Source organism: Pongo abelii, chromosome 5, assembly GCF_028885655.2.
Source record: "Pongo abelii isolate AG06213 chromosome 5, NHGRI_mPonAbe1-v2.0_pri, whole genome shotgun sequence".
Taxonomy (NCBI): Eukaryota; Metazoa; Chordata; class Mammalia; order Primates; family Hominidae; genus Pongo; species Pongo abelii.
The window spans coordinates 91,222,417-91,366,595 of record NC_071990.2 but is presented as its reverse complement, the minus strand read 5'-3'; the positions used below and the strand labels follow the sequence as shown (position 1 = coordinate 91,366,595).

At 36.5% G+C, this 144,179-nt stretch overlaps 1 protein-coding gene across 3 annotated transcripts; it reads left to right on the top strand.

Annotated features, from left to right (window-relative positions):
- Window positions 1-52,615: 52,615 nt before the first annotated feature.
- On the top strand, window positions 52,616-127,966 carry MAP3K7 (mitogen-activated protein kinase kinase kinase 7). 3 transcript variants are annotated; one of them, NM_001131145.1, is given in 17 exon segments: window positions 55,067-55,392; window positions 69,986-70,096; window positions 73,175-73,240; window positions 80,203-80,248; window positions 81,654-81,792; window positions 85,234-85,358; window positions 88,253-88,381; window positions 89,652-89,782; window positions 91,281-91,362; window positions 93,654-93,784; window positions 94,445-94,574; window positions 97,225-97,305; window positions 105,446-105,510; window positions 117,786-117,891; window positions 122,239-122,300; window positions 123,000-123,115; window positions 124,872-125,769. In NM_001131145.1, coding segments are annotated over 17 exon segments (1,821 nt in total). In that variant the 5' UTR covers window positions 55,067-55,272; the 3' UTR covers window positions 125,053-125,769.
- The last annotated feature ends 16,213 nt before the right edge of the window (window positions 127,967-144,179 follow it).

Below are 144,179 nucleotides of genomic sequence, written 5' to 3'. Positions count from 1 at the left end.
TGGCACCTCCGATTTAGATTGGCCAAAACTAAATTCATTATCTTTATTTTCTATCTTGGTTAGAATCATGATCCATGCCATTCATCTTCACTGAACAAATATTTGTTATCACTGAAGTCAGAAACCTGGAACTCATCTTTACCTCTTTTTTTACTTCATTGACTGCAGCCAATCAGTGACCAAATCCTAGTTGATTTTTCCTCCTTAATATTTATGACAATAGTCTCTTATCTGGCTCCACTGTCTCTGGCCTGGATCCCATTTTAGCTTTCTTTCATATAACTGTTATAATGATCTTCTGAAATGCAAATCACATTATCATGTTATACCTGTACTTGTAATTCTTTAATTACTATTTTCATAGTCTATATAGAGCTTAAGCCCCTCTCCCCCATAATCGTACCCTTATTTCCTTCTCAAGAGTTCCAACCAAGAAGAATATATGGAATTCTCTGAATAGTTTATCTTGTTTGCATCTCAGTATCTTTGACTGGGTAACTCTCTCTACTTGAAATCCCCTCTCTCCACCTCTCCCCTATTATACACTACATTCCTTCTAGCTAGTGAACAACTGTCTATATTTCAATACTGAAACCAAATATGACCATCTCATATTTGACTTAACCTTTCCTGATCATCCCTCACTCAGTAGAATTAACCAACCTCTTCTTTGTGTCTTCCTTGTACAAAACCCATATCATTGTATTGCAAGAGTACTTGAATGTCTATAATGTCTTGAATGCCTCTTCTAGACTGGATAGTCTGTGAGGACAGAAACCATACTCAATTCACCACTGTATCTCCTGAAAGAGATCCTGATCCACAGTATGTATTTCATAAGGGCCTGCATTTATGCATTGTGAGAATTATCTGAATAAAAGCAACACTTGAATGAGACCAGAAATGTAACATTTCCAAGTGGGTTGATTCAGAGACCTGGATGACAGTTAAGGTCCAAGGACAGCTAAAGAAACCATAAAAAAGGACAATAAATGATAAATTTTGGCTGGGTGTGGTGGTTCCTGCCTATAATCCTAGCACTTTGGGAGGCCAAGGCAAGAAGATAGCTTGAGGCCAGATATGAAGAACAGCCTGAGCAACATATCGAGACCCCCATCTCTACAAAAATAAAAATAAAAGAATTAGCCTAGCATAATGGCACATGCCTGTAGTCCCAGCTACTTAGAAGGCTGAGGCAGAAGGATCCCTTGAGCCCAAGTATTCAAGGTTACAGTGGCTATGATTGCAGAAGAAAAAAGTTTTTAAGAAGGAATGGGAGAAAATCAAGGAAACTTCTTTTAATTATCAAAAGACATTTGTATTACTGTTACTACACCATTGAAAAACTGAAGACAATATAAGCCTCCAAAATAAGGCACAGTAACACATTGTTTTGAGAGAATATTATGATGCCAATAAGTAGTTTAAATGAAATATAGGCAGATAAATGCTTATATAAAACAATGCTAAATGAAAAAGTGGAAAGCAATGTTATACAACTCATTGATCACAACTATATAAAGATATATGAGCCCAAATTAAAAAGCAGAAGATGGAATAAGCACAGTTGCTGTATTAAAACAAAAGAATGCAACAGATTTTTCTGAAATACTTATATGTTTCATTTAAATGCTTAATATTTAAAATAATGAGTGTTAGTATTGAATTCAATTAAAAAATTCCAACAGTTATTTGTAAGTAAAATTATACCTTAGATGGGCTTGGTAATTACTACTCAAAAGTTCATAGCACTAGTTCCTTTTATAAAAAGAACCGAAACATGTGTAACAAAAATTATCAAACTATAACATCTTTGCTTCATATGTTCAAATTTTTATGTTTTGTGCTTTGTTGTTTTTAATATGATGTACCTGCACTGACTAACATAGTGTTATTTTATGCTTGTAATGGTCCTGTCTTTAAAACACAGATCACTGGGACTTGACTTTCTAGTTCCTTTTCTGGACTAAAATTTCCTAATGTCCTTTATAAGTCACATGCATGCTAAGTCAGCCAATCAACATATATGGAAGCTCTAACTATTAGGAGTAAATGTGTTCAGTACACCAAGTCCATTTATTTCTAATCAGACACCTACCCAGAGTCATCATTACTTCCTTAGGATATCAAGGATAATAGAGTGAGGTTTGGGTATAGATAACAGGTTTAAATGAGGGCCCAAATTATAACGCTTCAGGCAGGAAATGTAAATTGATGAATCAAATTAAGCTTGAGAGCACATGCCTATCAATAAGAGAGCAGTAGTTACTTAATTTTGTGACAAGCTGCTTTGAAGAAATACCAACCTAATATTGCTGGAGCTTCATATTAAGCAAGAGAGTTTAAAATCTAGATTTGTTTGTGAAATCTCCTCATTTTAAATGACTGCTGAGTGAACTATGAGACTAGAGAGTGATTGAGGCCCATAGCCCTAGCTAAGCCTAATTACAGTAGTGGTCAAACATTGAAGGTCACAGTTTGAAGACAGATTTTATTTCACGTATGCAGTGTTTTTAATAATGTTGAGCTTCTGCTCCCTTTCAGGCACTGAGTGAGGCAAAAGATTAGTGTCGGTTATTAAGAATGCAGTGATCATATAGAATGTCCCTCTGGTCACTCCCCTAAAGAAAGTTCACAGAGAAAAACCAGGAAGGCCCAGTCAGAAAACTGTAAGGACTGGTTTGTGCAATGTCATAGAAGCCAGAGACCACAGAATTCTAGTGATAGAATTGAACACTGTTGTTAGAATTGGATCTTGGAAGTTATGGGTGACATTAAAGGGAGGCATTTTGATGAGTCCTAGGACACAGGTAGAAGAACGTAGAGGAGAGAAATAAATGGGAGAAGAGGAATTAAATGCAGCAAATATGGACTACTCTTGTGAGAATTTTAAATAAGAAGGGGAACAGATAGATTAGATGATAGCTATAGGGTAACATACGGGAAGAATTTATTTTAAAGATTTTTAAGGATGATAAAAATTTAAGCAGGTTTGTAGGGCAAGAAGAAACCATTAAAGGGCAAGTGGTTGATATAGAATGAATGTTGAAGATTCAGGAGACAGAATGGAAGAAACTGGCAGATGCAGGAGCAGCTATCTCAGGGCCCAGATGGAAACAATTGGTCTTGAACAGGATGAAACAATCATTATCTTATGAGAACAGAGAAAATTGTATAAAAGTTGAATAGATATGGGAGGCAAGTGTCTACATGGGGTGGGGGCAAGAAAATGGTGTCAATTTTTTCTCAATACTTTTCTCTATAGAGTTGTGATGGACCATATATGAACCTCAAAAACTTATCTTTCCGTCCAACTAAAGTCCATGCATTCAGGTTCACACTAGCTTTCTCTTAAGCCCACACTCTGAGATTGACACCATAGATCTTACCATTTCTATGGAAAGAGAAGAAAGCAAAATGCATAAATTTTCATTTTCTCTGACACTAAAGTAGAATTGACATAAAACACCTAGCCTGGGTTTTCTTTTCTAATTGGCCATCCAAGAGTACCAGTGTTGGTACAAGTCACCCCCAAACCTCATCTGCTGAGCATGATAAAGAAAAGAGAGCACTTTCAGAAGAAAGTTTTCAAAGAGATCCAAGAGAAGAAGAAATATTGTCCAGTTCCAGAACTTTCAACATCCTCTATACTGCTTCTACTAAATAAAGCTCAAGCTTTTAGTGGGAGAATCTTCGTGGGATTTTAGTTTTCCCATAATTAATAAGAAAACCTTTTCCCTGGAAAGGAACAAGGAGCATAACATATTGAACTACTTGACATATTCACTCTTTGAAATAGTTAATTTAAAAGTATCTTTTCAGATGAAGATTTCCAGGTCTGGAAATAATGACATTCACCTGAATCCAAATCTCTCCACAAATGCTCTTTTAAACAAAATAAGTAAAATTAACAAGGAATATAAACAAAACTGCACATGGCCCATCTACATTGCTCAGAGAAAGAGAATGCCATGAACTTAAAATTGCCATAAATAAAGAAATAAACACCACATTTCAACAAAGCATTGCAAGCTTATGAATTTGAAGAGTGAACAAGGGGAAGCATAAGAGACTCAGTGAAAAAGAGGAGGGGAGAAGAGAGGACTGAAACTAAGCACAGACAAAATTAGAAAGAGAAAGTCCAAAACCAAGTCATAAAATACTGAAAAACAAGACTTGGTAATTCATAGCACCAGCTGCAGGGAAGGGGCTTAGAGGTAAGTAGGATAGAGCATGAAAATATCCAAGAAGCATGCTTCTATGGGAGAATCACATAAATAGAGAAAAGATGGTGCCTCTGAGAGGCATGGCCCCTTATTTCTTGAAGAAAAATAAAGAAGGAAGAAGAAAATATTAAAAATTCTGCAGAAAAGAAGAGAAAAAGTAAACACCAGTACTTCCACTGCCAACATCATTGATTAAAGAGATGGCACATTACTATACCTCAGGAAAGGGCACTTTTGAATTTGGAACCCTATCCAAAATATGCCTCAGAATAGAAAAGTTAAGGCTAACTCCATACAAAGCTACTGTACAAGGAAAAGAGAAAATGCATTTCAGCTGATGAAAATTCCTCCCCTCCTCTCAAAAAGAAAAGCCATGAGATAGAAGAGTATAATACAATACTCCTAGCTGAATTAAATAGCATTAAATGAGTATTTTGAAATTTTTTTAGAAACTAAATGTAAAAATTCAGAAACTAGAAACCTTTTTTAATAAAATGAAACTTGCAGGGAAAATACGCATAGGAGGTGAATAACAGTGATTAAACACAGAAAGAAGTTGAAGTAAAAGGCAAACCATCTCAGAAAAGAAGAATAAATTACATGATGCCCAAAGAGAATGCATTTACATAAATATTTAATTAGAGATGTCAAAAGGGAAGAATGACAACCAAGAGAATGAAAATAAGATTTTTTAAAAAAGGAGTAAAAGAGAAAAATGCTTAAAAGAGAAAATAGAGAGGAAGGGGGTCCAACATACATGTAATAGGAGTGCCTGAAGAAGAAACACAAAACAATAAAACAGAACCAAAATTTGTAAATATAATCAAGAAAAACTTTCTAGAAATAAGAGATAACTTAAATGTCACAGTTAGGAATAGTGACCCCTACTTGTAAACCCAACACTTCAGGAGGCCAAGGACAAAGGGTCACTTGAGGCTAGCGGTTTGAGACCTGGGCAACATAGCAAGGCGACTCTATCGCTAAAAAATTTTTTAAATATTAGCTGGGTGTGGTTGTGCATGCCTGTAGTCCCAGCTACTTGGGAGGCTGAACCACGAGGATCACTTGAACCCAGGAGTTTGAGGCTGCAGTGATTTATGGTCATGCCACAGCACTCTACCCTAGGCAACAGAGCAAGACCCTATTTCAAGCCCCTCCAATGCCCCCGAAAAAGAATATCCCACTGTATACATGGAAAAACTGAATAAAATAGTCCTTCTAAAACGACTGGGCTTTATAAATAAAGAAAAAGTAAACATGCAAGAACACTTGGAAAGTATTGAAAGAAAAAAGCTATGAGAGGGTACGAGCCCTACTAGATGTTATAAATATACTATGGAACAGTGTAGTACTGGTGACTGAATAGATAGGCAGACCAATGGACTAGAATAAAAAGTCAAGGAACAAACTCAATTATATATAAATATTTTTCTTTGTTAAAGAAATGTGATAAAGTATTTGATAAAATATTTTATAAAGGTGGTTTCTCAAATTACTGGGGTAAAGATAAATTGAATGTTTTAATAAATTGCTTTGGAAAAATTAATAGCCATTGAAAAAAGATAAAATTTAATTCATTCTTCACACATACAACAAAACAAAATGAAACAACATAAATACTAGAAGAAAACACATTAACTTCTATAACCTGGCTGTAGGGAAAGACTTAATAGCCATGACTCAAAATCTGGACGCAATTCAAAAAAATTGACATATTTAACTACATAAAAATAAAGATATTTTCTTGACATAAAACACCACAAGCAAAATCAAAAGACAAATGACAAATTGGGAGAAAATTCTGTGAGATATAGTGCAGAGAAAGAATTAGTATTTCTGATATAAAAAGAAATAATGAACAAAAATCCTATAGAAAGGTGAACAAAAGTCATGAACAGTCAACTCACCAAAAAAGAAAGACTTAACAATGACTCTAACCATATGAAAAAAATGTTCAACTTTACTCATAGTAGATGATAAAAAACAAAATTATACTGAGATACCATGTTTCACCCTTCCAATTGGCAAAAATTTAGAAGCTTGACAATATACTCTGTTGATGAGGTTTGGGAAGAAAATCACTCTCATACAACACCAACAGGAATGCAAAATGATATAACCCTTATAGAGAGGACTTTGACAATATCTAACAAAACTGCATACATATTTGCCTTTTAATCCAACAATCTCATTTCTAGGATTTTACCCAGAAGTTACACCTCTAACAATATGAGGTTATTTATTGCCACATTATTTGCAACTAAAAAATATTGGAAAGTACCTAAAAGCCCCAATGTAAGAGATTGAATGAATTAACTATGGCATAAACACACAGTGAAATATGACATAACAGTGAAAAGAATGAAAAGAATACGTATGAACTGATACGGAGTAATTTTTATGTCCGTACAAAAATGTATATATAATATGCTACCTTTGTATAAAAAGGAGGGAAAGCAGGAAACATATAAGAATATGCTTGGCGAGGCTTGGTGGCCCACGCCTGTACTCCCAGCACTTAGGGAGGCCAAGGCGGGTGGATCACCTGAGATCAGGAGTTCAAGACCACCCTAGCCAACATGATGAAACCCCATCTCTACTAAAAATACAAAAATTAGCCCAGAGTGGTGACGCATGCCTGTAATCCCAGCTGCTCGGGAGGCTGAGGCAGGAGAATCGCTTGAACCCAGGAGACGGAGGTTGCAGTGAGCCAAGATCATGCCATTGCACTCCAGCCTGGGCAATAGAGTGAGACTCCATCTCAAAAAAAGAAAAAAAAAAAAAAAAAAGAACTACGTATTGCACATACTCCTTCAAACATATTCCTTAACTTTTCCTCACAAAAAATAAAATATTGTCCCCCAATCCCCTAGAAGGCCAAAATGGAAGAGAAAGTAGACGGAACAGAGGGAGCCAAACTATGAGGGTTAACGAGAGAGGAGTCAAATTCCCTCTGTTGTGGCATAAACCATTCGGTTGCAATAGTGAAGGGCACCAGAAGAGAAAATCATGATCCTCTTCCGCAGAGAAATTAATTACTTTCTTAGATTTGAAACCTTTCCAGTGAAAATTTTCCTGTTGCCCAGAAAAACCTTTCTAATTAATGATCTTTAGTTTCTCAGGTAAGCTCATGCTACACAAATCCCCTCTCAGCTCTTTAAGAGGAAGAGGCATTTAAGGCACGAACTGCAAGCTAATAGGAGAGCTCCATGGAGGAAATGAACTGGCAGTTGGAGTTCATGCATGCTACTCTCATGCATGGAGCCTTAGGATGAGGAGCCACAAGAATCTTTGCCCCCTGGCTTGGTGGACAGGAGTATGTGCTGACTCAAGGCTCCAGTGCATTCTTGAAAAATCACTGCACAGTTAACTTCTACATTAGTGAAAACAATTGTAAAGATCAATAGAAAACACCAAGCTCTAAAGACATTTCCTACAGCATGATTTGAAGAAGTAGAATACATGAAGCAGTGAGCCACAGAAAATCAGGTCTTAGCACTAATTAGAAAATTTTCTAAGCTTTTTCTCTCAAGAAAATCAGTTCATTGGTTAAGGGGCCAATCTGAAACATGGTTGGTTTACAGATTTTCATCGGACTGAAAAAAATTACAGCCAGATATTTAAACCAACATTCTAAATAAAATTGTGAAACTGATTAATTACTTACTGTTAATAAAATTGTAATGAAAAATTGATTATTCACTAGTAGTTAAAAGCTATTTTCCACATGTCAGAATGAAGATAACCTATAAAGCAGAAAAAAATAAAACACCCACTAGAGTTTCCTGTTTAATCAGAAAAGGGAGAAAGAAGCTTAATACTGTGTCCCCAGAAACATAACTTCCTCCCTTAAGCCCTCATTTTATAACATTTACTTTCAACAATGTACTAAACGTTTACCTCACGCTTAACTATGAATACTAACTAGCAAGGCAATCTTCTTCTCTTATAGCTTAATCCCATCTGACCAAGAATAGAGATGCCCCGAAGAGCTATTCGATGTTTATCTATATGTGTGTATGGCTTTTTTCAAGTAAGTAGTTTAGGAGTCATTTTTGCTCCCCCTATCAATGGAAAATCCTGCTGAACTTCATCCAAATTCACCCAACTCATTTGATTTTTGTATGTTTGGTTCAACTGTTCACACTGATGTGATGTCTCAGGCATCACATCAGTGTGAACAGTTGAACCAAACATACAAAATGCCTTGAGAATCCATTTGCCAAAAACTATTCTTTTAAATAGAAATAAGAAAATAATCTCTCCTTGAGCAGATCAGTTGGGCCAATATTTCTCCTCACTAAAAGGAATACACCTTGTAGAAATAGACCACTGGGGTGTTAGCTGACTCACCATCTTTCTCAAAGGATTGTCACTGACTATTGTGACAGTCACTCCCAATAGTTCTATCTTCCTCCTGCCCATGTACAGATTCAAAAGGTGGTCTAATGTGGACTTCTTTCATCTCAGCCTTCTTCTATGCCCAGGTCACATCCTATACATATTATCTTAAATTTTCACTTCTATATTTGCAAAGCTAAAATTCAACTTTATTTTTCAATTGTCTTTTTTTTTTTTTTTACTGTTTCCAAATTCATTGCATCCTCTCATTTGTTTAAGACAAAGTAGGTATTATCTGCGTTTTATTTTGCCGAATTTTTAATAAATGTTACAAGAAAATATATAAATATAAAAACAGAGAACACATAAATAAATAGGAGTTTAAATATATGTTAGGACTAACTAAATATCAGCAATATCACTAAATATTCTAAAGTCATATGAAAAATTTCCTGCTACATGTTGGGCAGACTGGATACTAATACATTCTTTCTATTATATAATTGAGTGTATTTGTTACAGAAAAATTAGAAAGATACATATAAGCCTAAAGAAAATGAACACCTCCCTAATCCCACTGCTTAAGATGACCACTGTTAACATTTGGGATATGTCCTTTCTGATTTTTCACATTCTTATACATGTCATATTTTTCTTACAACAGTGGGATTCACTGTATCATCTTTTTTGCAATGTGCTTTCTATGTCAACAAACATACATTTGAAACATTATTCTTTATGGCTGCATTTTATGAATTTTATGAATGCCATAATTTTGTTATCCAAATCTTCAAAGATTTTTAGATACTAAACCTGGATCCATTTGTTGCATGGAATTTTGACTTCATGATTGTTTTACAATAAATGCACACTGACCAGGTTCCACCTAAAGCCCAAGGATGTATCAGAATATCAGCAATGATGTTGAGTTCTTAGAAAAACCACACATAGTAATGTGAAATCCAGCTAAATGCATTTTGTATCGAACTACAGCATTTAGTTCCACGGGCTCATCTATCAATTAGGGTGATAAGCAGGCACTCAAAAGCTAGCTTTTCAATTATGTTTTCTACCTTCAACTGAAATGTTCCTGTCATTGCATATCGTGTAGTAATTTTGAAAAGGCTTCATCTTAGCAACCAAGTGATAACTTTAAAATCAAGAATCTGAACCAATTAATTCCTAACATTAATTACTTCTTTTAAAACAAAAGGCTCTTTAAAGTAAGTGACTGCAAATATACTTTTTATCCCACTAACGGTCCTTATCTCTTTTTCCCTCAGCTCACAATTCTGTTGACAACTCATGCTCAGTCTCAAATCATCATTCAAATCATAATTAAAGCATAATTCTGAGCTCTCTTTGTACATGCTAATTCCAAAACCACCAGATGTAAAAGCCACACAGAAATTCCTATAGAGTATTATTAGCTTGCAAGGAACAGAATTAAGATGCATAAAAGTATCTTCTATAGCAAGTAAATATTTTGGTTTTAATTACATTATTACCTTGTTTTATGCTACTAATTACTAAAATTTATTGCATAATTGACTCTCAGAGAAAAATACTAACAGAGCAGTTCTGCAGTCTTAAACTGAAGATAGTATATACTAATGATTTTGCCTAACTACTCACCTCCCTTAAAAAAAATGCAAAGTATTTTTTGTAATAAGTTTGATAAATCTCTTTCCTAATTTTGCACTAACATATGAAGTTAGGTACTACAGTTATTTGCTGATTTATTTCTCTATAAATAACAGGGCAATAAAAAATTATGTTATTGAGCTGGGGACAATATATTATCTGTCTTTATTCCCTAGCACCCAGCTCAGAACTTGAAACTTAATAGGTGCTCAATAAATTTTACTAAATAAAGTAACGAGTTAATTATTTCAAGTGATCTTTTAACTTGACATCATAAAAGTAGTATTACTTAATACTAGCTAGTGTCTATTTTAGCCTTTACAGATTAAAAACCTGCAGCCTTTAGAGCAAAAGACTGATTAGAAATAATAACAGTTTGCTGTAGATTGAAAACAAATGAGCTCATTCTGAGACTGGACAGTCATTCATAAGCCACTTGAGCTGCCTGTCCTCTTGCAGTTTATGACCTCAGTCAAGCCTTTCCAGTGAAATAAAGCCTTGTGTTCACTCCAGGGCCATCTATTGTTCTCTCTGTAATTTGTACCAAATTTTAAAGGTTATAAATATCTGCAGTGAAGCCTAGTTGCTGAGCTGCGTTCATTCACACTTAGGTGCCTTTTATTATTATTATTAATTACAAGACCAGGGACTGGCATTTGCTTACTTCATACTTATTTCATAATAACTTGATCATACGTACCTTTGAACTCAGGATGTTCTTCAAATGCCATGATTTATTAGGTCCTCCTTGGTCATATAGCAGTCAACCTCGTCAAATGCAACTAGGCCAACCTCATTCTCCAAGGAGTAGTAGCTAGCAGTAAAAAGTGAAGAGTTATTTCTTATATGAAACTATATATATTTGAATTCTTTTTCAGATTGAAAAAAATTTCTGGATAAATTATACTGCAAATCACAATGAAATGAATGAAAATAAGCATAGTTAAATATATAAATTTTTCTGCACCCCACTTCAAAGCCTATTTTCATCTTATTGCTGTGCTTTTTCATTAATTTCCCTTGAACTAATGTGCCCTCTAATGGTTAAAATAAAAATATAATCAGAACCATAAAATAAGTGCCAACTTATTAATTGCAGGAAATATTCCTACTTAAAAGATACTTCTTTAACTCAAAACTATGCCTTCAAGATCAAAATGTATGTCTTTTAATAAATAACAAGAAGAATAAGCATTTTATTTGTTCTATGCAATAGACCATGCAAACGAGATATAGCAAACTAACTTTCATCAATAAATTCAAATGCTAGTTCCTATAAACAAGGATCAAGTATTAAGGCTTGCGTATACTGATAATGAAATATAGATTGGAGCTATGCCTATTTTACTATCCTAATTTAAGCATTTAAGAAATGTTACTCCAAAAATATATTTTTTTGGTTCTTTCTTCATTTTTATTTCTCTAACCTGAAATGAACGTTTGTCCTCACAACCTTCAAAAAAGTAAACGTGTACACACAAAAATGTTAAATAGCTGTGCATTTTTGTTCACAATTTACCCTCAGTGTTCATGCTCTCTTATTTTTTGTCGCATTGTAATATCACAAAATAATGCATATTAAGTAATTACTTAATATGAGCAACATCAATTGTCAATCCAGATAAGACAGGGATTTAGGAAGAAATTACTTAAATGGTTTACCTTGGCTGATTAAGTTCAGGAAAGGTATTGTAGTTTTATAACAGAATTTATTTCCAACAATAATTTGGTCAAGACAGAAAAATATAAGTAGAGAAAACATTTAATTCTGTCTGGAAGGGTAGAGTTGAAATCAAAGACAGAAACAAAATATCATGCTAATAGACCTTCTGCCTTGTTTAACCATTATTGTTAGTAGTTGAGATAATTTGCTTCTTATCAAAACGTTACAATATGTACTTAACATGGAATTTTCAAGTCCCTTCCAACTGGTAATAGTTAAAAAAAATAACCCTGCCTTTTTTTTCTGTCTCAAAGTAAAGACATTATTTTTTTCTGTTGTATATATGGGGTACATGTCATTGAGGTAAACTGAACTATCAAAGACTGCGCTGAGTTAGTGATGGAAGTCATATTCAAATTTAGAATTATTGATGTGATTTGCTGATTTTGCTGGTGCTTTGTGTGCATCACAAGAATGTTTTATTTTGTTAGAGAAAAAAAGTTACATTTACCTGAATTAAATTTCTGCCTTTATCTTCCGGCACTCATTGGTGGAAGATAAAGATGTACAGATGTACAAACTATATTGCATGCATGATATTAATATTTTAAGTTAATACAAAAACAAAGAAAGAGCTGCAGGCTGAGGAACAGGAAACCTGGATTTTAGTTCTGTTTGTGCTACCAAATGACCCTGAGCAAGTTATGAAAGATTCTAATCCTTGGTTGTTCACTGTCTGAAGAGGAAAATTGAATTAGATAAAGTGGGAACTCCCTTCTAATTTAAAACCTCCAGTTTTTAAAATAATACATATTGAAAATATATATACACATTTTGTATATATAATCTAAAATTACAAGATGTTGTTTAGGTTTTTGTATTTTTTTATTATACTTTAAGTTCTGGGATACATGTGCAAAAAGTGTAGGTTTGTTACATAGTTATACAAGTACCATGGTGGTTTGCTGTGCCCATCAACTCGTCATCTACATTACGTATTTCTCCCAATGCTATCCCTCCCCTAGCCTGCATCCCCTAAGAAACCCTGGTGGGTGATGTTCCCCTCCCTGTGTCCATGTGTTCTCATTGTTCAAGATGCAGTGTTTGGTTTTCTGTTCCTGTGTTAGTTTGCTGAGAATTATGGTTTCCAGTTTTATCCATGTCCCTGCAAAGAACATGAACTCATTCTTTTTTATGACTGCATAGTATTCCATGGTGTATATGTGCCATATTTTCTTTATCCAGTCTATCATTGATGGGCATTTGGGTTGGTTCCAAGTCTTTGATATTGTGAATAATATTGTGAATACTGCAATAAACATATGTGTGCATGTGTCTTTATAGTAGAATGATTTATAATCCTTTGGGTATACACTCAGTAATAGGATTGCTGGGTCAAATGGTACTTCTGCTTCAAGATCTTTGAGGAATCACCACACTGTCTTCCACGATGGTTGAACTAATTTACACTCCCACCAACAGTGTAAAAGTGTTCCTATTTCTCCACACTACCTACTTCCAGCATAGGTTGTTTCTGACTTTTTAATGATCGCCATTCTAACTGGCGTGAGATGGTATCTTATTGTGGTTTTGATTTGCATTTCTCTAATGACGAGTGATGATGAGCTTTTTTTCATATGTATGTTGGCCGCATAAATGCCTTCTTTTGAGAAGTGTCTGTTCATATCCTTTGCCCACTTTTTGATGGGGTTGTTTGTTTTTTCCTTGTAAATTTATTTAAGTTCCTTGTAGATTCTGGATATTAACCCTTTGTCAGATGGATAGGGTAAAAAAATTTTCTCCCATTCTGTAGGTTGCCTGTTCACTCTGAAGATAGTTTCTTTTGCTGTGGAGAAGTTCTTTAGTTTAATTAGATCCCATTTGTCAATTTTGGCTTTTGTTGCCATTGCTTTTGGTGTTTTCGTCTTGAAGTCTTTGCCCATGCCTATGTCCTAAACAGTATTGCCTAGGTTTTCTTCTAGGGTTTTTATGGTTTTAGGTCTTACATTTAAGTCTTTAATCCATCTTGAGTTAATTTTTCTATAAAGTGTAAGGAAGGGGTCCAGTTTCAGTTTTCTGCACGTGGCAGGCTAGTTTTCCCAAAACCATTTATTAAATAGGGAATCCTTTCCCTATTGCTTCTTTTTGTCAGGTTTGTCAAGGATCTGATGGTTGTAGATGTGTGGCGTTATTTCTGAGACCTCTGTTCTGTTCCATTGGTCTATATATCTGTTTTGGTACCAGTACCATGTTGTTTTGGTTACTGTAGACTTCTAGTATAGTTCAAAGTCAGGTAGTGTGATGCCTCCAGCTTTGTTCTTTTTGTCTAGGATTGTCTTGGCTATATGGTCTCTTTTTTGGTTCCATATGAAATTTAAAGTAGTTTTTTCTAGTTCTGTGAAGAAATCCAATGGTAGCTTGACAGGTATAGCATTTAATCTATAAATTACTTTGGGCAATATGGCTATTTTCACAATATTGATTCTTTCTATCCATGAGCATGGAATGTTTTTCCATTTGTTTATTTCCTCTCTTATTTCCTTGAGCAGTGGTTTGTAGTTGTCCTTGAAGAGGTCCTTGACATTCTCTGTAAGTTGTATTCCTAGGTATTTTATACTCTTTGTAGCAATTGTGAATGGGAGTTCACTCATGATTTGGCTCTCTGTTTGTCTATTATTGGTGTATAGTAATGCTTGTGATTTTGCACATTGATTTCGTATCCTGAGATGTGCTGAAGTTGCATATCAGCTTAAGGAAATTGTGGGCTGAGATGATGGAGATTTCTAAATATACAATTATGTCATCTACAAATAGAGACAATTTGACTTCCTCTCTTCCTATTTGAATACCGTTTATTTCTTTCTCTTTCCTGATTGCCCTGGCCAGAACTTCCAACACTATGTTGAATAGGAGTGGTTAGAGAGGGCATCCTTGTCTTGTTCCTGTTTTCAAAGGGAATGCTTCCAGTTTTTGCCCATTCAGTATGATATTGGCTGTGGGTTTGTCATAAATAGCTCTTATTATTTTGAGATACATTCCATCAATATCTAGTTTATTGAGAGTTTTTAAAATGAAGGGAAGTTGAATTTTATTGAAGGCCTTTTCTGCATCTATTGAGATAATCATGTGGTTTTTGTCATTGGTTCTGTTTATGTGATGGATTACATTTATTGATTTACATATGTTGAAACAGCCTTGCATGCCAGGGATGAAGCTGACTTGATCGTGGTGGATAAGCTTTTTGATGTGCTGCTGGATTCGGCTTGCCAGTATTTTATTGAGGAGTTTTGTATCGATATTCATCAGGGATATTGGCCTGAAATTTTCTTTTTTTGTTGTGTCTCTGCCAGGTTTTAGTGTCAGGATGATGCTGGCCTCATAAAATGAGTTAGGGAGGAGTCCCTCTTTTTCTTTTGTTTGGAATAGTTTCAGAAGGAATGGTACCATCTCCTCTTTGTACCTCTGGTAGAATTCAGCTGTGAATCTGTCTGGTCCTGGGCTTTTTTTGGTTGATAGGCTATTAATTACTGCCTCAATTTCAGAACTTCTTATTGGTCTATTCAGGGATTCGGCTTCTTCCTGGTTTAGTCTTGGGGAGTGTATGTGTCCAGGAATTTATCCATTACTTCTGGATTTTCTAGTTTATTTTCATAGAGGTATTTATAGTATTCTCTGATGGTAGCGTGCATTTCTGTGGGATCAGTGGTGATATCCCCTTTATCATTTTTTATTGTGTCTATTTGATTCTTTTCTCTTTTCTTCTTTATTAGTCTGGCTAGCAGTCTATCTATTTTGTTAATCTTTTCAAAAAAACAGCTCCTGGATTCATTGATTTTTTAAGGATTTTTTGTGTCTCTCTCTCCTTCAGTTCTGCTCTGATCTTAGTTATTTCTTGTCTTGTACTAGCTTTTGAATTTGTCTGCTCTCATTTCTCTAGTTCTTATCATTGTGATGTTAGGGGATCAATTTTAGATCTTTCCTGGTTTCTCCTGAGGGCACTTCGTGCTATAAATTTCCCTTTAAACACTGCTTTAGCTGTTTCCCAAAGATTCTGGTACACTGTGTCTTTGTTCTCACTGGTTTCAAATAACTTATTTATTTCTGCCATAAATTCATTGTTTACCCAGTAGTCATTCAGGAGCAGGTTGTTCAGTTTCCGTGTAGTTTTGCAGTTTTGAGTGAGCTTCTTAATCCTGAGTTCTAATTTGATTGCACTGTGATCTGAGAGACTGTTATTATTTACATTATTTTGCATTTGCTAATAAGTGTTTTACTTCTAATTATGTGGTCAACTTTAGAATAAGTGCAATGTGGTACTGAGAAGAATATATATTCTGTTGATTTCGGGTGGAGAGTTCTGTAGATGTCTATTAGGTATGCTTGGTCCAGAGCTGAGTTCAAGTCTTGAATATCATTGTTAATCTTCTGTCTCATTGATCTGTCTAATATTGATGGTGGGGTGTTAAAGTCTCCCACTATTATTGTGTGGGAGTCTAAGTCTCTTTGTAGGTCTCTAAGAACCTGCTTTATGAATCTAGGTGCTCCTGTATTGGATGCATACATATTTAGGATAGTTAGCTCTTCTTGTTGCATTGATCCCTTTACCATTATGTAATGGCCTTCTTTGTCTCTTTTGATTTTTGTTGGTTTAAAGTCTGTTTTATCAGAGACTAGGATTGCAACTCCTGCTTTTTTTGCTTTCCCTTTGCTTGGTAAATATTCCTCCATCCCTTTATTTTGAGCCTATTAGTGTCTTTGCAGGTGAGATGAGTCTCCTCAATGCAGCACACCAATGGGTCTTAACTCTGTCCAATTTGCCAGTCTGTATGTTTTAATTGGGGCATTTAGCCCATTTACATTTAAGATGAATAATGTTATGTGTGAATTTGAGCCTGTCATTATGATGCTAGCTGGTTATTTTGCCTGTTAGTTGAGTTTCTTCATAATGTCGATGGTCTTTACAATTTGGTATGTTTTTGCAGTAGCTGGTACTGGTTTTTTCCTTTCCATACTTATTGCTTCCTTCAGGAGCTCTTGTAGGGCTGGCCTGGTGGTGACAAAAATCTCTCAGCATTTGCTTGTGTGTAAAGGATTTTATTTCTCCTTCGCTTCTGAAGCTTAGTTTTGCGCGATATGAAATTCTGGGTTGAAAATTCTTTTCTTTAAGAATGTTGAATATTGGCCCCCACTCTCTTCTAGCTTGTAGGGTTTCTGCAGAGAGATCCGCTGTTAGTCTGATGGGCTTCCTTTGTGGGTAACCAGACCTTTCTCTCTGGCTGCCCTTAACATTATTTCCTTCATTTCAACTTTGGTGAATCTGACAATTATGTATCTTGGGGTTGCTCTTCTTGAGGAGTACCTTTGTGGTATTCTCTGTATTTCCTGAACTTGAATGTTGTCCTTTCTTGCTAGGTTGGGTAAGTTCTATTGGATAATATCCTGAAGAGTGTTTTCCAACTTAGTTCCCTTCTCCCCGTCACTTTCAGGTACATCAATCAAACGTAGGTTTGGTCTTTTCATATAGCTCCATATTTCTTGGAGGCTTTATTCATTCTTTTTCATTCTTTTTTCTCTAATCTTGTCTTCATGCTTTATTTCATTAAGTTGATCTTCAATCTCTGATATCCTTCATTCCATTTGATCAGTTTGGTTATTGATACTTGCATATGCTTCACAAAGTTCTCATGCTGTGTTTTTCAGCTCCATTAGGTCATTTGTGTTCTCTAAACTGGTTATTCTAGTTAGCAATTCATCTAACCTTTTTTCAAGGTTCTTATCTTCCTTGAATTGGGTTAGAACATACTCTTTTAGCTCGGAGGAGTTTGTTATTACCCACCTTCTGAAGCCTACTTCTGTCCTTTTGTCAAATTCATTCTCCATCTAGTTTTAGTTTTGTTCCCTTGCTGGCAAGGAGTTGTGATCCTTTGGAGGAGAAGAGGCATTCTGGTTTTTGGAATTTTCAGCCTTTTTGCACTGGTTTTTCCTCATCTTCATGGATTTATCTACCTTTGGTCTTTGATGTTGGTGACCTTCACATGGAGTTTTGTGTGGAGGTCCTTGTTGTTGATATTGATGCTATTCCTTTCTGTTTGTTAGTTTTCCTTTTAACAGTCAGACCCCTTTGCTGCAGGTCTGCTGGAGTTTGTTGGAGGTCCATTCCAGACCCTGTTTGCCTGGGTATCACCAGCGAAGGCTGCAGAACAGCAAAGATTGCTGCCTGTTCCGTCCTCTGGAAGCTTCGTCCCAGAGGGGCACCCACCAGATGCAGCTGGAGCTCTCCTGTATGAGGTGTCTGTTGACCCCTGCTGGGAGGTGTCTCCTAGTCAGGAGGCCAGGCAGTCAGGGACCCACTTCAGAAGGCAGTCTGTCCTTTAGCAGAGCTCGAGTGCTGTGCTGGGAGATCCACTGCTCTCTTCAGAGCTGGCAAGCAGAAATGTTTAAGTCGCTGAAGCTGCACCCACAGCCATCCCTTCACCGAGATGCTCTTTCCCAGGGAGATGGGAGTTTTATCTATAAGCCCCTCACTGGGACTGTTGCCTTTCTTTCAGAAATGCCCTACCCAGAGAGGAGGAATCTAGAGAGGCAGTCTGGCTACAGTGGCTTTGCCAAGCTGTGGTGGGCTCCACCCAGTCTGAATGCCTGGCAGCTTTGTTTATACTGTGAGGAGAAAACCGCCTACTCAAGCCTCAGTAATGGCGGATGTGCCTCCCACAACCAAGCTCAAGCATCCCAGGTCGACTTCAGACTGCTGTGCTGGCAGCAAGAATTTCAAGCCAGTGGATCTTAGCTTGCTGGGCTCCATGGGGGTGGGATCCAATGAGCTACACCACTTGGCTCCCTGGCTTCAGCTCCCTTTCCAGGGAAGTGAACAGTTCTGTATCACTGGCATGCCAGGTGCCACTGGGGTATGAAAAAAACTCCTGCAGCTAGCTCAGTGTCTGCCCAAACAGCTGCCCAGTTTTGTGCTTGAAACCCAGGGCCCTGGTGGTGTAGGCACCTGAGGGAATCTCCTGGTCTGCAGGTTGCAAAGACAATGGGAAAAGTGTAGTATCTGGGCCGGAATGCACTGTTCCTCACTGCACAGTCCCTCATGGCTTCCCTCAGCTAGGGGAGGGAGTTCCCATCCCCTTGTGCTTCCCAGATGAGGTGACATCCCACCCTGCTATGGCTCGCCCTCCATGGGCTGTACCCACTGTCTAACCAGTCCCAATGAGATGAGCTGGGTACGTCAGTTGCAAATGCAGAAATCACCCGCCTTTTGCATTGATTTCACTGGGAGCTGCAGACTGGAGCTGTTCCTATTCAGCCATCTTGTCAGATCTTAGCTTTTTTAAATACTATAATTTTTATTTTTAATTTCATCATTGTATTTAATCATTTTGCAAACAATTCATAATATTCAAATTGTGATAAGATAAAATATCTTGTGAAAGTACTTTTCAACTATAATCACTGAGAATTAATGTAAGTAATCCCACTATCATTTGCCCTTGTTTACATTGATTTTGATTAAGTTGTTTAGCTTTTGTTTTGTTTTGTTTTCTGGTATATGTTCCTACCTCTATACTTTGGAGACAGGAATTATTTTCTTTATATCAGCTCCCCATGGTACCACTATTCAATAAATGGGTCCTCAATAACATTGACCAACATAATCATGATTGACTATGCCAGTTTAATGAATAGAATACAACTGGGATCAGGTGAGTGAGTTATCAGTAAAAGAGGTGAATGGGTATGTTCTCATATTCTTTACGGAGAACTTAGGCACAATATATCAATGAGTTTAAAAGTATATGTAGTAAATGTATGTTTGCACCAAAATCTATATCATGGTAAATGATTGGAGATAGAGATGTTTTGGTGATAAAGGTGAAAATACCTAAAAAATCAACACAACTCACATTATGCAGACTTAGAACTGGCAACATATTGAATCTAGTTCCTGAATCTCATAATGTCTCACTATGAAGAGATTTGGGAATAAAGGAATAATCAGTCCAGTGGTTCCTCTGTGATTTCTCAGCACAGTATCAGCCAGGTGCAACCTCTGTTAAGATCACCAGCTGTTTGGAGGCAGCCAGGATTGGCAGGTAGGCCAAGAAACCTTGGTGCCTTCACTAGAAAACCTTCCCTTGTCCTTGTTCTCCCCAGCTGTCTTTCATACTTTTATTCCCTGGAAGCAAGAGGAAGTCTTTCCCTTCTATCAAGAAAAACTGAAGCCTAGGTTGTGTGTATAGTCCAGGTGTAGATCAAATTGATGGTCAGGAGCCTGCATTCCCTACCTTTACTGCTCACTCCAATCAGATGCTCCTTTTCTTTGCCTCTGCCTGCTCACCTGGCTCACTGCATGGTTATTACTTCTGCTTGCTTAACACCATATGTCACACCCACATGTGAGAAAGCACACTGAAGGTCATCCATAACTGTAGCCTAATTCTCTAATTTCTGATCTCAGATACCAGATGTTTTAGCCTGGTCTCTAATTATTTACTTCATGACCTCCTACCCTGGCCCCTAGAATTGCAAACCCCTGATGTCTGCTCTGCCCTTCAAACATTACTGCGACTGGAGACCTCCCTCTAGAATCATCAGTGCTAGAGGCATGACAGGCAGAATAAGGTGGCTGTTAAGACATGGACTCTGTGGCCAAAATACCTGGGTTTTAATCCCAGATCTTTTACTTACTAGCTTTGTGACCATAGGCGGTTCACTTAGCCTCCCTAGGTATCAGTTTCCTCTTCTATAAAATAGGGACAACTATAGCAACTTCACAGAGTCATCATGAGGATTAATCTTGTTTCTAAAATAAAATGTACAGAATAATGTCTGGCATGTAATAAGTGGTCAAAAATGTTTGCTGTTATTAGAGTGGCCAATTTCACTTTTTATCTCAGTCATAATGGCAGAACACTAAAAAGGCAATTAAATTAATTTTAATGACTCAATCATCTGGCAATCTTAGTTTCTATTTTTTTATAATCAAGGTGCTCATAAATTCTAGTTTTCCAATTTATACCTGTTGTCCTGGGCTAATTATTAATAGCAACTTCTTTTATTCTCAGAAGTGTCCAGATTTGGACAATAACATGTGTAATCACCCTAATTATAATATAGAGTACTCAGTCGTTCTCCTGTACAATTAGAAGAATGAATTAGATGGCCTCTGAGATCATGTAAAACATGAGGGTTTTGTGAAAATATGTGTTATATATATGGTAAGAAATATTTGGGTGTTTTATAAATAAATTTTAAAATCCAATAAAGGGCCATTAGCTTCAGTGAAGATGACATAATTTGATGGCTTTTTAAATTTTTAAAATAAATAAAGAGTATGTGGAGTGTGGCTCCACATACATGTATGTGGAGTGCTGATTTTATTTTGCATGTTCAAAATGCATAAGAACGTCTCTGGAACTGTTCCCTCACTCTCCTTTAGTTCTTCCTCTCCTCTTCCCTACTTGCTTTTACTCTCTCTTCTCTTCATTAGATTTGAGGTGGAGTAGGGAGTAGGCAAGAAGAGAGAGAGCTTTTTCCCTCTCCTAAAACTCAACCTATACTCTGTTAAATCAGAGTTCCCAAAAAAGCTTCATTTAGTTCATTACTTAACATTTCAAAGCACTTAAAGCCAGAAATAGCTTCTGGAGGATGACACAATTTTTTAAGGTTAAATTAAATACACTACATGAGAATTGTTTTTGTTTCTTATCTCTTTTCCATCATACAGATTAAGTTTTCCCATTCAAATATTGTACTATTTATGTCCATCTTAAAATTACTTTTAATCACTCTGCTTTATGTCATTGATTAAGCTTGTAAAATTTAAGCTAAATAAATAACACTTATAAAGCATATATTGCAATTAATACTACTTACTTTAAAAGTTGATTGATATATAAATATAGTTCACAGTTATGAAAATAGAGATTTTATATACTTCAGTAGACATGCAAAATTTAATCTTAAATATGAATCACACTATAATTGTGTGATTGTAATGAGCTGAAAGAAAAAAAAAAAAAAAAACAAGGATCCTGCAGAGAACAAGAAATTGTGAAAGCAATCATTGTGGGAAATAATTGTTACATTTATGATTCTTTCAATTATGGATTATGGAGACAATTGCAAGGCAACCTCTTCAGTTTCAAGACAGCATGGTGTTTTATATAATAAGCCTCTGAATAAAGCAACTGTTATCAATAGTGTTTGCAACTTAATTGGCTACCTTTGAAGCTAAGGAGCTCTTTTTGCCCTCCAGCTTTGATTCCCAGCTATATCTTAAAACATTGGTATTCTGTCCAGCTGTTTAACCTCCATCCATGTTCACAAATTCTCTGGAGGATAGTGCACATACATTTTACTAGAGCTGAGCAACATTTTCACAAGGGAGAAATAAACCTTACAATAAGCCCAGAATCTGTTAAGCATTCATAAGTGTATGTGTTTATACAACAACATGCCCACACTGCACCTCTGCCCTATTATAATTACATTTAACATAAAAGGAACATCACCTCAAACCACAAGTAGAATTGATTAAGTTCTTAAACAAAGCTAGCCTCTAACGCTTAGCCCATTTACCAGAAATAGTATTAACAAGGAATGCATTCCTGTTTCAAGGTTTGTCTAGAAGAAGCTTTGCCTCAAACAGGCTTTGGTCCCTCAAAGGCCAATGTTCTCAAAGGCATCTGCCCCAGCAGGAATGTCAGCCAGTGAGGATAGCAGCTTGAGAAGTGACAGTTTCATGGCCCTGGTTTGGTGTAACCAGGAAGAGAAGAGGGAGGCTTAGTAATACCAGAAAGTGGGGGGGAAAGAAAGTACAAATGTACAGCTTGTGATTAAAAAGGGGAGATCAAGAATTCTAATGACCAAAATATCTTGGAAGGTAAAATCTGGGGGAGGCAAACATTCATCTCAAGTTCATTTCAATGATCCATCCCATTTGCTTTTCCTATAGTGAGGTCTCAGCTATAATATAACAATATCCCCTTTAATTTATGTCATAGAAAAAAAAACGTTCATTTGATGTCTCTTGGCATTCAATCAGTAATACCAAAATAGAAAGTATGTAAGAGTGGATTATTAGAGACACCAATATTTTAAAAGCAATACACTGATTCGGAGTGAAGTTTCCCACAGTGATATTATCTCAAATAACTCAGCATTTGATTGGTTTTACCAAGACTATTTCTGGTTTTCCTGGATAATCAGTGCTTCTCTAAAACTATTTGGAATGAAGTAAATGCAGTTCTGGGCAGTGAGGTCCCAGTCATGGTTTTCACTCAATCAGCTCCTGCAGAGGAGTCCTTCTGTCCCTCGGACAGTTCCTTCTGTTGCTGCCCCTACACCCTGCTGTCCTTAAACAAAGATACGTAATCATTTCAGAGATGTTGAAAGACTCCCAAAATGCCTCCCCACGAAATTCAATACTGACAAATCCCTACTTTTATGGCTTTTCCTGTACCTCAAAGGATTTGTTCCAGACAGCCCTTATTAAAATACAGGTATGTTACTGGAAGTCCTAACACTTTGTCATCCACTATGATAGTAAAACCAAACTTGCGATTTCATAAGCTCTTTGTTAGGACATTAAAAAAATAGGATTCATTTTCATTCATCCAAACATATATTGTCAACCAACCACAGCTGGACTAATTGCTGAGAATCTCAAGATAAATTTTATAAAATGTCTCTACCCTCAAATGGTCTACTGTCTGTTAAGGAAGATAGAGTACTACATACAAATCATTTAATTGCATGTAATAGATGAGTCTTAAAAAGGAATTATCTGATTAAAAAAAATTCACTTTGGTCAGTTAAATAAAGGAGATCGTAGCATAAAGAGTTAAGGGTATCTAATAAGAAATTGCAGTCTCAAGAGGAACTCAAACAGGAATTGATAAGCCAACAGGAACCAAAATGGTATTCCACTCATTCTCTCCTTCTTAGACTCCCAAATATCTCTCATATATGCTTTTTCTTGCAATCTGCTTCATTTTCCTACTCTTTTCCACAGATCAGCTCTCTTGGCTTGCATGTGTGACTATGACACCTTTAAGACCATGAGACCTTATTCATCCAATACCCATAGCCAACGAATTTACTTGCTCTATATCTCCATATCAATTCCTTAGAAAGAGAATCTGACTTAATGTACACCAGGCCTAAGGACACATTCTCTTAAAAGAAAGTGTGGTGATGAGAAGTAGACACTTGTCCTCTCCAGGACAGTAAGATAATTTCAAGGTGAGCCTTGAAGGAAAAGTAGGCGTCTTTCAGAGAAACAAAGGGGAAAAAGCAGTCTAAGACAGATGGAATGACATGTTAAAAGGTATGGATAGAGCAAAGCAGCCCATAAATAGCCCATAAAGACCCATGTATAAAGATGCATGGCCAAGAGGCAATTTATGAAGCTGGGAAGATAGCCAGGGACCAGATGAGGAAGCACTTTTTATGCTGTGCTAAGGAGTATGATTTTTACCCTACAGCTGATGAAGGCAGGGTGTCAAAATATTTACGTAGAGGAGAGACAAAAGCAGACCTGTGTTTTAGAAAGAAAACTCTAACAGCAGGGTGAAGGATGGACTGGACACACCACTCAAGAAGCTATTTCAGTAATTCAAACAAAAGGTGGTGCAGACTGAAAATAAGACCATGGCAAAGAGGAATAGAGAAGAGGAAGGTTTCAAAAATATTAAGAAAGTAGAACCTAAATGGAATGGGGTCAGTTCAGAAAAGCAAAGATTCATAAGCTTTGATATGGAGAAGAGAAGAAAGTTTAAACCTAACCCAAGGCAGGTGGTAAGGGGTGTACCAGACATGAGAAAAAAGAACACACTGAAAGAAATGATGGGCATATGAGAAACGTTGTACCTTCTTTCTAATCTTTTTGTGGGCTAGTCTATTCCATGGTCTCTGAGTATGTTAACCCAAATAAATAAAGGAAGACCCCAACTTTCCAGGGTGTGAGCATAACAGGCTGAAAAATAATTGGTAATTAAGCCTTAAAATCAAAGGCATACTGCATTTATCCTGTTATTTTATTAAAATGTCTTTCAATTCAACCCACCACACAAAAGGACAAGAATTCACTTCTAGTGAAGTCTTAACTTGTGAACGCTGGGCCTTGTTTTATTATGTATTTAATTAGAAGTTTTCGTGGTGTTGTTTTCCTTTCAATTCCATGAAGAAAAAGTAAAAAATGAGGAATATGAACTTCTCAGATGATCCTATGACTTTGAAGCCACGTATCTAAATATATGATCTCTTGCTTTTGCATTTAGAAGCCCTGGGGAGCTACATTATCTGACTGATTATGAATGCATATATTTTCATAAGAATATGCAATCTTAACCAGCTCAGCACAGGACACTGAAGTGACTAAGTATCAAATTAAAGATTATTCTTTTTTGTGTAGAATTCGCTCCCGCAAGAAATTGAACAAGGGGATTTGAAATCCAAAAACAGTGGGACCACCTCCCGAGACATTATTCATTATTAGTTGGTCCCAGTCTTCCAGTTTCTTATCTCCCTGTACACCCAATGCTCCCATTGCTTTAAATTATTATCATTATTTGCTAAATGCCTTTGGTATGCTCGGTACCCTGTCAAGCACAGAAAAAAGGTACCATACCTGCCCAGGGGCTTTCTACCTAAATTACACAGATATAATTTAAGTTTGAAAATGAGTTGTAGTTGTCAGTTACAGTCTTTTCAATGAGCTTAGAAGCAATATGACAAAACTAAAAGAATATAGATTCATATATTGAATCTTTCCCCCCTCCTTGGATCTTTCTATCCCACAGCCCAGTTCACTAACCCAGACAACAGCATCACAGAAATATGCCACAGATCAATAGTGAGAGGTCATTGATAGCTCAGAGAAAATAATTAGCACTTTGAAACAATCCTGTGTATGTGCCCCACTTCTTACCTGCCCGCCAGAGAGAGGGGAGCCTGTATTCGAAAGCAGCAGCAAGTGAGGAAAGCTGAGTGAAAGCTGAACAAGAGCCTCCCTCTTCCCTGAGCCTACGCCACCCAGTCCAAGGCTCTATATTGCTGCCAACACTCACATCCCTGTCCAGATCTTCCCCATCTTCAGAGGCCTTGTTCATCCCAGACCTCTCCTCCAACTCCTGTGACAAATGTCTAGAGAAGTAAGGACTGAAACTTCAGTACCTCTGATTTCAGTCCTTTACATACCCTGAGAAACACATCTCATCAATATATATTGTATTTATGTTTACATGCAAGTCCAAGCGTATAAAAGAAAGAGAAAATGGGGGTACTCTTTCACCTATATTTCTTCCCTTCACTCCCATTATTTCTAACAAAAACAATCCTTTTTAAAAATAAAAAAAATGCTGTGTTTTCCTCAAGGTCAGATCGGTGATAAGGCAAAGGCAGTGAATCTGGGCTCTATTCCACAAGATGGAGAAAACCCCAGACAAAAACCATAGGAGGCAGATGTGGAAAAGGAAAGCAGGATGATCATCCCTTGAGCCAGTGAAGCAAAGAACAGTAGGGGGCTTGGTGCAAGGGATGGGATATAAGGAAATGGCCTGAGACTTCAGAGAATAGCTGCAGGTTTACTTATACTAGAAAGTTCTTCCACACCCCCAACCCTACTGTTATCGCAGCCACCACTAAACCGACCTCATCCCAAACCCTAGACCCTGCCAGTGGTTTGCCTGCCAGTGGTGTCTCCACCACCTATGGTTTGTCCTTAGGGCATTCCTTGTTTCCTCTGCCTAACAGGAAGGAGAAGAGGAATAATCAGTCCTTCCAGGATGCATAAAGGGGAACCATGCAGTACACTCAGGAGTTCAATCACTGAAAGTCATTTCCTGGCACAACATCATTCCACAGTGACACAAGTTGCACTGCCTTTGAGGGCTAAGCCAAGAACCTCTATGGGAGGATGTTTGAGTTACCTAAATTTGAACACGTTTCTCCTTTGAAATATAAGTTCCTTGAAGGCAAAGCTCATGTCTGACCATGAATATAGTGAACAGTGCATATGAATACTTTTCTAAAAAATAAGTACTTACATACCCACTGCATTACTGCCTGCTGGCTTTACCCTCTACCTTATTCACAGAGCCAGCTCCTCAGTCATTTCAATCCAGCCAAGTACCACCAGCTACACCCACTTCTACAATGCACAAGGCCAACTCTGCCACCTGCTCTGGCCATCTCTTTTGCTTCCTATCTGGATCATTCCACCATGCATTTCCTCCCTGATGCAAGCTTAACACACACATTCATTATTGATTTAAGGGTTATTTACTGAATGCCTATTATGTACAATACATTGTGCCAAGTACAGGGAATTGTTAAGTTCAGAGTTTTTTGAGTTTTAACATTCCATTCATGTCTGCTCTAACCTAATAATTTCTAAAATGTCAAACAGGTTTTAGTCCACTGACGCAATATGAATCTAACTTCTTATTCCTCATACTCCTGGCATTTGTCTGGAGGGTCTTGAATGTATGCATACTTCATTTCTCACTGATCCTTTATAGTCTTGTTGTTTGGACCACCAAAACCTTAGTCTATTTTCATTCAGGTAAATAAAATAGCGTTCAATAGATAGCACAATGAAACTGTGTTTTGCAGACTGTATAAAAGTAATTTCAAAAGTAGTTATGTTCTTATGGGGCTTAAGATATGCTACCCCAAAATATGGAACCTTGGCATATGTTGAGCTGAAGGAATAATTTAAGCTAAAATAATTTGAGAAAATGGCAAAAGCAGAAAAGTCTCCCTGACCTGTTCCCATCCTTCTCCCCTGGAGCAGATCATAAACCTAGGAAGGATTTTCTGACCTGCCCTCAAAGGAGGTCATAAGAGCCTCAAGTGAGAAGCATCCTCCTTATACTCGGAGAAAAGAACATCTTTATCTCTGTAGAAAGAGAGAAATCGGAATCAAAAGACCTTGCTAAATTTCCCTGAGTTTATCATATTTAGCTCATACCCTATTTGTCCTATCATATTTCTCCACAAATGTCCACTCTTCACCAAACCTACCAGAAAAAAACAGTCAGGTTTCACTGTTCTTCAGGTCTTCATTTCCTTATGAAAGGACATTTTCCCATGTCACATAAAACTTATATTTAATAAATTTGCATGTTTATCTCTTGTTAATCTGTCTTTTGTTATATGGGCTTCAGCCATGAACCTAGGATGGGTAGAAGAAAATATATTTTTCCCCAAAATATGTACACCTATTCTGTATCAGCTAAAAAAAAAAGATAAAAAGAAAATCTTCCACCCCTACAGAGCAGAGATGATGCTCAGGAGACAAAGAAAGCAAAAGGAAAAATATATATATATAACAAATGTAAAACAAAATTGTAATCAAAATTGAAATAGCAAAAATCCTGCGAGTAAAAACTACTGCTACACCATGTTTGCTTGAAAATACAGATTTTCAGGGCAAAACAATGAGGCAAAGGTGAGTTTTTGCTTGGCAAAAAGACTTACAGTATCACTTTGCAATATGAATAAAGCATGGTTCAATCAGTAAAAACAGAATATACATATACATACCTCTTTTCTGGTATGCATGAATATCGCAAATCTGTTGTATTTGTACAATAATTACTCAATACAAGCTTGTTCAATAATGGATCATCATTTATCAATTTTTAGCTCCCATTCTGTCTTCTAAACCTTGCCAAATATCTATAAAAATAAGAATAATCAGGTGGGAAGTATATTTTAAGAACAGGTCAAATGATTTAAGATTGGATCAGTCCTCTCCTTTCTCTTCACTGCCCAGACAAAGGCTAATATATGATTGTCAGATCTGGAATCCATAAATGTCATAAGCACAAAGCTAGATAATCCACATCATTGGGGGGAGGGGTGCAGAGGTAAAAAAGAGGAGAGAAACAGACCACATTTAAAGAAAACATTTTATTATCATACTTTGTAAATGTTGGTTAAAGAAATGTTTTAATCTTATTGTAATATATTTTTCCTAGTTTCCTTGCTGCCTAAATTTTTCCTATCTAAATTACTACGTGGATTTGCCAGTAAATTTCTTTTTTCTTTACATTTTCTATAGATCTTTTAATCTTATCTGTCTCCAGGTTCTCTCATCCCTGCCTCTCCCCGAACCCTTCTTTCATTAGTCTATATAATATAATCTATTTTCCTCTCAATAATTTTATTTTTTTCTTTTTTAATCTTAAATCTGGTTTGTACACAATCAGGTATATAGATAACAGTAGTGACTAATACAGGATGCTAAAAAATAGGTATAAAAATGGCAACATCATTTTATTTTTAATTTTTTAATCAGGTTTTTTCTTTCCTCGGGGAGGAGTCTACCTTACTTTTTATTGTCATAAGTACCTTTATTCCGTTAAAGGCATAAATGTGAATCAACATTTCCAACAAGAGCTCAAATCCTAAACTAGAAGTCCAGAGAATTCACGGTATGTAAAAACTTGTGGGTGCCTTGACTTTTTAATGGGAGTAGATTTGGGTCTGGATGAAGTCACCGATGTTTCTCAGAAGAAACAAATGTCAGCGCGACCTATTAAAGTCAACCCTGAGCTAGGTAGCAACAATGAGCTAGGGATTAGCATTGACAGCTCCCTTAATGTGATTCTTTTGGACAGGGATTAATTTAATGTGTTGCTGTCAAATGAAACAAAAAACGAGATGGATTTACTAATGACTCTATTCTATACCACACACTTTTCCACTCCTGATCTATGTCAGAATGAATCTGACAGCAAGAGAAAATAATTTTTTAAATGAAAAGGAAGAAGACATTGCCTTCTTGACAAACTCAAGAAAGGAGTTTTCACTGGGCTCCCAAGAGGAAGGATGAGCGTGGGGTGCACGCCCACGTGGAGGGAAGCACTGGGAACCGCTGCTCCAACGAACGCGCACAGCACCAGGCTCGGACCCAGTGTCAGGTCCCAGCTTTGGCACAAACTGGCAAGACAGCCTTAACTTCTGCAGGCCTCAGTTGCCTCCGATGTGAATGTTAACGGCTCTATTACGCGGCTTCTAAATTTCCCCTTAGCTCTAAATTGCTCACCTCTAGAAGAGGGAGCCCCCAAACCCACCAGGAGCTCTAGCCTTGTTTCAAAGACAACTCGGCTGTGAGGCTGTGACAGAGAGGGGGCGAACCACAGAGCGAAGGGTTGATCTTTAGCAAAACGGTTTGCCAAGTCAAATGCTAAAGCCTCCTTAAAATAATTTGGATTCTTCTTTGTTCTCCCTAACAAAGAAACTTTAATTCGCAGTTCTCTGCGAAGAAAGACAATGCAGACAAGCCATTTTCAGGTGAAAGGTGTCTCGTCAATTGATACTCATTGAATAATCACTGAGGACTGGCAGGAGCTATTCTTCGAATGGGGTGCTCATAATCTGCAACTGCATCGATTTACAATATAGACTGGGCATGATTCGTCCTTGTGATTGTTTTGATTTGCCCCCTGAGGTACAAACGTTGCTAGTCTTGTGTATTTGTGTATATTCCTGTAAGTTACCGTGAGGTTTGTAATAGCCCAGGCCCCCTCGTGTCTGTGAGTCTGGTCTCACCGACAGGGATGCCCCCTAGCAGCGTCTGAGCCCAGGCGGAGGACACGTTGTCCCCGCCCGGCGCCTGAGCCCGGGGACGTGTGGTTGACTGGGCTTCAACCTGCAGCCCCCGCCTGCAACCCTCGGGGCGCGCCCGTGCGGCTGGAGAGGAAAGAGGTCTGGGCCGGGACGGGGACGCCCCGCGATGGCGAGGCTGGGAGACCTGCCCGTGGCGCAGGAAGAGCTTGAGCGAGACGGAGAGTGGAGGGATGGGGGATGCTTCTCCCCTCGCCACAGCCTAGACGCCTCCCGGCCCTCGCTCCCCTGCCCAGACTGCGGCTGGGGAAGGGACGCCAAGAGAGGCTTCCCGGTCGCGCCCCTGAAAAGCGCAGTTGCTTAGGGAGGAAATGGCTCCCCGCTCGGCCGCCTCCTCCGCCCGCGCCTGGCGCCGGCTCCTTCCCGGCACCCGGCCGCGCTCTGCCCGCCCCGCGCGTCCTCTCCCCCGGCGGCCAGCGCGGTCTGGCCGGAGCCCCGATCTGGGGTGAGGAGCGGTGAGAATCCTGGCTCTGGCACTTAGCTCGGTGGCCTTGAGCAGTCACCTAACCTCTCAAGGTCGCTCCTTTCCCACCCGTAAAGCGAGACTGAAGCCGCCGTCTCTGCGGGCTCCCGAGAGGATGAAAGGAAGGATGGAGACCCAGCCTCAAGCTCCCAGTGCCCGGCCCCGTCTCCGTCCGGCTCGTTTCTTCCTCTTCTCTATTTTCTGCCTACTCTTCTCTAGTGTTTGCTGTCGTTTTTGATCTTGTGTTTTTCCTCTTGGTTTTGTCTCCCCAGTCTCTCGCAGAATCCGTTTCCTTTCAATTCTCCTTTTTCTCCCGTGTTCGTTATTGTGACCAAATTCATCAAAGATTGGTTTCCACTCCCTAGACCCAGGCCTCCCCAAGAAACTGCTCCCCCCCTCCCATAATCTCCAGCGCCCCCTCGCCGGGCTATCCCAGATAAACAGACAGTCAAGAAAGAACTCGGCTTATTACACAAATACGGTCTTAAGACACACGTCCCCTTCGCACCATTTCCAACCATTAAATTTCTGCTACGTGGGACCTCTGAGACCACGGCTTCCCTGAGGGCAGGAGCCACCGTGGCTTCTTTGTCACCATGTCCCCAAAACCAGGCCCAGAAATCCATGCGAGGGCTGGAGGAACTCAGCCCACGACCGACGAGCCGAGTGGGGAGCTGAGACTGGAGCCTAGACTTCCAAATACTCCTCTTGGTCCTTGGTACAGAGAAAAACGAATTCCTATATGATGTTCCATAGTCAAATATGAACATATTATTTAAAAGCACAATGTTGACTTGTGTTTTTTTAAAAACCATGTTCCGTAACTTTTACCTGTAGAAATGAGGTTTGGATCAAGTTCTTAATTACGAAATATGGTTAAGAGAGAAAATTAAAACACCACCAAGTTGAATTGCCTAAAGATGAGCTGCATTTATACTCATTTATTGAAACATTTTAAAGATGCTTAAAAATACACGTTATTTCTTTACAACCAAAAACCACACTGTATACACTATCATAGTATATATAATACAAAGATTATAAAATGTCATAAACTATAACCAAAGTATGTACAAGAACTTTTTTAAAAGAAGAAAAAAGCTAAGGAAAAAAAAAACTCTTGTAAAGAAGGCTAAGAAGATAATTTTTAGTTGCTTGCAAGTTACTTCAAACCTAAAAGTAACAGGTTTCCTTTGAAATTATTTCTCATTTTTATTGGAATCTAATTGAAGATCACCTGTAAAAGGTGGGGGAAGGAAGACAAGTGGGGAAAGAGCAGTTCTATGTAAAGATTTTTGAAAAGGTAAAAGAACCACAGTACCACCTTGTGGGGAAAAGAGATTTTTTTCTCCTTCAATATTATGGTTGTTTTATTTCCCTATACTACAGTCACACACACACACACGCACACAAATTAAAAATAAAAACAAAGTCATTTGGGGCTCAAAGCAAAAATTTAGTTGTGATAATATGCTTTCTCTAATATTTTTAACACACTGGCATATTTATATTAAAACTTTTAAGATTATACTAGAAAGTTAAACATAACAATATGTGATATTAAGAAATTTTACTCTTAATGCTGCAAATAATCCCATAAATCAAATGTCAAATGTTAGGCATGAAATAGTAAATATAAAACTGTGAGCACATTCTAACAGAATAATAATTCTTTTAAAATTGGCTTCGATTTCAGTATTAAATACAATTTATGCATTTTAAAAATATATTTCTTTTTTCAATTGCTTGGACTTGGAAAAAACATATTTTTAGATAAATACAAAGCAATTTTTATATATTAAAGTTGTTTGTCTCATTATATCTAAGAAGGGTGGAGCAGCCAGGCATTTATAGAACTCACAATTGTTACCTTACCAAAACTGTTCTAGCCACTTTCAGGATATAAAGAGGGCACAGATCATAAAGCTTGACTTTTAAAAAGTAAAATTGTAAGACTCCAGAGCCAAGAAATGCAAAACAAAAACTGTTCCTCATCTATTGTACATCTGGAAATATCTTAAATGACATGAATGTTTCCTGCTCTAAACGTGTTTTCTGTGAGGCAAGAGGGAATTCAGGGGTTACCTGTGGGCATTCTTTATTCTTTGTGCTTCAGAATCACAGGACTGGTATATCCCTCTGACCTTTAGGAAGGACTAAATCAAAAGCATCCCAGGAAGAGACCAGTGTATTTCCAACTGTGTTCAGCAGAGCCCTAGGGGCTGTCAAAAGATTATGAGGGGAGGGAAACACTGAGAGAGGCCCCTCACTCGCAGCTTCCACCAAGCAAGTCTGCTTTCATCGTTTTCACATATAGGAATTCTGCCTACAATTCAATGTAAACAACAGGCTCTGTGGCTTTAAAAATCCAACTAATTTTGTATAAGTCTAATAAATAAATGTCGTAAGAAATGTCCTGATGCTTCCTGCAAGTTTATTAACAAATGCACTTCAAGAGCAGCCCACCATGCTTCCACATACTACATTCTTTTCTTCTTTAAAAAGATTCATTCATTACAAAATGTACATAGGTTGGAAAAACTTTTCCAATTAAAATGGAAGTACATTAAACTAAAAATCTCCTTCTCATAACCCCAACCCATTCACTCCCCAGGAGTAACACAGTTAACGTTCTGATTTGTATCTTCCTAGACAGTTTCTCTGTGTGCATAGGCACACGCCTGTATGGGTGCATACACATGCCCATCCCCAACAGTGTTTGATTGTTTGTTTGTTGGTTTGTTTCAAGAAAACAGGATTATATACCTGTGTTTTTTCTTCTCAATAACATAATAACATCTTTCTGTGTCAGTAGCTACAGAACCACCTCATTCCTTGCAATGACTCCATGGTATTCAAGGTATGGATGTGTATAATTTATTTAATCTCATCCTTATTGTTGAATATTTGGATTTTTCCTCTATTTAAAAAAATATTTCCTACACTTTCACCCGGCCAACATCTATACATACAATTTTCGGGTTTTTTTAAATGTTTCTTCCTCAGAGTAAACCACACCATCAACGTATAAGAAGTAACAACTGCAAATTTTTAAAACATAATTTCTCAATACAATATACTTTTCCTGAAAGAGCATTTTAAATACAACAGAATAGGATTTTTGTAAGCGTAGTTTCATATTAATTTCTTTACTGGGAAACAAATAAACCTTTATCTTTTTAAGATTTTTTTTCCAATACCACACAAATGAGATTTATGCTTTTTTGGAGAGCTATTTGGCTGCATCTATCAATATTTAAAATATTCATGTCTTTCAACCTAACATCAAGGTAGCTTTTCTATAGGAATATTCACACAAGTTCATTAATTCATTGAACACATTTATTGAATCGATCCAAGTGCTAGTCATTTTGCTAACTTCTCATGGAAGAGTGTTTAAAAGAAAAAAAATACTCAGGGGGATTATGGTATAGTGAGAGAAATCTATACTGGATAATCACGTGGTACATATGCCATTATAAATTATGAAAAATAGTAATAGGAAAAGTAAATTATAATAAGTGATTTTAACAGTGGGTTTTCTTCCCAAAGAGCTACAAAATGTTACACCATCTTCTCTCTCATTATACTTCACCTTTTAAGCCCAATCTTTTACGATATATTTCTAAAGCATCCCACATATATTTTTCTTTTTTTTAAATATACCTCAACACACGGACAAACCACTTAAGTCTAATGAACCTTCAAGATTGACAAGTCACTGCTTTCAGCTCATTTTAGTCTTTGTCCCAAATTTATTATTAAGATATTATTAAGATACTTAGGCATTCGTATTTTACCAGCCCTTTCACTTGTCTATTGTGAATTCATTTTTCAAATAATGAGAAATAAGGAGAAAATATAATAGAATATTCAAATATATAAATAAATATAGTTGTTTGGATAAAGCCAAGAACATAAGCGCAGCTAACTTTTTGACTGGCAAGCAACACCAACCTACTACACTTTCAAAATCATTGCCGATAAGATGGTTTAGAAGAGTCCAAATTAACACACAGAAGGTAGTTCAGGCATGCCAATCTCAAAGTCTGTACAGACTTTAATACGTGAAAAGATATGTATGAAAGCTAAAAGCTAACATAAAGTGTTTTTTATTGTAGTGGAGGAATAAGAGCTAGAAAAAAGGTGTGGCAATGGTTTAGTTTTCAAGGATGTCAGTTGTGATAGTAGTAGGAGACACCAAGACTAAAATGAGCTGTGAACCCACAGAAAATTTCGACAAGTCTGAGCATATTTAGAGGACATGTTAGATTTGGCTACCAGGCAGGGCGCGGTGGCTCACGCCTGTAATCCCGGCACTTTGGGAAGGCGAGGTGGGCGGATCACGAGGTCAGGAGATGGAGACCATCCTGGCTAACACGGTGAAACCCCGTCTCTATTAAAAATACAAAAAAAATTAGCTGGGCATGGTGGTGGGCGCCTGTAGTCCCAGCTACTCGGGAGGCTGAGGCGGGAGAATGGCCTGAACCCGGGAGGCGGAGCTTGCAGTGAGCCGAGATTGCGCTGCTGCACTCCAGCCTGGACAACGAGCGAGACTGAGTCTCAAAAAATAAAAAAATAAAAAAGATTTGGCTACCAAAGGTCTATTTGTAAAAGGTGCTTCTGGAAAATAACTCATCTTTAGGTTAACAGAGATTTTAGACTACAGGTTTGACCCAACAAAGGATAATGAGCCAGTCTCATTAGAGGAATGATTTTGGCTGTGTTAGCAAGCTATGGAGACTTCCTGAAAGCACTGGTAAAAATTTAAGAGGCCAGAATAACTTCAGGGTAGATGGAGGATGGGGAGGTGATAATCAGAGAAGTACTGTTTTGTTTTTGTTAGTGTGAAACTGTGACCCTATGACCTGATTTTTATCCTGTATCTGGTGCAACCTAAGGAAATGTGAGTTAGATAACCTAACAGTAGGCCCAACTGGAGAAAGTCACTATGAAGCTGACACTGGCTTTGTTGTGCTAAGTTCTTTCTTTCAAGCTTTGGCTGAGTTTGAATTTTGGAAGCAGAGTTCTTTCTATCTGAATCATGAGAAGAACAGATCACTATCAAAGAAAGATTATTTGAGAACTCATTAATGACTCCAACTGGTATAAAACAATGTCTTGAAACTATAATAGAATAAACTCCCACTCTCCTCCCCCCTCCCCACTACCAAAAAAAAAAAAAAGACAGAACAGCCCTGGTCCCTAGCATTTAGGGTAGGGATTGACTGGGAAGGGGTGTGAGGGAACTTTCTGGGATGATGGATAATGTTTTATAATATAATAGGCTTTCATTTATACAGGTATATTCATTTGTTGAGACTCAGTGAATGTATACTAAAGATATGTGCCTTTATTATATGTAAAATTTTCCGCAGAAGAAAAATATGTTTAAAATACTGAATTCTTGTTAATGTTATCAGTGCTGAACTATTTAGGGGAAAAGGTACCAATGACTGCAATCTACTTTCATTAGTAAATACATCAAAAATTAAGATGTAGTAATGGGTGGATAAAGGCCAAAAAGATGGACGGAGATGCATAAAACAAGCAGAGTAAAATTTTAATGATAGACTCTAGGTGGCAGACATTTGGGTATTCACTGTAAACTTACTTCAAGTTTGATGTATGTTTAAAATGTTTAATAATAAAATATCGGGGGGAAAATTAATTCCTTGAATCCAAAAAGGTTTGAAGTCTAAAAGGGACAAAAGTAGACTAAGAACCTGTTTACACGCCATCTAAAACAACAAAGAACCAGAATAATGGGAATAGGCAAGATCAGAATGTCAGCTCTTCTAATTTTCCCTGCCTCTGACTCCCCTAGATCCCCACAATTGGTTATACTTGTTTCCCACCTTGAGGTCAGTTTTTTCCTGGTTATCCAGCCATTCTGAGTGTTAGGTAGTCAGTATGTAAGCAGATACAGCTGTTCACTACACAGCTACCCCTCACTTACACACAAACATCACACTCGAAACAAACAAGCTTAGAAGCAGACACTTGCCCATTTCTTAGTCTCATCACTGGCTTCCATGTTGATGCCTGAGCCTCTTCTACCCACAGTCAGGCCTGGGGTTCAGTGCCCCAGGGATGATAAGTAGAATTCTGGAATTATCCTGTCCCTTTCAATCCCAGCTCTGGGAAGCTCTAGTTGTAAGGGTGGAGTTTCTGTTTTGGTTCCTGTTATCTCATCATGTCTCTGTGGTCACTCTCCCACTTTGGAGCCTGAGACCCAGCCTATCACGTAAATAGATGATGACTGCTATACCAGAATGACCCCTAGGATAAAGAAGAGAGCTGGAAAGAGTCCTAGACTTGGAAGCATGAGAATCAAATAAGGGTTGAGAGAGTTGAGGCTACCACTAAAGAGCTTGAGGTCAAGCCACATAATTATTTAACAAATATATTTAAGTTTCTGCATTGTACTAGGCACTATGCCAGGCACTGACCAATTGGTGGCAAACAAAACAGATATAGCCTCTGACCTCACAGAGCTGACAATGGTGGCAGAGTTAGTAAACACCAAAATATATATACATATAAATAGATATATATGAATATATAACAATTTATTATAAATACTATGAAAAAAACAGAGTTCTCTGAGATTATATTAAGGCAACTCACTTTAGATGGATTAGGTAAAGAAGAGCTCTCCAAAGAAATGCCATTTAAGCTGGGACCATGTGAAGTGAAGTACAGGGTAGAGAGGGGAAGATAGTCAAGACTGGCTGAAGAAAATATGAAAGTGAAAAAAAAAAAAGAAAATATGGAAGTGTCTGAGACAGATTAATGTTAGAGGAAAGGGAAGAAATCTGGTGTGACTGGTGTAAACTGGTGTAAACCAGGGAAGGTATAAGTCCTTGGATAAGGTTTCGGACAAGTGAGCATGAACCAGATTTTATCACGCAGGCCTGAAAAGTATGTTAAGGCCTTTGGGTTTTTATTTAAGCACAATGGAAAATAATTTAAGAGTTTTGGACAGAGAAATGAAGTCTTCCTGAGTGCCACTTGACCCAGAAATAGCTCCAGTTCTAGGTACCAAGGCTTCTGAAATAATACAACAAGAATGTCAGCTTCAAGAAGTCAAGGGATTTTTATTTGTGTCACTCACTACTCTTTCCCTAATGTCTGAAATAGCAGGAGCTCAGTAAACAGTACATTTTGTTTACAATTATAGATTTAGGTCATACTCAGTTTAATGGCTCTGCATTTAACTATGAATTCAACACCATAGGGCACTTCTTTTGGCTCCACAGCAAAGAAAACCCTAACTCTGCCACACATAGGACAAGGGCCAATTTGATATTTTGATCACAAAACTCCTGTGGAGGGAAGGAGAACAATGGATACATATAGATTTACATAGTAAGTATTGGGAAAAAAGTGAGAGAAAAACACAATCTGCGAAAGGATGGTGGGAGAGCGTTGGTGGAGCAGTTGTAAATCAATGGTTCAAGTAAGAGTGGAGAGGTGGATCTCCAGGCACTACTGGATCCAGATGCTCAGGCTTTGTCAGTAGGTTTCCATTTCTCTGCTTATATCCTCCAATTCCTTTTACAGGCTTTGTTTTCAAAGCAAGCTCTTCCCAAATGGTCACAAAGATAGCGGCTATTAGCACCAGGCTTACAGACTATCAGCCTAGCAACCCTGGAAGAAAGAGAATGCCTCTTTCCTATAGTTGTAGCCAAAGTTTACTGGTTCTGATTGGTCTGACTTTGTTTACATACCTACCCCTGAACCAATCACCAAAGACATGTTGCAAGGGAGGTACTACTCTCATCATTCACAGATGGTGTTCCCACCACCGAAGAGAGGAGCAGTCAACCTCACCTAAAACCCAAGTACTAGGAGAGGTCATTCTCCAAGGGAAAACCGAGATGTTAACGCCAAAACAAACATCAACGACAGACTTAGAAAGCATCATTTCTATGTGCAAAGAATCTTAATGGCAAAGAATGACTAATAAACCATTGTTTTCTTCAAATAAAATGCATATATTAATCCAAAGCTTTAAATAATATACTGTATTGTACATAAGCTTTCTGCTATGTTTTCTTAAGGTCTGGCTAGTTGCAAATTTCAGGTGAACACTATAGTCAATGAATGCACAGGAATACAGTGACCATGAGAAAACCATAGTTCTTAGTTTATAAATGTTTACACTGACATATGACTGTAAAAAATAACCATTTTTAAGATTTTTATGTATTTCTAAGGAAGTATTAACTTAATATTTTTTAATAAGCTGAAAAAATTGCTGCAATGTATAAAGCTAAATATGGCACTTATTTCAAACTTCTGCATAGTATTAAGAATTATTTGTGCTTCAGACCACTTAATAAAAAAATGTATTCAGTTTTGAGCATTTTTATACTTAATCAAAAGCTTAAACATTTTTTAGCAAATATACCCTAAATAAACACAAAAACTTTGAGAAATGCTAATCTCAGTGAGACATTAGTGGAGTAATAAAATAAACCCTGAAACAAATAAAATTCGACAATAATGAAAACTCATTCTCAAAAGAATGACCAATATAAAGAGCAAAAAAAGAGAACTAGTTAGGTTGATGTACAAGATACACAAAATCAGTAGGCTGCAATCAATATAGAAGAGCATAGCATAGAAAAATGTATTTCCACTCTGAGTATTGCAATGCAAGTACTAGGGAAAGTAATCAGACACATTGAGTAAAACCAATAAACTCTTATTAACAGCCATTAAGATTTGCAAGAGCAGCATATAAATATAGCTGTAAACAACAAAATAAGCTCAACTTTAATCTTCCATGAAAGCAGACAGTTAAGACTAAGCAATCATTAGTCTTAGTCATTGTTATGTATCTACTTAGTGTAGTACCTAGCACATAATAGATGCTCAGTGAGGTTTGTTCAATTAAAAAATTACATGCATAATCACTCCACCCAGTGATTTCTATTATTTAAAGCTATAATTTGGTAGGTCATTTGATGATCTCAAAGTGAAACCAGTTAATGCAAAATTTTTGTGTACATAAATTATGTGAACATGAATTTATATATACCAGCATTTATGTGACTGTTAATCTGCAGTCAAATATACCTAGTAAGATTCTGCCAGTCATATGTTAATGTATATGTTTTCAGGCCTGAAAAAGAAATAAAAAGTCTAACCACTATCTGTATTTAGTAGACCTGCACTGCTACAACCAAGGTTCCACCTGAATTGTTTGGACAATACCAAGTTTTTAGTTCAGTTTCCTCTAGAAGCAAAATCTGAGAAAGCAATTATTGAGTGCACATGGGACAGTGTACTCAATGGACTTACAGAAAAGTCCATGGAACAGTGATCCTTACAGAAAAAGGGGAAGATGATGGAGAAAAGGAAAAGCGGGCAGTAAAGGGTGTATTATTAAGCCAACTGCCCAAGTAGACACCACAAGGAAGCTCTGGAATTAGTCCATAAAAACAGGTGAAGAACCTGGGTATTTATACCTCTACACCACAGATCACTGGGTTAAGGGCCATCACCTGAAAGAAATTAATTTCCATCCCCTTCCAGCTGGCCCATGTATGTGGGCAAAGTGGGTTTTGGCAACTCAAAGGTAGCCACCCAAGAAAGACGTAGTTGCTGCCCGTGGGAAGTCAAGCTCACATGTATGGAAACAGTAAGAGAATTTGAGGGGATATGGGTGGGACACTCAGAATATCTGCTATACCTGGCAATTATTGGCAATTCTTACATAAGCAAAAGAGACCCTAGAGTAAAGAAGAGGATATGAAAACAAAACATAACTGTAACTTCTTTTTAACTCCAGGATAAACAGGCTTTACAGTATAGTGGCTACTACCGTCTACACTCAGTAAACCACTGTGCTTGATAAAGGAATCAGTGAATGATTTAGAAATAAACTATCCACATATAGATACACCACAATACAGCCATTCACACCCCACGTGTAATGAGCTCTGAGTTTTAATTTACTTTTAAAACTTCACTTTTATGTAAGAAGGGACAGCTTTGATGCAGGACTTTTTCTTCCCTAAGAGATGGTCGCATACTCCATTTTTGGCCATAAAGAACCAAGAATAAAAATAATAGATTTAACTCTAACAATTTCTCCTAATATAAACACAGTTATGTAGCCAATTAAAAACCTAAAGTAAAAGAGCATCTTGAATGTAAGAAGCAAATTCATCTTACTTTTTGTTCTCTACATATTCTGAATCTCTCACATTCTTTCTCAGGATCCAATGGCAACTCAAGGCTAAATTTGTAATGCAGATTTTACATCTTATCATAGTCCTTCAGCTAATTTTGTTGCTTTCAGAAATCATTTTTATGCTAGTTCAATATGCTTCAATCATATGTAAATTATCAATTCTGACAATACGTATTTTTCTAATAAATTAAGCTAGAGACAGGGTATAATGTATTCTTTGTTTTCCAATGGAGATCCATCCCAGGCTTATTAAAATTAATAATGAGTGAGGGGCTGGAGACTGGTTAGGCTGAAGAAAAAAGTAGAAATCAATTCTGAGCAGGGGAGTTAAGGTAAGCAATACATGAAATTAAAACCAAAGACAATTCCATTTTTGTTAGTTTAATAAATACCATATGTCAATTAGAATATGCTATTGTTTTTCTTTTAATGAAGATGGCTTATATTGATTAATAAACTTTTGAATTGTCTGAATGTGTGAGCAGGTATAGAACTTACTCTCATTTAGATTGATCAAGAATTGCTTAATTTGATCTCACAATGAAATTTCCCTTTCATCAAGTTTGGATCAAGATAATGACATAGTAACCTTAAACAATTGTCATTTATCAAGGAAACCAGAAGTATTTATTAGAAAAGTTTAAGAAATTTAGAGGTTTAAAACCCGAACATAAACTGAATGATAATATTTGCTATTTTTCATCCTCTCAAAGTTATCTATTTATATACTTAATGTCATGCAGTATAACACTACATTTGATGCACTCATTATAGTACAGACTGCATTCCTAAACATCCCGGAGGATTCATTTCTAGGGATTAATTGACCTTGCATTCTTTAAAACGTTTTACTCTGCATAAATTTCAACTTTAATTTCTTCTCCCTAAAATCAAAGAATCTTTCTACCCTACTCAAGTTTTAAGAATAGTTGGCATCAGATAAGAAAAGAGAATACTATTAAGAAAACCATAGTGATGCAACACTAAAGTATAATTATCTCATCAAATAAGCTAACAGGAAAACCTCTTATTTTCCCAGGAAGGTCTATATTCAAAAAACATTCTGTAGACAAGGAAGATTATAATTAATCATTTGTCTTAAGGAACTCCGATATGCCCCCCAAAGGAATGTGATCGTCTGATAGCTTCCGTAGAGGCCTAGAATTGGAAATCCAGCTCTAAGCTTTCAGACAAGTAGGCTTTGGTGACTTTACATACAAGGAACCTTTAGAGATAATTAAAATGAAATGTCTTCCTGTGGTTACAAAGCTAGCTGTTTTCTTTTCAATGATAACCTGACCAAGTTGGTAACACAATTTTCTAGGACATTAAGAAGCTCACCGACAACTACACCAATATCTTTTGTCAGTAGACTGCCCTTATCCAAGGGGAAAACGTTCCAAGACCTCTAGTGGATGCCTGAAACCATGCATAGTACCAAACTCTATATACTGTTTTTTCAACCTGATAACCAATATGGCTGCTAAGTGACTAATGGGTGGGTAGTTTCTACAGCATGGATACCCCAGACAAAGGGACAGGACAGAATGTGACAGCACAAGATTTCATCATGCTATTTAGAACAGTGCACAACTTTAAATGTATGAATTGTTTATTTCTGGCATTTTCATTGAATATTTGCAGACTGAATATGGTCACTGAAACTGCAGAAAGTGAAACCATGGATAAAGGAGAACTACTGTATATACCACTCTTTTCAAGTCTCCTTTTATTCATAAGCCTATTATAATTCTCTTCAGCTTAACCAGTCTCCAGCCCCTCACTCAGGACTAGTATACTATATTGGCTCTTTAGTTCATATGGTCACTAGTGGTTCTGGCAAGCAGGAATCAAAAGCCTAATCATCCTTTGAATGAACTGATAAAATGGAGTTATTAAACTTACAAAACCAAAGATTACAGCCACGATCAAGGTATCCCCACCAATGTGTAACTGCCCCATGAATCCTACTGGAAATAGTCTTCAACTTCAGTGAAAAGAAATGTATTATAAATCAAAACAGCTAACACCAACTTGATTGATTGATTGAAGCAAGCTGTCACTCTGTTACACAGGCAAGAGTGCAGTGGCATGATAACATTTCATTGCAGCCTCAACCTCCTGGGTTCAAGCGATCCTCCTGCCTCAATTTTTTTACTTTTTTGTAGAGACAAGGTCTCACTGTGTTGCCCAGGCGGCAACTTTCTTCATTTAAACAATAGGAAAATGTGCTGAAGATTAAAATACAATCACTAATTTTTAGTTCTTCAAAATGAATAATTCAAATTATTTATTAAAATAAATGCTGCTGTCTATATGTGACCTCAAGGGCTCTCAACTCTGATTGGCCTGTGACATAGAAACTAATACTGCCATATCAGAGACTTACTGATCAGAATCTATAGAATGGTGACTAACTATTGTTGTTGCATCATGTTGTTTATTTCTGTTCCTCTATATAGTATTTCATTCATGTTAACATTTTTGAAAACCACATATTTTCTAGGCTCTGTACTACATACTTTCACATACTGTTTCATACACACTAAAATATTTAGAAATGGATTGACATTTTAATATTTAACAAAACTGATATGATTCAAATTCCTATTAACAACTAAAACAAAATATTTTAATATTGATAGGAGTATAGCATAGCTCACTTAGCTCAATACTTAGAGTTAGCATGGTTAGTCAGGCTTCAAATATTAAAAGTTTATCAGATTATTTATTCATTTAACAATTCAAGCTAAAGCATGAGTTTAATAATCTGTGCTTAGATTGTCTTCTGCACTTCAGATAGAAAATTCCATTAAGAAATAGTTGTCATAATTCCACTTCCTGAATTTCTTCTAATACTTCTAATATTTCTTCGGATATCTAAGCACTAAATATTGATTTCCCAAACTTGTCAAGTGTAATAGAACAAGTGACTATTTTAGATTCAACTAAAACACCATTTGGGGACACTTTTCCCATTAGACGATTTCCCTTAACTTTCTGAATGCCTCTGGGCATAATTAAAAGACCCTGTTACTTTTCCTGTATCATGTGTTAAAGTTTAAGTGTGTTACATAATTGAATTGATTAACAATTTTTAGAAGATTAATTAGCATCCCAACAGAAATTTAACAGAACTTTTCATTAATACCTTAATCTTGATAGTACCGACTTCCCTCTCAGAGCACTTTGAATTCCCAGAGATGGCTTCTAAATATGGAGCCTCTATTTACGTAATGGAGCTTTGCGCCACTGAGAGTAGCTCTGTGGGGTGCTGGGGAACTCGGAGGAAGATGTGAAATGGGTTGCTAACGAACAAGAATGCAAAGCAGACCCTCTCAGCCTCACAGGTTTAAAGCACTACAATATCCCTTACCCTGATTATAGCTTCAGCAGAGTGGAGTGGTTTGTTTGTTGAAATAATGAATAGTAGATGGCATCCATTTTAGTGGAAAGTTTTAATTTGTGATTCCCTGAGGCTGTGTGAAATGAAATACCCTTATTTACTCCCATAAATGAAACCAAATTGCTTCTGCAGTTTCTTCTGAGAAAGATCATCTAAGAACATTGATGTGACATATTAGTCTATGATATAAAACATTCAGTGAATGCACTTTTGTAGTGAAGAGCACTATTTCCATGAAGATTATTTTTTTCTGACTCATGTTCTTATCTGATTAAGTTTCTGCCATGAAAAACCGATGCTGAAGTATATCATGATGATAAAGCTTAGCTCAGAAGCTCAGAAAATAAAAATCTGTCTGTTCTATTTTTACATATTTTTTGGTTAAAATATTAGTTATTTCTGAAAGTAATCATTAGTGCCATAATAACACCTTATTAACTTTCAACAAGCAAACTATTCAAATGAATTAAATAGGTATTTGGAAAGAACTAAAGTTTACCCTTGGAAAATCCAGGGGAAAAAAGTATCCTAAAACTTAGTAACATCAAGATTGGAGAGATATTTAAACTGACAGGAGAATGAAGAATTTTCAAAACCCTCAAATACTCGAGAAATCTTCATTACAAATAGTTGGTATGCCAATTGTATATCAATTTATTTATTAAATCTTCCCCCAGTTATAGAAAATATTTGGTTAACCCAATCCTTACACCTGAAATAAAGTAAACAGCATTTATTTAGAAATGTAGACACTCATTTACTTTCTAAAAAGTTATTAAGTGTCTGCTAAACACTTAAAATTCTCACCCCAGTTCAGCTAACATCCAATGGGCAGGGTCTGGTAAGGGGTAGGAGGACAGAAAATAAACAAGAGAGAAAATAATTAAATAAGATGATGTTGATAGGTAAAGGGCTAGAAATAAAACTTAGTAATAGATAGAAGAAGTGAAAGGACAGGGAGCCAAAGGGAGGACAATATCACTATCTCTGAGGTGCTGTTTGAGCTGAGACCTACGTGATAAGGTAGAGACATCTGTGGAAAATTTAGGAAATAGCAAATCCAAGCTGGGAACATCTTACCTATAAATCACGAGTAGTACAAAGGAACAGAAATCTAGCACTTACAAAAGCAGACATTCTCCTAACATCTGTGGGGCTCAGGGTAAGAGTACAAATGGAGGATCACATATTATATGCCTAAATATTTAAAAGCAGTAAATCAAAGTAAACTGGTAAATAAAATATATTCCATCCTCCTACCTTGACAATATTCCCTTTCACCAGAATGTAGTGGTATAAGCAAAGCTAGCCTCCAACTCCTGATTTATACCCCTGTCCTCCTACTCTGGGCTCAATCTACACTGCAAGGGGCCTTTACACACCCACATGTGAGCTCCCAAACCTGCCCATCTGAGCCCATTCACACACACATACGCATACACAGATACTCTTTGGCTAGCCCTCCGGAGGACAGACCCAGAGAAGCAACTTGTACACGTAGCTTTGGAGCTGTTTGGGGGCTATTTCAGGGTCCTGAGTACCTAGAGCTCTCATCTCATGAGAAACATGCTATAAAAGGACATTTTAAAGTGTGTGGCTCAGAGCAGAGACCCCTCTTACTGGGGCTAGTGGAAAGAGTATACATAAAAAAATCACCAGCACACTTTTTTCCCCTCAACAAATCTCCCCAATCCAGCCTCTCTTTTCTTTCCAATTTTATACCAGTTAGCAACTAAGCTATGATGGGACAATAGTCTCCTAGTATCTGTGATGGAGAACTGTTTTGCCCATTATCACCACACCAAGAAGGAAAAAAGGAAAACTAACAATTACTTCATATTTAATTTCTATGAACCAGTCACTTTTAATCTGCACCAAAACCTTTGATGTAGGTATTAGATAAACTAAAGTTGAAATTTTAAGTAATTTATTCAAGATATGTGGCAGAATCAAGATAAGAACTCTATCAGAACTCTAAAACCTGTGCTTTGAAGATAAAGCACAGAAATCCTAACTACAATTAGTTTACCACCCCTCTCTAAAGCAAAAGCAAACTTGAAGCATTTTAAGATTACCAAAGAAATAGAATAGCTTTTGCATGAAGATACTCTAAAAACACTAAATTTAAATACAAGGATGTTCATCTCAGTGATATTTAAAGGAGGGAGGGGGGAGTGTTAAAAACAACCTCAATGTCCAACAGCAGACAGTTAGATGAATGACTCACAGACATCCTGACGTCTCAGTTCCTGCCCTTCTCAGTTTCCTCCTTTTCTCCCAATCATATCTCAGATCGAATGTTGCCTTTACCTGAAACTGCACCACCTTTGAAATCACAAACTCCAAGTCTCACTGTCTAAACACAACCCCAGATCCACCCAGTTTGCCCAGGAAACCTTCACCACACCTGTTCTTCAATCACATGGCAAACCTCCACCCTATTGACCCTTCTACCTTCTCCCAAACTATCATACCCTCCCATTATCTCTTTATCCTCTCTTCAGGTTAGCTCCCATGGCCCATCATTCAGCTATACTCTTGCCAAAGCCCTAAACTCCCTCGCCGCAATGTGGGTTTAATTTATACTGTTCTATATTTTGCCTTCCCTTAATAATCAAATTTCTCAAAAAGTTGTCCACATTACTGTCCTCATTTCTCTCACCTCTCACTCAGTCCAACTCATCTAGTTTCTGTTCCCATCTTGGAAACTGCCCTAGTCAAGGTTATGGGTGACCTCTGAGTTCCTAGACCCAATAGACCCTTTTCAAGATTTTCTCATGTTTAACTTCTTTTTTTTTTTTTTTTTTTTTTTTTTTTTTGAGACGGAGTCTCGCTCTGCTGCCCAGGCTGGAGTGCAGCGGCGCAATCTCGGCTCACTGCAAGCTCCGCCTCCTGGGTTCCCGCCATTCTCCTGCATCAGCCTCCGGAGTAGCTGGGACTACAGACGCCCGCCACCACGCCCAGCTAATTTTCTGTGTTTTTAGTAGAGACGGGGTTTCACCGTGTTAGCCAGGATGGTCTCGCTCTCCTGACCTCGTGATCTGCCCGCCTCGGCCTCTCAAAGAGCTAGGATTACAGGCGTGAGCCACCACGCCCGGCCATGTTTAACTTCTTATAAGTATTCAACACAAACATCCTTTTCATCTTGGTTTCTACAATATCATAGGTTTTTTAAATTATTTTCCACAAATTTCTTTGATAGTTACTCCAGCTCCACCCACTCCTTAACCATTTTATTCCTTACAGCTCTTTCTTAAGTCCTAGTCTCACTTTACACATCTTTCAGTTTCCATGAATTTAATTATTAATATCATCAGTAGGTCAGCATCTGTTTCTCTAGCTTTGTCTTTTCCTGAAAGATCAACTGCCTACTTGATCATAATACTCTCTGCTACCTCTAGCTCAACATGCTTAAAACTTATTTCTTCATTCTCCTCTTCCCTAACCTTGTTCCTGCTCTTCTTGCCTCCTGTAAAAGGCACCCTTTCTACAATGAGTTGCACAAATGAAAAATCTGGAAATCCTCCTCTATATTGCCCTTTCCTTTACCTCCTTCCCCACTTCCAGTGTCAGTCACTAACTCCCACCAATCACTAATTCTACCAATTCTATTTCCTCAATGCCTCCCATTTATCCATTTATCTATAACCCCTATGGCCACTATCCATGTTGTTTAAACCACTATTATGTCTTGCCTTGAATACTGCAACAGCCTCCTAACTCGGTGCTTCCCAAACTTTTTCATGTCATGGCACACATAGAAAATGATATATTGGCCAGACGTGGTGGGTCACGCTTCTAATCCCAGCACTTTGGGAGGCCGAGGCGGGCAGATGACCTGAGGTCAGGAGTTCGAGACCAGCCTGGCCAGCATGGTGAAACCCTGTCTCTACTAAAAATACAAAAATTAGCCAAGTGTGGTGGCAGACGCCTGTAATCTCAGCTAATCAGGAGGCTGAGGCAGGAGAATCGCTTAAACCCAGGAGGCAGAGGTGGCAGTGAGCCGAGATCACACCACTGCACTCCAGCTTGGGTGACAGAACAAGACTCCGTCTCAAAAAAAAGAAAAAGAAAGAAAGAAAAAAAGTTAATATTGTAAGATACTCTGGGATAAACGAGAAGGGATTGAAGTCATCTATTCATGGCTTAGTTTTAAAAACCATCGCTTTTTACATTATATAATTTTGAAAAATAAAATACAATATATTAGAGACAATGTTAAACACTAAATTTGTATAAAACATCAAATAGACTCTGAAATTTTAGTAAGAATTTTTAATAAGCTTTCCTTCGTGAATATAATTTTTAACATAAAATATTATATTTGAAATGACTACCATCAATTCCTGATCCAGACTTTTTAAGGATGATCTCTTCAAATTCTTGATAGTCATCATCAAAGAAAAACTTTCTTCATAAAAGTAAATGAAAAAAGCATTTTTATAACCATTCTAAAATTTACAACAGTTGAAATTAAACAGCTCTCCTTTAGTTGTCAAATATAATGTTCAAATGTCTTGTGGTAATCTAAGCAAATTTTGAGATAAGTTGTACTTTCTTATATCAAGTGTTTAGAAAATAATGGACATTTTTATCGGCAGAACACACAGACATCATCAAAACAGTCACCTATTACTAGCTTGGATGGGGATGGGGTTAAAGGAGAGAATGTTACCTGCAAACAGAAATGTCAGCTAACTGTGATGTCAGAGAATGTCTTGGAGCTGCGCCTGCCAGAAGCCTCTACTCCACCTTTGCAATGCTCACCCTTAAAAGCTACATTGTGGGTAACTGGAACACCAACCCTTCCTGCAGCTCCATGAGTTGGCTAAGTTCCAGCTTAGTTTCTCCTGGGATGCCAAAGACCTAGGATGAAGATACGGAGGGTAGAAAATATAGAACAAATGCATATATTAAAGAAATGCTGCTCTCTAGCAGTGTCACTAAAATGCTAAGGGACTGGCTATCCTCTGCATACTCCAGTTCTGAATACAGTGCAGCAGAAACTATTTCTGAACTTCCTGGAAATAATAATATTTAATTGGGTTGGGTGGGTTTGGGTCTCAGGCAGTAAAAATAGCACTTTCTAGGTATAGAGCTTGTGTTAGGGCTTTCCGGAGAATCAAAACCAATAAGATATATATGAGGAGATCTATTATGCAAATTGGCTCATGTAATTACGGAGGCCATGAAGTTACACCATCTGCTTTCTGCAAGCTAGAGAACCAGGAAAGCCAGTGGTGTAATCCAGTCCAAGGCCTGAGAACCAGGGGAGCCAAGAGTGCAACTCTCAGACCGGCTCTAAAGGCCTCAGGGGAGGACTGGTGTAAGTCCTGAAGTCCAGAGGCCAAGACACAGGATCTCTGATGTCTGAGTACAGAGGAAATAGATGTCCCAGCTCAAGAAGAGAGAGTGAATCATCCTTCCTTTACCTTTTTGTCCTGTTGGGCTCTCAACAATAGGATGATGACTCCCTACATTGGTGAGGTCAGATCTTCTTTACTCAGCCTACTTAATCAAATGCTAATCTCTTCCAAATACACCCTCACCGACACACCCAGATATGTTTTGCCAGCTAGCTGGGTATACCTTAGCCAAATCAAGTTGACAAAAAATTAACCATCACAGAGCTCAATCTGAATAAATGTATGAATAATGAGCATTTGCTGGTTGCATACTCACCACTCACCAACCATTCCCTGCTTTGCTGTTCCTAAGAGTATTAAGATTTTCCTTCGGGTTAGCATCTCCTCCTTCTCCTTAGAGCCCATGTTTCCAGGAGCCCTCAATCTAAGTTAAACAACGTACAGTCATGCATTGCTTAACTACAAGGATAAGTTTTGAAAAGTATGTTGATCGGCAATTCCATCATTATGTGAACATCATAGAGTGTACTTATACAAACATTACATACTTATATCATTACAAGATGATATAGCCTACTATACACCTAGGCTATATGGTATACCTAGGTATAAAACAGGTATACCTGTTCCTAGGCTACAAGCCTGTATAAACTATGCTACTATACTGAATACTGCAGGCAAATGTAACACAATGGTATTTGTGTATCTAAACATAGAAAAGGTACAGTAATGATACAATATAAAAGATAAAAAAAAAAAGGTACACCTATATAGGGCACTCACCATAAATGGAGTTTGCAAGACTGGAAGTTACTCTGGGTGAGCCAGTGAGTGACTGGTGAGTGAATGTGAAGGCCTAGAACATTACTGTACACTACTGTAGACTTTATAAACACTGTACTCTTGGGTTACACTAAATTTATTTTTTAAAAGTTTTCTTCAACAATAAATTAACCTTAGCTTATTATAACTCTTTTACTTCATAAACTTTTAAATTTTTTAAAACTTTTTGACTCTTTTGTAATAACACTTAGCTTTAAAACACAAACACTGAACAGCTGTACAAAAGTATTTTATTTGGATCCTTATTCTATACATTTTTTTCTGTTTAATTTTTTTATTTTAATTTTTTAAACGTTTTGGCTAAAAACTAAGACAAACACATGTTGGCCTAGGTCTACCTACACAGGGTCAGGATCATCAACATCATTATCTTCCACCTCCACATCTTGTCCCACCAGAAAGTCTTCAGGGGCAATAACACACACACAGCAGTCATCTCTTATGATAACAATGCCTTCTTCTGGAATACCTCCTGAAGGACCTGCCTGAGGCTCTTTTATAGTTTTTTTATGGAAGAAGGAGTACACTGTAAAATAACAATTTAAATAGTATAGTAATTATATAAATCAGTAACATAGTTGTTTATCATTATCAATATTATGCACTGCACATAATTGTATTATACTTTTGTATGACTAGCAGCATGTTTGTTTACACCAGTATGACCACAAACACGGGTAATGCACTGTAAGTAATGTGTCATGCTATGACATTACTATGGCTACAATGTCACTAGCCAATAGGATTTTTTCAGCTTCATTATAATCATATAGGACCATTGTCACATATGAGGTCCATTGACCAAAAAATCGTTATGCAGCGCATGACTGTGTGTATCCTCAAGCATCCTGTTCCCCATCCCTCAAGGGGACACTTACCCTTGAAAAAGAATGTTTAACTTAATGCACACTTAATCTTGAAAAAGAATGTTTAACTGCTCTTCTGAGATGGCTACCAAGAGATGCTCTCTGTTGTACTTTGCGATGTGTCATGTGAAAAATGAAACTGCTAGTACATGCATTCTCAATGGAGGCAATAACACCTCCAAAGGGGGCAAAAACTTGAGAGAGAAAAAATCTTACTATTTTTACATATAAAGCACAAATATACATACAATACATAAATAGATATACAGTGTATCTGAGGTATTAAAACTTTGAGGAGGGGCATTAAGATGTCTAAAAAGGCTCCTTAAAAGAACAATAATGAAAAAAAAAGATTGAAAAACACTATTGTAGAATATAGCAAATACCCCAAAAGGCAGAAGAGAATAATGGAAACTCAATTATTGATGTTATCATCAAGCCTATGATGGAAATATGGAACACTTGTCTGACATATATATGACCCAGAACATTAAAGTGGTGCTACTTTAGTCCCAGTTTCTGCTAAGCCTCCATGAAAATAGGTCCCAGATATCCCTACACCCAAAATGAGCCAAATAAGATCAGAATCTCATTTAGAACAAGCAAAGAGGTGGTGGGAAATGGATTTTGAAACCCTTGTCTTCTCATCCCCTGGAGAGTATAAAAGGGCCAAAATTGAAGACAGAGTTGGAAGTTAGAGAGTAGTTATTAGGGTGCTGACATGAGGGAGAATGATGGAGGGTGCTCAAACTCAAGAGGGACTTCAAGGAATTTACCTAAATAGTTTTGATATGTATCTGGAAACTTGTGGAGACACACAGACTGGTGACTGAAGTTGACATGAAATTGTGAGGTCAAGTTTCTATCCTTAATTCATGAAAGTTAAAGGAAATGCAAAGTCAAAATTGAAGTGAACTGAGAGAGGTTCAGCTCCCCTCCATCATTCCTCTGCATTTAAACTTTATTATTTAGGATTATTTGGTTACAAGTGACAAAAATACAACTTGGACCAGCTTAAATGAAATGGTAATTTACTAGCTCACATAACCAAATCACAGAATGTAAGAGATGGATTGGACCTTGGGAATGACTGAACCCAGAGACATAAACACTGATGAAACTTTCCATCTATTACTAGAAGCTAGGGAAAAGGCGCAGGCAGACAAAAAAGAAAAAAAGTAATCTGCAAGCAAGTTGGACAAAAATTGATTTTAGACTGGCATCAATATCAGAAGTCCAAATCAGTGGATAAAACATAGAAATGTTGGGGTAGAAGATATTCAAAATCATGTAATCAATTCACTTTGAAATGCATCTAGCAAAATGGTAGATGGATGTAAATATGGATGGAGAGATGCACATATGTATATTATGATAAAGCAAGTATAGTAAAATGTTAAAGGTAGAATCTTGGTGGTGGGCATATAGGTGTTCACCATAACATTCTTTCAACCTTTCTCTATATTTGACAATTTTGTAACGAAATTTTGGGGGAAAAAATCAAGCAGGAGAACTGCATCATGGCTGTAGTAATTAGCCCTTTGTCAAGATTCCAGTCCTAAACTGAAGGTACAGGAAACATATCTTACACTCCAGGGAAAGGGAGGACTGACAAAAGCTATTCATTTGTACAAAATATGTAAGTATTTATTGAGTTCCCACCTGGCAGCAAGATCAAGGTGTTAAAGGGAAATCAGATATAGACCTGCAGAGTTATAGCACAAGGTAAGAAGTGACCATATTTGTTTGGAAATCCAAGGGGAATGACAGGTGAAAATGACTGTCCCACTGATTAAATCAGCTTCTCTTGGGTATCAGTGCACCACGCATCATTTCACATGCCCTGATTTCTCACTTGGACAACCAACTGGATGATGGCATCCTTAAGTGACACAGGAAAATAACATAGGAATATATTTGTGGTGGGTGACAACTTTTGAATTTGCTGTGGTATCTTGAAGTTTAGGTGTTTGTCTAAGTAGAGATGACCAATAGGTCCAGAATTCAGGAAAAATCTTGAGTATTTGGAGATTAGGAGTCATCATTATAAAAATAGTATGAGAAACAGAGACCTTGGGTAAGAGCATGCAAAGTGAGAGTGTACAGTGAAAAGAAATTATCGCTTCTTTCATTTTTTTATCCACTCATCAAACTGTCACTGCGTGTCACTAGAACTATGATAAAAAGTGACAGAATGTTTCCCAGGAGTTTGTAACTTCTTGATGGTCAAATCCAATGATTTATTTGCAATCCCAAATGTGTTTAACATAATTCTATACAGCATATACTTGGTTGGCTACTTCTTCATTGGAAAGCTCTCCTCTGGTGACATTCCAATTACTATTTTCCTCACTTCCCCCTTTCAGTCTCTTACTGAAACTTAGAATTTGACATTCGCAGGAATCCATTCTTGGTCTTTGAATCTTCATCTCTAACTCCAATTTTCCGCAGTTAGGCTTTATGTCAAACGGACTATATAAAGTTCAACAGTTAGTTTAAAACTAAAACTTGTGCTGGTAGTACAAAATGAGCAATACTGACCATCTTGGGGACAGATTGATCTAGTTTGTGAGGACCATAACTGCTTTAAACTCTCAGCGTATTTTCTCATGTCCTGAAAATGGGGACGAAAATATTTGATTTTCAAAGCGACTGTTGATGATTCATTTACTAAAGCACTAGTGCCCCGCACTCGTAATCCATAACTTGAGATGAACACACCAAATTATAAATATCTTATTCACCTAATCTGTGGAAAGTTTGTAACACCAAAACATTAACTTCTGTTCTTGATCACTCAGCCTCCATAGTTATTCATGTTGCATGATCTGATTCGCTCTTTTAGAATTTCTCATAGCGTCAGGTACTAGCTCAAAGTAACAGGAGCAACTGCTTCTTTCCATATCCCACATTGAGGAAAACACATTTTGCAAGCCGTCTTAAAGAAACAGGTCAACTTAGTTTAGGGATGAAACTTAAAAGAAAGCTTCGTCACAAAAAACACAGTTCAACACCACCTCGCCCGTCTGCAGGTAGCTCAGAGGAGAGGAAGTGAGGCCAAGACATATTTCACGCAGCACAGACGAAACCCCAGCTTTTATCTTTCCCGCTGGTCCTTAAGGGACCAACCGTACTGATTTTCCGTCATGTTCCGCGCCACTTCCGTTCGCGCACTTTAATTACGTCAGGCGTCCTCTCTCGCGGTATCATCCGGTTGCTGAGGCCCTGTAATAAAGGTCTCGCGAAATTTGTTCTAGAGGTCCAAGCTTGCTTCTTAGCTTACTCCACCCCATCCCCAACCTGTCCCTCCTTTTCTTTCCAAGTCACAAAATTCTCCCCTCCCCTACCCCGGAGTTTACGGCCCTCCTCCTGTTTCCGATTTCAGCCCGGAACCGGAAGTGTAGTGGGCGGGGCCCGTCGGCGGAAAACGCAGCAGAGCCAGAGCCGGACACGGCTGTGGCCGCTGCGTCTGCCCCCGCCACGGATCGCCGGGTAGTAGGACTGCGCGGCTCCAGGCTGAGGGTCGGTCCGGAGGCGGGTGGGCGCGGGTCTCACCCGGATTGTCCGGGCGGCACCGTTCCCGGCCCCACCGGGCGCCGCGAGGGATCATGTCTACAGCCTCTGCCGCCTCCTCCTCCTCCTCGTCTTCGGCCGGTGAGATGATCGAAGCCCCTTCTCAGGTCCTCAACTTTGAAGAGATCGACTACAAGGAGATCGAGGTGGAAGAGGTGAGCGAGGCCCGGCATGGAGACGCCGGTCCCGGCCCGCCCCGTCCCCGCCTCTGCCTGGTCCCGGCTCTGAAGGTGGCTCCCGGGGCCCCTCTAATTCGCGGGACCCTGCGGGGTCCACCCGGGAGACCCCACAGCCCTCAGTAACGTGGGAGTGGGGGTTACTGTCTGAGCTCAACTGCTCGGGAGTAGCTGCCTTTTTTCCTCTCTTGGGTACTCTTGATTTTGGATTTGATATTCCGGTGATAAACAGGAGAATGAACTGGTGAGACAGTGTAGTCCACCAGTTCTCGTATCTGTAAGTAGTAGTTTCAGCGAAGATCGTAGCCGTTCTGGAGTTTCAGTCCGCTGGACGTGATGTTCTTAATGGCCAAAGATTGTATTATGTTCGACTTCTACTTCAGTACCTGGCATGTAGGGGATGCTCAATAAATGCTTGTTAAATTAGTAGATCATCAAGTCTAATAAAGTGTTCCCCTTAGCACCGAATGGTTCTCAATTTCTCCGATACCGCACAGCAATACTCGTAATGTTTAAACGCTCGGCTTTCAGTTGGGCTAATGTAGGTGAATTTCACCATAAGTAACATAGACTGGTCTACGATCAAAAGATGTTTCAAGTAGCATATTCTGAAGAGATAACGAATGATTTCGGTGACAATCAGAATATAACATTAGACTAGAAATCGCTATCAGAAAACCCATATCCTTTCTTTATTCTGCAGTAATTTATTTTAGAACAAGATATTTCAAAGTGACTTTAAAGCGTCGTTTTTCAAATTAACAGGTAAATTGGGTTCTAATGACTATAAAATTTAGAAAAGTAAAAACTGCATATATTTTTTTTAAAGACACTTCAGAACTTGTTAAAAACTTTGGTTGAAAATACTATCTCTTACCATGTATTTGCCATTTTTTAAATTTATTAAGCACTTTGCCTTATATATCCCATGAAAACCCTAATGAAATATTATAGATTATCAACGAGTTATGTCTACTTTAAAATTCTAAAATTATTTTTAAGTGTCAGCAAGTTCAAAGTAGTGAGATAACGTTCAACAAATGAATTTTTTTTCCTGTGCATGTTTTGGAAGAGTAATGGATTACTGAATTATATATTTTTTATCACATAAAGTAACTTTAGAGATCATTGAGAATATCCTCATTTTACAAGATAATATGGTGGGAAGAGCAAGGTCTTTGGAGTTAGAGGAAAGTTCAGTGTATCAGATATGCCATTTATTAGCTGTGTGATTTGGGGCAAGTTTCTTAACCCCTTTGAATTTTAGTTTACTCTAAGAAAGGGCTAATAAATTGTTTCATTTTATCTGCATAACAGATCTTAGTAGACATTATATGCAAAACACCTACCACAGGGCCGGACACATATTAGGAAACATAGTTCCAGAGAGGAAATGTGACCTGCTTTAAGGTCACATGGCTAAAAGAAGACCAGTATTTTGAAAAGAGGGGGAAATGTTTTGCGTTTATTTTTTTTACATTGAGGCTATGATAAATTCCTTTTCCAGAAGTGGATAGTTGATCCAGCTTTCATGGCTAATATTCTTTTTTAAGAATAAAAATTCAGTGAGTCAGTATACAAGAATTGCAGTTTTTAAATAAGCGTTTACGTCTGCTCTGTGGTGAATTGCTATGCTTGTAGACTACAAATTGTTATATAATAATAACTTGTGCTTTATGGTCTACTAAATGCTTTCACAAACTTACTTCATTTGGTTCTAACAACCTTAGTTTTTGAATGCTGCTTTCTAAAGCTTTTTACGTTCTTGATTCAGGGAAAAACGAATTACTAAGGAGGTAGTTATCATTTTGATGTTCTTCCCCTAAAGCTATTTCGCTTCTGGTTAGGTTTCTGTGTTTCCAAGACCCTTCTCTCAGTTTAGATAGTGTTTCAATCTTTGTGTGTATGTGGGTGTGTGTGTGTTTAGGACATTTCTGGGAATAGGTTTTTGTTTTTTAGATGAAAATTTGTTTCTAATATTAGGCAGTCATTTGGGTTGTTTGTTTTATTCCCTTTCATGTTTAATACTTAGTTCATTTTTGCATTAAAGATTGAATTTGGACCTTTCTGATATTGAAAGCATTACATAATTTCCATCATCTTCTTCATTTGCGTACATTAAACCAGTGTTACATAATCCAGGGTGAACCATGAACACTTATTAGCTATTTGTCAACTTAGATTACACTTCCAGTTCAATTGTAAGGTAACAGAGGAAGATGACCAGAAACAAAAACTATTTTATGTTGCTTCCAATATTTTATATTGTATGAGAATATTACCTTCTAAATTAAGAAAGTCATGTATTTCTCAATATAATTGAATTGTATTATATCAATATAATTAGAAACTGTAAAAAAAATAATAATTCAACCACAGGCCAAATATGCAGCCATTTAGTAGATACATATTTCTAAGACATTAGCTGATCTTGCATTTCTACTATTGTAACTCAGTAGTATTAGTTTGGCACATCTTAAATTCATTTCAATTCAATCAAATTAGGTAAGGTCTCAGCCTCAGAAATCTGCCTAGGTACTTTTTAAAAGTCATTTAGTGTTTACCATCTAGATCTGGCTGTAGAGAATGTTGGAATAAAAGAGGGGATGGGTTGCAAGGAGTGTTACACAGGGTGGTATAGTGGAAAGTGTTCTGGACTGAAAAAGAAAATTTAGATGCTGTACTGATTCTGCCATAATATATTTTTGTAACTTTGAGGAAGTCACCACATTTTTCTGGGCCTGTGGTTACTCATGTAAACTGATTGAACAAGATCATGTAAGGTCTTTTCCAGTTCTAAAATGAAAACACATTCATTTTTTCCAGTATTTAACTGTTTTCTACAGTAAGCTTAGGAATTCTTTAAAGACAGTGATCATGGTCTCCTATGGAATTTAGTTGGTGACCAACTAATCCTGGGTTGACAGGGCAAATGATATCCCATTTTACAGTTATTGACAAGCAGTCATAGAGTTTGACTTGCCAGAAGCCGCATGCCTAAGTAAATGGTAAAGCTGGGAATTGAATATGAGATTTCTCACTTGTGAGTCAGTTGCCCTTTCCACTGGATTTACAGTGTCACTCAGTACTTTCTGAAGTACTCTATAACCAAACCTAATATGGGAAAGGGGAAATAAAATACTGATTTCCTTTTTAGTGTAGTTGGTCCTGAGCATTTAATGAACATTCTCATCTGTGCGTAATACTCTGAGGTACGCTAAAAGATGAATAGGGCTTGGTGTGGTGGCTCACACCTGTAATCCCAGCACTTTGGAGGGCCAATGTGGGCAGATCACTTGAAGCCAGGAGTTCAAGACCACCCTGGCCAACACGGAGAAACCCCGTCACTACTAAAAGTATAAAAATTAGCTGGGTGTGGTGGCACAGGCCTGTAATCCTAGCTACTTGAGTGGCTGAGGCATGAGAATCGTTTGAACCCAGGAGGCAGAGTTTGCAGTGAGCTGACATCATGCCACCGCACCCTAGCCTGGACAGCAGAGAGAACTCTGCCTCAAAAGAAAAAAAAGAGGATAGAAGAATCCTAGGATTACCTCCTTAAAATGCCTGACTTAGTATGATGTGAGACTGGAGTAAACACGGAACAGTTAACTATAGACCACAAATTTAAAACTGTGAATATAGTGTAAATTAGACACTTAAGCCATAATTTGAAAACAGTTAATCACAGAAGGTTCCATGGAGTAGGGACAAGTTTAAAACTAGGTTTTGAATAAAGTGACCATCATAGGTTGGGAAAGTCACTAAGATGAATTTTCTTTGCAGTTGTTCCTCTGCCTAAAGTGCTGTTCCCCCAGAACTTAAGATGACTGACTCCTCACCAGTCAAGTCCCACCTCGAATGTTATTAATACTTCCTTAGAGAAGCATTCCCTGAGCAACCTAGATCTTTGTCATTTCTATTACCTTTCATGGTACTTACCAGTAACTGAAATTGTGTCTCCTTCAGCAAAATGTAAGGTGCCTTATTCACTTTTGTAACCCCAATGCCTAGAACCTAGAAGGTTCCCTATACATATTTGTTCAATGAGTACATGAAAGTATCACAGCATAATAATAAGAATTAAATGCCCATCTTGTTCTCTTATATTACATGTGATAAAATAGAAGCTAATTTATGCGATTTGGCTAAGGCAACACTTACATTAGAAATGAGATCCGAGTCTTGTTTTAATGTCAACTCTATTATAGTTAGCAGATACTTTTGTTTAGCAGAGATAAAAAATGCTGTAAAGGGCCAGATGCTATGAGTAGGCCACGTATGGTAGGTCTTTACTACAGAGTGCTAAAAAGACACTATTTACAATGGTTGCTTTTGAAAAGGGAGACCCATAATGCTGACCTCAACTATAGTGTAGGAACAAAGCTACAGTATTGGACACATAAAATTACTGCACCATTTGTATATATTCTTCAGCTTTGTTAAGGAGACACACAAAGGTTTTGCTTTAAAAGCTAAAATATGCTACAAAGAGGAGATATAGATAGAACTTAAACAGTTACATATACTTTGTAAGTTTAAGTTATAAATATATGGGGAATTGGTATTAGAGAAAAACCTAATTTATAGTGGTCTAAACAAACTGAGTACATAGATTTGTTAGTCACTATTTAATTATGGATACCTAAAATAATCAATACATTCTTTCATGTGAAAGTGACCACTGATTTCAGTAGAAATCTGGAATTACTGTAGTTAAGAGGTAGCTACAGAGATAATTTTTGCATTGTACATCTGTAGCTTAAAAGATAGCATGAGCATATTATTTGAAATAAAAGCCTAGAAAACGGGTGAGACGTATTGTGGCAGGTATTAAAAGACTGTGTGAAAAATTCAGAAGAAAGTTTGAATAATCAAAGCTTACTTTCATGTTATCAAATCCATCTTGTTAGCAGATGGCAGTTCCACTCTGCCACAGTTTATTAATAGATATTGAAGTTCTAACATAGTTGGAGGCTCCAAGTCCTAACTAATAAATGTATGATCTATGCTTGTTCTGTCATGTTCCTCATTTCTAGCCAGAACAATGTCAGCATCACCAGGGGTCCATTCAGATAGTTCATAGAACAGGGCCAAATGAAACTGACAGCTATAGTCACTGAACTAAAAATAACATGAATTCGGAACAATTAAAAGAATTATTTAATAATAAATTAAGAGCACAAAGGCATAGATCCTTTTCCATTTAGGTTAGGTGTGTGTTTGGTTGTTTAACATGACTTGTCTGAAGGAATGGAGTCATCTTACATCATAAATTAATTTTTAAAGGAATTTCTTTAAAAATAACACATACACACAAAACCTGATTTTTGTTTTTGTGCCTTTCAATAGTAGTTGCATGGAAATATTCTATATACCATCTCATATTCTTCTATATTTTTTATTAAGAAATTAAATTTAAATCTACTTAATTGTATGAGACTAAAGTTGTAGACCCAAAACAAAGAGGATTCAACCATATGGGGAGAAATGCTTATCATAAAGTAATTAATCAAAAACATTTTGATTTAGAAAACAAAATTTAGATTCATAAATTTAGAAGGAAATATTTCCAAATTGACCTCCCTTTTAAAACCAAAGTCCTTTTTGCATTCCTGTTTTTTACAAATGAAGGATTATGAATAATATCTGAAATATTTATTTGTAGGTCACCATTTTAGTTGGATGTGTGTGATAGGGGAAATACTTGTAACTTGATATGTTCTCTTTTTTACTCTTTTGATGGAAATTCATCTTTGGGGAAAAAATGGTCATTTAAAATAATGTTGGGCTAGGTACGGTGGCCCACACCTGTAATCCCAACACTTGGGGAGGCCAAGGTGGGAGATTTTATGAGGCCAGGAGTTTGAGACGAGTCTGGGCAACATAGTGAGACCCTGTCTCTATAAAAAATTTTAAAAAACAAAAAACCTAATTGTTAATTACAGTGTGTCAAACAAACTATATTATTCAGAAAAGAATTCGGTTCAGAAAGCAGGTTTGATTTGTGAACTTGAATTAGAAATTTGGTAGTAAATAAAAAGTGGCCTTCTTTCAGTGGTTTACAACTTGAATATTAAGTTTTTTCATTGTTTACCTCAGTTGCCAGTATGTCTCAAGAGTGGCCATCTATGCCACTTTTTTCTATTGATCTACCATATGTCAAGAAAAACATCAAATTTGCTTTCTGTAGTTTGTAACATTGGCTCATTCCTTATCTAATAATGTACATAATCTCCTTATGTGTTTTTAGGCTTGGCCTTTGTAGTCCAGACATATTATTATTCTACATCTGATCTTCTCCACGATTTTATGTTCTTGATTAATACAATAAGGAAATTTGTTACCAAGATATTTGCATTTGAAACATTGTCTTAGAAATATATATTTTTTAAAAATCTATACACATGTAAGATTTTCCCCAGTCAGTGGAGTGCTGTTTTACCTAGCCTGAGAGAGGTGGAGTGCAGACAGTAATGAACTTTCTTAACCAGCATTTCCTGTTGGAGCAGTGATATCCACAATTTTTTGTTTGTCTGTCTCCCACCGGTAAAACAAAACACTTTCTATTTTGTATACTCAGTTTTCAGTGTGTATGTGTGAAATACATATTTTTAAACAATGGGAGATGAAAGGTTTCCTACTATCATTTGACCGTGGCTCAAGTTGCAATAAATACTTTCTAAATAAAACCTTTCTAAAATGTGAGAATTGACTTAATTGAGATAATATCTGTAAATCTACTTAACTAAGGTCAAGTAAACCACAATATACACAAGTGAGGGACTGATAATGGAGTTAGTATTTGACATATTGAACTTAATAAGCCTCTAGGACCCCTGAGTCTCAAAGGCAGTTTTAAATATATCTTGAGCTTGAGCAAAAGACCTGGATGGGAGAGATCTGAGAGTATGAAGCCATGAGATTAGAGAACACATTTAGAAGCAAAAGGGCCAAGGACAGAACCCTGGAAAGTAGCAACATCTGAGGTTTGGACAGAGGAAGGAAGAATCAGTGAAGGAGGCTAAAATAGAACTCTTAAGCAGAGACAGGCAGAGAAGGGATTGTTGACAGCCATCTTTGGAGACTGCCATAAGCCCTTTATACACAAGCCTTCTATTAACCCAACTTCACTCTTTTTTCTTAAAGGAGATTAGGGCTTTTTAAAACCCCCCTCTAAACAGCTAAAATGTGATTCGAATATAATCTTTTGAAAAGTTAATTGTTGTTAGTTATCATACTTGTTGCCTTTGAGTAGCATTTTTCTCTGTACCAGGCACTGGGCTAAATCCTGGCAGGCCTCTGTTTTGTTGGCACCATGAAACATACCTGAAAGCTGACTCTGATTTACTAATTCCATGATCCTTGAATAGGTAACTTCAGTTCTTGGAGCCTTGGTTTTCTTCTCTCTAAGGTAGGAATAAAAAATCCTATATATTCATGGGTTTATGGTGACACTCAAACTCCATCATATTTGTAATAAAGAGCTTTACAAGTTATAATATATTGTTAAATATAAGGTTGCATTATCGTTACACAGATAATAAAATTGCATTTCTTTAAAATGTTATTTCTTGAAGAAAGGAATGAGAAGTATATTGGAATGCCCTGGGAAGCTTCTTTTATGCTACATAGCACCTTCTGCCACCTCTAATTCCCATTCAGACTTCTCCCTTAGAGAGCTAATATCAGAATGGGGGGAAGGAGAGTAAAATATACCAGGAAACAACTTTATCTGTTGTATATATCATCTGATTATTCTATCTTCTACTCTTATGGATATATGCTTATACTGTTTTTTGTTTAAAGCACAAAACTCCTGTCTCTGGCCAGGTGCAGTGGTTCACACCTGTAATCCCAGCACTTTGGAAGGCCAACCCAGGCAGATCGCTTGAGCTCAGGAGTTCAAGACCAGCCTGGACAACATGGCAAAACCCCGACTCTACTAAAAATACAAAAATTAGCCAGGTGTGGTGGCACAAGCCTGTAATCCCAGCTACTTTTGGGTGGCTGAGGCAGGAGAATCACTTCAGCCAGAGAGGCAGAGGCTGCAGTGAGCTGAGATCGGGCCACTGCACTCCAGCGTGGGCAACAGAGTGAGACACTGTCTCAAAAAAACAAACACAACAAAACAAACTCCTGTCCTCCTGCCGGTATTTCTTACTTGTTTTTAAAAGTTCAGAAATGTAACTATTTTTCTATAACTACTATTTAATTATGAGTCATTCCTCTTTTCAACTCAGTAGAGAAAAGCATTTAATCTTGCCACAACAAGGATAATTTCCATGTAATACTTTTTAAGTATCTTTGTACTCAGAAATTTCAAGATTAATTCGGTTATTTCAAAATTCAGTCTTCCCTCATAAGTATTTTCCTTTTCCCTTTCTCCTGCCCAAGATGACATATGGGTGCTGTGGAAAGCTTCCACAAATAGTATAAACAGCAAGGGAGAGCTCTCTGGTCTGTGTAATGGCTTCCACTGAAATACCTTGCCTTATTATGTGTTGTTAATGGATTAGCCTTGAATGCAGTGGTTTTCAAACATTGAAACTACCTAGAGGGCTTGGTACAACATGGATTGCTTGGCCTTACCATCAGACTCAATAATTCTGGGTTGCACCCTGAGAATTTATATTTCTAATAAATATCCAGGTGATGTTGATACTGCTGAACCGGAGACCACACTTTTAGAGCCACTGGCATATGCTTTCACTGTCCTTACATCTGCTTTCCCCCTGGAACGTCTTTTTCTTTTGGCTTCTCTGACGCTCTCCTAGTTTGCCTGCTACCATATTGACTGTTCCTTCCTGTTCCTTGCCCATTCCTTCTCCTCTCTTGTGATCTAAATGTTGAACTGCTTCAAAGCTCAGTTCCTGGACTCCAGTATCTCCATATTATTTTTGGTTACCTCTTCCAACTGATTGACTAGAAAAACTGACTACATGCTAATGACTCCCAAGTTTGTATCTCTTTGTCTGACTTCTCCATAGATCCTCTCACTCACGTTTCTACCTTCTTACTTGATATCTCCTCTTGGATATCCAGTAGGCATCTTAAACTTCATATGACTAAAACCAAACTCTGAGTTATTAAAAAAAAAAAAATCTGCATCATTCTTATCCCTCAGTAAACTGTTTTCCAGTCTAGGTGTTTTCCTTGATTCATCTCTTTTTCTCTACACCTGTCCTGCCTGGATGCAGAGCATCAGCAAACCCTATTGACTCTACCTCTAAAACATGTCCCAGATCTGCCCAGTTTATACACTACCATTGACCTTGCCCTCGCAGCTATTGTTGCTTGTTTGGACTGCTGTAATGTCTTCCTAATGGGTCTCTATTTACATATCCTAGCTTCCCTACAATCCTTTCTTTAAGAGCTATAATGATTTTTTTTAATGTAAGTCACATACCATCCTTACTTCCTTGAATTTTTTCAGTTCCTTCACATTGCACTTAGACTGAAATTCAAACTCCTTTTCATGGTAGGTAGAGCCATTCAGGATCCAACCTCTGCCTGTCCCTCCAGCCTTACCTTACAATCACTCTTCCCTTCCTCCACTATACACCAGCCACACCAAACATTCCTAAGTATTTCTGTAAATCATCACTGAAATGTCACCTTTCTCAGTGAGGCCTTGAGTGATTACCTTGTCTAAAATTGGAGTGAGGCAGAGTGCATACATGTGTGTATACACACACAATTATACTCCTTTTCTTCTTAGCACACAACTCCCTTTTTATTTGTCTTTTTCCACAAGAATATAAACAGTGAGAACAAGGATTTTGATTTGGTTTGTTCACTCTTGTATCTTCAGTGCCTAGAATAGTGCATAGCCCTTAGATTGGGCTCACATATTGGAGTGAATAAGGTTGTGAGGTTTTTCTTTTCCCTTAGGGCAAAGCTTTGTATTAGTTGTTTCTTCTTCTTTTTTTTTTTTTTTTTTTTTTTTTTTGTGAGACGGAGTCTAGCTCTGTTGCCCAGGCTGGAGTGCAGTGGCACGATCTCGGCTCACTGCACCCTCCGCCTCCCAGGTTCACGTGATTCTCCTGCTTCAGCCTCCCCAGTAGCTGGGATTACAGGTGCCCGCCACCACGCCCCGCTAATTTTTTGTATTTTTAGTAGAGATGGGGTTTCACCATGTTAGCCTGGAAGGTCTCGATCTCCTGACCTCGTGATCCGCCCGCCTCAGCCTCCCAAAGTGCTGGGATTGGTGCCTTGTGTCATCCAAATGTCAGATTAGTAACCTCTTTATATGGCCTTTTCAAACTGCCCAGCCTGGAGCTGCCACTAGTCTCTTGGTCATAGCATCCTTTTTTTTGTTGTTGTCATTGTTGTTCTACACGGCATTTTTTTAAAGTCTGATTTTTTTTCTTACTCATCTTTTGTTTGTATATCGATTGTCTTTTCTCCTTCTCCCCTCCCTCCACATACACTAGAAAGTATATTTGTGTAGATCAGAGCCTTTGTCTTATTTCTTTCTGTATTTCTGATATCCCAAGCAGGAGCTGGATGTAGTACGCACTAAAGAAATATTGGTTTAAGGAGTAAACAAATGAAGTTCATCATTCTTTCAACATCAAGCCTCACTTGCATCTTTTGAAGGCAGAAGGCCTAACCCATTTCTCCCTGCATGCTAACCAGGCCGTCCCCTTGGCTTTCATTAATCCTCTGAAACCCAGCTGTGTTCTTCATTAAGTATTTGAGCTAGCTACTATCCCACAGACCTCTAATGTAGGTCCCAACACTCTGCCCTACCGTAGCCTCCTTCCTGCGATCAGAAGACTCCTTAATTCTCAGTTACCTTGCTTTTTGCTTCACAAGAGTTTTTCTTTATCCCTTACCTGTTCTACTGGGGCTGAGGGAACCCGGGTTAGGGCCTCCCTTGGTCTGTCTTCCTTGCCACAATCCTTACTCCTTTGAAGCTTCTGGTGTTTGCAGAGCACATGCTGTGAGGATGCCTGCTCTTGGGGATCTAAGTGAGAAGAGAGGGGTATGAGTCTTTTTTGCTGTTGAATCCCTACCCTAACCCTATCCTGAAAAGGGGGAGGGAGGAGTTTATTAGCCTTCATCATGGACCCTTACCTTTGGCTCTCTTCAGCTGGTAAGTGTTTAAAAGTTTTTAAGTACTATTATTTAGTCTTAAATTTCTTCTCTACCACACTTTCATTCCATGAAGGCAGGGGTCCATTCTTTAAATATATTTTTTCTTCTCATCCCCAGTGTATCTACCTTTATGCTATTTTTAAAAATGGGAAGTCATTTTTGATACACAGAAACTTAATTCTTTAAGTATTGACTGTGCTTATAATGTCACTCCTTTTAATTCACAGCAGTTATTATTTCTATCCTGTATTTCAGGTCAGTACAACCTTGGACATCTTCACCTTTCTTTATTATAACTTTAGATCCTGTCATTTCACTATGCATGTGAAATATCTTGTGGCCCTAATAAGAATGGAGGCTTCTTGAGCCCATGGGCTCATCTTACAGGAATGTGCCTGTTTTGTATTTCAGGGTGTTCTAGAAAATTGCTTTCTTGAGCAAAAAGGAGAAAGTTTATCATGTCCTCATTTGGCCACATTTTGTTCCCATGGCTTTAAGTTGAAAGCTCAGAAGCAGCTCTGCTCTCATCACTAGGTGGCACTTGTGAATTACAAATAGTCAAATGAATTTTTATGACAAACGTGTGATTCACAAATATAGATAATGTTTGGAATCCCTGCATGGACGTTCCTCAAAATGGAGAAAATGAAAGAAGGGGATTCCTAGTAAGTACAGTTGCTGTGATGTATTTATAAATACATGGTTGAAGAATAAATTACTTCATAATCATTTCATATTTAATAGTAATATCAATAGGTATAGTCTGGTCTCCATGCCTGTGTTCTTAAACTAATGTTGCCACGAAATTGAAATTTTTTTAGGACCTGCTTGCTATTCATCTTAGTTTATTGCAAGAGAAATGAGTTCTACAGGTCAGGCGCAGTGGCTCACGCCTGTAATCCCAGCACTTTGGGAGGCTGAGGCAGGGGGATTACTTGAGTTCAGGGATTCAGGACCAGCCTGGGCAACATAGTGGGATCCCATCTCTACCCAAAAGAAAAAAGAAGAAAAAGAAAAGAAATGAGTACTACAGCCCTTTACACTGACTCATACCCAATTCCAAGCACTTACTGTTCTTTGTAGTATTTGAGGAAATACCTGGTTTTAACTTACAAATCCTGTAGATATTCATGAAGGAAAATGTCAGCACTTCTATTTTACTGTTGCGAAAACGGAAACTCAAATTTGTCCACCATTAAGAGCTAATAGGTAGACAGAGCCCTACATTCAAACTCAAGTCTATTGGATTTCAGAGCCTGGGTGTGCTCTTTCATTTATTCTAATGGTACCAGGTAGCCAGTATCCTCTATTCACAATAAAGTAACTGACTGGCAAGTACAAATGTCTGATGAGAATTGTGAAGGAGAACAAGAACCTAAACCACAGAACACTGAGTGCCCAGGGCTAGGACGAGTGAAATGGAAAGTCAACAAAACAAAGACTAGCTACCAGAGATGTTGGCCTACTTTGAAATTTTGCATAGAGGCAGCCCCATTTCCTTTAAGCCACTGATGAACAGAAGCTGAATATAGAGTATGTTCATCATTACATGCTCTAGGCTTCAAATCCTGGCTTCTCTGAATATTTTCTGACCATCCAATCTTGGGCAAGTTACAACCACGTGACTCCATTTGCCTCCCTTTTAAATGGAAGAGGATTAAATGTGTTAACGCATGAGAAGCACATAGAATAGTACCTTGCACATAGTAAACATTCAATATATGTTAACCATATGAGTGGCTTTAGACATTGAACAATATGGTGAATGTTCATTCTGCCTTATTGATACATGAAGTGGAATTTAAGCTATGGCTAGAGTGACCATACACATCGCAGTTTACAACTAATGTCCTAATATTATCATTATTAATGCCCCTTTTTTAATCTCCAAAGTACCCTCAGTTAGATAATAACTCATTTGATCAACCTAGCTATAGTCAGCTTTGTTATAAAAGAGTTTTGTGCCAGGAATTTGTTCATGTAAGTCTAAAGTGAAAGTTCCTCCGAGGGAAGATACTAACTTCTACTTCCCGACATGGGGCTTTATATATGTTACAAATTAGGATTGGTAACATTCCCGTGTTAGACTACCTGGCATCAGACTGCACTTTAACGCTTGCTAGCTATATAGCCTAGGGCAAGTTAGTTTACTTCTTTAAAGCTAGGCACTTCAACTGTAAAATGAGAATCGCATTAGTACCTTCCTCTAGGCCTGTGTAAATGAGGTAATGTATATAAAGCATTAGTTAAGTGCCTGCTGCATAGAAAGTACGTATAAATATGGTTAAGAGATGCAGATGTTTTGCTAAAGAAAAAGGCCTTGATACAAAGTGCTTAGGTTCATTGGAAGCTGGGAGATTGGAGTAGGTGGTGCTTAACTAAGGTCCTTTCACAATGATGAAATCTAATGATTTTATTCTAATAAGTATCAAAAGCTATTTTTGTTTTCTTCATTTTTTTATATTATGAAAAATGTCAAATATTTGTAAAAATAGGACTCCATGAGAGAGCAATGAACCCATGCAGTACTCATCAGTTGACTTCAACAATAGTATGATACATGGCTGATCTTTATTTTTATGACTTTTGAAAAATAACTGTAATGAGATCTATTTTACACATCATAAAATTCACCCATTTGAAGTGTACAATTTGGTGGGTTTTGCAAATTTACCAGGTTGTCAGCCACCACCATAAATTAGGTTTTTGGTTTTTTTTTTAATAATTTCATCACTTTGTCAGGATACCAGCTACTCATTTACTGTTAATTCTAATTTTCACCCTTGGACCCAGGTATCTGTCTATAGATTTACCTTTTCTGAACATTTTTTATAAATGGAATCATACAATATGTGGTCTCTGGTGTCTGACTTCTTTGACTTAGCATAATGTTTTTGGAGTTCATATTGTAAGTAACATATATCAATAGTTTTTCTTGTGGAATAAAATTCCATGGAATAAATAATACTATATTTTGTCTGTCCTTCATAGCCAGTCTTTTAACATCTATATTTATATCCTTTCTCCTCCATTCCCTATCCCTATTGAATTATTCAAAGGCTATTTTTAATTTCTTAAATATGATAGCTGAAAATATTTATTATATGTTCCTGCTTTTTGTTTTTCCATATCATCTTCTGTATTCTCATTCGTCTTGCCTGTTTTAATTTTTTTTTTTCTCCGTTTAACAAATCACTTTACTTTGTTCCTCCGTGTGTCTTTTTTGGTTTTACTTGAGAATGAATGGGTGTACAGATCATAAACTTTCAAAGATAGAGACAAGCGTGCGTTTAATTATCTTCTCACTTTAACAAAAAATCATACTTGTTCAGTGGCAAATCCAGGTACTGTTGATTTCCATGTTTTTTTGTTTAAAGTCTTAAAGATTGGCTTTAGTTTTTTATATTGGGCTGATCTATTTGATTCCGATTCTTGTGGTGTTTTTTGTTTTTTTTTTGTTTGTTTAACTCAGGTTGTTGGAAGAGGAGCCTTTGGAGTTGTTTGCAAAGCTAAGTGGAGAGCAAAAGATGTTGCTATTAAACAAATAGAAAGTGAATCTGAGAGGAAAGCGTTTATTGTAGAGGTAAGTTGAGATGTCATTTCTTTTGTGTAGTTCTGCACTTAAGATACTCTGTGAATTTAATATTATGAAAAAGATTGGTTTCTCTGATGTCATTTCTTTGTATACATGAACATCAGCAATTAGGTTTAATCAAAGGTACTGCCATAGGAATAGTTTCTTGTTCATACTCTTAATTCTGATTAAAAATTAGGGAAAAGAGACTTAACTACATAAGTGAATTCACCCCTGAATTAAAACAGTTTCATCCATGGAATTCAGATCTATTTCAAGGCATAGTATTTTAATTTTAAAATAGAAAAGAAATGGTACGCTTTCCCATTATCTAAAATTAAGAAATTTTATACACTTATTTTAAATGGAATGTTTTTAGAAACTCAAATTAGATTATTTTAAAGAAAAATTATTTCAAATTTGATTTTTCTCATTTAGCATGAAAATTTGCAACTGTTCTTTTAGAAATAGATTAGATTGAATGATGAAAGGAAATCCAATAATCATGAGATTAGCATATTATCAAATTTATCCTTTACTAACTTTGTTATTTTGTATTTTGGATCATATTATTTAGTTAAATCAATGTTTTTATCACTATTAAAGCTCATTGGCCAATGGATAAGTGGCCTGTACCTTATAAGCCTTCTGAATTTATATCTCTGTTTTTTCATTTAATCATAATTTCAAAATATGCTTCATATTTTTAATGTATAACATGGAAAAATGAGGACTTAATTGTGATATGAGAAAGTGATTTGTAAGTGGCTGAATGAGTTGAGAAATGCTGATAAGTGATTTGATGTCAGCATGAAGAAAGATGATTTCTAGTAATATGTTCTAGGAGTCTAGCCTCAGCTTTGTCTTATGCAGTATTTTTATTACAGTTTAGATAAAGCTGTTGATCATTTCCTGTTACATTAGCAGTTTCACAAAGCTGGATGAAATAGCATATGTGTTAAACATTAGGAATCACAAGTCAAAAAGATCGTAATAGCGTGAAGAAAATGTTTTAAATCCAGATGAGATGTGCATGTAATATAAAAAATCAAATGGTTCTCCAAAAATTCTTAGTAAAAAAGACTTCAGTCTCCTATACCTCCTCCAATCTAATTTTCTGCTTCCCAGAGACAACTACTTTGAGCTCATTCCTTCATGTTTGGTGTCCCCAGTCCAGATGCTGTTTATTACCCCTTCTCTAAAGAATCAACCTCTAGTCTTCTGCTGGGATGATAAGAGATAGTCATTGAGCTGTTTGAAGTCAAGGAAGGAATCTTTGAGTCTTTTACGCTGTCCCCTGCCCTATCCTTTGATGAGCTCATTTGCATAGGTACCTCATTCTGCCGCCACTCCCCCAACTTTTTGGAAGCTTTGTGAGATAAATCTGGTTGCTTCTCCATTTTTCTCATTGCCAGTTTATGATGCAGCTCTTCTAGGCCTGCTGTATCAGTTATTGCTAGTCATTTGCTTTCCAGCTTCCAAAAATGTATGCTGTTGGTGCACTTTACATTCTCTTCATCCTTCTGAGGTTATGCCTTAAAATTTTTCAAATCTTTACCATCTTAGTGGGAATTAGGGAGAGAGGAGGAAAAAATGCTTGTATAATCTGCTGTCTGAATCTCAGTGCTGAACCTTAGCAAGATGAAATATAGTAAATATATTTTCATATAGTAAATAAGTATGATAAATAGTGATACTGATTCTTCTATTAGGACGAAAAATCCACACAGGTTGGCTCTAGATAGATAGAGCTTTTTATTAGCGTACAGTATGAAGGTTTAGAGACATTAGTGGACTGAATATGAGCCAGCAGCAGAATGTATGTAATAGAGAAGAGGAAGAAGAGTGGAAAAAGGGCAGAAAAGAGAGGAGAAGGGAAAAAAGAATGAGAGCAAGAAGCAGTTTGCTGTGGAGCGGGATGCATTAATAGAAAGAAGTTTGAAGACAGGCATGATGGTTCACATCTGTAATCCCAGAACTTTGGGAATGGCAGATGGGTTGCTTGAGCCCGGGAGTTTGAGATCAGTCTGGACAACATGGCAAAACCCCATCTCTACAAAAAATACAAAAATTAGCTAGGCATGGTGGCTGTGCACCTGTAATCCCAGCTACTCCAGAGGCTGAGGTAGGAGGATTGCATGAGTCCAGGAGGCAGAGGTTGCAGTGACCCAAGATTGTACCACTGGACTGCAGCATGGGCAACAGAGCAAAACCTGTCTCAAAAGAAAGAAAGAAGTTTGAGATCTAGAATAAGAGAAGTGAGTATAGCCAAAGCCCTCATTGGCCTCAGTATGGATCATTGGATCAGGGATGATTAAAACTGAGAGAGGGAAACCAGTTAGTAGGCCATAATGATCACTGCAGCAGTTCAGGTTGGGATTACTAAGGCAATGGCAGTGGGAATGGAGAGGAGAGAATTGATTCAAGAAATGAGAAATGGAATGGAGGCAAGTATACAGAGGGAGTGCACATTTTAAGTCAGATAAACTAAAGTTCACACCCCACTTCTTGGCTACAGAACAGGTCATTTAACCCTCTCTGAGACTTAAGGTTAAAATCTCATCTTTAAGATGGAAATGATAATACCTACCTTGCGGCGTTGTGATAATTACACAGTATCTATAAAGTGCACATTAGGGCCCCACGCAGAGTAGCTAGACTGTTCAACTATAGCTATGAAGATGATAACAATGATAGCATGACTTCTGGTTTGGATAATGCAGCTCAGTACCATCTCTGGGATCATATCCTAACATTTCTTGGCAGAGTTCATCTCTTCTTATTCTATATACTCATCATGCCTTGTTCACAACTCCTGTTATAGCACTTTGCCATTGATTTACTTATTTGTTTAGATGTCTATCTCTCCAGCTAAACTGTATGAGCTGGAGAACAGGGATTCTGTGCCATTCTGGGCAGTCACTTGGTATTTTCAGTGACTACGATTACAATGCCTATTACATAGTAAATAGTGATTGTTGAATGATTTAAATAAATGTTTTGTACAACAGTAAGATTTTAATGATACTGTGAAATCAGTACTTCAAAAGTTATCACTTTTTAACAGAAACTTTAATTTCTTAACAGCTTCGGCAGTTATCCCGTGTGAACCATCCTAATATTGTAAAGCTTTATGGAGCCTGCTTGAATCCAGTAAGTTTGTTACTTTTTCATGGTCACCTGTGAGAAATGACATGGCAGATGTGTGTGTGTAGTTTATGTAGCTATTTTGGGGTTTTTTTTTGTTTTTTATTTTAAGTTTTTCAAAAATATTATATTTTTTCAAGATAAAAAGGTACCTCCAATACTTTAAAATATCAGCAGTGATCCCAATAGTTCAAGTACTATATGAGTACATGTGGCTATTATACACGCACAATATGTCACCAACACACTCTAAACAGTGAGAATACAGCACTGTGGCATTGCTCCCATATTATTATTTTTTTCTTTCTCTTTATGTATTTATTGAGTTACTTATTTGTTTTTGATATCTTTTTTTATTATGCTTTAAGTTCTAGGGTACATGTGCACAATGTGCAGGTTTGTTACATATGTATACATTTGCCACGTTGGTGTGCTGCACCCATTAACTTGTCATTTACGTTAGGTATTTCTCCTAATGCTATCCCTCCCCCCTCCCCCCAGCCCATGACAGGACCCAGTGTGAGATGTTACCCAACCTGTGTCCAAGTGTTCTCATTGTTCAGTTCCCACCTATGAGTGAGAACATGCGGTGTTTGGTTTTCTGTCCTTGCAATAGTTTGCTCAGAATAATGCTTTCCAGCTTCATCCATGTCCCTACAAAGGACATGAACTCATCCTTTTTTATGGCTGCATAGTATTCCATGGTGTATATGTGCCACAATTTCTTAATCCAGTCTATCATTGATGGACATTTGAGTTGGTTCCAAGTCTTTGCTATTGTGAATAGTGCCACAGTAAACATACATGTCCATGTGTCTTTATAGCAGCATGATTTATAATCCTTTGGGTATATACCCAGGAATGGGATGGCTGGGTCAAATGGTATTTCTACTCTAGATCCTTGAGGAATTGCCACACTGTCTTCCACAATGGCTGAACTAGTTTACAGTCCCACCAACAGTGTAAAAGTGTTCCTATTTCTCCACATCCTCTCCAGCACCTGTTGTTCCCTGACTTTTTAATGATCACCATTCTAACTGGTGTGAGATGAAATCTCATTGTGGTTTTGATTTGCATTTCTCTGATGGCCAGTGATGATGAGCATTTTTTCATGTGTCTTTTGGCTGCATAAACATCTTCTTTTGAGAAGTGTCTGTTCATATCCTTCACCCACTTTTTGATGGGGTTGTTTGATTTTTTATTGTAAATTTGTTTAAGTTCTTTGTAGATTCTGGATATTAGCCCTTTGTCAGATGGATAGATTGTAAAAATTTCCTCCCATTCTGTAGGTTGCCTGTTCACTCTGATGATAGTTTCTTTTGCTGTGCAGAAGCTCGTTAGTTTAATTAGATCCCATTTGTCAGTTTTGGCTTTTGTTGCCATTGCTTTTGGTGTTTTAGTCATGAAGTCCTTGCCCATGCCTATGTCCTGAATGGTATTGCCTGGGTTTTCTTCTAGGGCTTTTATGGTTTTAGGTCTAACATTTAAGTCTTTAATCCATCTTGAATTAATTTTTGTATAAGGTATAAGGAAGGGATCCAGCTTCAGCTTTCTACATAAGGCTAGCCAGTTTTCCCAGCACCATTTATTAAATAGGGAATCCTTTCCCCATTTCTTGTGTTTGTCAGGTTTGTCAAAGATCAGATGGTTGTAGATGTATGGTATTATTTCTGAGGGCTCTGTCCTGTTCCATTGGTCTATCTCTCTGTTTTGGTACCAGTACCATGCTGTTTTGGTTACTGTAGCCTTGTAGTATAGTTTGAAGTCAGGTGGCGTGATGCCTCCAGCTTTGTTCTTTTGGCTTAGGATTGTCTTGGCAATGTGGGCTCTTTTTTGGTTCCGTATGAACTTTAAAGTAATTTTTTCCAATTCTGTGAAGAAAGTCATTGGTAGCTTGATGGGGATGGCATTGAATCTATCAATTACCTTGGGCAGTATGACCATTTTCACGATATTGATTCTTCCTATCCATGAGCATGGAATGTTCTTCCATTTGTTTGTGTCTTCTTTTATTCCATTGAGCAATGGTTTGTAGTTCTCCTTGAAGAGGTCCTTCACATCCCTTGTAAGTTGGATTCCTAAGTATTTTATTCTCTTTGAAGCAGTTGTGAATGGGAGTTCACTCATGATTTGGCTCTCTGTTTGTCTGTTATTGGTGTATAAGAATGCTTGTGATTTTTGCACATTGATTTTGTATCCTGAGACTTTGCTGAAGTTGCTTATCAGCATAAGGAGATTTTGGGCTGAGACTATGGGGTTTTCTAAATATACAATGATGTCATCTGCAAACGGCCAATTTGACTTCCTCTTTTCCTAATTGAATACCCTTTATTTCTTTCTCCTGCCTGATTGCCCTGGCCAGAACTTCCAACACTATGTTGAATAGGAGTGGTGAGAGAGGGCATCCTTGTCTTGTGCCAGTTTTCAAAGAGAATGCTTCCAGTTTTTGCCCATTCAGGATGATATTGGCTGTGGGTTTGTCATAAATAGCTCTTATTATTTTGAAATACGTCCCATCAGTACCTAGTTTATTGAGAGTTTTTAGCATGAAGGGCTGTTGAATTTTGTCAAAGCCCTTTTCTGCATCTATTGAGATAATCATCTGGTTTTTGTCATTGATTCTGTTTATATGATGGATTATGTTTATTGATTTGTGTATGTTGAACCAGCCTTGCATCCCAGGGATGAAGCCAACTTGATCGTGGTAGATAAGCTTTTTGATGGGCTGCTGGATTCAGTTTGCCAGTATTTTATTGAGGATTTTTGCATCAATGTTCATCAGGGATATTAGTCTAAAATTCTCTTTTTTTGTTGTATCTCTGCCAGGCTTTGGTATCAGAATGATGCTGGCCTCATAAAATGTGTTAGGGAGGATTCCTTCTTTTTCTATTGATTGGAATAGTTTCAGAAGGAATGGTACCAGCTCCTCTTTGTACCTCTGGTAGAATTCGGCTGTGAATCCGTCTGGTCGAATTCGGCTGTGAATCCGTTTGGTCCTGGACTTTTTTTGTTTGGTAGGCTATTCGTTATTGCCTCAATTTCAGAGCCTGTTATTGGTCTATTCAGGAATTCAACTTCTTCCTGGTTTAGTCTTGAGAGGGTGTATGTGTCCAGTAATTTATCCATTTCTTCTAGATTTTCTAGTTTATTTTCATAGAGGTGTTTATAGTATTCTCTGATGGTAGTTTGTATTTCTGTGAGATTGGTGGTGATATCCCCATTATCATTTTTTATTGTGTCTATTTGATTCTTCTCTCTTTTCTTCTTTGTTAGTCTTGCTAGTGGTCTATCAATTTTGTTGATCTTTTCAAAAAACCAGCTCCTGGATTCATTGATTTTTTTTGAAGGGTTTTTTGTGTCCCTGTCTGCTTCAGTTCTGCTCCGATCTTAGTTATTTCTTGCCTTCTGCCAACTTTTGAATGTGTTTGCTCTTGCTTTTCTAGTTATTTTAATTGTGATGTTAGGGTGTCAATTTTAGATCTTTCCTGCTTTCTCTTGTGGGCATTTAGTGCTATAAGTTTCCCTCTACACACTGCTTTAAATGTGTCCCAGAGATTCTGGTATGTTGTGTCTTTCTTCTCATTGGTTTCAAAGAACATCTTTATTTCTGCCTTCATTTCGTTACGTACCCAGTAGTCATTCAAGAACGAATTGTTCAGTTTCCATGTAGTTGAGTGAGTTTCTTAATCCTGAGTCTAGTTTGATTCCACTGTGGTCTGAGAGACAGTTTGTTATAATTTCTGTTCTTTTACATTTGCTGAGGAGTGCTTTACTTCCAACTATGTGGTCAATTTTGGAATAAGTGCAATGTGGTGCTGAGAAGAATGTATATTCTGTTGATTTGGGATGAAGAGTTCTATAGATGTCTATTAGGTCCACTTGGTGCAGAGCTGAGTTCAATTCCTGGATATCTTTGTTAACTTTCTGTCTCGTTGATTTGTCTAACGTTGACAGTGGGGTGTTAAAGCCTCCCATTATTATTGTATGGGAGTCTCAGTCTCTTTGTAGGTGTCTAAGGACTTGCTTTATGAATCTGGGTGCTCCTGTATTGGGTGCATATATATTTAGGATAGTTAGCTCTTCTTGTTGAATTGATCCCTTTACCATTATGTAATGGCCTTCTTTGTCTCCTTTGATCTTTGTTGGTTTAAAGTCTGTTTTATCAGAGACTAGGATTGCAAACCCTGCCTTTTTTTTGTTTTCTATGTGCTTGGTAGATCTTCCTCCATCCCTTTATTTTGAGCCTATGTGTGTCTCTGCACGTGAGATGGGTCTCCTGAATACAGCACACTTATTGGTCTTGACTCTGTCCAATTTGCCAGTCTGTGTCTTTTATTTGGAGCATTTAGCCCATTTACATTTAAGGTGAATATTGTTATGTGTGAATTTGATCCTGTCATTATGATGTTAGCTAGTTATTTTGCTTGTTAGTTGATGCAGTTTCTTCCTGGCATCAATGGTCTTTACAATTTGGCATGTTTTTGCAATGGCTGGTACCGGTTGTTCCTTTCCATGTTTAGTGCTTCCTTCCGAAGCTCTTTTAGGGCAGGCTCGGTGGTGACAAAATCTCTCAGCATTTATTTGTCTGTAAAGGATTTTATTTCTCCTTCACCTGTGAAGCTTAGTTTGGCTGGATATGAAATTCTGGGTTGAAATTCTTTTCTTTAAGAATGTTGAATATTGGCCCCCACTCTCTTCTGGCTTACAGAGTTTCTGCTGAGAGATCCACTGTTAGTCTGATGGGCTTCCCTTTGTGGGTAACCCGACCTTTCTCTCTGGCTGCCCTTAATATTTTTTCCTTCATTTCAGCTTTGGTGAATCTGACAATTATGTGTCTTGGAGTTTCTCTTCTCGAGGAATATCTTTGTGGCGTTCTCTGTATTTCCGAATTTGAATGTTGGCCTGCGTTGCTAGGTTGGGGAAGTTCTCCTGGATTATCCTGAAGAGGGTTTTCCAACTTGGTTCCATTCTCTCCATCACTTTCAGGTACACTAATGAGATGTAGATTTGGTCTTTTCACATAGTCCCATATTTCTTGGAGTCTTTGTTTGTTTCTTTTTACTCTTTTTTCTCTAAACTTCTCTTCTTGCTTCATTTCATTCATTTGATCTTCAATCACTGATACCCTTTCTTCCACTTGATCAAATCAGCTACTGAAGCTTGTGCATGTGTCACATAGTTCTCGTGCCATGGTTTTCAGCTCCATCAGGTCATTTAAGATCTTCTCTATGCTGTTTATTCTAGTTAGCCATTCAGCTAATCTTTTTTCAAGGTATTTAGCTTGTTTGTGATGGGTTCAAACATCCTCCTTTAGCCCGGAGAAGTTTGTTATTACCAATTGTCTAAAGCCTTCTTCTCTCAACTCATCAAAGTCATTCTCCATCCAGCTTTGTTCTATTGCTGGCAAGGAGCTTTGGAGGAGAAGAGGCACTCTGATTTTTAGAATTTTCAGCTTTTCTGCTCTGGTTTCTCCCCATTTTTGTGGTTTTATCTACCTTTGGTCTTTGATGATGGTGACGTACAGATAGGGTTTTGATGTGGATGTCCTTTCTGTTTATTAGTTTTCCTTCTAACAGTCAGGACCCTCAGCTGCAGGTCTGTTGGAGTTTGCAGGAGGTCCATTCCAGACCGTATTTGTCTGGGTATCACCAGCGGAGGCTGCAGAACAGCAAATATTGCAGAACGGCAAATGTTGCTGCCTGATCCTTCCTCTGGAAGCTTCGTCTCAGAGGGGCATCTGGCTGTATGAGGTGTCAGTCTGCCCCTGCTGGAAGGTGTCTCCCAGTTAGGCTACTCGAGGGTCAGGGACCCACTTGAGGAGGCAGTCTGTCCGTTCTCAGATCTCAGACTCCATGCTGGGAGAACCACTGCTCTCTTCAAAGCTGTCAGACAGGGACGTTTAAGTCTGTAGAAGTTTCTGCTACCTTTTGTTCAGCTATGCCGTGCCCCCAGAGGTGGAGTCTACAGAGGTGGGCAGGCCTCCTTGAGCTGGTGGGCTCCGCCCAGTTCGAGCTTCTTGGCTGCTTTGTTTACCTACTCAAGCCTCAGCAATGGCAAACACCCCTCTCCCAGCCTCGCTGCTGCCTTGCAGTTGGATCTCAGACTGCTGTGCTAGCAGTGAGTGAGGCTCCGTGGGCATGGGACCCTCCGAGCCAGGCGCAGGATATAATCTCCTGGTGTGCTGTTTGCTAAGACCATTGGAAAAGCACAGTATTAGGGTGGGAGTGTCCTGATTTTCCAGGTACCATCTGTCACGGCTTCCCTTGTCTAGGAAAGGGAATTCCCCACCCCCTTGTGCTTCCCAGGTGAGGCGATGCCCTGCCCTGCTTCGACTCACACTCCATGGGCTGCACCCACTGTCTGACAAGCCCCAGTGAGATGAACCCTATACCTCAGTTGTAAATGCAGAAATCACCTGTCTTCTGCATCGCTTACGCTGGTAGCTGTAGACTGGAGCTTTTCCTATTTGGCCACCTTGGAACCTCCTATGTACTATTTTAATCTACTATCTTAGATGTATTTCTGAAAGAACAGTTATAGTTTGTTCATTTGATCTACTATCTTAGATGTATTTCTGAAAGAACAGTTATAGTTTGTTCATTTGACTTGTTTCTAGTCTTTTAGCAAAACAGTATATCAGAAGAGTTGTTTTAGGTGATTTTGTCCAATAACCTCATCTTCTTATGAGGCTTTTGATATCCTGTGGCAGCACCTACTTACTGGCACTGGAGAAAGTCCCCAAAATATCTTGTGATTGTATTTTACATACATCTTCACTCTTAGTGGACTCCTAGAAGACAGTCTTAGGTCATAGATACCTTTTCCTTCCCCAGTACTATTCACATAGAAGGGGCAAAAAGAATGATTTTTAATATACCTATAAAATCGGGAGTGAATTAAATTATCTCTCAAAGGCCCTAAGATGATGGAGCTTCTTGGTTAATGCTTCTGGTATATGTTTCCTTTAGGTGTGTCTTGTGATGGAATATGCTGAAGGGGGCTCTTTATATAATGGTGAGTGTCATTAGACCTGTCTTTATCTAGTAGATTAAAATAATTTGAAAACTTGTAATATAAACCCTAAGTTGTTTAACATTCTTCACAATTTGCCATCAGAGTCTCAAAAGGACATAATTTTTAAACATCTGCTGAAGAATAAAAATGGAAAGATAAGATTCTATAACATTAGTATGTGAAATTTAGAGGTCTGTCAATTTTTTAAGTAGATGGTACTTTGCATTTCATTAAAAGCATTTAAGTAAAAGTTTACTTTTTAAATAGATTTTAAAATATCTTCAGATTTTTTTTCTTTTTGCCCTCACAACTTTGAGCCTCCTCATTTTAGAATTCTTTAACCATATTTCCATTTCACTCTGCTTTATTTTTTCTTTTTTTCAAAAAAAATTGTGAAAACTCACTTCACACAACCTTTTATTTGTAACAATGAAAAAAAACTTTGTGTAGTTACCTTTGTAGAACAGAGTTCTTTTACCCTAAAAATACCAACCATATGCAGAAATGTATTGTCTCTTGTAGCACGAGTTCTATAAAACAAATTGTTTCATTTTATTTTTTAATTAATATTATTTTATATAAACTTTTACTTATATTTACTGTCCATGTGTTCATCATTGTTGATGGATATCTAATACCCCATTGTCTTATTTGATTGAACTACTTCTGGTTTTTAGCCATTACAGAAAATACAGGTGCAAACATCTTGATATACATTGTTTTGTTTCTTTCTGTACTGTTCTCTGCCTCTCTCGTAGTAGTGTGCCATAAGACTGCTCATAATTTATATTACTTTTTAAAAGTCTTTATCTGTTTGAAAAAGTGTGGTAATGTATATTGATTTTACTTGAGTGTAGGAATAACATTTAATAGATGTACTATTAAATGTTAATATTATGGCAATTATCCACTCAAAATTATTAGATATTTTCTTCCTTTTTATTTGGAAAAAAAATTAAAAGGCCGGGCATGGTGGCTCATGCCTGTAATCCCACCACTTTGGGAGGCCAAGGCAGGCGGATCATGAGGTCAAGAGATCAAGACCATCCTGGCCAACATGGTGATACCCTGTCTCTACTAAAAACACAAAAATTAGCTGGGCGTGGTGGCACACGCCTGTAGTCCCAGCTACTCGGGAGGCTGAGCCAGGAGAATCACTTGAACCCAGGAGGTGGAGTTTGCAGTGAGCCAAAATCCACCACTGCACTCCAGCCTGGTGACAAAGTGAGACTCCATCTCAAAAAACAAAAAGAAAAAAGAAAGTAAAAAATTAAAAGCAGGACTGATGGAGCATATGTATATGTAGAAAAATACCCAGTCATGTGTTCTGATAGTGCTTGCATTCACATTGTGTCTTTTGTTATATGCAATAAAGTTCTTTTTAGTTTGTGCCTTTCTTTCGCAGTGCTGCATGGTGCTGAACCATTGCCATATTATACTGCTGCCCACGCAATGAGTTGGTGTTTACAGTGTTCCCAAGGAGTGGCTTATCTTCACAGCATGCAACCCAAAGCGCTAATTCACAGGGACCTGAAACCACCAAAGTAAGTTATAATAATGTGACACCCCTCAGCCCCTTCCTCCTTCTCTCTCACTCTCACCACCCCCAACCCACTCTCTAATTCAAGCTCATTATTGTACAGGAGTTTCTCTTTTCTCTATTTGGCTTACTCAATGTTTACTTTTAACTCACCTTCATCATTTAGTCATTTATCTAAGCTTGTATTTTAGATGTTGTCTTTAGTGGGATTTTTATTTTTGGTAACCTCTACCTTAGATTAGCATACTTCTGGAATCTGTTAGCCTATAAAAATCTCATTTTGTGCCTGCAGTATATAATGTTGCTGTTAGACAATTCCTTGGGGGCAGAGATAGGTCTGACGTTTTTCTTGCTGTGTCCCTAACACCTAGCACATAAACATTCTACAAAAATTTGCAGAGTTGTTGTTACTTGCTCTTTCAGAGGAAAGTAAAAGGGCATTTCCTGGCATCTGGGTAGGAATTGAAAATATTCTGGATTCTTCATAATGTGAATACTTGGGACTTTAAAAAACTTATGAATTCCTTAGATAAGTATTTTGAAAGACTAAAACTTTGGGGGTTTTGTTTGTATAGGTATTCAGTTAAAGAAAACATACACGTAAAACATATTCCTTCTCTCTCTTTTTTTTTCTTTTATGCACCTGTGACAGAGTAAAAATAGTCTCCACGTATCTTCTTTACCCTCCCCCAAGCCCCCACTCCAGCACATTAGTCTTTACAGAAGAGATTTCCCTTAGGAAATCAGTATAGTCTTCAGTTATTTCATTCTCTTGATACTGGTTAAAGCATTAAAACATCCCTTCTGGGTGTAACTTGTCACTCTCAGGTCTAATCTGATATACTCTACGTAGATTCCAACTCTTAGAATCACTGTTCTTGCTAGTGTATCTTATCTCTACTCCCAAACTTAAACTGATTGCTGTTTCCCCAGGTCACTGATAAAATAATATTTAAGCTTTTATTTTTCCTGAGGCTATTATCTTAGTTACCTGCCTTAACTAATGAAGAAATCACTAAGCCTTTTTTTCTTGGTTGTGAATATTCAGTCACCCTTTTTCCACTATATTAACAGAGTTGAATTATTAAAGCAAACTCGTGAGAATCACAGCTCTTAACCAGCAACAAATTGACAAATGATCCAAAGGATATAGGCAAGCATCAGATACAGCCAAAGCATTCTTTTCCTAAAAGAGTCTGAACACATCTGATGCAACACCCAAAAGTATCCCTTTTCTCCTCATTACAGTGTGTTTTGGCTTTGGAATAAATGATTAGTTATTGAACAATATATGGAGAAATATCTTACAAAAGGAAGTCATTTCCATTTTCTAACATCTTTTACATTGCACTAATTACACAGTTTAAATGACTATCCCTAATCTTCATCCAACTACACCCCATAAATTTTAGGTTTATTTAATCAACCTAGTTAGACCAGATATATCCTTCTAAAATCATTTGTAGATAGAGATTCTCCTTTTGCTAGTAAATACCATTAACATATTTACAGAAGGTCTGGTCTAGGTCATTTATTCCAGGCCTCTCCATGATTGGATTCATCTTGCAAATCATCTTTGGAGCCCCTGGTATACAAGTTGGACTTTAGAATCAGAATTGATTCTAATTCAGAAAGTACTGGGTAAAAGAAATTCTTTGGAATGGCTATGCTTTTATATACAATTGGATATACATGAATACCTGCTATATCTTTATTTTTTATTATTTTTATTATTTTATTATTATTATTATTTTTGAGACAGAGTGTCGCTCTGTCACCCAGGCTGGAGTGCAGTGGCACAATCTCAGCTCACTGCAACCTCCACCTCCCAGGTTCAAGCAATTCTCCTGCCTCAGCCTCCCAAGTAGCTGGGACTACTGGCATGTGCCACGACACCTGGCTAATTTTTTGTATTTTTAGTAGAGACAGGGTTTCACCGTGTTAGCCAGGATGGTCTCGATCTCCTGACCTCGTGATCCACCCACCTCGGCCTCCCAAAGTGCTGGGATTACAGGCCTGAGCCACTGCACCCGGCCAATACCTGCTATATCTTATGTCAGTGGAAAACCTACAGATTCTGTGGTCAGGAAGAGTTCCTCAAAATGGTATCTAAAGAAGGTACCTGATGATCTAGGGAGGTGTTTTATACACTATCAAGTTGTGCTTGTGCTTGTATTTTATCTTTTGCAAGTTTATTCACATGTACATTAGAAATTAAAATGTATTTTTAATCTTAACAGTGTGAAAGTAAGCCTACAAAGATAATTTAAGTTCAGATTTCAGTGAGCCTTGAATTTCCTGTTCAAGGCTGGTGAACTTTTGAAGTCGAGTAAAGGAGTACTAACATAAAACTCATTCAGGAAAATTATCTTGAATCATCAGAAGTTATCTTGATATCTTGAATATACCAGAAGGAAACTAGTTACAGAGTTCTTATAATTTTCTTGGGTAAAAAGTGGAAGAGTTTGAACAAGAACATTGAGATGTGGGGAAAAAGTTTTGTTGAAGTACATGTAGAGGTATACTGGATTTAGCATTCTTTTCACTGGAATGATTATGAGAGTCTTTTTGGTATTATGGAACTGTGAATAGTAGTTTATCTGACTTATTTTAGTCACATTGGACTAAAAGAGAAGAAATTTCCAAATAATCTCTCCAAATGTAAAAAGTTTATAAAACTTGTAATTAAAATGAATTCCTATGTACTGCTATTGGATATTACTACAATGTGATGGTGCAAATTATATTACCCATTTCTATTTCTGTTTGTCATGAAAAGGAAAACCTTGTAAGTAAGAGTATGCTACTTGGTGACTGTAGTTAGGTAATAGTACACCTAGGAAAGTCCAAATCTTAAGTTCAGAAAATTTTCCAGAAACCTCTCATTAGGTCATTTTAGCTATAATAGATTTGTATTCCTCCCACACATACATAGTCTAAGCACAAAAGTGGTTTTGGGATTGAACATATTTAGAAGTATCTTCAAAATAAAGATATTAAATTACAGACCATTTTTTTCTTCCTATATTGGCTTATTTTCTTTAAATTATATAGTGTTACTATTTTTTAAGTAATACATATTTATGATTAAACTCCCATTTCAGGATACCATAATGTTGACCTAATAGAGGTTTTTTAAACCCCACATTTTATTTTGGCCAGAGAGAAGTATGATCAGGAAAGATTTTGGAGCTAGAGATGAAGACGTCAGAATGTGAGTCTAGCAGGCTTCCAAAGAGAGCTAGGTTACGGTCAGTTAATTTTTGCTTATATTTCTCTGAACTATTAGGCTTTTATAGTGACCAAAAAATTAGTCATTTCACAGAAGTTGAATGATAACATTCATTTTGCTTAACCTTTTCTATTTCCACAAATGTCTCTTCTTTTATTGTAGAATAAAATGTTGGCCTCGTAACTTTTGATGTTTTTTGTTTTTTTTAAACAGCTTACTGCTGGTTGCAGGGGGGACAGTTCTAAAAATTTGTGATTTTGGTACAGCCTGTGACATTCAGACACACATGACCAATAACAAGGGGAGTGCTGCTTGGATGGCACCTGAAGTTTTTGAAGGTAAAATGGCAAAAGTATGGTATGTTTGATAATCTCTCTCACTCCTTGTGAATTCAATATGTTTTTATAGATTTTTCCCATTTCCATGGTTTTATTTCTGCATAATACATAAAGTATACAATGAATTCTAAGGGGATATTAAATATAGTGTTATATCCTAAATTTTATAGTAAGATTTAAATCTTCTGTGCAGGTTCAAGCATATGCACAGTTGATCCTCATTGTTCACCAATTTCTTAATTGCAAAATTGCCTATTTGCTAACCTTTATTTGTAACCCCAAAATTAATATTCATGGTGCTTTCATGTTTATTTGTAGACAGTGCTTTCATGTATTTGCAGTGTGCATGCGCTGAGCAGTGCAAATTTTGAGTCATCTAACGCATGTTCCCAGCTGAGGTTGAACAAGACAACGCTCTTCCGTCTTGTTTCAGCTCTCATGCTGTAAGCAGGTGTCCTTTTTGTACTGTTCAGAGCCCTTTTTCATTTTTGTGATTTTTGTTGGTAATTTTGCTACTTAAAATGGCCCTCAAGCATAGTACTGCCTAAGTACAAGAAGGCTATGATGTATCTTAACAGACAATATACATGTGTTAAATTATCTTCATTCAGGCATGAGTTACAGAAATGTTGGCTATGAGTTCAATGGTAATAAATCAACAGTATATATGAATAAGGTGTCTTTAAGCAGAAACACACATGAAACAAGGCTATATATCGATCAGTTGACAAAAACGTGGTGACCAGAGGCACACAGGAACCTACCCCTGTATTTTCCCTAGGAGCGATGATTCAGTGTTCACTAATTCAGTGTCCTCAGAAACTTTATAGATCGTAAATACCAGGAATAATGAGAATTAACTGTGCTTTTGTATTGGTTTCCTAGCAATTAAAAATTGAGAGCCCTAAAGTTTAAATGAGGGTGCCTTAAAAAGAATGCAAGTGGCTGGGTGCGGTGGCTCAGGCCTGTAATCCCAGCACTTTGGGAGGCCGAGGTGGGCGGATCATGAGGACAGGAGATCAAGACCATCCTGGCTAACACGGTGAAACCCCATCTCTACTAAAACTACAAAAAATTAGCTGGGCGTGGTGGCGGGCACCCGTAGTCCCAGCTACTCGGGAGACTGAGGCAGGAGAATGGCATGAACCCGGGAGGCGGAGCATGCAGTGAGCCAAGGTCGTGCCACTGCACTCCAACCTGGGCGACAGAGCAAGACTCCATATCAGAAAAAAAAAAAAAGAATGCAAGTAATTGGACAGAAATAAGATACTAAGAATTACAAATAAATGTCAAGCTTATATGTTTACCTTCTTTTATACCTCCATATGTCACTGAAGTTCTAAAAGAGTTGTCTGTAAATTATATGCTAGGTTTCTGTATAAAAACATCAGATTATCTTTTAAATGAAAGAAGTTGAACTGAAGGTGTGTGATTTGTATGTTAGGAAGTATGAATGCCCATAAAATTCAGATACATTCAGTTAATCAGACTCTGGTTATAGCTTATTTCTTTTAGTTTTGATGACTTTAAAAGGTTTTCTGTTTGTTTTTAGCCACCCGAGAGGAAGAGAAATTGCAATGCAACTAGTCACCAGAGTGGAGTTCTTTTGCCCTAAAATTCAATTTAATAATAAATGAATAATCAGGTGTTATATTACACAAGATTAAATAATGCCTTCTGTTTCATATACAGAATGTATACATTTGACATTGTTTTAAAATTATTTACTTATTTAGTATACCTTTATGTGAGTTAAAATGACCCAATGTTACTGTATGTGGAGAGCAAAAAGATTTGTTTATACAAAAGATTAATTTTATTGCTCTAGACAACCCTTAATTGTCTAGAGCAACAAAATGCAGACTGTTAGGCTGTGTAAGTTTCTTCATTTCTGAAAGATGTCAGTCAACCTGTAGCCCAAATTAGATTGTAGCATGGTTGCAGTGCTATATTACAGTGTACTGCTTAGCATGTAAAGCTATAGCTATAATAATTGTTCATTCTTACAGTGGGTTGAGTTTTTGTTTGTTTTTGGGAGATTATGATGGGTGCTTACTGTGCTGATTCAACCACCTACTTAGTTTATAAATTTTGCTGTATAACTCGGGTTATCCATAATTTTCGTTTCTTACAACTTACGTTTAAGTTAACAAATTAAGAATTTCCCTTCACCATATATTGAGGAAGAAACTGTAACACTAAATTAGAAAGTTCTTCTGCTTTGATAGCAGAGTAGTGCTGTCCATCAGAGAATGGGAAGAAAATTTAAGATTAAAATGTAACAGAAAGGAGGCCAGGCACAATGGCTCATGCCTGTGATCCCAGTGCTTCAGGAGGCCAGAGCAGGAGGATCGGTTGAGCCCAGGAGTTTGAGACCAGCCTGGGCAACATGGCAAGACCCCATCTGTACAAAAAATTTTAAAAATTAACCAGTTGTGCCAGCGCATGCCTGTAGCCCCAGCTACTCAGGAGGATCACTTGAGCCCAAGAGTTTGAGGCTACACTGAGCTCCAGCCTGGATGAGAGTGTGAGATCCTGTCTCAGAATAAAATAATAATAAACAACATAAAGGAATGTACAGATGTTTCATACTCTGCCCCAGAGAAAGTTATCAGTCTAAATACATAAAAGTCAAGTCCTATGCCTCTTGATGAAAAGATAGAAAATAACTGCGTTTCTGAAGTAGATTTTTTTAGTGTATTGTTGATAGTTAATTCATTTAAAAGTGTACTTGTTGAAAAGACAAAGTACTTCAGAAAGAGTAGTTTCTTAGTTCTACATGTGACAGCCTCATTTTTATCCATGATACCCATTCTCAAAATTCAAGCCATTGTTTCTGTAAGTCATGTGGAAAAATAGTCTTTAGGTTATATACTACCCTTTTTTTTTTCTAGGTAGTAATTACAGTGAAAAATGTGACGTCTTCAGCTGGGGTATTATTCTTTGGGAAGTGATAACACGTCGGAAACCCTTTGATGAGATTGGTGGCCCAGCTTTCCGAATCATGTGGGCTGTTCATAATGGTTCGTAAAAAGAAATTTTTCTTAAATGTACTTTTTGTGTTTTCTACTTGGAAGACTACTCCTGTCCCCTTCCCTAAAGAATATCATTTATCTCTAACATTAAAATGTACAATTCTTTGTTAAGAGACTACTTTACTATTATCAGACTCTGCCCTGTCCCTGACCCTGAGTCCAGCAGAGCAGGATTGAGAGTAGTCCTGGTCTACACATGCAGCTGAGGATGTTCACTGGCTCCGCTGATTAGGGAAAGGCCATCAGTACACAACCTAGACAGTTGGCTCTCTCTTAGGGAGAAGCATCAGGCTGGATCCTGGAAAAAATAAAAAAATACATACATAAAATCTCTGACATGGTTAATATAACTGGAGAGTTATAGCTTTTTTCTCCTGAAGAAGCAAGGGCCTCATCAAGGAGAAAAAGCAAAGAATAATAATGCTTCACATATTTTTCCTGTTTATATTCTCTCCCACCCTTAGAAGCTGAGTACTATTGCCCCATTTTACAGATTAGGAAACTGAGGCCTAGAGAGGTTAAATAACTTGCTTAAGGTCACAAGATTAGTAAGTGGTAGAGCTGGGATTCAAATCCAGATGCTTCTGACTTGAATGCTCATATCTTAAGTCATATTGACTTATGGACTCAATGTCCTTGCATCCGTCCTGTTTCTTTTATAGTTCTGGTAATGTTGTTTTTAACCACATATGATGTTAGAATGCATCCTCTTCGTTAGTAAAGTTACTTTACATTTGCTTGGGAAAATAGCGTTTCATGAAGGAAAATTACTTACCTTCTTAACTTTAGCACCACTCTTAGTTATTTCATTTCTATGCCTTGTTCATAATCATGTGACTAATGGCCATTTTTTACATTATTCCACAAGTATAAAAACAAATGTCTGCCTAATTATTTAGGTCATTCATAGATTTATCAAACAGTACCATCATCTGAGTAATCTTAGCTGTTTTTACCAGTTTCCTATACTGCCTTTAATATTACTACCGTTAGTATCATTGTGGAGACTGTTCAGCATTGACCAGGACAGCTTGCTTGCTTGCTTTCTATCAGTCGTCAGTAAATAATTGAACGTCCGTGAAGTAAAGAATAAAAGAACTAACTTGTTAATTGATAAAGCACTTTTATTACTCCAAATTATAGATCTTAAACTACAAGATCTATAAAATAAATACCACTTTGGAAATATGTACAAAGAGTTTGCATCATTCTTTGGGTAAATACATTCTTCCCCCCTTCCTCTAATTTTCAATTGTAGGTACTCGACCACCACTGATCAAAAATTTACCTAAGCCCATTGAGAGCCTGATGACTCGTTGTTGGTCTAAAGATCCTTCCCAGCGCCCTTCAATGGAGGAAATTGTGAAAATAATGACTCACTTGATGCGGGTATAATCCTTCTTTTGAGGGGCTTTGGATTTAGGGGGATTTAATATGTGCTGAGTTTTAGTGGAATTTTAAAAGGGATGTTATTACTATATTCTGCTTTATATATTACTATGTTTTCTAAGTGAGAGTGGGCATTTATTACTCATAGTCAGAAGAGGAAACATTATTTTGAGAGGGAAAATCTAGTTCTTTATCACTGGAAAGATGGCTAGACTAGGTTTCTAGACTTGCTTTTTTCTTTTTGCTTACATTAGTGGACAAGTATGTTTGTCTCTGGGCCGGTTGCCTCATTTGTAATGTGGGAGAAACTGAAATAGATAGTCTCTAAAGCCGTCACAGGACCTGGATATATTAATATTATGACTTCAATACATGATAAACTAAATTTTACATTTTTCCGATACCAATTTTCATCAAGCTTTTAGTCATTTATGCAAGGCAATAGGTTGCATTCTCAGACACATTTATTTGAGTGACTTCTACTATTTGTCCTATTTTCAGGTTTTTATATCCCAGTAAAAAGTTAAACTTTCTTCTGTTTAGAAGAACCCTTTTAAATGATTATCAAATTTTCCTAGTCTGTGAATCAACTGCCTTTAGAATTATTTGGAATATTTTATGCCTCTGGTTTTTGGTACATTAAAAACCGTGAAGTGATATCTTGGCTTTAAAAAGGTCACATATCTATAAAAGTGCCTGAATTTTGGAACAGTTTGTTCAGTAGAAGAATCTTACAGTCTCCTTAAATATAGTCTAAGTGATTTCCTAAATGGTAAAACGTTGTTTATTCAATCTATTGAAAATTTCTTAGGCAAAGCAGCTTGAACTAATCTACTAAAAGTTTACCATCATATTTGGATACCAGTCATATATAGAACCCTAGGCCCTAAAGGTGTGTACATAAGAAAACAACTTAGTCTCTGTAGTCAAATTACTTAAAACTTTGGGATATATAAGTTATTGAAGTTGTAATTTTGCTTCTCTGTGCTTTGTCTAATTTGAGGAGAATACGTTTCCATTTTTTCTCTAAATTCTAACATTTTTGTCCAGAATATACTTTGAGTATTATGCCTCCAGTTTGTAGAAAGACATTCATAATCTATCCTCTTAATATTTAAAATGTTCTAATAATTATTCTATGGTATACTAGTCTCAGTCATCAGACTAATAATCACCAGAAGTTTACATCACTACTGTAAGAACATGAGTATGTTTTATATAATTATGAGAAATGATACTATTTTATTTCATATGTTTCTCTAGAGAAATATTTGCTGTTTTCTTCAAGACTATCTAGACTCCAATGTAAGCTAGATTCTTAGGTAGGTGCATGGCATTGATCAAAGTTGAAATCCAAGAGTACATTATTGTAATCTTTGTAAAATAAAAAACGTAGGCACCTACAAATTTAGTATATACCTTAGGGAAAATAAAACATTAACAGGATTTAATTTGTATTAAGGAAATTTTAAGCTGTGGTTTACTTTTTTATATATAGTACTTTCCAGGAGCAGATGAGCCATTACAGTATCCTTGTCAGTATTCAGATGAAGGACAGAGCAACTCTGCCACCAGTACAGGTAAATGGATAGATTGGAAGAATATTGACTTGATTTTTCTTTCGGCTCTATTCCCATGAAATTATAATCAAGAAGTAATGAATAATGTCCCCATTTGCATTTTAATTCCTTCATTTCATATGATTGACTGCAATTTGAGTTTACAGGTGCGTCATTCTTCATGTAGGTACCCTGATTAAAGAGTTATTGAAGACCTTCTTCCAAGTCTTGGAATTCCTACATAATTATGAATAAAAAGATGGCATATTGTATTACAGTGAATGTCATTCTTAATTTGAAAAATAACTTTTACATGGATACTACTAGATCAAGTAGTATTAGAAATTATTGTAAATGTATTTAACACATTTCTTCATCATGAACACCCTAATTTTTGTTCTCTTCTACAGAGACTCTGATTTAAGAAGCTATGTTAAAAGTTCCTTAGTTTTCCGAAATGTGAAGTAGTAGTGGTACATGTAATTTGTGGTCATCAAAAAGATAGTAGAAATAATACTGTAACTTAGAAATATTGTACTTCTCAAAATATAGTGGCATTATAAGCATTTCATTATTAATTAAAACTAAAAGATATGTGTGTGTCTATATGCACATGTATTTACCCTGCATTTACTGACAAATACTTTTACTGATCTATTTCTCCCACCTCAAGAATAGTTTTATTTATTTTAAGATGGTTTATTGTTTGGCTAGTTATTCTCAAATTCCAGTTTTACTGAAAATATTTTGAGTTGCTCTGAATTCTAAAATGTACTTCTCTAAAATTCTATCATTTGTGTCTCCCACGTCCTCCAAACCCTCTCTTCATCTCCTTACTGTGACCTTGAATTTTTTGAGCCTCCCACGTTTCACTGGTCCTCAGTCCTCTTAGGTCCTTTTTTCTTTCTCCCTCCACTTAATTCCAATCAACTATTATAATTCCTTTGGGAATAATTTTCATCTTTCTAGCCTCTCTCTCAAGCTTGCTTGGCTAAACCACAAGCCTAGTAAAAGCTGACACTTGGCTTACTCCTTGCCTGTACCAGTGCAGCTGAGTGTGGCTGGAGATAGCACAGGTTTACTATCCTCACATGCATGTTTAGTGCTATTGGACAGTTGTACTATATTGTAGTTCATCTCTTTCCTCCTGTATGTCTTAATTTTACATTGTAGCCTCTCCTCAGACTTCAGACACCTCCTCGCCACTCCTCACTCTCAGCTGATCTTGTTTGCTCTTTCTCTGAGAAAATTGGAGTAATCGGAAGACAGCTTCCACAACATTTGTGCCCATCTACTCTGCTTTCTTCTGTTACTCTGGCTAAACTATCCATACTTCTGGCCAAAGGTGTACCTTTCTGCCTATGCATTATATCCCATCTGCTCCTCTGAGCAATTCTCCCGTCTCTCTGGCATCATCAGTTTTAGCTTTCTACTGGATCATTCCTAGAACATACGTAGTCTGTATTTGCATTCACTAGCTTCTCTTTTCCCCTTCTTTCTTGAGCTGACTCCATTCAGACATATTATGCCAGTACTTCAGAATTGTTCTTGTCAAGGTCACTAGTTATCTCTACATCACTACATTTAAGGAATCATTTTCATTTCTCATCTTGACTCTCAGTAGCACTTGACCTAATTCATTACTTTCTCCTTCTTACAGACAGCACTTTCTTCAATTGGCCTCCGAGATACCATACTAGCCTAGATTCCATTTTACATCTCTGGCCATCTGTTCTCAGTTTTCTTTGCTGGTTATTCCTCATCTCCCCAACCTAGAAACGTTGGAGTGCCCAAGGCCTGGTCATTTGGCTTCTTCACTTATCTGTCTGCACTTATTTCCTTGGTAACCTCATCCAATATTATGGCCTTATATACCATCTGTTGGCTCATAATGTTTTCCATCTTATACCTGAACTCTATACTCATATATCCAACTATTTCCTTTACATCTACTAGAAACTCAAACTTAATATTTTCCAAAATGAGTTCCTGATACTTCCTTCAAACTCACTCTTCCTGTAGTCTTTCCCCATCTCAATTAATAGCCCTCAGTTCTTCTACTAGCTCGGGTTAAAAACCTTAAGTTATTCTTGACTATTAGAAGACTATTTAGGCATCTTGGTTCCTTTTTTGTGCTATCCTTAAGTTTCACTTAAAATGGGTTTGTTTGGATATCTTCATTAGCTTGAAAAGTCTTATTTTATTTCTGTTCCTGCCTGGCTAGTTTATAAAAGAATGTAAGTTACATAATACTAACTGAAGCATTTGTATTATTTCCAACCATTAGTCATAAACGTTTCTGCTTTTCCTAGGCTCATTCATGGACATTGCTTCTACAAATACGAGTAACAAAAGTGACACTAATATGGAGCAAGTTCCTGCCACAAATGATACTATTAAGCGCTTAGAATCAAAATTGTTGAAAAATCAGGCAAAGCAACAGGTTTGTTAATGTTATTACAAGTAAAACTGGTAACCTTACCAGTAGTCACAATATTATACTAACTGAAATTAATTATTTACCATCTTCTATTTTATAAATCCTGAATTTTCTTCCTGAGACATACAAAAGAGCTTACAAATAGAGACATGTAATGAGATTCTCCCACCATTTATTACCAAATGGTTTTTCCTTCTAATGATTGCTACCTTTGCCAACTCTAAATCCGTATCTATAATAGTCCCTAAATGTAATGGTTGATGGTTAAAAATGTAAAATGGGTATATTTTGGCTGCGCTGCCCAGTTAGAGAAGTTGTCCTAAGTCTATCATTTCATGCTGTTCAGATTTATTATATTTTTGCCATTGTTGATTTTTTAAAATATTTCAAGGAGTGAGTTTATTCATTTTGCCTGAGGCATTTAGGTTAACGAATAATTGGGGCTTTTAGCTCCCAGTTCTAATGACTGCCCTTTAATAAAGACAGTATCTGCAGCTTGCTTTCCCTTACCCCTGTAGCTCCCTCTCGTGCAAACTTCCCTCTCCTTTCAGAGCAGAACAGGATCTATCAGAATCCCACTTGCCATCTTCCTCCTTTTAGGTTGCCTAAGATTGCTAAATCTAGAGAACTTCAGTAATTCAGATTGACCTGTAATTTTAACAGAGTGAATCTGGACGTTTAAGCTTGGGAGCCTCCCGTGGGAGCAGTGTGGAGAGCTTGCCCCCAGCCTCTGAGGGCAAGAGGATGAGTGCTGACATGTCTGAAATAGAAGCTAGGATCGCTGCAACCACAGGTAAAAAGGAACCACAAGTCTGAAGAGTGAAAATGTATATAAGCCTTTTTGCCCATGGTAGTTTCAGTTATCAGAGGTTTTTTGTGTGTGTCTTATATTTTTTTTAAAATAGGAAGTAGGTTTACAATTTATTTTTCTAAGTTACTAGCAATAATTTATGCATTTATCTCAAATTCCAAATAAGGAAGGTATGACTTGTAAAATTATTTGGATGAGAAAGTATGCCTTCCTTATTTGCAGATTTTATCAAATGTAATTCTTTCTGCTCAAACATGAGTTGAAAGTCTAAGTGAGAAATTGAAATTCTGCCAAAACCAGAATATTTTGGGGATTTTGAGTGATACTACTAGATTTTTGTGCTGAACTCAAATAATAGCATATATTTTGTTTCAAATTTAACAGAAAAATGTATTCCAGATCCATGTATGATTTGACCTTCTATCTGCTTCTTCATTCCAGTGACAAAATAATAGCTAAGCTGGTTGTGGTTAATTTTTTTAATTGTAAAATAAAATATCATAATTTTATTGGATCTTGAAAAAGTTAGCATTTAAATTCCATTGTTCAGTTCTTAAAATTATTAATCATGGAAGAACTGGTCAGCACAAAAACAATTACATGTTTTGTTACTTAAGTAAACTGACAACCTAATTTTCTGACCAGGTTTCATTTTAGTAATGCTGGTTTAATTTGGACTTTGTTGGTTTTTTGCTGATTCTTTCCAGGGAGCAGGGGGAGCTGATTTTAAAAGTAAACACATTTCTGTTGTGGAAAATGTGGAAATGTAAACAAGACAAAAAAACTTACATAATTACCCCACTCAGAGATAAACACTTAACATTTTTGTGTATTTACCCCATCTTTTAACTATATATGTGTATAAATGTATATTGTCATGTGTATTTGCATCTTTTTTAACTTAGCTAACCAATTTTTTAGGTCTTTTTTTCACTTATTTGGTTTTTTTCTAAATAGAATATTCTTATTGTGTGTGGAGCTCTTTTCAGAAAGAAGTTGTCAAGATGGACCATCATACTATACTTGTCTTCAACTAATCATGATCATTGATTTTATCAGCTAGTATTAGAATCCGTTAGATATAACAGAATATCCAAAATAACAGTGTCTATAACACATAAGCATTATTTTTCACACATAAACAAGTCTGGAGGTAGTGGGCTCTGTGATCTTGAGGTAACTGGTCTCCTATTTCTGTGCTGTAATCCCTATTGTATAGCTTCCATTCTCAAAGTTATCCTGCGCTCCAGAATGGCTGTTAAAGTTCCATTTCATCACTTCTACATTCCAGGCAATTGGAAGGAAGACATGGGGGCAGGGCAAATAGGCATCCAAGTTCTTTGAAGGAACATTCCCAGATGCCTCTCCTAACAATATCCACACGTCATTGGTCAAAGTAACATGGTCGAATGGCTACACGTAGCTCCAAGGGAAGAGGAGATCTGCCCTCTTTTATCTGGTGACTTTTCTGTCCTAAATAAAATCAGAGTACTATTGCTAAAACAGAAGGGAAGAGTAGAGACTGGCAGAAGATAGCTGTGTCTGCCATAGATGGATCTTCAGAAACTATCAAGTTGAGTAGAAGTCACCAGCCACTGACAAGCCCATGAGTCTCCATGAGTCTCCATGAGTCACAAGTATTTCTTTGGAGCAGGGTTGTCTCACTGTAGTGTCAGATGAACCCTACTCACCGGGACATACCCTCATGCTTTGAGGAACCCTTTTCACTTCAGGGATGTTATTCAGGATAGATCTGCCACATACTAATTGCTGTCTCAAAACTGAAAATTGTTATAATAATGGTTTCATGTCTTTGCTAGTATCATATTTCTAGTCAAGCACTGGTTTTTTATTATTATTTACAGAAATGACTTTGCTAGAAGGATAACCACACACATTAAAATTACCCTATCTTTTTTTGCCTAAATGTAGAACAAATGCTATTGTACATCCTTTGAGTTTTACACAATTTAAATTTTTTCATGAATTGTCTTACTTGGAAAGAGTCATACATTCCAGCCTTTTGACAGACTTTGTGTTTACTGTGAATGTACCCTAAACTTTGGAAAACATAGTAAATATTTGGTTTACTAGAAATATGTATAAGTATGATTACAAAAGCATATACATTTCACACTTTGATTGAATAATTATTATTTAATCATTGAATTTTACTTTATAGCACACTTCAAGAAACACCTAACTTGAACATATATTCCTGTGTTTGTGTAATTAAAACAAATACGACAACTTAGTTTTTAACGCCTTTCTTCCTCTCCTCCTTCGTTCCCCCACCCCCATCACATATCAGTGATTTCACTTAGGTAGACTGTTTCCATGAATATATTTGAAATTTTGCTTCCTCATTACCCTGCAGCTATGTCTCTGTTCTTTTTATTTTTTTCTGCTAATTAAAACCAGTGTGTAAAACATCTTGTGTTTGGTAGTTGTTTGCTCTTTAATCTCGCCTTTTCTGAGCATGGATGAAAAGTTAGGTAGTTCTGCATGCCATTCTGCATGAAATGTTATTAACATGAACTATTTGAAAACGAGTCTATTTTTGTAGTTAATCATTTTCCGTGTTACTGTTTGTGGTTGTTTGCATGTATACTGTATATATGTGTTTTTGCAGCCTATTCCAAGCCTAAACGGGGCCACCGTAAAACCGCTTCATTTGGCAACATTCTGGATGTCCCTGAGATCGTCATATCAGGTATCATAGACCACCTGAGTTGGTCTCATAGCTGTGGAACCGGAATAATGATCCCTGGTACTTGTAAAATGCTTCTTGCTCCAATTTTTACAAGACATGAAAATGGATACCTTGCATGCAGTAATTAGGGAAACAGATTGAAAAACTATATTTATTCTGAAGCAGTCTTGAAAAGATACCTCTGATCTACAATAAATGAGGATAAAATAGAAGAGAAAGTAAACCTTTTTGGAGAGGGGAGAACACCAACCCAGAATTCTACCAACTTCCTCTCTACTTTTAAGTGAGCACATGAGCTAAACCCAGACCTTTTTTGCACCCAACAGAAAGAGGAAACAACTAATTAAAATTTGTTATTTTCCTTGGCTGCTTTCCTTCCTCAGTTACTGCTTTTTGGGTCCTCTCTAGACTTTCTATCCTAACCTCTTTCTGTTGGTAGCAAGTGAATATGAAGTTGAGAGAAGAGAGTTGCTAAATAGCATTTTGCCTTAACCTAGAAAACAAAAAGTAAAGCTAAATGAGATGTGCTGTTTTGCAGGGTATCTTGCCAAAGAATCATGTAAAATAATTGGTCAATTCTGATTTTTGTGTATTATCAGGAGAATCTCATAAATTACATGTTTTTATACCTAACTTACACATGGTACTTTAGTGTCAAATTGGTAAACTGCTTTCTTATGGTGATCATTTCATAGAGGAATATGTTACCATTTTTAATAAAAACTTAAATGGCATATTGACCTTTGGTATTGATTAATGTATTATCAAAATTATCATTTATTTATCCCTTTAGGTTTTTCTCTACCTCTTTACCCAAAATCTTGATAAGGAAATACATATTTTCGACACACATTCGTGAGTGTGAGTTGGATGAATTCTTCCGCACACTGTCCTTTGCCTGTGATTGTGTTTTTAGCAGTGTTGATATTCTAGTTGAATACTTAATGGTTATTTTCTCCTCTACTAAACTGAAAACTATGTGAGGATAGAATCCATATCTTTGTGCATTATTTTGTTGTTGTTGTTGGTTATTATTGATTGTATCAGCAGTTGCTGGCTCAGTGCTTCACATATTAAGCATATTAACATAGTGCTTAATAAATATGTTTATGAAATAAATGAACAGACCTATTGAGCATTTCCACTGCTGAGGAACTAGCATACAAAAATATGAATTATATAATTCTTAGGTGCTATTTTGTATGTATAAAACTATTTTATATTAATTTTTCCCTGGTTATCAAAGTGGTTTCTTATTTTACAACATCATTACTATTGCTATTCAAAGAGTAGAGTTAACCCATTTTTCACATGGTAATTTTTATTTATTGAATCTGGACTGCTTTCGAAATTAACAAAGAGATCATTTTACATGGAGATCAGTTTACCTCCATGCTGAAAGGTACTGTGTATAAGGGACGTACTTTAAAGAGGTGGAAGCATTTAAACTTACATACTGCTGAACTGTGCTTCCCTTAAATGTTTGAGGGAATCAGGAAAATTTAGACAGATGGCAGTACAATCTTATGACTAAGCATTAAGAATAAATTTATATATGGCAGTATAGCCCATACTATATAAGATAATGGGGGAGGGAAAAATAAGGAAAGAATAATAGTTTACAACTGTCAGGTACTACTGGCATCTAGTGGGCAGAGACCAGGGATGCTGCTAAACATCCTGATGTGTACCAGGCAGTCTTCTCCAACAAAGAATGATCCAGCCCAAAATGTCAGCAGTGCTGAGGCTGAAAACCCCTGATTAGATGTTCTTTGTGCCCTACAAAGTAGCTTAAAGTACATCTTATTTTACCTTTATACAATCTTATAACTAGGTTATCAGATGAAATTATAGCTGTTTAACAGATGAAGAACTTAGATATGATGATGTTTAGTGGTTTTTCCAGAATCGTATAGCCAGGACCCCAACCTAGATCTTCTGACTCCAAATCACATCCATTTTTTGTTCTTTTGTTTAAGTTAGAGAAGCTAGAGTAATTTCTTCTTGCTTTCTCTTAGTGTTCACATTAAGGAGAGCTCTTCAGCCAGGGAGATCCTCTTTTATGACATTGGGCCTTTATGGAATCAGGTAACCTTAATTCTCTTAATTGCCAGAGCAGCAGTGCTATTCATATGAAAATATTATTCAGTAATACCTTTTATTAAATATTCTTTTTAGGCTTTTCCCCCCTCAGATATCAGACATTAACTTACTCAGGTGCACTTTCTTTAACAGAAGAATTCAAGCTGTAGAATTGACACTAGTGGACATAAAAGCCAATCATGAATGTGCTCATAGGTAATGTTTTTAAATTAAATATAAAAATGCCGCCCACCCTTTGGGAATATCTCAAATTTCCTACATGACATTTTAATTGTAAAGAAGAGTGATACTTAATTTCCAAAATTTCTTAATACTTTCTAGAAATTGTTTTGTTCTAAGTGGATTTCCCACAAGCTTTATGGTATTAGCAAATACTTCTTGATATATTCAAACTGTTTAATTAGCATTGAAACCCAATTGCAAGCATTCTTTTTAAATATAGCTTTTTTAAAATCTTATTTATATGGATAAGAGTTTCATTAATACTTCCCTTTGGCCAAGTGCAATATACTGAGTCTAATGTACTTCTTGGAATGAGCTACCTCTCTTAATAAGAGCAATCCTCCAAGCATCACAAAAAGGTTTTGTATATATATCTTTATAGTCACTAAAATGTCTAACCTAGTCATAGATGAAGAAATGCAAAGACCCTAATCTTGTAATCTTGTTTTTTGCTTGCTCTTCAAAATGTGTATACTATGTCATCAGTCAAATGTGGAAGAAAAAGCAACTTAGCAAGACAGCAGTATTTATCAATTTAGTAGTCTCTCAGATCATACAGAAATTAACCTTTAATACCTTAGGACTCCCTATGGGTCAGACTGTATAATTTTTTATACCTCTTCTACCATATTACTGGCTCTGAAGAAGAACTGGCAAACTTTCGTATGGTAACCCTTCCTTCTTTCCACTGTCCATCTGCCCTTTAAAGAGTGAGATTTATAGATTAGCCTGGCTCCTTTTTACCAGGGAAGACACGCAGCTAAGAGCAAATTACCAATAGAATGTGTTAACATTTTGCTGACTCTTCCTTTGTAGAGAAGGTCCTGCCAAGTAGCAGTGTGCTACCTAAGCAAAGTAAATGTAAATGTGCAAGTTTCTTGCCCAGTATTTAGACCATTTGAACTACAGTTTTCTAATGCATTTGCTTGCTGGTAAGTTGAAAGGGACTTTGAGAAAAGAAATAGATTTTCTTAAATGTTTTTTATTAAAACTTGAGTTTTAAAAACCATATCCTTTCTCCTTTCAGCCAGTATATCTAATTTGTTACACTTATATTTGAAGAAAAGGGAATGGGTGGCAGATTATTGGATTCCTTGAAGTTTTTCTAGATTTTTTTTTTCTAGGACTTTAATAAGGGCAGTAAGAACACAGATCTTTGTTTTGCATGGATTTTCTTTACTTTTTCCCATATTTTCTTTTTGTCACTATCTAAGCTTCCAAGAATCTATTTTTCACCCAACTTCATCTCAAATACACAAATGAAATAGATTATTGTGATTGTGAAACTATATAAGACATTCTAATGCAGTTCATCTGATGTTAGAAGAATGCCTAAATTTTACATTTCTTTTAAAAATCCAAATGTCAAAGAGGAACAGGTAGAATGCCTAAATATTACAAAAAAAGAGGAACAACCTTTTTCAGTTTAATATGTAGAGTAAGAGAATAAGTAGTTAAGAAAGCGAATTTTTTTTCATGCTTGTAGTATCAATAATGGAAGATGGGCGGTTCTGCTCTGGAGCCTTTGTGTGAGTAGTTATAGCATTTAAGGAAATAAACTAATTATAATGCATTCTAAAATGTACTGGAAAAAAATACTGTCATATGCATATATACTTACCACCTATAAAAGATTTAATTAAACATTAGTCTTCTGCACTTCTACTCTGACATAAAATTTGTTGTACATGGTTCATACTGGCTTGATTGCTTTTATAAAGTGAAATGAGTTTCCCAAATGTGATATGCAAAAGTAAAATTTTCTAAATTACAGACATTTTTAATGCTATTATATCATCATAGATAATTCTAAATTTATTTCTTAGTTCAGATTAGATTATAATGCTTGATTTCAAGTACTTGAAAACCATCCATTCTATAGATGAACATTGCCTTGAAGTACTTCAATTTGAGAACCTTGAACAGTGTTGCTTTAGTGTACCTTTTGTTATTTCTAAGCCTAAAATAATATGGCATAACATTCGAGAGCAATAAAATGCCTTGACCAAAGAGGATTTTCTGTCTCACATACTGTTCTTAAGGATATGCAAAAGAAGATTGAATATACAAATGTTTTTGAGTCAGGTCTTACTGAAATAGATAAGATTTTTGCCTAGTTTCCTGAAGAGCCTGAACTTAATTGATATTTATTGTTTGTAATATCATTCTTAAAGCTAAAAAGAAACCTTAGGTGTCCTTATGATTTCAGCCGCATTTAGATCTCTTAACTGAATAAAAAACATGTATTCACTTTTAATTTCAGTCAAGGACATTTAGCTCTATTGTATATTGGTTTTTTACTAAGAGTATGATAAGTAGTAAATTGGAGTAAGTAGAATGTAGAGAGGCCCAAACATTTTAACAGAAAAATAGATGGGTAGTTAGGCTTCTAATACTTGTATCTTGTTGCCCTCCTTCAGAAGTTTCAAATGTCAGGTATTGGCAAATAAATTATCTAGGTGGGGAGGGCTTTATAGAATGCTTAAACAACTGGAAGCAGAGATACTTTTCAAGGACACCTGAGCACTATTTTGCTTTCTCCACCAGGATGAAAATATCACTTTTTTAATATTATATTTGGTTCAAGAGCTGGTCGATAACTAATGTTTGTAAACCTTTCTTTAACTGGAAGCATGTAAATTATTAAATATTTCCTCCAAACTACTGCAGCATCAATATGAAGAGGCAAAGAGAGAAAGAATTGAGTTTTTCTAGATCTGGTAAGTTCTTACCTAGCACAGATAGTGTCATTAGCAGATGTAAGCCTTTGATAGGGATCCTAGGGCTAAGGGGTGCTATACTAAGATGTGCTGTACTAGTTTCTGTGTATAGCCACCTCACTTTCAATAAAATTCTCTACTTGTGGCAAATTAAATAGGGAAGTTAATCTAACTTTATAATGAATATTTAGGTGGCCTTTCTGCCGTATTGTATACTCTACCAAGATCACTTTTTGTAATCTAAAAAATTCAACTCTAACCTAATAAAGCTGGTTTACTGGAAAGCAAATAAACCAGCTGACAGACCTTTCCAGTGAAAAGCCAGAATTTGTTGAAATTAGTAAAGAAATATGAAACTTTGGCAGCCTAAATTAGAACATATATTTTAAAATTACATGTTCAGTTTACCATGAAGCAGTAATGTAATGCTACTGTATCATGCTATGCATTTTTTTAAATGTGTATTTTACACATGAAGAGAATGGTGTCCCATAATTTGTAATATTCAAAACTTGTGATCTCAAAATTTCTAACATTTAGGTTAAGAGAATTCTCCAGGAAAATGTAGTGTTGATTCTTACATGAAGACAGTCTTTGGGAAGTTTTAAAGTAGAAAATAAGAGTAGTGTAAGTCAGGGAAAACTATGAGCTTAACTGATAAGAAAAATTACAGGAGTGTCTGTCTGGGACCTAAGCCAGCAGTCTCTGGAAGAACCCCGGGATAACTTTTAAATACCAGCTCAGGAAATCAGTTGTACTTAAAAGAGCAGCTTTTTTGAAGAGGGGCTCTGTCTTAATGACATTACTGTAAAAAGAATGGAACTGACCCCTAAGTTGCTTTCTATTTGCAGAGGGCAGGAGTGCAGATTTAGTATGCACTGGCAATGTGATGTATTCTTAGAAGTCATTCTAAAAAGTGAAATTTGTTCTCTATTATAAGACATGAACGTTCCAGAATTCATTACAGAATGAAATACTCAGGATAGCATATGCAGGCTTCAGATTCCTTGATCAGGCATCTGTTTACATCATGCTGTCCTCATTTCTACTACTTTTTCCATTTACACTACCATGTATAATATAGGTATGTACATATCAAAGGACCAAAAAAGGTAAAATGAGTGAATGTCTAAATTAGTATTCAGCTGCAAAAAACTTCAGAGTCAATTCAAATTTACTGAGAACACACCCAGTAATTTTCATTTGAAGTAATAGGAGGTTGATTTTTCTTACATTCATATTTCTAAATTATGACTTAAAATTTAATATTGGAGCAACAAGTATTTGTTGATTGCAATCCTGTTTTGCTTTGTCTGAACTATCTGCCAGATGGTTTCTGCCATGGTTGTGCTAATTAAAATGCATTGCCTAATACTGCTTGCTTTGATTCATGCAGTAGCTTAAAGATTTCTCATTTTATGGCATTTGTTAACTGTCAGCTCTTCTTTACTTCCTTAAAAGTTTTTACTTCCCTTTTCTCCTATCCTTCCACCTAAATTTAAGTTCAGTTTTTGTTGTTATTGCAATGGTGATGTAATGGTTTATAGACACATTTGTTGGGTGGTTCCTCAGATTCACAAATGTTGCTGTGTTGCTAATCTGAAAAGAGAATTCCAGACACTTTTACAAGCCTGTCTCATCACCGCTAATTTTAGAATGAGTGTGTTGAATGAAATGTGCCTAAAATTGCTTATTAGTCATGGTTGTGGGGATCCTTTTTGTCCTCGGGAAACAGGGGTAGTTGAAAGTATTCATAAAAGTAATCTAGTGGGTCTAATTCAATAAATGCACAGTTTTGTTGTTTTAGTTTGTAATGAAAAGTTGAAATTTTTGGAATAAAATGAAATTTGAAGTAAATGTGAATTCAGATTATGCAAAGAATTATAAAACATAGCTTAAAATGGAAAAAACTGATGATGTCTTACATTTGCAACAGGAGTTACAAATTTGAGTTTTTATATTCACTACACATATTATTCTATTAAACATTCTTATTCCATTGTAAGGTCCTTTTAGTTTATCTGCAGCATAATAATGGGGTCATGTGGGTTAAGGTGCTAAATGATATTGCTGATTGGTTTTAAAAGGATGTCTCTATGAAAGATTCTGGAAGTCTAAAATTTTAAGAATGAATTCTGTCTACTAATCGGCAAACTACAATTAGAGTGAGTACATGTTCTAAGTGTTGCCCACTAGTTGAGAAATTGCATAATACAGATTTCAGAGTCAAAAGAATTTTGAGTATTTTATCAGCTGTTACTCAGTATTTTGGTGTTTCCTTTTAGACAGCTGATCTCTCATGTTAGAAGATACTGCATAAACAGCCTTATTCCCGAATAAAAGTGCTGAGTGAAGCTATTGCTCAATTCATTGTTTTGCTGAGGGCTTATATGTGTAGAATTCTTTCATAAATTGATTTTTAATTAAATTAATTATAAGCATAGAAGTTTCTAAAGCAGAATTAACACAATAGCCCATTTCAACAAGCTGTATATTTGAGAACAGAGTGACAGTTATTAACATCCAGTAGGAAATTAAGAGTTATTGTTCACAAATAATAAATTACTAGATTCTGACAAAGACTAATGGGGATTAAGCGTGACTCAATATAACAAATTTAAGCCTAAGCATCTTTTAGGCCCTGAAATGAACAAGGTATTGCTGCCAGTTAAAGTCAGTTGTGTCTTACAACCTGCTAGCTGTCTTGCTGTAAAAACTGTAACGTAAGGCCCTTGAAATAGATGCCATCATCAGCCCCAGCCCCCAAGCATTCATCTATTTAAACACATGACAGAAGATGGTGGAAGAGAGTTCAGCAGCTATTCATGTGGTAGAAGTGGTTATTGTATTAGGACATACTCTGTTGTAGGCCAGCAACTTTTGAGTTAAAACACTGCAGCTGTTTCTCTTCCTTTCTTTACATCTCTCTTCTTTTTTTTTTTTTTTTTCTTAGCAATAAACTCACTTTTTTTCCCCCACAAACATTTTGTGTAGATCCAAGGAGCAACAAATTCCAACTTTCTGCTGTAGCAATTACACCCTTTTTGTCTGTTTGACTAGATTTTAGTATTTTACTTTCTTTCTTCTTTTTAAAGGCAACGGACAGCCAAGACGTAGATCCATCCAAGACTTGACTGTAACTGGAACAGAACCTGGTCAGGTAAGACAACATTCAAATTTTCTATCTTGGAAGAATACTAGGCAGAAATCAAGAATTAACTGTAATCTACTCTGCAAAATTAGTTTTATGAGTTGACCTAAAGTTGTGATAGAGAAATTCATTGCACCTGAACTTAAACACTTAGTGGGGGAAAAAAACATAGGTGCCATTGTTAATTTAACTTGAAAGATAGTTTATTAAAGTAGGTTTATTAAACTCCATGGAAAAGTAAATTGTTCATTAGCACTGTATATATGTTATATGGTTTTATGTATGTTTTAATAAGTATTCAATTTTATAATTTAACAATTTATCATTAAAATGTCCTTTAAAGTGAATCATTAGTATGTCTCCTTTTTACTAATAAGGGTAGTAAACATTTCCGCAATAAGTTGCTACTCCTCTAGGGCCACGTAGGGCATTGGCATGTTTAGAGAACTCTAACATCTTTTAACTTGGCATATCCACTGGATTAATATTTTTTTCAAATATCCTTAAGATAACATTTACTAAGCAAATGTGTAAACTCTCGAAAGGCTTCTATTCCAGTGGTTAAGATTTCATTGTTTATATTTCTGGATCCTCCTCTAAACTCTCCTTGTCTCTTTATCACTGCTGCTTTGCAGATGATGCAGACAGTGTTATAATTTAAGCCATTACTGATTAGTGCAGAGTTTTAACCCACCAGGTATATAAAAGTAGCTCAGTCATTGTTTTTTCTGTGTTACTGAGATTAATACACTTGACATATATAATTTATTATATACTATATTCTGTAAAATGAATGAAGATTAATTATAAGGTGTTTGTTTCCAGCTGTACAAGAATAAGTTTTATGAGAGCAGCATAAAAGTAATGAAATTAATAAAGTAATGAAATTATTACATATTAAGAAGTATTAAGTATTAAATTATTATTAAGTAATGAAATCATTACATCATGATCCATATTTTTGTAAAATTTTAGCATTTTTGTATTATAAACAATCTGATGTAGTTTATGATAATATGTATTAGTACTTGTCATCCTATAAAGGTATTTTATTATTATATCATTTTTATAATATACTTAAAATTTGGGAGATTATTTGTAGTCATTAATAAAAAAGCCTTTTATACCCATCAACTCAACCAACTTACCAAAAACCACTTCAAATATTTAAGTGGTGAATATCCTTGATCTTCATTTATATCTGGAAATATGTTTATTTCACAAGATGCTTATAAACACATATATAAATAAAATCTATATAGACACATTAATTTATTATGTTTTGTGATACTAGTGACTCTAAATCTTGATTTCATTATTTAATGATAGTTTTTTTTTCAGTGTATCTGTTTTTGTAAGACCCCAGAACTTTTGGCTGAAGTTTCCCATTTTCTCCCCCTCAGATACTTAAAAGTTTTAATCAGCCCATTTAGTAACAGATAGTTTGACGTCTGCTATTTGCTTTGATTCTTTGGAGGTTTGATGAGCTCAGCCTTTTAAACTCTGTTTACTATTGCCACTGATATTCCAGTTATGAGAACTTCTAGCCAAGTGTTTGACTAGGAATGAGAAGCTTGTCCTAAGACATGTCAGGAGCAGCTACTAGTTTGAAAGCTTTTCTGTAGACTCTAGAATAAAAGTGTTGCCATAATTCAGGACTGATCTTCCTACACCAAGTCTTGCTTATTTCTTCACAAGTTCCACATTATTTGAGGTTTTGGTTGTTACCCTTTTAATTCACAATACCTTCAGGTAGTAAAACGCTGGAACTGAGGCCAACTATGGGTGTGGGACAGTCATTTGTGGAATTGTCATAGACCACTCTGAAAGATTTGGGGTGAGAGAGAGTTTGATATGGCAGTAAAACCTGTTCTGAAACAGATGATATATGACCATTGTGTAGCCACATTTTAAAACTGATCCACTCTTTCAAAATTATTTGTGTTGTAACCTTAAAATGCCTAATGTTCAGCTTGGCATGAGAGTGGCAAATACTAATCCTAATGTACTATGAAAACATTTCTCCCAAAAAATGTAAGATAAGTGACCATTAAATCTTTTAAATTACTCACAAAGATGATATTCATTTGAGGAAGAAAAGTATTCACAATATGTGTTTTCAAAATTGGAAGGTGCCATCCTTTTTGAAATCTGGCTAAGCGTGATTCCATCTTGTAGAGGAAAGTAAACTTGTACTGTGGCTCTTGACTCAAAACATAATCTTAGTAAAACCACTTAGAATTTCCATCTGTAAACTAAAATTAAATTGGTTGTTTTTCTGCTGCCATCCATTTGAGAGGAAGAGTAAATGAAGCAAGCTTCTTAATTAAAAGTAATGATACAAGTATAGGTGTAAAAGGTTGCATTCTTACAACATACAACTCACTTTTAAACATGGTTTTTTCATTAATTCAGGAAGCTTTTTAAACACTCAATAGATGTGACTTCCTAGAAGCTTTGAAAAGATACTGAGAAAGAAAAAAGCAGTCCCTGACATCCAGGAACTGGTTTGACACTGTGGCCTCACTGTTGTTAGTAGCTAGCCTTATTCTCAACGGCTGGCTGTCACAGCTAGACCATGTTACTGTCTTATTGGATATAATCTCTCAGAATACCAACATCAGACAAGATAATGCTGAGACCGTGATAAAAGGAAACAAAACAAGACTACTTCAGAATGTTTTCTAAGCACAGACAAAAACAAGGTCACTGTGCCACCCACAAAATACCTAACATTGTCCTCTCCTAGCTATTAAGAGTGACTGCTGCTTCTTTACCAATTACAGCTTGGTCCTCACTCTGGACTGCCCTCCCTGTGGAACTGCCCTTGCTTTCTGACAGCAGCAATCTGGAACGAACCCCTCCTTCCTTAGAGTTTCCCCAAAATCACTCAACCAAAGCCTAAATCCTATAATACATTCTTTTTCTAAAACCCTCTTACTGAGACACCCCATGCTGCCCCATGGTAAGCATTCTCCTTCACTGCAATAAATATTAAACCCAACTCTTTCCACTATTGTTGTGTTCCTGGTGGTCTTTGGCTAGAGGGCTTTGACAATACCAATAAAGCCTAGTCTGCAAGGACCTCATTTGGAGAGATCAGACGTATGCCCAAATCAATTAGAAAACGAGAGTAATAACAGCTTCCATTTGTTGTGCACTGACTTTGTGCCAGATAGGCTCTTAGTATACATTATCAGAATGTTAATCCTGTTATCAGGATCTTAGTCCTGTGAAGTTGGTACTTTTTTACCTCATTTGCAGCCAGGTAAAGTGAGGATGAGAGAAACTGACCTAAGTCTCTTACTTCCTTATACTGCCAGTAATTCCTATAACCAGGTTTTGAATCCAGACCTGATTGCAAAGCACACAAACTCCATACTTTAATCATTCTAACTTGGATGTGAAACTAGATGTGATGCATGCCATTATAGCCATAGATCTCTTACATTTAGGTATTTTGGCTTCTAATAGTCTGCATTGTCATTAATTATTTAAATAGTTGTTAAGTGATGATGAATTGTAGCTGTACCATATCATTGAACAAGGTTAACCTATCTTGATAATAAATTTCTACCAATGACTGCAGAAATTTATGTTTTATACACCTGGATGAGCCATTCTGTGTTTCACTAAAACAATATACATTCTTATAAATGCCTGAATATCCCTTTTGGAATTGTATTCAGTATAGATCTATATTCAAGAATTCTCTTAGAGGGGGCCTGCAGTCAGTGAAAATTATGACTGCAAGATGATACAGTTAGATTATTTAGAGAAGTGGGCATATTACATTTCCATATGGACTTTATAATCTACTTTTACTAGTCAAATATGTGACTTTGGGCAAGTTCCTTAATTTCCCTGAGCTTCTGCACCCTTTTCTGCAAATAGGGACCATAACACCCACCTCCCAGAGTTCTTAACAGATGTGAAAGTACCAGGGCACACAGTAGATACTAATCCATGTTGTATGCCGGCCTCTCCACAGTGTGCCTCACCGGGCCCTTGATACCGCTTACTTGCTCTCATGATAGTGAGAAATAAAAAGAAAACAGCACTTGGAAAGGGAAAGAAGTAAAATCCACCAGATTTCTTTCTGTATCATAAGGAAACCTTGTGTCAAGGATCATGGAAAGTATTTGCTTTAAAGGTCTCTTACTGCATATTGAGTGATATTAATATACATTGTTATTATTTATTTAAGGGATGTGATTTATTATACTACTTTTGTCCGTCTTCATTTTGCACCTCCTTTTGTGTAAACAAATGTTCTGATAAACTCTAAATGAGAAACTTACGTAATAGTTTTGAATAATTCCTTCTTCATAGTATACCTTTCTATTGGAGAATAGACACGTTTCTTCTTTTTTTTTTCCAAGACACAGTCCCCACTGTCAGCCAGGCTGGAGTGCAGTAGTGTGATCTCGGCTCATTGCAACCTCTGCCTCCTGAGTTAAGTGATTCTTCCACCTCAGCCTCCCGAGTAGCTGGGATTACAGGCGTGTGCCACCACACCTGGCTAATTTTTGTTCTATTTTTAGTAGAGACAGGGTTTCACCATGTTGCCCAGGCTGGTCTCGAACTTCTGGCCTCAAGCAATCTGCCCGCCTCAGCCTCCCAAAGTGCTAGGATTACAGTTGTGAGCCACTACGCCTGGCCTCTGTTGGAGAATAGACACCTTTCTATTGTAGAAGACCATGTAAGAATAATAAAATTCTGAAATTTCCTTACGAAAAACTGTAGTGAAGCCAAAATTAGATCAAGCCTACAGACCTTTAGATTAGAAAGAATATTTTCAGTACAACCTTCATGTATAGATTTAATTATCTGTGACTACCATAATAAGTACCCATGTAAATCCACATTACCAACTTATACCCATTTTAAAAATATTTATATTATTGAGATGTTACTTTAGCAAGAATATCATATAAGTCATTTAATCTCTGTGTTTTGTGCTTGTATAATTTTAGCTACTAAGATTTCTGAGGGTATTAAATAGCTTTTAAATGTCAGTCTAAATAATAACACTGGGCTTAAATTCCTGACTTATGAAAATATTTTCCCAGTCTTTCAGGTAAGATATTAAAAGCTGAGCTTTATTTTTGTCTGTAAAATAACTTCCAATTCCCTTTTATAAATATAGGGATAAATTTCTGGTCAAAGGCCAATTCTGGTTCATGTCTACTGATGGTAATCTGCCCCTGCAGTTTAAATTTGGCTTAGTATTCTTTTGCTGCCTTAAATTGCTGTGTCACCTTTCTATACTCCTGTAACTTTCATATCCAATTCTTTTGGTAAGTCAAGTTTGCCTATATCTCTTAAACTTTGCAATTAATGTGGGGATAGAATAAGTAATTATAAATGTCTTAAAGGAAGGAGCAACTTAAATGAGTTTTAATAGTTTGAGAGCATTTGTGACCCTCAGAATTTTACCAGTGATTTTAAAAAATAACTACTGTAAAAACTTCTTCAGTAGTTGGTTACAAGCAGTAACATAAATTCAGCCACAGACTAGTTTGAGTTTTTTCGTTAATTGTCAGATGTTATGTGTTCCTCTTATTTATATTCCTTGTATTATTCACATATTCAAAAACTACAGTTATGCCTTGTTTTTAAATATTTCCTTAGTTTTTTTATACAAACATATTAGCATATTGTTATTTATTGAGATACACATTTCTTAAAATATAAGGATTTATTTATTAGTTTATGGATTTAAATCTAACTCTGTGCTGGTCTAAAGACAGTTTTGAAACTTGGGCTGAAAGTGCAAGCCTTGTATTTCTTAGTTTCATAGCTGTTGGAAATTACAAGTGGGACAAACAAGCATGCACAGAAGGTGCTAAGAGTTTCTTGGAAAGTAGAAGGTGAAAAGAAAGGTGTAGCAAAGAATCATTTTGCAAAAGATTTAAGCTTAAGGAGTACTATAAAATTCCTATTAGATCCAACTTATTTGTTTTAATATTGCAAATGTTCAGTGACCTCTTTTTTAAATATACTAAATCCATTCTCATTTTAAAAACCTAATTATTACTTCTACTGTATCTTGTTGATTTCTCACAACTGATACTGATTCTCATATGTCACAAACATGTGTTTCTCTTTTTAAAATGTGTGTTAGCATTACACTGACTCTGAAACCCTGGTCTGCCACCACTTTGAAGGAAAAATGCTTTTGATTTATAATAGCAGTTATAACTATGGGCAAATTCATGTACTTGTTTTCAGTCAAAGAAAGTTAAAAAGACTCAGGAATAATTTCATAATGTCTATACTTGCTTTATCAAGGGTAAAAGTATCCTAAAATTAAGAGTTAAACATTTCATCACTGGTTTTCTTTGGTGTATGTCGTTGTTATTCTTATATACTAAAGGTAAATAAGCTTAAGCACCAATCTTGTATCTGAGTGCCAATAGCTTGTGTTCTCATTTTATTCAAGGAGTATCTATTATGTGTTTATTATATATTCAGCAATTTCCCAGATCCTGGGAAGTACAATATAAAAAGTACACATGGCCTCTGCCTTTAAGAGGTTATAATACTTTTGAAGAGGAGTAAAACTTTGAGAGTACTATAATTTCAGGCACAAGTTGAAGTAGGAACTGACTATACAGCCAAAATTCAAAGAAGAAAAAAATCTCGTGTGAAGACATTTCATGTACATCATTTCATTTAATTTTTATAACCTTATAGATAGATAATACTGTCCTTATTTTCCTATTGAGTCTTAGAGGTTAAATAAGTTACCCAAAGCTGTACTAGTTAGAAATGGCAGAGCACAGTCAAACTCTGGGCTGTCTTGTCTCCAACACCCAACTTCTTACTGCTACTACTTTTTCTCATTCACACTTCATCGATGAGAAACCCAAGTCTCAGAGAGGCTGAGTTACTTACACAAGTTCACACAGCTATAAGTGGCAGAATGGAGACATAACCCCAGGTCTCCAAAGTATTAGACTGAAACATGTGAAGTTGCTGAGTTTTCAACTACAAAAACACCAGTTTTATCTGGTTCAGTTTTGTACATGCCCTGGGCACTACACCGTATTATCTTTAGGTGAATATGAGGTCAGGATTAAAAACTGCAAGGGAAACAGGGGCATGAGGAATTTTAAGAGGAGAGAAAATCCAGATGGGCAAGGTAAACCTGCTGATGGAGAGTCATGAATGCCAGAGTGAGAATTTCAGCACTGATTCAGTAACAATCAGTAAACGAACATTTTGCCTGCAGTACACTGTTAGGCACTCCATGTCCTCAAACACAAGATCTGGCCTTGTACACAACCAACCAGAGAAGTGGCAAGAATCACCACATAATGTAGAAGAAAACCTGAGCTGGGCCTTACAGGGTGGGGAAGGATTAACAAGGAGAAGAAAAGAACAGAATGAGCAATCTTATATGGAGTTAAAAATTGGTTATGGTGTAGAAAAGCTTTTTGGAATTTCTGAAGCAATTTCAGTGGGTACCCAAAATGAAAGTCATATTTCATCAGTTTTTCTTCAAAGTTAATTTATGATTTTTTTCTCTGAAATTGTTAAGAAAGTACCTTTCACTAAAAGTATAATTAGATTGTTTGTAACACAAAGGATAAATGCTTGAGGGAATGGGTACCCCATTTTTCATGATGTGATTATTATGCATTGCATGCCTGTGTCAAAACATCTCGTGTAGCCCATAAATATGTACCTACTGTGTACCCACAAAAATTAAAAATTATTTAAAAAAAGAAAAAAGAAATGAGAGGAAAACAAAGTACCTCTCACTGTTTATTATCCTGAATCCACTGTGGCTTTTCAAGACCTAAAATCATAGAATTTTAGCACTATATGGAACACTTCTCATCACATTCTTAACCCAGCTCCAACCCCTCTCCAGATAAAGAGAGGTTGAAGTGATCTAAAGCAGACATTACAGCATAATTAGAACTCATATACGATGGATTCTACTCAAAGGTACTTTTGTATTGCATTTCATTTTACTTGTTGCAGTCTTGAATTTGAGTGTTTGTATATATGTTGAAGCTAGATATAAGATTCTTCATGAAATTATTTTATGTTTTATTTTCTATAACTCCATGTTCTTTTTTAAGTCTCTTCTTTGGTACTCAGTAACACATCAAGAAAAAAAGGGTGCTTTTTAAAAAATCCTTATGAAACCCATTTTAGTTTCTGTGTCCTATGAAAGGCTTTAATATATGAAATATTAATATGTAGACAAGAATGTATATAATGTATAAGTTATGAAAATAATAAAATGAACACTTGTGAACCCACCACCCAGCTTAAGGAATGGAACATTAGCAATCCCAGTGGAGGTTGTTCCCTGTGTGTTCCTCGCCTGTGGCCTTCCCTGTCATTTCCCCACCAACCCTCAGTGCCACGTTCTGTCATATATCCTGTTTCCAGATATCATAAATACCTTTTATCTGATTAAGAAATCCTCTTCCCACTGGGCACAGGGGCTCACACCTGTAATCCCGGCATGTTAGGAGGCTGAGGCAGGAGGATCACTTGAGCCCAGGAGTTCAAGACCAGCGTGCACAACATGGGCAAGACCCCGTCTCTACACAAATATTTTTTTAAAATTAGCTATGCATGGTGCTGTGAGCATGTGGTTCCAGCTACTCAGGAGGCTGAGGTGGGAGGATTACTTGAGTCCAGGAGGTCAAGGCTGCAGTGAGCTGTGTTGGTGCCATTGCACACCAGCCTGGGCAACAGAACAAGACCCTGTCTCAAAAAAAAAAAAAAGAAAGAGAGAGAGAGAGAAAGAAAGAAAGAAAATTCTCTTCTCATACATGAAATTTAAGTTTGTTAAATGTATTTTTTATAAGTAGATGTTAAATGTTGTCAAATGCTTTTTCTGCATCTGTTGAGGTTTTGTCCTTTAATCTGTTGATGTGATTAATTTTATTAATGGAATTTCCTAATGTCAGATGAGTGGCCTTTGCAGTCATTTGCAAAGTTGGATAAACTAAACTTTTTAAATGGTTTTTATTGCTTCTACACTGCCACATTATATTTGCTAATATAATTTTTAGAAATTTTGACTTTTGTGTCTATTTTTATTTTTATTTTATTTTTTGTTTTTATTTTTTTGGAAGTGAGATTCAGTTGTAACTTTCTTTCTCACACTGTCCTTACATATTGATTTTTACTGCCTTCACAGAATGGGTCAGAAGGTTTCTTGTTTCTTTGTTTAGGATAATTTAAGATTGGAAAAATCCTTATCTTGAATGTTTGGTAGAACTTACCTGTAAAACCCTCCTCTGTGCTTGGTATTTTCTATAATGTATAGGAATTTTTGAAACTTTTTTTTAAAGAATGTGTTCATTTTTATAGTATTGTCTCCGATTTCAAAATACTATCTTTTACTATTTTTCATTTTGGGAGGCAAATTCTTTTTTTTAACTAAGTTAGATCTCTAGCTTATAAATTGTCAGTGTTTCTGGTTTTTTCATATATATATTTAGAATTAAATATTTTCCTCTAAATGCTCTTTTAGTCACATCCCCAAGTATTAGCATGATTCACATTAAAAGTCAGTTCAAGTATTTTCTAAAGTCCCTTTTGTTTTCTTCTTTGACCAATGAGTTATTTAGAAGTGTTTTTCAAAACAAAAGATTTTTAAAGGTTTTGAAATCAGTATAAAAAGTAATTAAATTATGATACTGAAATTTTTTTTAACTTTGAGATTTGCTTTATAGCTTAGTACATAATCAGTTTTCATCAGTGTCCCATGAATGCTTAAAAAGAATGTGTATTCTTCATTTGCTAGGCGTAAAGTCACTTATGTTTAGATTAAGCTTGTTTTTTATGGAGTTCAAGTTTTACTCTGTGTGTGTTTTGTTTTGTTTTTTGGTCTCCTTTTATATAATTTACAGAAGAATATTAAAATATATTACTGTGGGGCTGGGCACAGTTGCTCACACCTGTAATCCCAGCACTCTGGGAGGCCAAGGTGGGGGGATTTCCTGAAGCCATTAGGTTAGCCTGGGCAACATAACGAGATCCCATCTCTACAAAAAGTTTAAAAATTAGCCAAGTGCAATATCATGTAACTGTAGTCCCAGCTACTCAGGAGGCTAAGGCAAGAGGATCACTTGAGCCCAGGAGTTTGAGGATACATCCTTGAGCTTTTTTACTTTATCTGTTTATATGTACAGCATATAAATTTTGAATTGTTGGCCAGGCACAGTAGCTTATACCTGCAATCCCAGAGCTTTGGGAAACTGTGGAGGGAGGATCACTTGAGGCCAAGAGGTTGGGACTAGCCTGGGAACGTAGCAAGACCCTGGCTCTACAAAATATTTTAAAATTAGCTGGGCATAGTTGTGTGTGCCTGTAGTCCCAGCTAGTCAGGAGGCTGAGATGGGAGGATTGCTTGAGCCCAGGAGTTTGAGGGTACAGTGAGCTATGATGGTACCACTGCACTCCGGCCTGGGCAACAGAGCAAGACCCTGTCTTTAAAAACAAATCTCACTGTGATGGTGGATATGTCCTTTTTCCTTGCAGTTTTTTTGATTTATCTATTTGTATGTACAGCATATAAATTTTGAATCGTTGGCCAGGCACAGTGGCTTATGCCTGTAATCCCAGCACTTTGGGAGACTGAGGCAAGAGGGTCACTTGGGGCCAGGAGGTTGAGAGAAGCCTGGTCAACATAGTAAGACCCATTTCTACAAAAAAAAATTAGTTTTTAAAAAATAAATTTTGAATTGTTGTATTCTGAATTGAACCACTTATATTATCTCCTTCTCTAGTAATTTTTTGGACCCTAAAATATATTCTCTCTGATATTATTATAGGTACCTTATTTGGGGTAGGTTTTGCCTGGTTTTCTTTTTTTATCCTTTAACTTTCTGTTTTCTTTGTCTCTGTAAATTAGATATGTCTCTTATAAATAGCATTTAATTCATCCTGACAATCTGATTTTTTTTTAAATATCTTAACTGGAGAGTAATTCATTTACATTTGTTGTGGTTACTGATAAGTTTGCTCTCTTATTTTATGTTTTCTCTTATTTCTCTTTCTTTTCTTCCAAGTTTTGAGTTGAATAAATTTATTTTTCATTTTATTATTTTCTTTCTGGTTTGGGAGTTATATATTAATTACTACTTTTAGTAAATACCTTTGAATTTTTAACGTTCATGCCCAACCTAGTAAAGATCTGTACCCTCATCCTGAACAATATTTAAAACAAGGAGTTTTAAATCAGTGCTCTTCGTGCTTATGCTATTGTTATTATAATTTTAGTGCCATCTTGCTTGTTTGATAATTCTATAAATTCACTGTTTCTGTCACTGAATGTTTTCAGTGTGTAGATTTATTTCCCTGTTTATCACTATTCCTTATTGCATCTTGATCCTTCTATCAAGTAAAATTTTTCTTCTTCCAAAAATACATGCTTGATAAACTTATGTGGTAAGAATGTATGGAAGGTAAACTCAGTTTTTGCCCATCTAAGAATGTTATTTTGGCCTCTATCTTCAAATTTTGTTGGCTAGACAATTCTAGACTGGCAGTTATTCTTCAGTACTTTGAAGATATTGTTCTACTTTCTTCTGGCTGCTTTTTCTGTCTCCTGTTGATTGTTTCCTAGAATTTGAATGTATACGTTCCATGTTGAACTCAATTTGTGAGCTTCCTCCTATTTCTTATGCTGGGGATTTGTTGTGGTTGGAATTTCTTGTAACCTGCATCCAATCTGGAAATTTTTTGTGGATTCACAGTTAATACATTTCTCCCTTCCACCCAGAGCCACTAACCCAAGAGAGACAAATTTGTTTCCTGTCTGCTTTTGTAGGACAGATTTTTTTTTTTCCTAGTTGGGTGACCTTCTCTCCGAGAGTGAAGCCTTTGCTGAGTTTTAGCTTTAAGCAGAGGTTTCTCCAGTCTTACTTCCATCCTACAAAGGCCCAAGGCTTTATGGTCCATTCCTCTGAGTGCAGCAGCCTGTGAAAACAGTAGCTCTAGGCCATTGGTGTTTAGTTGAAATTCCCAGGGCTGTCAGCTTAAGCACTTGCTAGTTTCCTGATCTTGTTTTGTTTCTAATCTCAGAGTATTTCTTAGTTTCTTGCAAGCTCATCAGTTTTTAATAGGTATCATGCGTGAGTGAATATAAATTTTTACATATATATAAGAGAGGATTTATTTTGTTGTTTACAAGAGTTTTTTGGGGATCTCTAAGTCTCTTCTTGCCTTTTAATGGAAACGTTTTCTTGTCATTTTTTTTAAATCAAAAAATCACATTTTGTTTCTCCTGTGACTTCTTCCTGTAGGTGAGCAGTAGGTCATCCAGTCCCAGTGTCAGAATGATTACTACCTCAGGACCAACCTCAGAAAAGCCAACTCGAAGTCATCCGTGGACCCCTGATGATTCCACAGGTGACCAATCTGTTTCTTCATACTTATGAAGTTGAATCAGTCATGTTTATGTTCATTTGGCCATATCATTACTCTAATGTTTACAAAGGCAGGCATTATACTGTTGTTTAGATTTTTATATTAAATAAACTATTTAGCAATACATGTTAAAATACCATTTTGAATACAGAGACAGAGACTGCCGTGCCTTCTGTATTTTTTTAAATCCAGATACTAAACATGTATTTTAAAGATCGTCTGTTTGGGGTTTTTTTCCAGTTGCAAGGCATATTGAATTCTTGATACTTCAGCCTGTGGTTTTCCTACTAGATTCATCCTACTAGATGATAGTAGTAAAGTCATTATTTTTTCAGTAACCAAAATCGGAGAATGGTAAAAATCATCCTCATCATCTTCATCTCAATCTTTTAAGGACACAAGATGTCATGTACCTTAAGTTGAAAAAAATTCTGACCATTGACCTTTTGAATTGTTTTTAACTGATAAGAGACACCATTTTCAGTTATACAAATATTCTGTTAGACCTTTAGAAACCTGTGAAGAGTTATTAAAGCTCCCCAACATGAATAACTAACTGATCACAATATTGGTATTAATGTCTACCTGCCTAAAGGTAGTGATGGCATCGTTTCATTATGGGCAAACAGGAAATGATGTGCCATAGTAGAATTAACTTTTCCCTAACTTTAAGAGAATACCTTGATACATGCTTTTAAGTGTACTTATGAATTTTTTATTTATATTATATTAAGTCATGAAGGGAAAGATGATCTCTTAGCCCTTGGAAAATTAAAGCATTTGATATTTTATATAAGATCGACTATGTTATTAATAGTAACAATTAGATTGAAGTTTAAAAGCCAGCTTTCTGTCTTTACAAACTAAAATACAACTCAAGTATTTATAGTTATCTGATGTGGTTTGGTCAAGTTTATAATTTAATTTAAAAAATTAACTGGGTGGTTTTTCTCTGTGTCATGTAAGATAGAACTATGTTTAGCCAGGGTGTACTCTCTAGTTTTAGTAAGTTTAAATTTAGTGGTGGCAAAAACTCCTGTTTCACCCCTAGCACAGCCCAACCTAGGACTGTCCAGAGCATTCACCACTATGCAACACATGTATAGAATTCCTTATAGACTTGCTCCTCCCAGTGGTAGACAGGGAAATGCTCTTGCCCAATTTTATCATTAACATTCAGGTGATAGCAGCTCTTTTTGATTTCTGAACCCCCTGGCAAGGGAGTACGCTCTCTGACATTACAGCATTTGCCTGAGTCTGGTACTCAACTCAGCAGAGCCTCCTGTCTTCAGTCTACACTAATCTGTATATGCCAGTCAATAGTGTGGCAGATTGTGACTTCATGGGGGTAAAATAAAAAATGTTTAAGGCTCTCTCTCACATAACTGCTACATTTCGGCTTCATATGTTGCTTCTACCTTCCAACTCCCGTCCCATTGTTTTCTTTTTCTGTACCTAGAAACACTACAAAATACCAATTGCTAGAAATAATTTGCAATATCAGCTGAATTTTGTCTTTGCCTTGAAATATATTGCAAATGTGTGGCTATAATTTTGAATACATTTTAAAAATGGATGCTCTGGTTTAAGTTTATAATTAATTCAGCTTTGCAGTATTTGTAAGAAAAATATTGATAACCAAGCTAATAGAATAAATTAGGGAACAGATAGGTAAAGTCTTTTTCTTTGAAGGCCCACTGACCAAGGAAAAAATTAAAGAGTGTAAACGTAAATTAAAGCGACCTAATTAAATTTTTTAAATTTGAGAGGTTTTTGTATATTTTCAGAGAAAGCTAAAGAGCATAACAATTTAATAATCATAGCCGATAATAAGCGCTCTTCAGTTCCTATTTATAATATAATGGGTATTTAGAAAGACACACATACTGAGAGGATCTAGTGAGAGAGAGATCTAGACGCAGTAGAGGGAGCCGCAGAGGGGGAACTCACTAAAGAATTTTCACCTGTGCTTAGTACTTTGCAAAGATGTATTAATATAAAGTATAAGACATGGCCCATTCCTTGCAGTCTGGTTAGAGTCATAATACTGACACATTAAAAATAAACTTATACTATATAATAACTTACTAAATTTATAGTACAAGCTGAGTGTTTTGATAGTTCTAAGAGAAATCAATTAAACAAGACCTGGCATAGTCTCTGACCTTTTCATAAAATGATGAGACTTTTCTTTAGTCATAAAGCAGAAAGGAGAAGGCAACATTCCACTGAAGGGAATGCATACTCAAAGAATATGAGATAGTAACAAGTGTTGTGTTTGAGGGGTCAGAAAAGAGAGTTTGCCTAATTTAACCAAACCGACACGAGCCTTGACATTCAGGAGAAGCAATTAGATTTGATTAGCAATTGAAACATACACACACACACGCAAAAAACTTTCATTAAATAATCTTCCGATCTTTGACCAACTATTGCCAGTAGAGACTGGAAGTTCAATTTCAATTTAGTTTAAAAGTGAGAAAGTGAAATCCCACTTCTTTGTTTTAGAGAGAATATGAAATTCAGTGAAGGACCTTAAGTTCCCTACCATAGAAGGGCTTTAATTATTTGAATAACACAATCCTTGGACTTTTTTTCCACTCCCAGAATACCATGCAACATTGATGTATTATACTTAATTCTAAAATACATATCAGATACAGGGTGCTGATATAATGAGATATATAATGTATCAGTGATTTAAGAAAGAATAATAGGAATGGAAATCTTAAATTGAAACTTTTTCAAGACACTGAAGTTTTTCTAGTAAATCAGGAGGAAATCAGTCATTTTTAATCAGTTTTAGTTTTGTGGAAAGCAGTGTTTATGTGGGAGCGTAGTTTGAAACTACTGTTGGGGTGGGAGGAGAGTTGGTCAGAGAAATAACAAATTAAGTATATTTCTTGTTTAGCCACTTCAGAAAAACACACATTTATGTTAGTACTGTGTATGAGCCTTAAGGGTAAGCGCCTTAAGTCTCTACTGTTTTTCTGTATTGCCCTCCAATATTTAATAAACATTACTTTTTCAATATGAAATTCATACTATACTATTTTAAATTGTTCTTTCTAATTCTCCATTTAGTATGAATAATAACGATAACTACCGTCATGTGTTGAGTGCTTAATATACACCAGCATTTGCATGGTGTTCCTCACATGCATTGTCTTATTTGGTCTGATTTCACTAATTAGCTTTTGGAGTTTCTTGCGAGCACGTTCTCAGTGGCTTTAAAAAAACAAAAACAAAAACAAAAGCAAAAAAAAAAAACACCTGGAATGTCAGTTGACAATAAATTAGAAGATTACTGAGCCAGCAACCCTTCTTGAGTTTTTTTGGATTGCATACAGTGCATCTGCCGTCTTCCTGACTTGCCTTTATCCACACCACTCCTTCAAGGAGTTATTCGTCAGAAAAAGGCTGAACAGCTCACTCATTTAGCTCATTTTTTCTCTACTAACAGTGGGAAAGCAACTACTTCTGAAATAGAAAAGTCTGTATTGCTTCAGAGTTATTCTGCTTACTTCTGGAACTGTTCTACATAACCATTAATATTGAGAAGAGACTGTCCCCCGCATCTCAGTCAAGTTGTATGGCAGTTTTACCTCTTTTGAAATATAAACAAAAGCATTCTATTCAAATAATTTTATAAAATTGACTGGTTGTTTGAATTAATCAACTTAACTGTTTTCGGCATGACATTGAGCCACAGCTTTCAACCTCATTTTGGTTCCTTACTGTTCGTATTTGTAATATACTCTCATCACCAACATCTCGTTTTCTGCAGTGATTCTTACTGGGAAGGGCAGGATGAGTGGTAGAGGTCACATTATAATCTATGTAAATTGAAAATGATCCTCTGGAAGAGAATGTGTCTCTGCTTTCTCCCTTTCCCTGTTAAGGAACATTGGTTAGCAGAGTTGACATAGCCTTCTATAAAATAAACTTAACATGATAAAGAAAAGAGATGGGGAGTTTGATTAAATAGGGTCAATTAAGACTGAATTTAAAATATAAAGGTCTCATATCACTGTTTTTGTTTTTAATTAACTAAGAGCTTAGAAGCTCTAATATATTGTGTTCTATTCAGTTTATAGCCAACTTAAATTATAGGTATGAGAATATGATTGCATTCTAATATCTGGTAATTGAATATCCTTTTTTTAACCTTTAGAGTTCAGAAATAGACTCTTCAATTACCAATAGCCATAACTTTTAATTTACATATTATTTACTTTAGGGTAAAAAAGCATTTCATTCTTGCTTTCTTGCTGTTCGTTTATAATTATTTGTGACAGAAAATCAATAAAATACATGCTTGAATTCCAGATACCAATGGATCAGATAACTCCATCCCAATGGCTTATCTTACACTGGATCACCAACTACAGGTAAAGGAGTACTTTCTTATTGAAAGTTGACTTTTTTCTTCTTAGAGAGTTTAAGCTGACAATTGTGTTGCTACCTGTCATTGTATAGTCACTCCTTAATTTATCCTTTCAGTTGGCCCCCTTAAACTTTTTAGAATCAAATCAAAATAAACAATTCTTTTGGTTAAGTTAATCAAACTTTAAATTGGCAGAATCATACTCTTATCTTTTCAGTCATCTTAAAATCCTCCAGTATCTTTCTTTAGTACTGCTAAGCATTACATTTTCACTCTTTAATTTTAGTGTATTAAAACAAAACTCATAAGCTTATTTCTATTTAATACATTTGTAATACATTCTCATGTTCATAGTGACTGAAAATGTAAATAATATACTTCAGTGCCCCCTCATGAGTATGAGGGCTATAAACATCATTTAGTTTGATCCTGTCTGCAACCTGAAATGTCATACCAGAGACTACAACTCCAACAATCATGATTCTCTGTAACAGACTGTTAAAACAGCAAGAGTAAATTTAAATGCTGAGTTAACTCTGACAAAAGGACACTGAGATTTTCTAGGGCATGGTTTAACACTTATTTTTAAAAGATCATTGCTTTAGTGCTATAAAAATATATCACAGTCTCTGTCTTAACTCTCATCTTAGCTAGATATTGAAATTTGATTTAATTATGTTTTAACATTCCTGATTATTTTCAGCCTCTAGCACCGTGCCCAAACTCCAAAGAATCTATGGCAGTGTTTGAACAGCATTGTAAAATGGCACAAGAATATATGAAAGTTCAAACAGAAATTGCATTGTTATTACAGAGAAAGTAAGTTATTTTTTATGAATAAAAATAAAAATACATTAGTATTTTGAGTTTAAAATATAAGGTTCAATGAAAATGTAGTTTTTAGAATTAGTCATTAAGTATACTTTCAACTTGTTTAAGCTTTAAGCACCCTTTTACTAAAAATTTTTTATGCGAAACTCAATCCTTTTGGCTATCATATTAGTGCTATGGAAAATAAACTGGTGCTTTATACCCATTGTTTTATGTTCTCAGAGCTGTTTTGATTTACTATTATAAAGATTTATTGTTTTCTTGTAGATAGATAAAATAATTTGATTTACTAACATTCAGTTGTGCCTTATCTTAGAAACATTTTTGTAGATACATTTTTTCCAGGTGTATGTTTAGAATTGGATTACTTATTAAAAGACTGTATTTCATAACTGTTTTTCTGAGGAGTTATAGAAACTGCCTTACTCCCTTTTTAAAGAAACCCAGTCTAATTTCCTTACTACTACATTCACAGTTCTTAAATATGTATGTATCTTCAGTTTTCTTAAGCATGACCTTCATGAAATTTTATACATAGGAAACTGAATTATTGGTGGTAACTAAAATGAAGTGTTAAGGAAAAAATTTTGGCAACTTTATATATGTATGATAATAGGATTCCCTTCATTAATTTTAATCTAAATAAATGAAAGGTTTTTTTTCTGAATTTGTGAAAAGCTTTCTGTATGTACCTCAAAAAAAAGAGAGAAAAAATTGTTTTATCACAATTTATTGATACAGTGATTTAAATGGAACCAACCTGGTATTTGAAAGGTAAGCCTAAATAGGAAATTAAATACTACAGTCTGGAAATCGTAGAAGTAATTATCAAACTGCTGGCACTTCATGTTGAAAAAGCTTGATTTCTTATTTCACGTATTTAACCTATACTTTTGCCATACTTTAATCATTTGAAAGAAGAATTCTATGCTGGAAAAAACAAATGGTGGATTAGGGTGTTGGCTGTGAAAACTATGACAGTTTTAATCAATTTTAAATACTTTCAGAAGTAGTATTAGGTAGTTATTTTGCTTGAGGACTTTTTATTAATTATTCATTTATATCCAGTAACCTCACTTTAGGAAATGCCTAAAGATGCATCTTTTTCGGGAATACTTAATAGTTCCCAAATAAAAGGGACTTAAATAAGTTTATCAGACTATAAAAGAATGAAGGTCTTTCCTGAACATGCTTGCAAATGTAAGTGTTTTAAAAGAAATGGTACTTTGTCATTTTTCTCACTGCTTTAAAATGGGAAAAAGCTTTAAATTGGATAGTATTTATTTTAATTAGATTGCAAATTTTCTATTAGCTTACCACTCTCTGCTATAGTTAAGTAGGATTGTGACTTCAGAATGTGAATGAGTATAAAAGTAGAATGTGAAGGATAAAAACTTCATGATATTTTCCCATAGCCAGATAGAACCCTTCCCAGACTTTTTTCATCCTTCCTACACAAAAAAAGGATAGAAAATGAAATTTTCTGAAACTTTTATTTTACCATTTTATCTGCTTCACTAATTATCCAAGTACGGTTACTTAATAAAAGGATTATGATATTTGTATGATTACACTAGAAGTAGATGAGAGTTCCACCCCGGCCCATAATTATATTTGATTAGTGTACCTAGGATGCAAAATGATAAACCAAGAATAAAAATTCTCATTAATTGAGCTTCCATCATCAGCTAGTAAGGTATGAATTTTTCCATCATGTGTAATATTATGTGGTATTTGTTTGTAGGCAAGAACTAGTTGCAGAACTGGACCAGGATGAAAAGGACCAGCAAAATACATCTCGCCTGGTACAGGAACATAAAAAGCTTTTAGATGAAAACAAAAGCCTTTCTACCTACTACCAGCAATGCAAAAAACAACTAGAGGTCATCAGAAGTCAGCAGCAGAAACGACAAGGCACTTCATGATTCTCTGGGACCGTTACATTTTGAAATATGCAAAGAAAGACTTTTTTTTAAGGAAAGGAAAACCTAATAATGACGATTCATGAGTGTTAGCTTTTTGGCGTGTTCTGAATGCCAGCTGCCTATATTTGCTGCATTTGTTTCATTGTTTATTTTCCTTTTCTCATGGTGGACATACAATTTTACTGTTTCATTGCATAACATGGTAGCATCTGTGACTTGAATGAGCAGCATTTTGCAACTTCAAAACAGATGCAGTGAACTGTGGCTGTATATGCATGCTCATTGTGTGAAGCCTAGCCTAACAGAACAGGAGGTATCAAACTAGCTGCTATGTGCAAACATCGTCCATTTTTTCATATTAGAGGTGGAACCTCAAGAATGACTTTATTCTTGTATCTCATCTCAAAATATTAACAATTTTTTTCCCAAAAGATGGTGTATACCAAGTTAAAGACAGGGTATTATAAATTTAGAGTGATTGGTGGTATATTACGGAAATACGGAACCTTTAGGGATAGTTCAGTGTAAGGGCTTTGATGCCAGCATCCTTGGATCAGTACTGAACTCAGTTCCATCCGTAAAATATGTGAAGGTAAGTGGCAGCTGCTGTATTTAATGAAAGCAGTTTTACCGGATTTTGTTAGACTAAAATTTGATTGTGATACATTGAACAAAATGGAACTCATTTTTTTTTAAGGAGTAAAGATTTTTAATTCTGTGATTGTGTGTATGTGTGTTGAAACTGTAAAGCTTTTATGACTCTAATATTAATCTCTTAAATGAAATTAAAAGGCAAAAGAACATGATTGAGCTTAAATGATCATTTCTTCCTGCAGTGATTCTTGGATTGTTTTCTCATGTATTTGAAAAAAAAAATGAAGAAAAATAATGGAAAATGGAAGTAATTACTTCAGCTAAAAAAGGCTTGGGCTTAGATTTCTTTTTATGATACCAAATGAGAAATAAACCAGGCAAATCAGAAGGAAGTTAAAGGAGTAAATATAAATTCAACAAGTATCCTAATTATCCTGTATATTGGAATATTTGATTTTCCTTACAATCCCGTTCTAGAATGCCTGCCGCCTTTCAACACTTTTAAGAGAATTTCAACACTTATAGAGTATTTATATTGTTAGCAGTAATTTTGCTACCAAAACCTTCAGAATAACTTTAATAATAAAATGACCTTGAAAATAAAAACAAACTATATTTTTTCAGTTGGTGTTAAAATAAGTCACATTTTGATACCAATACAAGATGTCTTTTAAATAAGGATGTCATCAATCTGATTTTTATAGCATTAATGTTTTATGAAGAAAAAGTTCAAAATGAAAGCATTAATTGCTGTGATTATTAGAATTCTATATGACTGTATTGTAGTTTTTGCTCTATTTCAGATAAGCAAGATCTAAGAAGTTATCAAAACTATTCTTTAAAATGCTAAAGCAGGTAACTTTTTCTTCCATTATTTTTTCCTCCTACCACTGAGTTTTATAATGAATTCCTTGTGTATACAAGCAATACAGGTGAAGGACAGTTTGTACTAAACTGTTATTTTTAGCTTCTTCAAAAGCTATTTTAGAAAGCTTCCTGGAAATAAATGTCTTCTATCATTTAATTTAAATAAAAGGAGTGTTATTGTTCCCGAATTTGATTACCTAGCTGAAACAGATATTGGGTTCGGCATAGTAATAGTAAAATAAAATTGGCAGAGAAAATAACTGTAGACTAGGATAAAGCATGACTCCTCCATAGCATTGTTCCTTGTATGTACGTCTGTCACTCCACTGAAAGGGACCTAGTCACTTTAAAGAGGCCTTTTATCTCAGAGCACGAGATATCCAAGCGTGAATGCTAAGGCTTGATGTTTCCATTAGGATTCAGCATTCGAGATTTCAGATTTTATTTATAGTCATTGATGTGTTTTGCTGTATCATAACACATTTAAAAGGAAATTTTATTATGGTTTTTACATGTAGTCATTTCATAAAAATATCCAAATAGGTAAATGGAAGAAAATAGTAGATTTTAGTCATGGTACCAAATTCAAGAGGCTGTTGAACAGTTGCTTGTTTGTTTACAGTAAGTTCCTTGGGATTTTCAGTACTGTAGTTGCCCTGGACATTGAGTACAGTTCAGCCTTACTCTGTTTTTAAGTAGTTGTGTTGTCAATTTCATGCTTTTAAGTCCTGATGATCCCTGGAGATGGGAGAAAAAGATACCAGGGATAATTAAAATCCACAGCCAGTTTCATCAGTTTCCTCATCCATCCTGCAAATAAAAATGTTAACAAGGAGCCAAACTTATTCGTTCTGGTTTTACAATTTATTTTGACCATTTTTTGGGTGGAAATTGCAAACAGCCAAGCAAGTGGCTGGAATGCCCCAGTCTAAGAAATTCAAAAACAATCACTGGGTAAGCCCTAATTACATTTTACTCTTGCCTCCAGGGAAAGAAAGCAAGCTTTTATCTAATCTAGAGGGAAGTATTCGTGAGCAATAAAAATCACTTTTTTGAGTTGAATAATAATCAGTTAAGAATATTTACCGTATAGCAACACAACATATAAAGATTTGTTAAAAGTTGTTTACAAATGTTTGACTATTTTTGCTGAAGTATTTTAGAGTATTGAATGTCTTCTCTCTTCAAGTTTCTTTCATGTTCCTAATTTCAGCTCCTGTAGCCAGAGATCACAGGTCTTCCCTGTGAAACTTTGGTTTCTTTCTATAAATGTGTGTGGTTTTCAGCCCTCAACTCCTGTCTTCAAATGGTAGTAAGTTCTACTTCTGCTTCTGTCATTCAGAACATTATATGTCAAATGATGTAATGCAGAAATTCTTGTGCATATTTGTAACTGAAGGAAGCTTTTTAGATTTATTTTTGTTTTTAATAAAATTCAGATTCCTATTCTAAACTGGTACATAAAAGTGGTGAATGACTTGTATCAGCAAATGAGCTGCGAAGTGTTCTGCTTTAGCACCATGTTTACCTTACACAGAACCTAGTAAAAACTGAAATGTCACTTTGGTACGATAATCATGGTTTTTAAGAGGCTGGGTAATTGGCCAGTTAACACATCATCTCTTGCATTTCAAAGTTTTGTGTTAAATGGAGCTCTTCACAATTTCATGAGTCCTAATTTGTATGAAGCACAACACGTCATACATCGCTAAGTGATTCTTCTCATCAGAAAGCTGATTTCTTTTAGAGTATTTCTAAGTTAAATTAGGTATTTCATTCCTTTATCAACCTGCTGGCTTTCCAACCTAAACATATGCACACATTCTTATAAACTCTACCTTCATTTTAGTAAATCCATCCATTCATTTGCTCATTTTTTTAATAAATATTTGTTTATCATATATTATAAACTGCACTGCTATTACCAATACTAAGTTACATGTCCATTTCAGTCACACAGTAGTTAGATGGTATTCCCATCTTACAGATGGGAAAATAGGCTCCTAAAGGTTAAGCCTTCTGTCTGAGTCTGCTTTTCCATCATCATCTGTTTCAGGCAGAATCTCATGCATGGGGACACTGTGGCCACTATTAGTCCATGATGCAAAGAAGAGCATAGGAAAAATCTTAGATTGAATGGCAAACAAAGGAATAGAACAAGATAACTTATAACTAGAAGATGCAGGGGCTTTGTGACCGCTCTATAGATAGCAACAAAGCCAACATTGAGACCCACCCCCACGTCTTTTAAAACCCAAGTCTATGATCTGAACAACTTTGCCATGCTGTAATTTTAAATGCTCTCCAAATTCTGAGGTGATTTAGCTTTCACACTGACTTATGTAGCAGGTGGGAGATCTGCATTGTTTTAAATTGAGATATAATTAATATATGATAAACTGCACCCAATTTTTTAAAATGCAGATATCCTACCTGCCAAATAAGTCAATGTGAAAGCTAAATCACCTGAGAATTTGGTGAGCATTTAAGTAAAAGTGTGCTGCTTACAGAGTTTTGACTTACATATTCACTTGTGAAACCACCCCAGCAGTCAACATCCTCAGTATGTCTATCCCTCCCAAAAGTACCCTCCTGCCCCTTGCAGTTGAGCCCTTCTCTCACCCCAGTCCCCAGACAACCACTGATCTTCTTTCTAACAATATAGATTAGTTTGCATTTTCTACAATTTTACATAAATCCTAAAATATGTACACTTTACTTCTTAAGCCTTTTCCCCCACTTGAATAGTTTTTATAATTCCTTTGAGAGGAATTTTAAGTTTTCTGTTGTTTTTCTTTTCTTTATTTTTTTAAGTTGCAGCTGCTTTCTGCTTGCTCAAAATCCCAGGAAAGACTAGGTCAGTTGTTATGCCACAGAACAATTTGCAAAACAATATTTTCAGTAACAGTGAAGATAGTCTTTGTAAAAATGTTTGACAGTATCTCATACAGATGCTGTCAGTGGTCCTTCCTGATATGGTGGTGCACGCAGAAATAATATTTGCATTGGCAGATCATGTAACGCTTAACACCAGGCCCTATGCTCCTTTTCCATCCATGACTAGACACTGGTCTTGGCGGTTCCGACACCCCCTGCCATGCAGTTCCACCAAAACAGAACTTCAGTTTAAATGACCTGTCCATCAGTTACTTTAGGCAGCCTTTAAATCAGTAGCTTCTATGTTATGCATAACTTGAGTCTTCCAAAATACATAAGGCCACTTTTAAATGAAGCTTTTTTGAGAAATGAATAGCTATTTAACTCTATTTGAGTGTCATGGTACTTTCAAATTTCCAAGTCATGAAAGGCATTACTTTTCCTTTAATTTAATGGTTAATGATATCTTATCAGTGCCAATATAGCAGCAGGATCATTGCTTTGAAAGCACCAGAAATTACTGAGTAAATGCTGGATATTTATCTTCTGAAAAGCAAAAGTAACTTACAAAACGCAGTTACTTTTCAGACTTCTTGCGTGTTTCTATTTGTGGATACCTCTTCTTTAGTTATTACTGGAATGATTACACTAATCATTGATTGGCTCATTTACTAAATTCAAATTAGAGACTGAAGAAATCTGAAACTGGGTGTAACTTTGGTTGTAGAATTAATGGTGGTATTCCCTCATCACATGCTCTAGAACCATTTTGGCTTTTAATCAGTTTCCTACAAAGGTCCTTAACTAAATATCCATCTAAAGTGTAATAGACATCTCACTTAGAAAAATTGGCACCACTCTTGTTCCTTTTGCATGTACCATGAAAATATTATCTAAGCTGCATATGAAATGGATGAATTATATGCTTACAAAACAGATCTACTTCTGTACATTGGGGCCGTGATACTATTAGTACATTCTTAGAATTATGTAGTCAGATTTCAGTTTTTACTATCTTCGCATTCATGGTTCCAAGTTTTATGTTTAGGAGGATTGAGGAAGTAGTATAGATTTCCTTGGCCTACACTGAACATTTCTTCCTATTGTGCTTTCTTTTTTATCCATATCAGAAAATTCCTTAACCTCAGTGCCTCAGACCATGTTCACTATCTCTCTGTATTCACTAGGATGTAAGTTTGGCTGTTGCCCAAAATAATGGCTGAAACAAGTTAGCAGTTCTTTTTTTCTCATATAAAAAACTAAAGTAGTATAATTCTACACATCTGCATTGCCGCCAAAGGGAAGAGGAAAAGGGTAAGAGCTGTGAAGGTGCACATCATTTACACTCATATGTTTTGACCAGAACGTAGTCAAATGGCCACTCCTAGCTGCAGAGAGGCTGGGAAACATCTCTATAATGGATAACCACATGCTTCGCTTAGGAGATCAGACAGAGTTAAGTTACAGGTGGAGGACTGGAAGGTTACAGGAGACAAGAATAGCCTCTGCCACACTCCCTTGGGAAGGAAAGTAGGCCACTGCCTTGAACCACTTCCTCCTTCCCCACTCTCCACAATAAAAGGGAAGCAGGAAAACCTGGCCTCTCACTAGAATGCACAAGTAACTTGCATCTTCAGTAATGTAAAACTCTCATCAATATGGTGTACACATACCTGGAGATTTTCGTGTATTTATAAGTGATGCAGCTTGGAAAAATAAAACTTCAAAATGTGTTTTAAGTTGAAACACCTTAGCTAGAAACTAGACTTGAAATAATTTAAATATTCAGTATCAGACAGTGTCCCTTAGAAAAGAAATTTTGGTAGGAAGTCCATTATGAAAAGAAAACAAAATTTAACTTACAAGCATGAAAAGGTGTTAAACTTAGAGATGTCAACAAAGACAAAGAGAAAGAAACATTTATTAAGCGTGTATTATGTTTCAGGCATTTCTTAAATGTGACTCTTGCTTTAGAGATAAGCTGAAGCACAGAGGAGTCTGAAAGTTTGCCCGGGTAGTAAATTATGGACTCCATCTCAAAACCAGGTCTACTAAGCCTTAAGCCCTACAAAACTCTCATTTTTAATTAGTGTAGAACTTGGAGTGTATTTTCTTGTTAATAAAAGGGAAGACAGCTAGATTTCTAGGCTCATTCACAAAAGTATATTTGGTCCTTAATATAAATGAAATAATAATGACATTGAATGGATAATTACAAAAGACTATGAGAGAAACTTAAAAAGTGGAGTGGTTAATGTCCAGATGCTGGCATTGTGGTTTTCCCCTTTTAAAAATTCTTTCCCTTCTTACTGTTTTCTGTGCAATAAAAATAAAAACCAAGAGGTGGGGAAGTCTTAGACAACACTCTGACCAAGTTTTATTGGCATGGGGAACTCCACAGGACAGCTTAATGGGCCAGGTACCCAGGCCCTTTGCCATGGACACAATTAGCGCCTTTGCATTCATCCTACAAGAGCTGGAATTTCTACTCCCACTGTTGGCCCCAACCTGGATCCCTCCAGGTAAGGGTGGATCTGAAAGGAGGGGATTCTAAAGGTATTCCCATGGATTTGGTGAGAGAAATTCTGCCCCCAGAGTTTGATGGGAGAAAGTACACATTCTGGGGAAATTCTGCTTCACAATGACAGTGTAGGACCAGGGATATAACTTTTTTCCCAATTCCCCAAGTGATTCGGTTGCACAAATGTGAGAACCACCAAGACTTCTGGTTCCAAAATGGCAGCACAGAAGAAAGCTTGCTTTACTCCCCACCCCACTAACCCCCACACACCAAAAAAGACAAACATATAGTGCCGAGATTATCACCAGCAATATTCTAGAATTCAAATATAAAGAAGAGATAGTTCCCAGAACCAGAGAGAAGTGAAAAGACTCCAGGTAGTCAGAGAATTGGACCTCCATGTCCACAATGCCCTTTCCCCCAAAATTTCACCCCTCAGCTCAGAGTTCCTACATTGGAAAAGGAGATTAAGGTTAACAACTACATTCCCCACCATCTTGAGTTCCCTGTCAGGAGACCTGTCCCTCCCTCAACCCATGGGAAGCATCAAGAGTGCCTGAAGGGAAAAATACCCCTGAGGTCATCCAAAGACAAAGGCAGGAGGCAAGCTTGGCAGCTCTGTAACTCAGCCAAAAGAAACACCAAATCAGAGTGGCTTTTCAGCAGCATCAGGGTATATGAGGTTCATTCCACAGGCTCCCTGGGCATGAGCCCCTGGCCAGCCTTCCACACTACCAAGATACCCCTTTGGGTACTTTTCTGTCCCTATTTGGGTGGGTGGCAAACCTGGGCTTAAGGCACCATCTAGTGCCAGAAAAGAGGCAGCGACTTAGTCCAGGGAAAATCAGTAGGTCGATGACAAAAATATCTCTAACAAACATATCCAAAAAAAAAAAAGCCATACAGAGAAGATGAGTAAATAACTAATGCTTTGATGCAAAGACATAAATATATACCCACAGGAAACATAAGCAAACAGGGAACTGTGACTGCCCCCAAACAGACAAAATAAGGAACCAGGACCCAAACAAGACTGTGATATGGGAACTCAACAAGAATGCAAAATAGCAGCTATAAGGAAACTCAGTGATTTTCAAGATAACACAGAAAATCAATTCAGAAATTTATCAGAGAAATTTAACAGAGATTGAAATAATAAAAAACATCTTGGAATTGAGAACTATTTGCTGAATTAAAAAATTCACTAGCGGCGTTCAACAGCAACATAGATCAAGCTGAAAAAGGAATTCAGTGAGCGCAAAGATAGCCTGTTTGAAAATAGAGGAGAAAAAAGAATGTAAAAGAATGAAGGTAACATACCAGATACAGAAAATTACCTCAAAAGACCAAATCTAAGAATTATTGGTGTTCAAGAGGGAGTTGAGCAAGAGCAAGGGGTAGAAAGCTTATTCAAAGAAATAATAACAGAAACCTTTCTAAAACTTGAGTAAGAGATAAATAGGCAGATACAGGAAGGTCAGAGAACACCAAACAGGTTCAACCCAAATAAGACTACCCCAAGGTATATAAGAATCAAACTCTCAAAAGTCAAGGACAAAGTCCAGGCAGGTTGGCTCATGCCTGTAATCCCAGCACTGTGGGAGGCTGAGGCGGGAGGATCACTTGACCCCAGGAGTTCAAGACCAGCCTGGGCAACATGGCCAAACTCCGTCTCTACTTAAAATACAAAAAAAAAAAAAAAAATTATTAAAATACAAAAAAGTTAGCTGGGCATGGTGGCATGCACCTGTAGTCCCAGCTACCTGGGAGGCTTTGATAGGAAAATCACTTAGTGCAGGAGACAGGGTTGCAGTGAGCCAAGATCACGCCACTGGGGTGATCTTGTAAGTGGGGTTACATCAAGCTAAAAAGCTTCTGCACAACAAATGAAACAATAAAGATACAACCTACAGAATGGGAGAAAATGTTTGCAAACTATTCCTCTAATAAGGGATTAGTAACCAGAGTACACAAGGAGCTCAAACAACTCAATAGGAAAAAAAAATACAATTTTAAAATGGGCAAAAGATCTGAATATACATTTCTCAAACAAAGACACACAGGTGACCAATGGGTATATTAACCAATGCTCAACCTCACTAATCATTAGAGAAATGCAAATCAAAGCCACAAGGTAATATCGTCTCACCCCAGTAAAAATGGCTTTTATCAAAAAGGGAACAATTTGGTGAGGATATAGAAAATGAGGAACCCATGTGCATTTTTGGTAGAAATGCAAATTAGTACAGCCACTATGGAAAACTGTACGGACATTCCTTAAAAAACTGAAAATAAAACTACCATGTGACCCAGCAATTCCACTACTGGGTATATACACAAAAGAAAAGACATCAATATATTGAAGAGATATCTGCACTCACATGTTTATTGCAGCACTATTCAAATAGCCGAAATATGGAATCAACCTGAGTGCTCATCAGCGGATGAATGGATAAAGAAAATGTGGCATACAGAGTAAGTGTGAAACTATAAATTATTAAGTTAATGCCAAAGTAATTGTGGTTTCTGTTGTTACTTTTAATGGCAAAAATCGCAATTACTTTGGCACCAACCTAATTTTAGAGATACACTACTCTATAATTAGGTTTATCACAGCATTGAGTAAAGAGAAAAAGACAACTTAAATACTCATTAATCAGGGTCAAATAAGTTATAGTAGAGCTACACCATGTAATACTATGTAGCCATTAAAAGGCATGATATAGTTCAATTGGTGAAATCTGTCCATATTGAATCCCTTAAAATATTAAAAGATTGACACACCAAGAAGCAGGGTTTATAATACAAATGCAACATTTTCTTTCATTGTGTATTCATTATGTAACATGTTAATTATGTAAACAATTATGTAAGCAATGTAGTGAATTATGTAATCAATTATGTGACAATTAAACAATTTAGAGAAACTACACAGTTATATCAATAGATGACCAAATGACATTTGATAATATTCACAAATAAAACAGGATTAAAATGAAATTTCCCAAACTTGATAAAGAACACTCACCAAAACCAACAGCATATTAATTAGTGAAAATGACTACTATCATTTTAATTAAACGTGAAATAACTAGGGCCTGAAACAAAGCAGAGATTCACTTTCTATCATCATCTAACATTTTTTAAAAGTTTCACCTCAATGAAAAAAGCCCTCAAAAATGAGAATAGTTAGTAGTGTAAAGGATGGAAATTAATTTTTTTTCTTTGCAGGATATAAAATTGTATAGAGAATTAATGAGACTCTGCTTAAATACTGTTAGAATTAATAAGAGAATTTGATAAAGTGACTATCTGATATATATCAAAATCAGTAGTTTTTCTTTATAATAATCGGAAGTAAAAAATGATATTTTTAAAAACTTAGTGGCAAGAGCAATAAAATTATAAAATATCAAGAAAAACATTTATCAGGAAATAGAAAGCGCTGAAGAAAAGTAAAGAGGCTTCGTGAATAATGTAAAACAAGACCTGAATTTAACATTTTCCTAAATGATAAGACAATATTAAATATTTGGTGTAGATATATGTGCATATAGATTATGGATTTGTTTAATGTAATTTCAATTGGAAATCCAATGGAGTTGAGATTGGGTTTATTTTGAACTGGACAAAATGATTTTAAAGTTCTTAAGAAATAAATGCTCAAAGGTTGAGGTATAATTTATATGCAAACTGTACATTTAAAGTGTACAATTTGATAGGTTTTGACAAAATGTAAATCCTGTGAAATGACCACAATCAAGAATGTGAGAGTTTCCCCAATCCCAAAAGATTCCTTGTTCCGTTTGATAATCCATCTCTCCTCCACCCTCATCCCCAAGCAACTACTGGTCTGCTTTCTATAACTGTAATTATTTTGCATTTTATAGAATTTCATCCTACAAGATGTAGTCTCTTTTTGGCCGACTTTTTCACTAAGCATGATTTGATATTCACCCAAGTTATTAACATATGTTAATAGTTTCTTCTTTTTTAAAAGCAGGATTCCATTGTATCGATGTAACAAATTTTGTTTATCTAGTCACCTATTGATGGATATTTTGATTTATTTCCAGTTTGGCACTCTTACAAAAATAGAGTTGATATTAATGTTTGTGTACAAGTCGTTATGTAGACATGTGTGTTCATTTCTTTTGGGTAAATACTTAGAATAGCTGAGTTTTATGATAGGTATATGTTTAATTTTTCAAGAAACTTCCATACCTTTCCAAAGTACTATGTAATTTTATATTCCCAGCAGCAGTGTATGAGAGTTGCGTTTGCTCCATATCCTTGCGCACACATGGTATATATAGTCAGTCTTTTTCATTTTAACCATTCTAATAGGTGTGTGGTGGGACCTTATTGTGGTTTTAATTTGCATTTCCCTGATGACTACTTTTAGCCCCTTGGCATGTGTTTATTGGGCTTTCTTTCATGTAATTTCTTTGGTGAAGTGTCTTAAAATATTTTGCCCATTTAAAAAAATTGTGTTGTTTCCCTTCTTCATATTGAGGTGTAAGACTTTGGTATATTCTTGTTACAGTTTGTTGTCTGATATCTGTGCTGTGAATATTTTCTTTTATGCTTGCCTTTCTATTTTCTTATTGATATTTTTCAAAGAGAAAAAGGTTTAATTTTTATGAAGTCCAATTTATTAATTTTTTATTTTATGCTTCCTGTCTTCTGTTTTAAAAAATCTTTGCCTACCCCTCACAAAGATTTTTCCTTTTGTTCCTTCTAGAAGTTACTTATTAGGTTGGTGCAACAGTAATTACTTTTAATGGCAAAAACCCCAATTGCTTTTGCACCAACCTAATAGTTGAGCTTTTACATTTTGGTCTGTGATCCATTTTGAGTATTTATTATCTTTGTTTAAGGTAAGTATCAATGTTCATTTTTTTCCATACAAATATGCAGTTGTATTCCAGCACTATTAATTGACTTTCTTTTCCTCATTGAATTGCCTTATTGCTTTTGTTGAAATCAGTTGACCATGTGTATATGAGTCTGTTGATGAATTCACTATTTTTCTCCATTGTTGTAGCTTTTTCATGTTGTAGCTTTATAGCACCTCTTGAAATCAGTGATGTAAGTCCTCCAATTTTGTTCTTTTTAAAAAATTATTTAGCAATTTCTGCAAAAATTTTAATATCAGCTTGTTAATTTTTACCAAAAAAAAAAATGTCTATTGGGATTTTGATTGGGATTGCCTTAAATGTATAGACCCAAGTTGGGGAAAATTGACATCTTAACAATGTTGAGTTTTCCAATCCATGAACATAGGAATTTTCTCCATTTAGTTAGATCTTTTCTAATTTCCCTCAGCAATGTTTTGTAGTTTTTAGTGTAGAGATCTTGGACTTGTTTTGTTATAGTTTTTACTTAGAAAGTATTAATATATTATTAATTTTGTTGTATTCATTATATATTATATATGGTAGTCGATATATATAATAGATAATATATAATATATAGTATATATAATTATATTATTTTGTTATATTTATTACTTAGAAAGTATTAAATATAGCAAAACATAATATAATATGTATTATATTATATTTTGTTATATTTAATACTTAGAAAGTATTAAATATAACAAAACAAGCCTCGATTAAAAGTAAAAATATACCCTTGGACACAACATTCCTACTTTGAAAAATCTATAGCCTTAAGAATATCTGTATGTAAAGACATAGATACCAAGAAGTTATTTGAAACACTGTGTATATTGGCCCTCAAATTTTTTATTAAAAAAAATAACCTCAACAACAAAAATGTCTATCAGTAGGGGAAAAATTGAATCAATTATGGTAAATTAATGTTTTTTAAAGGAATGCATTCAATCTATATACAGAGATCTAGATGGTTGTCTGTGACCTATTGCTACATGAAAATAGGACATTGAAGAGCAAATATACTATTTTGGTCAAAAAAACTGTTAAGCAAGACAAAAAATTATAATATGACATGCATATGAATACAGAAAACAAGAGAGAAGGATACTCTTAACAGTTTTTATCCCAGGAAGGGTGGATGGTGATGGAGAGCTTATTACCGTTTTTCTTATACATTTCTTAATCACTTGACATAAAAATACATGGTGTAGGCATTATAACATATATGATACAAGTGACCCTGATATCAACCTGCTATATTTACCACAGTCTGTAAATAGTGTGGCAAAGAATCTAACATTTTGAGGAGAGATGTGAAGGAAGGAGAGAAGACACAAGAGCCCAGCATAATGAATCAGTCTAACCATTGAGAGGGAACAAATTGTGACTAGCAGTTTTCCAGATTATTCTACAGTAATAACCACCCACATATATGTGAATCATAAATCTTTCTGCAGCCCAATAAGGTTTTCAATCTGAAGCACACAAGGAAAGCTACAGGAAGTAGTAGTGTCTCTTTTGAGGGAAAGAAATGGAGGCACATTCATTAATCTCTGAGAAATAAATCTCAATCTCTGCCTGCCCTGGAGACACTTAGTTTATGAGGTTGTCAACAGACTCATCAACAGAACACACACATGAAACTTGTGTACACAAAAGCACCTTTATGCCTAACTGATCAGACACTGAAACTGGGAACCAAAGGAGCATGTCATCTTCATGCTCACATACCTTTAAGAGCAGAGTGAAATGGCCTTTAAACTTTGCTTAGTCATTCATTCAAACAGATAAAGGGAAAGTTTCCTGCTGTGCTCTTGTTCAGGCCTTGCCAATAGATGACACTTGCCAGCCACTTGGGGACATCACAGCAGACCAGAAAAATTACCCTAGAGAGATACCTTAGTTTTAAACATGGCTTAGCATATTTGCACATTTGGGAGGCGTCAGGTTAATCTACTTTTTCCCATATTAGCCATGCCAACCATTGCAGTTAAAACTGCATACTCCTAATTTAGGTGACTTTATGTTAAAATCAACAGAAATCACACACTCTTTGGGTTGGTCTATAAATCAAAAATGTAGGAAATATGCATTTTTTTCTTGCCTAAACAAGCTTGTAGCTGAGCCAATTTTGCTGCCTGAAATGTTTAAGTCTTGTTGCTATAATTGGTCCTTAGAGCTTCATTCCTTAGTGCTTCATTTAGGATTTCAACAACCTGCCATTCCCCGTAAATAACAACCTGTCATAATGACAAATGTGGAGGTGGTTGGTCCGAAATGCAAAGTATTCAAGCAGGCTGTTGTAGCAGACCGTTCCGTGGATAAGCAAGAGACAGGTTCATCAAAATGAAACAGCCAAGTTTGCCCCAACTCAGAGACAATGCTTTGATTATTTGAGAGAAAAAATGTCTTATTTTGTACTTTTTTTCTTCCTTTTATTTTTGGTTTCGTTTTGTTTTGTTTTGTTTTTTGAGACAAGGGCTCCCTCTCGCCCAGGCTAGAGTGCAGTGGTATAATCACGGCTCACTACAGCCTCAGCCTCCTGGACTCAAGTGATCCTTCCACCTCAGCTTCCCACATACCTGGGACTACAGGCACATGCCATCACACCCAGCTAATTTTTTAATTTTTTGTAAAAACGGACTCTCCCTGTGTTGCCCAGGCTGATCTCAAACTCCTGGGCTCAAGTAATCCTCCACCTTGGCCACCCAAAGAACTGGGATTACAGGCTTGAGCCACCATGCCCAGTCATTATTTTATACTTTCAAAAAGCCAAATGGGACCACTAATTAAATATTTATTACTTAAAAGATCTCCTTTACCACCTTTGTTCCAAATTCTCTTATACTGCTGGCAGTTAGGAGTGGGGCATTTTATTAGCCACTAAAATGTGACCTTTCATCTCACAAGACTGTCCCTCTTTAAGCTGATTTTGAGAACATGTGGATATGCTCCCTTTAATTGTTTTTATGAATAACATTTTTAGTGATCTTTATATGTGTATATATACACATATACACACACATATATGTAAATGTGATTTATATATGTATATGCAGAGGAATAGCCCAGATCCAGTTCCAAATGCCTGTAATCTTTCAGTATTGTTAATGTTATCATCTGCATTCTCCACTAGGGATAATTAATTTCCTCTGTTACACATATTTCAGGTGTTAATGATAAAAATGTATCAAATGGTGGGAGAGACTGGGCATGGCGCCTCACGCCTGTAATCCCAGCACCTTGGGAGGCCGAGGTGGGCAGATCACGAGGTCAGGAGATCGAGACCTTCCTGGCTAACACAGTGAAACCTCGTCTCTACTAAAAAAGTACAAAAAATTAGCCAGGCGTGGTGGCGGGTGCCTGTAGTCCCAGCTACTTGGGAGGCTGAGGCAGGAGAATGGCATGAACTGGGGAGGCGGAGCTTGCAGTGAGCAGAGATTGCACCACTGCACTCCAGCCTGGGCGACAGAGTAAGACTCCATCTCAAAAAAAAAAAAAAGGTGGGAGAAAAATAGAATTAATGTGAATTTGTTTATTCCTCCTTTTAGAAAAGATTCTAAATCTTCTAACAGTTACAACAATATTAACATAAATTCTTCACAGTCGTCTTGAAAACATTACCTTGATTTAAGAATCAGTAAATATCCGGGGAACAAAGGTAAGGGTCAGGCTCCCAGTGGAAGATCTCTAGGACAGTAGGAAGAGTCCTTGTGCCAAGTTACTGCTGCTCTGTAAAGGGATGTGTTGGCAATACCAGCTCACTGCACGTCTCTGGGATAAAATGGCAGGGTAGCATTCCCAGATACAACATATGACCCATTGTAAGTCTTGTTGTATAAACCTGAGGGACACCAAGAAAAACAGCTGCTTCCAAACATAAGTAAAAATTGAACTTAATACTCTAACCACCATAAATTTTAGGATTATTGTGTAAAACCATAAATGTACGCTATGACTAAATGAGTCATTTACAGAATATCCCTTCAGTTATTAACATGGCATAAATACTAATCCCTGAAGATTAAGTTGAACGCTAATCACTTTAAACATTCAAGGACCTTTTGTAATCCCGAGTTTCGCATTTACATATGGTAATTTCCCCTGTGATAGCCGAGTAGGGCGGATCATTGCCATGTAAGCAATAATGCATGACAAGGCATGCTGTAACAAGGAATAGGGTTTCCATCTTTTCTCCCAGTCCCCCGGCTCCACCTTCATTCCCAATGTGAGCTTAATTAAAACTCCTCAGAACTTGGCTCTGTTTAACACAAGGGCAAAACAAGCCCAGAAATGCTGACAAGCTCTTCCACCTCTGCCTGCTGGGTCAGCTCATTAAGGGTCATGATTTTATGGCACAGGCATGGTGGCCTGGCCACAGGTTTGGAGAAGCCTCAAACCAAGAAGCAGAATACACCTTAGTAAATTAACAATTTGCCTTACTTTTTAAATGTCTTTTAATGATGAATTTTAATTTTTAAGATAATTCAAGCACATAGTTTTTTAACCAATTTTTTTAACAAAATGAGCAGCTGCTGTCCAACCTTCTGCTCTGAAACCATTTCTTCTATTTACCCATATGTGTAAATAACATGCTTATACTGCTGTTTCCTCATTTATCAATTTTGCACACCAATATTTTGACTAAACCATTTCTTCTATTTACCCCATATTTGTAAATAACATGCTTATACTGCTATTTCCTGATGTATCACTTTTGCACACCAAATTTTTGACTAACACGATAGTAATGGAGGATTTAGCTGGTTTACACACACCTCTGCCATCTCCTCTACCCTTCTATCCCTATAGAATTGGATCACAATATTAGAGTCAATCACAGTAAATATTGCATTATTATTTTATAATATCGAGCTTATGACTATATAAATTATGTTTACTGCTGATTCAAGTAATGTATTACTATGATTGCAGTGGTCTGAATGTTTCTGTCCCTCCAACATTTATATATTGAAATCTCAGTCCCCAAAGTGATGCCATTTGAAGGCAGGACCTTTGGGAGGTGATTAGTTCATGAATGTGGAGCCCTGGTGAATGGGATTAGTTCCCTTATAAAAAAGAGACCCTGGAGAACTCCCTCACCCTTCTATCATGTGAGGACACAGTGAGAAGATGGCAACATGAACAAGGAAGCATGTCCTCACCAGAAGCCAAATCTGCCAGAACTGTGTGAAATAAATTTCTGTTATTTATAAGCCACCTGATCTATGGTATTTTGTTGTAAAAGCCTGAATGGAATAAGAAAATAATTATATTGCCATTCTCTTAAAATTATTTGTTTTCTCCTAGTACCTTTTTCATTTGCCTATAGATTTATCACCTTTTTAAATAAGTGCTTCAACACATGTATCATCCACACCTACCAATAATTTTTCAACACCAGACTGCTCAAACACCAGACCTCTCAGATCCATTTCTCCTTCAAAGACATCTTTCTGCAACTGCCCCATGCAATTCCTCCAGCTCCAATACAAACTCTCTTTAGGCCGGTGCTGAGCTATCATCTTGTGACTTCCTTTTGCTGTTTTCCTAAGATGGATCCCTATTTCCTGGATTTCATGTCTTTCTTTGTCATGGCTTACTCCTTCGTTCACTGATTTTGCCCAATGGCTTCATCAGAAAGGGCACAAGTGAGGTAAATTTTTAAATTCATTATATGTCTGAAGGTATCTTTATTCTACACCAGCTGCCCAGTGGCCCCTTTCTTTCTTTCCCACAAGATGCACCCAAGTTCTGCAGTCCCTGCCTTCTAGCTCAGCTGTTTTTGGTACCATTTTAGGCTTTGGGGACTGGTCTTTTCAGCATTTAAATGTCCATCCTATTACCAGTTAAGGAAATTCTTGCCTTATTGTTATATACTTGCCTTTAAAAAAAAATCCTTGGGCTTTTTCTGTACAAGGACATGGATTGGGATGAGGGGAGGGAGAAGGTACAAGTGAAGAACTCAGTGGCCTGAAATCGACTCTCTTTGGACTATGAGGACTTGGCCATTTTCCACAACAGAGAGTGTAGAGGAATGCTGTCTCGTGCTGCCATGGGCCACAAGGTGTGGTGGCAGGTCTCATATGCTCCAACATCTGGCCCTGAAGAATCATGGTTGGTCAATCTCAGAGGGAGGAATGAGCTGTAAACCTATATGAAAATCAACACCATTATTTCCCTAAAGTATCCAAAGCAATTCTATGTACTTCTGACAAGGAAGCAGGAAGGGGAATCTAGAGTGCTGCTCAAATTAAAAGGAAAAGGAGAAAAAAGATTATTGGCTACCACCATCTCTCTCACCCTTCCCCTTGCCTACCTCACTCTGTAGAGGCTAGAAACACAAGATTTGCACTTCCGGCCCCTGTTGCAAATCAGAGTAGCTGAGTGACCCACATTTGGCCAATGAGTACTTGTGGGGCAGGCTGCTGGGAGGCTTCTGATGGAGCCTTCTTTTTCCAGACAATCAGGCAGAGGCTTGGGAGGAAGCAAGCTCTTGCTCCCACCTGTCCTTCCTTTTTAGGATGTGCTGTGAGGACCTAATGTCTGCAACTATCATTTATGAAGGTGACAGCCCAAATGCAGCTGAAGGAGTGGAGAATGGGGATGACCTTGATGAGCTGCACCAGCAATCCTGAGACCACACATCTAACTTCTTAAGGAAGCAATAAATGTCCCTTTGCAGTAAGCTACAGCAACTCAGGTTTTCAGCCACTAGTAGCTGAAAGTATGCCTAACTGATGCCAGGAGTCAAGGAGAGCCCTTCCTATACCACCATGTCCCTGCCATGATTGTTCATGTGCTTGGCTCAGTCCTATCCACAGATGGGGGATGTGGGCCATGCAGGGACTTACCATCGGCTTCTCCGTACTGCTGATCTGACTCTGAGCTTGTACCCTCATAGGATGACTACTTCCCTTTAAGGTTGGAGTCCTGCCTTGATCTTGCCCTTGCTGGCCGTAAACCCGCCAATGCCCATCATGGAATCTGGAATTTTATACACCCCATTCTATTGGTAGGGACCCTCTTAGCAGCTCACCCATCCTTCTTGGGCTGGGCAATTCCATACTTGTCTGGACAAATATGGTCTGTTCCCAGATGTCCCATCCAGCAGCTCATAAGACCCTGTCACCCTGTAGTGGACCTTTTCAAGGTCAGCTGCTTGCCTGAATGATCACACCATTACCGTCTACTGAGCACCTTGCTCTCTGGACACCAGAGTCCTCCTGCCTGGATAAACTTCTTTCCTGACCTTCAGCTGAGTTTGCTGACCTTTCCTTCCCCAACGCTTGTTTAACCCCAGAGAGGTGCCTGGCTCCATGTCTTGTCCCCCGAGTAACATCATAGTACCCAGCAGATGGCATCTA

Coding starts and splice junctions, on each gene's coding strand:
- MAP3K7 (XM_024247790.3), top strand. CDS start 55,273: ATGTCTACAGCCTCTGCCGCCTCCTCCTCCTCCTCGTCTTCGGCCGGT. Junction 93,785..94,444: donor AAAATCAGGCAAAGCAACAG/GTTTGTTAATGT, acceptor TAATTTTAACAG/AGTGAATCTGGACGTTTAAG. Junction 117,892..122,238: donor GACCCCTGATGATTCCACAG/GTGACCAATCTG, acceptor CTTGAATTCCAG/ATACCAATGGATCAGATAAC.